This window comes from Rattus norvegicus, chromosome 12, assembly GCF_021556685.1.
Source record: "Rattus norvegicus strain SHRSP/BbbUtx chromosome 12, alternate assembly SHRSP_T2T, whole genome shotgun sequence".
Taxonomy (NCBI): domain Eukaryota; kingdom Metazoa; phylum Chordata; class Mammalia; order Rodentia; family Muridae; genus Rattus; species Rattus norvegicus.
In genome coordinates this window covers 17,663,320-17,785,215 of record NC_141545.1, presented here as the reverse complement: position 1 = coordinate 17,785,215, position 121,896 = coordinate 17,663,320, and the positions used below count along the sequence as shown (strand labels likewise).

At 48.0% G+C, this 121,896-nt stretch overlaps 4 protein-coding genes across 7 annotated transcripts; 3 read left to right on the top strand and 1 right to left on the bottom strand.

Moving 5' to 3' along the window:
- The first annotated feature begins 675 nt into the window (after nt 1-675).
- Daglb (diacylglycerol lipase, beta) lies at nt 676-42,742 on the top strand. Of its 2 annotated transcripts, NM_001107120.1 has the most exon segments (15): nt 676-852; nt 3,243-3,394; nt 9,294-9,465; nt 11,551-11,809; nt 15,754-15,876; nt 18,852-18,979; nt 22,730-22,856; nt 25,234-25,317; nt 28,357-28,434; nt 32,686-32,766; nt 33,056-33,183; nt 39,287-39,355; nt 39,438-39,510; nt 41,280-41,524; nt 41,620-42,742. In NM_001107120.1, coding segments are annotated over 15 exon segments (2,007 nt in total). In that variant the 5' UTR covers nt 676-757; the 3' UTR covers nt 41,813-42,742.
- Nucleotides 42,743-43,972: 1,230 nt separating this feature from the next.
- Nucleotides 43,973-65,833, bottom strand: Rac1 (Rac family small GTPase 1). Of its 3 annotated transcripts, XM_087579022.1 has the most exons (7): nt 65,598-65,833; nt 55,726-55,797; nt 53,809-53,926; nt 48,174-48,230; nt 46,679-46,741; nt 45,813-45,972; nt 43,973-45,565 (listed from the first exon to the last, which is right to left on the bottom strand). In XM_087579022.1, the coding sequence occupies exons 1-7, from the start codon at nt 65,630-65,632 to the stop codon at nt 45,435-45,437; spliced, it is 636 nt and encodes a 211-aa protein (XP_087435148.1). In that variant the 5' UTR covers nt 65,633-65,833; the 3' UTR covers nt 43,973-45,434. The 3 variants fall into 3 exon arrangements, with proteins under 3 accessions (XP_087435148.1, NP_599193.1, XP_087435149.1); NM_134366.1 differs by lacking the exon at nt 48,174-48,230 and having other exon boundaries at nt 45,222-45,565; nt 65,598-65,632; XM_087579023.1 differs by lacking the exon at nt 48,174-48,230 and having other exon boundaries at nt 45,413-45,568; nt 45,812-45,972.
- Nucleotides 65,834-88,174: 22,341 nt separating this feature from the next.
- Fam220a (family with sequence similarity 220, member A) lies at nt 88,175-104,625 on the top strand. Its single transcript, NM_001017485.2, is given in 2 exon segments — nt 88,175-88,593; nt 102,864-104,625. A coding segment is annotated over 1 exon segment (780 nt). The 5' UTR covers nt 88,175-88,593; nt 102,864-102,942; the 3' UTR covers nt 103,723-104,625.
- On the top strand, nt 88,175-104,625 carry Smim10l3 (small integral membrane protein 10 like 3). The gene is given in 2 exon segments (NM_001431959.1): nt 88,175-88,593; nt 102,864-104,625. Coding segments are annotated over 2 exon segments (207 nt in total). The 5' UTR covers nt 88,175-88,407; the 3' UTR covers nt 102,885-104,625.
- Nucleotides 104,626-121,896: the final 17,271 nt, after the last annotated feature.

Here is a 121,896-nt window from a genome sequence, read left to right as displayed (position 1 = left end):
AGCTAAAATATTGGGGTGGAGGACAGAAGATAGAAGATGTGGGTACAGACACGAATTAGAGGCTTTGATGTAAGACTCTGCAAGAAAAGTATTTGGGAAGGGTTAATATTCGCTCTATGCCCAAGGGCACACTTGTAAGTCTTAAACATAATTTGGACCGGGTCTGAAGGTTCCCCTCGGTCACTCGGGGGACTGTGAGGAAGAATGGGAACTAGCAGCAGTGAGACCAGAATGAAGATGGCTAAAGCACAGTGTGTGGGAGAGAAATGAGAGGAATGGAGGTGCTAAAAGGAGTCGAAATCTTATCTCACCAACCGTTGGGTGGCTTAGACTTGAACTCAGTTAGGTCCTAAGGGACCATAAATGACAGTAAAGCCACCCCAAAGCTTGGAAGATCCAGAGACCAAAGCCTACGTCCTAGCTTCTCCATTCGTAGGCGCGGCTCTCTGGGGAGAGCATTCTCTCTAGATCTTTTAAATCCTCAGTCTATAAAACAGAAATGACCACACCGGAATGGATTTCACACATCACTGACCGGCACTCAACAGCCGGCAGCTGACTTCCGGGTCAGGGGATCTGGGAAGGAGGCAAAGAAGGCAGAGTCCGAGCCTGTTGTGGGCGCTAGGGACTCAAGCCTGAGGGCGCATGCGCGGGTCTTGACGTAGGCGTGCGCCTAGGCGCCGCTAGGGACCCCCTCCGGACAAGCGCGGAGTCAGAAGGGCGCGCGCGGCTGAGGCGGCGCGGTGGGAGGTGCACCATGCCGGGGATGGTGCTGTTCGGCCGGCGCTGGTCCCTAGCTAGCGACGACCTGGTGTTCCCCGGGTCTTTTGAGCTGTTCCTGCGTGTGCTGTGGTAAGTGAGGCCGCCGGGCGGGCGGGGGACGCGCTGGTTAAAGCGACAAAAGTCGCGCCTCCTCGGTGCTTAACGGGCAGCCGCGCCCCCGAGCACAATCGTTCTGCACCTAGGATATAGGTGGAGTCTCTGTGTGCCTTTGACAAGGGTCCCGGACTTCAGCGCTGCAGCCCTAGGGTGCGGCGCTGAGCTCTGGCCCGGGGAGCGTGAGGGAAATGTGAGCATCCAAAAGCCATAGCCCCCAGGTCCTCTTTCCTGGAGCCCGGCTCCGGAAGTTTGGATCACTCCTGTCTTTTCTTGCTAGGAGGATAGCAAATTTGTCTCTGCAAAACAAAAATTTGGGAAATAGCAATTTCGGAGCAATTCGTAGAAACCGGTATAGCAGGCGGGTTTTGCAAAAATGCAGCTATGCTCAGTGGGAAACGGCACTGGTGGGTGAAGTCAGCTCCTGGCATGCCTGGCAACGAGGAATAACGTTCTTAGGAAAAAGCATTCTCAAGAGGCAAGGGAATGGGAGCAGTAAAGCCCTTTCCAGTCAGGCAGGGTTTTTTTCTCAGATCGTTTTTGCCTTTATCTCCTGACGCTGAGCCCTGGTGTTTGGCGGGCTGGCAGAAAAAGTTATCTCGGGGCTGAGGGTGTAACAATTCCTTTTGGTAGAGTGCTCACCTTGCGTGCAGGAGGCCCTTGTTGTGGGCCGGATCCCCAGCACCACACAGAAGTGCTAGTGGCGGTGCTTACTTGTAATCCCAGCACTAGGGGGTGGCACCAAAGGAGCCGCGGTTCCTTGAGCTGTAGGGTCGCAGAGCCGCACAAGACCCTACCTCAAAAAAAGGGGGGGGAGGGGCACGGGAGGTGGGGCACAGAAAAGTTATCTGGACCAATCTTGCTTGATTTTTCCCCCCTCTAATGCTTGAGCCCAGGGCTTCATGCTTGCTAGGCTTTTCAACCGAGCTAAATCCTCATCACCTTAGATGACACCTCTTGGGGCTTTGGAATTTTAATCTTTAATAGGACAGTCTTCCGGCAGCGGCAGCGGGGTAGCTCAGTTGGGTAAAGGTGCTTGCCGGCACGGGTGATGACCTAAATTGTTATCTTCAGGACCCACAATGGTAGAAGGAGAACCGGTTCCCTTAAGTTGCTCTCCGACCTCCCTCTACAGGCATGGTATGGCACACTCTCCCCTAAATACATAATACATACATACATACATACATACATACAACATACATGCAGTTTTTAAGAAGGTGGACATTCTTGCTGAGGTGGGGTGCTTTTGCTGCTGAAGTACCTCTAGGTTGAAAGAGAGGTTTCTTCACCTTCTAGAGACCCATGCTGTCTGTCATTGTTCACCGCCGAATTACAAAATACAGTCAAGAGTCCATAGGATATCTCCTTTTGCGTTTTTCTGTATCTACCCTGATACGTTATTTTCATAATTTGCTTCCTGCTTGCCTGGTTTTGAATTACAGTTGGCAACAATGTGTTTATTGAATGTTGTGTGTACAGGGACACACACACACAAATCCTGTTACCAATACTGCAAACAGAAGTTTGTTTACCAATCACATGATTCTAAGTCATGGTGGATGTTTTCCCGAAGAACCCTAGCCTGCCTGGGTTTTGATTTTTTTTAAACATTTATTTATTATATATATAATATATATTATATATAATATACACTGTGGCTGTCTTCAGACACACCAGAAGAGGGCATCTGATCTCATTACAGATGGTTGTAATGTGTGTCAGCATGAGAGGTAAAGAGCTGCACTGGCTGTTACTGGGATTTGAACTCAGGACCTCTGGAAGAGCAGTCGGGGCTCTTAACCACTGAGCCATCTCTCCAGCCCCTGGGTTTTGATTTTTGACAGGGTCTCCTACATCTCTTGCTTGCCTCAAGGCCACTCTGAGGTGTGGGACGATCTTGAAGTTCTCATCCCCCTGCCTCCACTTCCCCAGTGCTAACAAGTGTGCACACTTGGTTTATGTAGCTCCTAAGGGCTCCTGCATACCACGGAAACACTATTCACTGTGCACTACCTCCAGCCCATTTGCTTTTGAAGTGAGGGCTCCTTGTACAGCTTAGGGTAGCCTGGAACTCATATATAGCCCAGGCCCAGGCTGGCCTCTAATTTGCGATCCTCCTGTCTCTGCCTCTGCCTCTCTGGTGCCAGATTATAGGCAAGGCCTGCCATGCCCAGTACATGGCTCACAGCAGATATAGACTGAGAACAGAAAGCCACATGGGTGTCAGCCGTCTGCCTCTGGGTAGACTTTTTATTGATGCAAATTACATCCCGTGTTGAACCTTCACCTTGATTTGGAGAATATTAACTTCCTTTATTTCTTCGTACCATGTTTTACGAAGCCACGTTCTTCTCTGTGCACAGGTGGATCGCCAGTCTGACGTTATACCTCATGCACAGAAGGAAGCTGGACTGTCCTGGTGGGGTCTTGCTCAGCACGTACCTGATCGTCCTCCTTGTTCTCCTGGCTGTTATTATAGGCATCGTGCTGGCCATCGTGTGTGTCAGCATGAGAGGTAAAGAGCTGCACTGGCTGTGTGAAGCCTGCTTTGCACCTTAACAACCATACTTCGATACCCTTTGCATATGGTACAGTTCACCCATTTGGACTGTGTCCGGTGTTCTTTCTCCTTCTAAAGTGTGCGTGTGCACACACGGACACATGCATGTGAGAGCACTGGCTTGGGCTCGCCTGGACCTGGAGTTAACGGGTGGCAGTGAACCAGGCCGCACAGGTGCTAGGAGCCAAACTTGAGTTCCCCACAAGAGCAGCAGGTGCTCTCCACCACTGGGGCCGCCTCCCCAGCCACACACAGACAGCTTCTTACCATTTCCATGGTTGAAAGCCTATCACTACAGCTGACATCGGAACATTTCTTATCTCTCTGTGTGTGTATGTGTGGTGTAAGTCCACGTTCGTGTGGGTGTCTACACAACTATGTGTGGAAGAAAGCCAGAGGGTGATGTCAGTGGCTACCTTCCAAGATCACTTTCCTTATTTTTTGAGGTAGGGTGTTGTCAAAATTCCTTTCCCAGGGCAATGTTTACCCAGCCTCCTGAGGTTCCCAACAACAAACCAAGGTGTGATTTTTGTTTTCTTCTGGATGGGGCTGTCTCCGATCGTGGCCAGGATGAGCAGACACACAGGCACTCCTGGAGAAACTCTGATGTCTTCCTGCCCTTGCTCGTCCAGTGTTAGGCGGTGTACAGGTCCTTCCAGTTCATCCAGCTCGAATTGGGTTTTCTGTTACCTAGGACTTGAGCTGTTCTCATTGGAACCCCAAACAGTATTTTATGAAGCCGTATTAAATGGATTGTGACAGCGCAGGCCTGTTATCAAAGCTTCCCAGGGGACTGAGGTGGAAGGACCTCAAGTTCAAAGTTTATCTGAGTCTTTAGACCGCTGATCCTGTCTGAAAAAACAGCATTGTGGGCAGTCAGAAGGCTCCGCAGATGGTGGCTTGCTACCAAGCATGGTAACCTGAGTTCCACATCATAGGAGAAAAGAACTGACTCCCAAAGGTTGTTTTCTGACCTCCATGCCTGTGTTATGACGCGTGCACATAGACTGACTCCCCCAGCCCCTCTGTGTGTGTGTGTGTGTGTGTGTGTGTGTGTGTGTGTGTGTGTGTGTCTGTCTGTCTGTCTGCCTGCCTGTCTATGTTTGAGGGGTGGTGGTGGTGGCTGGCTGGATGGCTCAATGCCTTCTGCTCTTACAGAAGAGTTTCTAGCACCCACATACAGGCTGATAACTCCCTCGCTGGCCACAATGCACCCAGAGAGGAGGCACAAACACAAGAATAAAAATGAAATTTAAAACAATGCTAGCCGGCCATGGCGACACAGGCCTTTGATCCCAGCTTTAGGGAAGAAGAGGCAGGCGGATCTCTGAGTTCAAGGCCTATTTGGTCTACAGAGCAGGTTCCAGGGATAAACAGAGAAACCCGTTCAGCTGAGTGGTAGTGGCACACACATTTAGTCCCAGCACTTGGGAGACCCTGACACCCACATAGTAGGAGAGAATATATTCCCAGAAGTTGTCCTTTGACCTCTACAGATATGGCCACCACACACAAATAAATGGTTAAAGAAAAAACTTCTTAGAGAGGTATTATGTGTTGGGGATAGTGGCTTACAACTTTAAACCTAGTGCTCAGGGAGGTAGAAGCAGGTGAATCCCTTTGAGTTTGAGGGTCTAAATAGCAAATTCCAGACCATCCAGGGCTACACAGTAAGATCCTGTCTCAAAGTGTGTGTGTGTGTGTGTGTGTGTGTGTGTGTGTGTGTACAAATTTTAATGAAGAAGAAGAATTTAAAGACAAGTGTGTGGGTTGGGGTTGTAGGACCTGAGAAAAAGAATCAATTTCCTACATTCATAGCCCTTTAAAAACCTTATTATCTGTTTTGGCACCAGTAGGGATTGAACCCATGACCTCATGCTTGTCAGGCAAACCCCCTTCCAACAGAGCCAGAGCCCCATGTCTCTCCTTTTGGAGGTGAAGTCTGTGTTATAGCCCTGGCTGGCTTGGAACTACTGTGAACCGTTCTCTTGTCTTTGCCTACCAGGTACGGGGATTACAGTCTCGAACCACCAGACCGAGCATGGGGCTTCAGTAAGGAATAAGGGGAGAGTGCAGATCAACAGAGAAGATAGGCAGAAAGCCTGAACAGTAACGGAATGGGTTTTTTATTTGTAGAATTTTTAGCCTGAATATATACATACCCAGGGTGAATGAGCAACTTGGTCTTTTCATGGGGATGTAATCAGCCACACCTTTGGGGAGGCTAGTGTGATAACACACCCGTATCCATCAGGTTTTGCCTGTAGTTTGCACGTACACTCAGAAGTGCTTGTGATCCTCCTCGTAGCGTGGCCTGTGGACAGCAGGTTTGTTTTCACAGTCATAGATATATGTAGCGTAGTTGAGAACAGTGTTGCTTTTGTTGTGGTCTTTGCTTTGCTTTTTCAGGGTATTACTGTGTAGCCCAGGCTGGCCCACACTTGGTGATTTTCCTGTTTCAGCCTCCCAGTCTAGGGCTAGGATCACAGGCACTCATCTCCATATCTGATTTAAGAAGTCTCCATGAAGCCCACTGTTGCTACCATGTGGGGGTAACTGGGGATGGTCTGCATTCCAGGCAGTTCAAGGTGCTTTGATAGAACCCTTTCCAAACGAGGCCTGCCATCTCCCATGTCTGGGGAGGGTCCTTTGTCTCTCTGTTTGTGTCTTAAGAACTCGTAGCTCAACTTTTATGTCAGAGAAGTGCCTAAGATGTCTGTCATTCATTCTAAGAGTCTGTCATTCAGAAGGCACAGACCTTCTCTTTGTTGTCCTTCTGTGTGTCCCACTTGCTGAGGGACCTGAGGAGGTCACTTTAGGAAGTGTTTTTTTTTTTTTTTTAAGATTTATTTATTTTATATATACAAGTACACTGTAGCTGTCTTCAGATCAGAAGAGGGCATCAGATCCCTTTACAGTTGTTTGTGAGCCACCATGTAGTTGCTGGGAATCGAACTCAGGACCTCTGGAAGAGCAGTCAGTGCTCTTAACCGCTGAGCCATCTCTCCAGCCCAGGAAGTCTTTCTTGAGGACAGCCCAGTGCAGCAGTTGTCTCTGAAGGTCGGAGGCATCAAATTAGGCTTGGAGAAAAAAAGAAAAAAAAAAAGGAAATATGGAAATAAAAGTGTTTTTCTAGCCAGGCATGGTGGCACTTACCTTTAGTCCCAGCACACTGGAGGCAGAGGCAGGCAGATCTCTGTGAGTTCAAGGCCAGCCTGGTCTACAAAGCAAAACCTTGTCTTTTTTTAAAAAAAAAAAAAGTGTTTTTCTAACACCTGAACCAGATGAGGCCATCAGCATTCTCTTGTGGGTTGGGGAGGGACTCACTAGGCCCTCAGCTCTAGGGGCTACTGCAGGTCATGCTTGCCGAGGGAGGGGAAGTCATTTTTCTTTAGTGATGTAGCCACTGGTAAGTTGCCTGTGTTCCGGGGAAGAACTCCCCGCCTGTGCTCAGGCAGTCACCCTAATCAAACTCAGTGAGTCACAAAAACAAAAAAAAAACAAAGCCAAAGACTTGAGAGTAGGAGGGACTTCTCAGGAAGAAGGGGCCCCAGAGGGAGGGAGGAACGGAGAGGAGCAGGGAGGGGTGATGACCAAAAGGTACCACATATGTATATAAAATTCTCAAGGAATTTAGAAGTGTCTTTCCAGGCGGATGCAGCTTCTCTCGGTACCTCATTCAATTTCTGGGAACTTAAGCAGACATGCTCCATCTCTTTGCATCTTGTCTGTATTTAGGAAACGTGTGTCAGAGCCCCGGTCTCAGAGGCTGCTGGGCGTGCTGACTCTGTCCATATTTGGCATCTTTCCAGTGCAGCGGAGGGCCGGTTCCTGTTTTCTAGTGTCTGCTGCAGTTACCTCGTAGCAGGCTTCTTTCAGGTCTCAGAGACGTGAGAGGTCTGCGCCCGCCCGCCCGCCAGCCGAATGGCTCAGCAGGGAGAGGTGCTGCTTGCTCAGGCCAGGTGACCTGAGTTTGATCCCACACAGTGGAAGGAAAAACTGACTCCTGCGGGTGTCCCCTGACTTCTTCTTCTGTGTCATGGCACACACGTGCTCACACACAATAAATAAGTGTAAATAAATATGTAAAAATCAAGCAGGAGGCTTGATAGTGCCACACACACAGACTCACCACGCACACATACAGACTCACCACACACACCACACACAGACACACACACAGACACAGACTTACTACACACACCACACACAGATAGATACACACACAGAGACTCACCACAAACACCACATATACACACAGACACAGACTCACTACACACCACATATACACACAGACACAGACTCACTACACATACCACACACACACACAGACTCACCACACATACCACACACACCACATACACAGAGACGCACCACACACACACAGAGACGTACCACACACACCACACACACAGAGACCACATACACAAACACACACTATACACGCCACACACTCCACATGCACCACACTCCACATACTCACATAGCACACACAACGTATACACTACATACACACCACACATGCCACACATACACTCCACACACACATTCCACACACCCCGACACACACACCCCCAACACAGGTACCCCCATACACACAAGTATCAAGCCGTCTGCTTGTAGAATGAGGCCATCTCCTGCCCACAGTTTGCAAGGATTAAGGAGCGGTGGGTAGTAAAGTAGTTAGGAGTACCGTTTAGTGAGGCATGCAGTTATGGGGCGCTTATCTTCCTGGCTGGGAGAACCTGGGTGACTGCTTTCTGCTGGGACAGTCCTTGCACTGTACTGTGTCCAGTATAATTATACCCAGAGTGCCACTCTCGCTTCTTAGAAGTATCCAGTTTGGGCAGTGATTACGTAGTTCTCCCTAGTCAGAGCCCGAGCCTAAGCAATGATTGGGAAGCTTCTGCCCTGCTTCCCACCCTTTAGTTTGTCTATCTGTCTGCCTGCCTGCCCGCCCTCCCCTTCTCTCTCACTCTCCCTTCTCTCCACCCACCTCTGGTTTTTCCAAGACAGAGTTTCCTCTGTGTAGCCCTGGCTGTCCTGGAAGTCTTTCTGTAGAGCAGGCTGGCCTCACACTCAGAGTTCCGCCTGCCTCTGCCTCCCACGCTGACTTTGTCACTTGCTTCCTATTTCAGGCATGGGGTATAAGGAGTAGGAGTTGGGTGGTGCGTGTTCAGCAAGACACAGAGGTGTTCAGTAGCTGTGTCTCTTAGGATCTCATTTAGAATCCTGGATACGTGTTTATGCGGCTGACTGTGGTATACGGTGTGTGTGACTGCGGGTGCCCATGGAGGCCAGAGGGCAGATCCCCCTGTAGCTGGAGTTATTCGTGTGTTTTGCGAGCTGCCCAGGGTAGATACTGTGAGCCAATTTCAGGTCCTTCGCAACAGCAGTACCATGCACTTAACTGCTGAGTGGACTTTCCAGCCTCTGTGGCTGGTTGTGTGTGTGTGTGTGTGTGTGTGTGTGTGTGTGTGTGTGTGTATGCACATGTGCAGGTGCACATGTGTATAAGTGGTGTGTGGAGGACAGAGGTCAATGTCGAGTGCCTTCTTCAATCACTCTCGGCCTTATTTTTCGAGGGTAGGTCTCAATGGACCTACAGCTCAGTAATTCAGCCATGCTGGTGGCCAGTCAGCTCCAGGGATCTGCCTGTCTCCGCTCCCACCAGCCCTCTTGTTAGACAAACACCGCCTTTCTGTCAGCTTTCATGTGGATGCTAGGGACTTTTATGACAGGCCCTTTAATCAGCTGGCCATTTCTCCAGCAGCCCCCCCCCCCCCAGTACCTGGACAGACAGCTCTGCGTCTTAGGACGCTGGTGAGCAGCTGGTTTTTCCTCTGTGTTTCAGGAACCATTTGTAACCCTGGACCTCGGAAGTCTATGTCTAAGCTGCTCTATATCCGACTGGCCCTCTTCCTGCCAGAGATGGTCTGGGCTTCTCTGGGGGCTGCCTGGGTGGCAAAAGGTATCCAATGTGACAGGACAGTTGTGATTGGCATCATCGCCACCGTCATTGTCAGGTGAGGTCTTCCTCCTCCTCCTCCCAGTTTCTCCTCAGGTGTGTTCCCGGGTGGTATAGCACCCTGGTGTCCTGTGAACTTTGTCACATAGAGTGTGGCCTCTCCGAATGATGGTTTTTTGGTCCATGAGAAACAGCTCATTTTCCGGTTTACACCTGCAAGTGACCACTTTCTTCCTCAGCCCCACTTTTCTACAAGTTCCCTCTCTCATAAGGGGGGGGGGCAGGAGAGACGGCTCAGCAGTCAAAAGCACTTGTCAAACTACGTGAGGACCATAGTTCAGTTCCTAGCAACCATGTAAAGAAGCTGGGCCTCCAGCCTTTAACTCCAGCTCCAAGAACAGTGGAGACAGGAGGATCACTGGGACTTACTGCCTCCCAGCCTATCCCAGAAAACATGAGCCCCAGATTCAGAGAGAGAGAGAGAGAGGAAGACAGAGAGACAGACAGGGAGCCACCCTGCCTTAGAGGAAAAAGTGGAATTGATCAAGGAGAACACCTGTCATGTATTCATATATCCAACAGCACCTCAAATGCACATACTAGATAGACAGACAGACAGACCATAGACAGACAGACAGATTTCAACTCTGGAGGATCTGATGTCCTCCTCTGGCTTGCAAGGACCCTGCACTCATATACCTATACACACAGACACAGACATACACAAAATATAAAAATAAAATAAATCTTACAGAGAGAGAGAGAGAGAGAGAGAGAGAGAGAGAGAACACAAACCAACAGCTAAAGGAAGGGTGGAGGTTAAAGGTGAGATGAGAAATGGTATCCAGAATTGAGACCGTGTATAATAGTCTAATAAGATTTATAATGGTGTGTAATAGTCTAATTAGGTTCACAATGCAGTTTTTGCATCTTCTGTACTAACAATTTTTTAACTTTTTTTTTTCGTTCATTTACTTATTTGTGTGGGGAGATGTGCTTATATGCTTTGACCCATGTGGAGGTCAGAGGACAAATTGTGGGAGTCAGTTCTCTCCTTCAACCATGTGGTCCCAGGGATGGCACTTGGGTCACCAGGCTTCAAGCAGCAGATGCCCTCTCACCACCAAGCTCGAGAGCTTAACAATAGTCTAGTTTTCTCCCTTTGTGTCATGGGTACAAAAACGGAAGTTGGCGCTGGAGCTGCCGTCCCTGAGGCACACAGGCAGACAGCAGAGTCAGCATCTTACCGGCAGGATTGTAGTGGAGAACACGTAGGGCCTTGTGCACCATGGGTGGCGTAGAAATAGTCAAGTCTGAGAATGCGGAACCCTTGTTAAAGCCTGCCACAAGAGCTTTAGGCTCAGATCCTCACACTCTGGGTGCTGGACATAGACTGCAGCCAAATCACTGGGTTCTGTGTTCAGTAAGAGTCCTGTCTTCGTAAGGTAGAGAGCGATTGAGGTACTCTCCCTGGTTTTGAACTCTGGTCTCTCTATACACATGCACGTGCCCTCATGAACACATACATACACTACACACAGTTAGAAGTGGCAGGGGCATCTGTCAGGGTGTCCCATAGTGTAGAGAGTCTCTGTTTTACTCTGAAGAACCCCAGAGCACTGAGTAGTAACTTGGTCATAGTCGGAGTCCTGGAGAACTAGTTCCGGTGACTTCTATGTCTAGGCTACAACACTGCTCACCACGCGACTCCTGTTCTCGTTGTGGGCCTCACGCTCAGAATTCGGTAGTCTTCCCTCGTCCTGGGTTAGCTGTGGGATCCCAAGAAACCTTTTTCCTTTCTTTTCTTTTTCATATTCATTTATGTAGTTAGCCGTGTGTGTGTATGCACTTGTTGGAAGTCAGAGCATAATTCACAGAGTTGATTTTCTCCTTCCGTCATGAAGGCCCTAGAGATCAAGCCCAGGTCCTCAGACTTGGCCGAGAGCACCTTTTCCTCCTGAGCCATCTCACTGACCCTCCTAGGGAACGTTCTAGAAGGAAATCGCTCGCCTCAGTTGGGTTTTCGGAGTTCTGCCTCTCCTTCGGCAGTACAGAAACGGAAGTGTAGTCGGTGTGCGCGGAGTGGGCCCCAGCCACTGCCCTTCACAGCCACTAAGCCTGTCCCATGCTTTACTCCTTACAGTTGGATTGTCATCGCTGCCACTATGGTCACCATCGTCTTTGTCTTTGACCCGCTGGGTGGGAAAATGGCTCCGTATCCCCCATGCATCCCTGAACACCTGGACAGTAACAGTTCAAACCATTTATTGACCGGCCTGAGGACGGCTGCAAAGAGCGTGTGGGAGACCCGGGTGCAATGCTGCTGCTGCTGCATTGGGCAGGACGACAACACCAGAGTCGCCTTTTCCAGCACGGCCGACCTGTTCTCCACCTACTTCTCTGTAAGCGGAAGGGATCCGCTGTGGTCTCTTTCTCCTGTTTCTGTAAATGCTTCCGTGGGCCGATGAGCGTCCTGCAAAGCCGTGCGAGCCACCGTACGGTGGCCGTTGAGGACCTGTACCCCTTAGGCATGGGAGCGCACTGCCTGGGTGGGCAGGCAGCAGTTAACTACAAGGATGGCCAAGCCTTTCCTGCTCCTTGTTTGTTTTGCTTTGTCGAGGCTCTGTCTCCCGTGACCCAGGTTGGCCTGAAACTTGACAGTGAAGCAGAGAATCTCCTGGAACTTCTGATCCCCCTCATCTCCCTCCTCAGGGCCGGGTTTACGGGCATGCGCCACCATGCCCGGTCTGTTTGTTGCTGAGGATGGAACCCAAGGCTTCATGCATCTAGGCATGTGTCATATGTACCAGCCTCAGCCCCCTTTCCTGACGGTTAGGTGTGTCTTCATTGACACTGCTCTGTTACGGCCCAGCCTGCCTACTGTTTTTTTTTGGTACTTTTTTTTTTTTTTTTTTTGGTACTTTTTTTTCCGGAGCTGGGGACCGAACCCAGGGCCTTGCGCTTCCTAGGTAAGCGCTCTACCACTGAGCTAAATCCCCAGCCCCCTGTTTTTTTAAGGAACAAAATAACGTTACGAAAGAATCTGCCAATTCTCTTTCCACATTTCCTCTGTCCACCTCAGTGAGCAGAGGGACATGTGTAAACAATGCCCTGCCAGGAGGTGTCAGAAAAGAATTTCTCAGGCAAGCAGGATGGCTCAGCAGGTGAGGGTGCTCCAGTTCAAACCTGAGTTCAAACCCCAGGACCTACATTAACTAGAAGGAGAGATCTGACTCCTGCAAGTTGTCTTCTGATCTCTATAGACATGAACACACACACAAAACACACACACACACACACACATACACACTCATACACACACATATACACACATATACACATACACACCACACACACATACACACACACACATACACACTCATACACACACATATACACACATATACACATATACACCACACACACATACACACACACACACACACACACACACACACACACACACACCCTCCACAAGCACAATGTCAAAAATAAATATTTTCCATACTTATCATGACTCAGTAGTCAGGAAGTGCAGGGGGGTGACTGCTCTCAGATGAGCTGTCCTAAGATTTGGACGAGCTCATTCTCTTCCTCCTCTATGTGTGTGTGTGTGTGTGTGTGTGTGTGTGTGTGTGTGGATGTGTGGTAACTACTGTTATTTTTGGTTCTGAAACCAAGTAAGAGAGAAGATTCCTTTCGACACCCTATGCACCTTCTGTCTCTCTCTTGCTTCTCTGTCGTGTCTGACTTTGGAATGTGGAGAGCTAGCATTGTGGTGTGAGAGCAGGCTGTGCCTTCCTGTGGGAACCCAAGGTTTGCGCCCACAATCCTTTTCTCGTTGTTCTTGTTTTTACTTGTTTTTATTTTTATTATCTGTCTGTCTGTTTATGGGTTTTTAAAGACAAGATCTCTCTGTGTAGCCTTGGCTCTCCTGGAACTCACTCCGTAGACCAGGCTGGCCTTGAACTCAGAGACCCAGTTACCTCTGCGTCCTGAGTACTGGGACTAAAGGTGTGCGCCACTACCACCAGCCTTAAACGGTTTTTACCTTTATTACTTGCATCTGTGCGAGTGTATGCCTCATGTGTGCAGGTTCCCAAGCAGGCGGGAGGAAGGTATCCACCCCTCTGGAGCTGGAGTTAAAGGGAGTTGTGAGACCACCTGATAAGGCTGCTGGGAACTGAACTCCAGTCCTCTGCAAGGGCAGCAAGCACCCATAACCACCGAGCCATCCCTCCAGCCATTGTCAGATCTTAGGGGAGTGCTTCAACCCCATTTCAAGATAAGCTAGAGGAGGCGGTACCTAGTCACTATCTTTTTTACTTTGGGAGGACAGGATCTCATTTAACTGAGAATGACCCGAACTCCTTATATAGCCAAAGATGGCCTTGAGCTTCTGGGCTTCCAGCCTCTGTCTCCTGAACGTAGAGATTACAGGTGTGCTCCACCAAGACAGGTTTATGCAGTGCTTGAGATGGAGCACTGTAGATCCTCTCTGTCCATCACTGGACTGTCTGTGGGCCCTCCTGTGCTTCTGCGGAGGAATTTTGTGTAGTTTTTTTTTTTAAAGTACATTTATTCTGCGTATCTGGATGTGTGCACGGCGTATATGGAGGTCAAAGGACAGCTCGAGGGAAGAAGTGGTTCTCTCCTTCTATCAAATGTGTTCCAGAGATCAAACTCAGGCTGTCAGGCTTGACAGAAAGCACTTCTGCCTGAGACATTCATCCTGTGGCCTGCTGACTTGACCTTCCTTCCCCGCTTCCTTCTCTTTTTTGACACAAGGACTTCTTGTACAGCTCAGGCTGGCACTGAACTTGCCACCCACATGTCCCTGGGTCCTGCAATTCTGGGTAGTTTCCACCAGGCCCAGCTGGTAGAGGATTTCTGACTTCCGTGTCTATCCACATGAGAGTTTTCACTAGTGTTTACTGATCGCTGGTTTCTTCCGTGGCAGAGCGTACCCAGTAATTGTATGTTCAGCCTCACGAATCTGCCACAGAGTACGCATCCACACAGCCTTCACGCCAGCTTAAGAAATAATGGCAGGCATGGTGGTGAACACCTTTCACCCCAGAACGCCTCTGGGTAGATGGAAGCTCACAGGCTAGCCTGGAGAACACAGTTCAGCAGGTATAAAGAGAGACCCCACCTCAAAACAAGCAGAGAGGAGAGAACTAATCCACAAAAGTTGGCCCGTGACTTTGACATGTATACTCCAGCATCTGTACACAGCACACGTGTGTACTCCAGCACGTGTGCACTTGCACACAGATACACAGTTTCTTCTTCTTCTTCTTTTTTTTTTAAATAGGAGGGCATTGGATCCCATTACAGATGGTTGTGAGCCACCATGTGGCTGCTGGGACTTGAACTCAGGACCTCTGGAAGAGCAGTCAGTGCTCTAACCACTGAGCCATCTCTCCAGCCCCCACAGTTTCTTTAAACCGAGATAGTTAAGTCACTTAAAATGAAATTTTGATAAAATGATGAATCTAGTAAATAGATATGAAAAATTACTAAGCTAACATGTATGAGGAGTCCTGCAAAGAAAACGCAGGGGCTGGAGAGATGGCCCATGGGTTTAAAAGTACCTCCTGGGCTGGAGAGATGGCTCAGTGGTTAAGAGTACCAACTGCTCTTCCGGAGGTCATGAGTCAAATCCCTGCAACCACATGGTGGCTTACAACCATCTGTAACAAGATCCGATGCCCTCTTCTGGTGTGTCTGAAGACAGCAACAGTGTACTCGTCATATATAAAATGAATAAATACAATCTTAAAAAAAAAAAAAGTACCTCTTGCTCTTGCAGAGGACCTGCATTCTGTCCCCAGGACCCTCATTAGTTAGCTTACCTGTGACACCAGCTCTAAAGGCCCTAACACCTTCTTCTAGCCTCTGAGGGCTCCCACACTCATGTGGCATGTGTTTACATGCTAGTGCACACACATACACACACACACACACACACACACACACACACACACACACACCCTATTCCTTTTTTTCTTTTTTTCGGAGCTGGGGACCGAACCCAGGGCCTTGTGCTTGCTAGGCAAGTGCTCTACCACTGAGCTAAATCCCTAACCCCCACACACTATATTCTTATATTTGGGAGGTGGAGGCAGGAAGATCTGGAATTTCAGGTCATGTTTAACTACGTCGTGACTGAGGGCCAACTTAAGCTGCACAAGACTGTCTCAGACAAAAGTAATAGCTTCCTCTTCCTGAGTAGTGTACCTGGGCACTTGCATGTCTGCCTACGCGCTGTATTCAGCTGGATGCTAGGCTTCCCGGGCAGTCCGATGGCTCTCACAGCGGTCTGTTGTGCTTTCCCACTCAGGACACAGACCTGGTGCCCAGCGATATTGCAGCCGGCTTCACCCTTCTCCACCAGCAACAGGACAAGATCAGCCACAGCCGGGAGCCTTCGGAGGTCGTGACCCACACACCAGGGCAACCTCAGGTAATGACAAACCCACCTCTGACATCCATGCTTCTGTGTAGATCTTCACAGGCATACAGCTGATGTTGGGCAGGGGACACTCTGGAGGAGGAAGTAGGAAGATTGTGAGTAGACGGCTAGCCTGGGCTATATAGAGAGTCCCAGGCTAGAAATAGACCCTGTATAAGAATAGAGAAGGAGAGGACAAGTGGGGAAATGAGAGGGAAGCAGAGACAGGCAGGGAAGGAGAAGAGAAGCAGCCAAGAACGATTTCAGTAGCCTTGGACTGAGACCCAGCCCTCTCGCCTGGACTCCTGGCTCAGGAAGCCCCGCCGTGTCTCATTGTCTGGGTTACACTGGAGGAAATTCAATGTTTGGTTCTCTGTTCCAGAAGAATTCCTTCTAGTACAGGCCTGAGTCACCCCAGAGTGTATTTTCTTTTTTTTTTTTTTTTTTTTTTTTTTGGAGCTGGGGATCGAACCCAGGGCCTTGCGCTCGCTAGGCAAGCGCTCTACCACTGAGCTAAATACCCAACCCCAGAGTGTATTTTCATTGTGAATCTAGGAAGCAGAGCCAGTTCAAGCTTTGTCTGAGGAACAAGTCCCTGCTATAGGTCGTTTTCCAGAGAGAAACTCAGGTCAGGCTTGGCAGTGCTTACCTGCTGTTCCAGCAATCTGGGTAGAGGCAGGAGGATTGTGACTTCCAGGGCACCCCGGGCTATACAATAGAAGGGACAAAACTCACTATTTCCTTTCCTTTTTCTCTTCCCTCCCTCCTTCCCCTCCTCCTTCCCTCCCTTCCTCCCTCTCTCCCTCCCTCCTTCCCTCCTTCCCTCCCTCCCTTCCTTTCTACCTTCCTCTCTTCCTTTATCCCTTCTTGAATCACTGGGCATGGAACCCAGAGTCTTGTATATGCTAGGCAAATGTACTACCACTGAGCCATGTCCCCAGACCCTCAAAAAGAAAGAAGAAAGTAACAGAAAAGTAACATACAGAGAAGCCATAGACTATATGCACCCCTCTGTCTTCTGCCATGGTAGCCAGACATCAACTGCACCCATGTCCCTGGTGCATCTTACTCACTCTTCTGTGGCTGTGATAACATACAAGGACTAAGGCAACTTATGAAAGAAAGAACTTGGGGCTTACAGTTCTAGAGGGCTAGACCCATGACTGTCAGCAGCAGGCAGACAGGCATGGCACTGGAGTAAGCCACACAGTAGAAGGGACAAAAGTAAGACATCTTAAGACACACACATCTTAATACAGCCATGAGGCTAAGAGGAATTACAGGGACCGGTGTGAGTCTTTTGAAACCTCAGTGCTCTCCCCGCTGTGACAGATCTCCTCTAGGTGTGAACAGCACCCATGTTGCTGGGTGGAAAGCCATGAAGGTCTCTAGACAGAGGAAGCTCCTGCAAGAGTCTAAAAGCTCACCAAGGAGCCCTGCCTTCCTCCCTCCCATCTCAGGTGGAATCCATTGTTGGCTGTTTAAAAGCCAGCTTTTTAGAAGCTGGTGCACCCGAGAGTTCAAGGCTAGCCAGAGATACACACTGAGATCTTGTCTCAATAAAGAACATTTGCTAGGTGTGGCAGCACATGCCTTTAGTCCCAGCACTCAGAGGTAGGGGTGGGTAGATCTCTTAGAGTAAGAGGCCAGCCTGGTCTACGGAACAAGTTGTAGGACAGGATAGCCAGGGGCACACAGAGAGGTCCTGTCTTTCAAATACAAATAAAAACAAACGAAACAGTTTTTCCCTACAAGAGGCTGGACAGATGGCTCGGCTATTCAGCCCTTACCACAAAAGTGTGAGGGCTGGAGTTCGGATCCCCAGAACTCATGCACACATGCCCAAGTCAGTGAGCCTAGGTTTGAGTCAGAGACCCTGCCTCAGCGAGTAAGATGGAAAAGTGATTGAAGAATATTCTCACCGTGAGCCTTGGCCTGCCTCCGCGCACACACAGATGCACACACCAATGGCCACACCTTTGCAAACACACATACACACAGGCGTACTGTAAACACATGGGGAGAAAAGGGGACTTAACAGGAACCACAGTGGAGAGAAGCTCACCAAGGTGTTAAACCTTCATTTTCTGAAGGAGCAGAGGGGTTCAGCCTTCTTGGAAAAGACTAACTCCAGTTATTTTATTCCGTCATCACACGAAATTAATTGGGACTGGAAAGGCTCCAACTACCAAAGTCATCTGGTCCTTATTGCCTAGAGAGAAGATACCCATAGAAATCTCAGTACCTTTGGACCATGCCAAACCATGATCAAATGTAAGAACTCCAGGGTGGCCAGGGGTGTCTTAGGATCAGCGTTTGTACAGCTCCAAGCTGTCATGTAGCACCAAGTGCAGACAGTCCAAGAACACATTTCTTTGAGGTGCAAACCGCCTCAAAACCATTTCACAGCCTCTACTGATTCACCCAAACATAGCAAAGGCTTTGCTGAAACATTTCACTCAGAGTGAGACACAAAGGCATCGAGTCAGGCAGAGTCTTTTGAGAGTCCGAGGAGAGATGGAATGTTGGAGTGCGGGTTTAAGATCTCAGTGTGTGGGGTTGGGGATTTAGCTCAGTGGTAGAGCGCTTGCCTAGGAAGCGCAAGGCCCTGGGTTCGGTCCCCAGCTCCGAAAAAAAGAAAAGAAAAAAAAAATAGATCTCAGTGTGCTAGTGGGTAAAGTGCTTGATTCGTTAGTGTGGGGACCCGAGTTCAGATTCCCAGAATTCACGTAAAGCAGGACGTGAGTATTGAGTGCTTCTGTAATCCCAGGGTTCCTACAGCAAGATGGGAGAGAGACCCTGAGGCTGGAGGACCAGCTAGCTGGGGTATCCAGCAAACATTGTTTTTCCTACAAGGTGGACGTGGAGGACAGACACCTGAGGCTCCCGCTGTGGAACGTTGGCCCACCGCTGAGTGCGCACACAGCTTTGTGTTTGTCTTTTCCACTGCTGTCACACACAAAGGCTTCTTTCCTTCTCTCTCCCAGGAAACAGAGCTGGACGCGGAAGTGGAAAACTGCCATCACTACATGCCGTTCGCAGCAGCTGCCTACGGATGGCCCCTCTACATCTACAGGAACCCGTTCACGGGGCTGTGCAGGATCGGTGGTGACTGGTAGGTCAGCACAGCCTGATCCTTTTTTTTTTTTTTTTGGTTCTTTTTTTCGGAGCTGGGGACCGAACCCAGCACAGCCTGATCCTTTCATCGGATTTTTTTTCCTCTTTAAAAGAAAAAAACACGGGGTTGGGAATTTAGCTCAGTGGTACAGCGCTTGCCTAGGAAGCGCAAGGCCCTGGGTTCGGTCCCCAGCTCCGAAAAAAAGAACCAAAAAGAACCAAAAAAAACCACTACATTTTGAAATCATACAAGCATAGAACAAAAAAGTCCTAAGTTCTTTATCTAGAACCGTCTAGACCTGTAACTCACTGCATCCTGAGTCCTCTAGACCTCACTCACTCTTTATCTCCTTAAATTTTTTTTTTTTTTTTTTTTTTTTTTACTATACCCCTGGCTGGCCTGAGAAAAACTTAATATAGATCAGGCTGGCCTCGATGACTTCCTCTGCCTTGCAAGTGTTGGGATTTTAAGCAGACACAGCCACGCCTGTCTCTTGGAACTTTTTAAAAATTTACTTGTAATTAAATACATTTGTTTGTTTAATGTGCGTGTGTGGATGTGGCAGATAGAGGACAGCTTCTCTCCTGGTATGGTTGATGTCACATTGAAGAGTGAAAGGGCTTCCCTTTGGGATAGTGAGCCAAGAGCTAGCCCGGATGTGATTGTTCGCTTCCCTCCGTGTGTCTGCAGTGTGTAGTCCGTGGCCTGTCTGTGTGTGTCTGGTCTTGTCTGTTGTCTGCCTGTGTTGCCTAGCTGTCCCTAACAAAGAGCTTTGCTTCAGTTACTGATGAGTGGGGAGGGAATGAGAGGTGTTCTTCTACAGAAATCTCTAGCTGAGTGCGACAAGGGAAAGCGTTACCTTGCTGACCCACAACAACGCTCAAAACCGCACACAGATGTTATCAACCTGTGTCTCTACGCTGCTCCCAACATTCATGTCATAACCATAAGATCGCTCTCAGCCTGGTGGCTGCTCCAGCAAATAATTATTACCACAGCACGCACACATATAACGTTATTCTAGATAGGGCCATAGAAGAGTAAATAGTTCAAGAGTGGAACTGTGCAGGACAGGCAGTGTTGGCGCACACCTTTAATCCCAGCACTTGGGAGGCAGAGGCAGGACGATCTCTCTCTGAGTTTGAGGCCAGCCTGGTCTACAGAGTGAGTTCTAACTTTGTCTCAAAAAAACAAAACCAAAAAGTGGAGCCGTGCGTTTAACTTAGGTTAGAAGGTGACCGCATGGGAAGCACACAGCATATTAAGATCAGTTATGTTGTTCTCTTAAGGTCAGGGTAAACTTAACCAGGCTGGGTACACAGTAGGGCAGCAGGTGGAAAATATGTTTTAAATGATCTCAGGACATATTATCAACTTGACTACAAGGTCTGGAAAATGTTCAATCTCTGAAAGGTAAGAGGGATTTTTTAGATTATCGCACACTGTATGGGTCCTGGGAATCGAACTCAGATCGTGAGGCTTGGTGGCAAGTGCCTTTTCTGCTGAGTCATCTTGCCAGCTCGTGCTTGTTCATCTGTTAACTGCAGCTTGCCTGAGTGTCCTCCCAGGAGTCACTGCAGTAAAGTTATAAAGGTCAGGAACTTTGATTGTTAACTGGTAACTTGTATTTGAATTCTTTCTGTTGTCCCACTAATGTGTGTAATAAATGAGACTGGTGTATTATGAATGTGTGTTTATGTGTGTGTGTGTGTGTGTGTGTGTGTGTGTGTGTGTGTGTGTGTATGCACATGTGTGTGTGCGGGGAAGGATGTCCCTGTCCTCCTGTTCTTCTCTCCACCTTATTCTCTTTCTCATTCTCCCTGGAGCTAAGCTTTTGACCCGCAGCCCCAGCTTCCTCCTGTCTCCACCGCATCACCTCACAGTACTGGGTTACATGTGTACTCATGGCTACACCTAACAAGCTTCATAGTTTCTGTGGATTTGAACTCTGATCCTCCTGCTTGCATAGAAAGAGTTCTTTATCCACTAAAGCATCTACCCGCAACCCCCACTCCCCAACCCCTTTTTTTCTGATAGAACCTAGGGCTTTACACATGCTAGATGGAGTTCTCAGCCACCAAGTCCAGGTTTGGCCTCCCTTGTTCTTGCGTAAGTCAACCATGACTAGACTAGAGTGGGTGGAAACTTGCTATTTTTCTCAAATCATCATTTCCTCTGCTGTACAGGAAGTTTGATTGTCCGCTCCTTGGTATCGGTTCCAGCACATGCTTCTTACTTCGTTTACAGCCGTGGTTCACTGCTGTTGTTTCTATAATTAGTATTTGGTACTCACGTGTCCCCATCTGACTGTGCAGGGTGGTCCCTGTCACTCTCTGAGCACTTCCCTAGTCGCTTGATTTTTAGTAGTTTTGAGACGGGGCCTCATGTAGCCAAGGATGACCTCAAACTCCGGATCTTCCTGCCTCCACCTCGTAAGGGCTAGGATTACGGGCATGTGCCACCACATGGGGCCTCTTCCCACATTTATATTTTTTTCTTTATTATTAACATGTACATATGACCTGTGTGGGTAAACATGCCACAGCACATGTGTGAATGTCAAAAGAATGTTCAGGAATTGGTTCTCTCCCTCACTGCGGGTTCTAGGGATTGAACATATGCCGTCACTCAGCCTTACCCACTGAACCTTCTTGTCTTTGATGGAAGACATTGCAGCTGCATCCTGTGTTTGCCCTGGAGAGGTTTCCGCCCCTCACATTGCAAGGTGGAGATGTTAATCAGAGACCAAGATCTAGGTGCCTGAAATGTCCATCCCTTCTGGGGGGCTGCAGCCTGCAGAACTTCCTGATGGACAGAGTTTGACAGCTGAAGAAAAAAGTGAAATTACATTTTATTCATCTCTCTCTCTCTCTCTCTCTCTCTCTCTCTCTCTCTCTCTCTCTCTGTGTGTGTGTGTGTGTGTACATCGACGTCAGAGCAGAAGACAACTTGTAGGAGTTTGTTCTCTCCTACCATGTAGATCCTATCCCAGGGACTGAACTCAGGTCCTTAGGGTTGGCTGTGGGTGCCTTCACTTGCTGAGCCCCCAGCCACAGAAATTGTTCATGACCTTTCCCATACGATATTTCTGTCAGTTTTCACCCTTTACGTGCTCTCCCGCAGCCGAGGGCCCTTTGTCCTCACTTGATCCGCAGTGTTTCTGAGGTCCCTTTGGCATCCTTGGGCCTCACACTGGTAATGGGCCAGAGAGACGGCTCCATCAGTACAGCACTCGCTGCTGTTCGAGCCTGAACACTTGAGTCCGAAGCTTCAGCATCCACATAAGAAGCCTTGTCCAGACTCTGCCTGTAGCCCAGAGAGACAGGAGGTCTGGGCTTGCCGGCTGCCAGCCTAGCTCGAGTTCAGCCAGACACCCGTCTCAAAGGAGTTAATGCAGAAAGAATGCCAGAGTAGGAAATTCCATGTCCATGCATGTGTGAGCGTGCATGCAAATACATGTTCACAGACACACAGACAAATGATGGATGGATGGATGGATGGATAGATGGATGGACGGACGGACGGACAGATGAATATCTAGAATGTACTAGGTCAGTGAAGAAGCATTTGTTCTGTGTGCAAGACCCATGGATTCCATCCCCTGTTGCTCAAGACAAATGGTTTTGTTAGAATGTTTTAGAAGTGGCCAGCCCTCCCCTCCTGAGTTTTCTAGATAAATCCTACAGTGGGGTCGCTGCATATGGCGGAGGCACGGGCACCACAGTCCCCTCCTTCCTTTCCCTGCAGCTGCAGAGGCAGAGACATAGAGTATGATGCCGTGGAAGGTGACGAGCACCACTGCCACTTCGCCTCCATCCTGAAGACGACGGGGCTGCAGTACAGAGACTTCATCCACGTTAGCTTTCACGACAAGGTACTGTCTGTCCCAGACAGGGCGCTCTGGGTGTGGGTCCTGAAGTCCTGTGGGGTCCAGGGGTGGGAGTCAGAGTGCGTGTGTGTGCATGTGCATGTGTCTGTGTCTGTGCATGTGTGTGCGTGTGTGTGTGTCTGTGCCTGTGCGTGTCTGTGCATGTGTGTGTGTGTGTCTGTGCGTGTCTGTGCATGTGTGTGCATGTGTGTGTCTGTGCATGTGTGTGTGTCTATGTCTGTGTGTGTGTGCGTGTGAATCTGAGTGCACTCATGCACATGTGCGTACAAGTCCTATGGATTGAACTCAGATTATCGGCTTAGCAGTGAGTGCTGTAACTTACTGAACCATCTTGCTAGTTCCCAGCCGCCTTCTTCCTTTTTACCGTCCATATGGTCTCATTAAGTGCCAGCTACCTCAGCCTCAACTTCTTAAATAGCTGGGATTACACCACAAGGCCCGGAGTGGTGGATTGTTCTTCATAGAAGACTCGTGTGCACACACACACACACACACACACACACACACACACACACTTGTTCTCTCTCTCTCTCTCTCTCTCTCTCTCTCTCTCAAAGACACACGGGCTTTCCTACCAGCTTCAAAGTCTGTGGTGAGCATTGCCTGGTTGCTTTCTAACCTCTTTTGTGTGGTTAACCTCTGTAACCTCAGTTGGTTGTATGCCACTGTTTTCAGACTTTGTGGTCCACAGAGTCTTTTTTGCTTTTGGGACGAGCTCTGTAACTGGGCTGGTGAGATGGCTGCGTGGATAAAGGTGTCTGTCTCCAAGCCTGAAGACCCGTGTTCAATTCCTAGGATCTACACAACAGGAGAAGGAGCTCCTTCAAGTTGTCTTCTAATTTCTGTACACATGCCTTGATACACACACACACACACACACACACACACACACACACACACACACACACGGCCTCCGCACATAACTCCTGAAGTTGCCAAGATGGTGGTGTGTGCCCATAATCCCAGCATGTAAGAGGCTGAGGCAGGAGGATAGAGAGAGAGAGCAGGTCAGAATGCCAAGGGCTATGCAGGAGGAGCGACAGATGGCTTTAGAACTCATGGAATTTGGCCCACAGATTACCACAGCCACGTGGGTGGGCCTCGGTGTGGCACAGCCTGGAGGACCGAATGTCCTGAGGACTTCATGCTGTTACAGAGTTCTGTTCTGCTCGCCGCCCACACATCCCTCCTAATCCAAGAATCCTGTGAAAACTCTGAGGGGCTTCCAGACCCTCACGGGGCACTATCCCTGGCGCTCAGAATAATAATGCTGGATCTCTTTCAGGCATTGCTGCTGGAGCACAGTAACGATTCTATCACCACCTTGGGAGATGTAGATTGTCAGCAATGACCACCACCCTTAGAGAACATCTGGAAAAATTAAATTGATAGTAAAGATATATTGAGATGTTTTTGCTACTGACTCTGCTGTAGAAAGTCTTAGGGCACAATCTGAAGTTCAGAAAGGCACAGTCTTCTTAGTTAGCTAGGGACCCTTTATGGTCAGGGAGCAGTGGCTGACGGGACTCTCACTGAGGCTGGACTGCTGATGACTGATTTCTTATGCCCATTCTTGCCCTCAGCCTCCTGATAGGATTTATTAAGATTTGCTGATGAGTAGATACATACGCATTCTGATTTAAAGTTTGTGAATGGAGGATCGGAACATCATTCCTTCCATTCATCAACTGCGTGTGTGTGTGTGTGTGTGTGTGTGTGTGTGTGTGTGTGTGTGTGTGTATTTAAAGCTTGTCTGGGTATGTATTGGAGCTTGCTCCATCTACTAGTTGTGTGTGTGTGTGTGTGTGTGCATGTGTGTGTGTGTGTGTGTGTGTGTGTGTGTGTGTGTGTAAAATGCTTGGAGCCTGCCTGCTGGAGCTCTGCTCTACCATTTTATGTGTGAATGTCTATATGTTTGCCTATAGGTCTATATACATGTATGTATTCATACATGTGTGTATAAATGTATTCATGTGCATGTATATCTGTATGTATGAAGTTATTGGACTTTGCCTTTTGTTTGTGTGATTTTTCTCTCATTCCTTCTTTCTTGCTAACCCCAAAGAGTTAAAGAGTTCATAGTTTTCCTGCGGACCACAGGGAGTGCCAGCCCCAGTAAATTAAGGCTTTGTTCCCTCAGAGAAAAGTCTGCTGAGTAACTTCTCTAGTCTCTGGCTTCCTTTGGCAGCAGCCCCGTAGGTATCTGGATCCACCCACTGACCCCCAGTGGTTGCCTGCCTCAGTTTACCCACCACACGGTTGCCAAAGCCGGTCAGTGGCATCAGAGAAAAGCAGGTTTCTCTGTAGTTGGTTGCCCTATGCCCCTGTGAGTCCAGCCTCGTGCTGGTTTCCTGTCTTCCAGGTGTACGAGCTGCCCTTCATAGTGGTTCTGGATCACAGGAAGGAGTCTGTTGTGGTTGCCGTGAGAGGGACCATGTCTCTCCAGGTAATGCTGGTGTGCTCGACAGATTCAGACCTGGGCGCCGGGTGGGAGCAGGGAGTGAGGCACAAGTGGGGTGCCCAGAGCTAAGGAAAGCTTCCGTTAGGAACAGAGAAAACCACTGCCTGTGAGGTAACCAAGGGAAGCATGAAACCCGGAAGCAAGCGGAAGTGTGGGTTGTGAAACACTGACTTGAAACATGGGGAGATGGTTCCCACTCAACCATCAGTCGTTGGCAGCAAAGTTGCCAGCACGTTCGAAGACAGGCTCAAGGGAGACCTACTTGGTTTGCCTCCTGCTGATCCTTAGATATGCCTAGATGAGGCCCAAGCCTAGACAGCCCACCCTCCAATTTCTGCGCCCAAAGCCAGGTGGGAGAACAAGACCGGTCTTGTATCAGAAGACACAGAGCCATGTATGGTGGTACACTCCTATAATCCCACCACTCTGGAAACTGGGGCAGGAGGATTGCAAGTTTGAGTCCTGCTTGGGCTACATAGACTGAATTTTAAAAGAGAGGCAGGGCCATCTGGGGAGATGACTCAGTGGTAAAGTATGTTGAGGGGAAGGTCGAGGACCTGTAAACAATCCCCAGAACCCACATACAATCCAGAGGCCATAGCATGTCTGTGATCTCAGCTGTCTACAGCAAAATGGGAGGTGAAACAGCAGTCTGTCGGGAATCCCCAGGGCCAGGTCACTGGTGTGTTCATGGCCAGCCAGAGACTCTGGGAGACAAAGGCTGACATCTGCATGGTTCTCTGACCCGACCGCCATTACCCTTTCCACAGCACATGCGCACCTGCTCTGTGCACACGAGTGTGCACGTGCACAACACACACACAGATTTAAAAGTCACATGCTGGGGTTGGAGATTTAGGTCAGTGGTAGAGCGCTTGCCTAGCAAGCACAAGACCCTGGGTTCGGTCCCCAGCTCCGAAAAAAAGAAAAAAAAAGTCACATGCTATCAAGTTTGTTTGGGGGTTCTCTGTGGGCCCTCCTTTCCTCCGGTCTCCATATGCTGGCTCTTCTTGGGGTGCATTGAGGCCCCTTGTCCACCCAGTGCTCCCCATCTCCTCTTTGCTCCGCTCCTCCCCTCTTTCAGCATCTGTCTGCTTCCTGTTTCTTCTCTGCAACCCCTTCCTCCCACTTCCTGGTTCTTTGCTCACCCAGGAAGGACCAGTGTTACTCCTGGGCAGGCAGGATGGGCTGTAACCACAGACACTTTGAGAGCTTAAGTCCAGGGCTAGCCTAAGCAACCTAGACTCAGCATCAAAATAAAACGGGGCTGGAGAGATGGCTCAGCCTTAGGTGAGCACTGCCGTTGTTTTACATCTGAGTTCGATTCCCAGCACCTAATGAAGCCCTAACCATCTGTAACTGTTTCCAGCAGATCCAGCTTCCTTTTCTGGCCTCTGTGGGTGTCAGGCACGCGTGTGTTACACAGGCATACATCTTCTATGCCACAACTTTAATTCCAGCCCTTGGGAGGCAGAGGCAGGCAGGTCTACCACAGTTAGAGGGCAGCCTGGCCTACACAGGGAGTTCCAGGCCAGCCAAGGCTACCTTCATGAGACCTGGTCTAAGGAAAGTGGCGTGGGCGTATAACGCAGCAGTGGGGCACCTGCCTAGCATCTCCCTGTCAGAGGCGGTGACTCGAGACAGAGCACTTACCCTGCCGCGTGGAAGGCCCCCACTCAGCCCTCAGTACTTTCCATCCCTCCTGGCTCAGTCCACTGTCTTAGACCTTACAGCCCCAGACTCCCTGGCTGTAGAATTCTTTCCCAGCCCTTGTCCTGACCAGTTGGTCCCCTGTAGTGAGAGAAAGGTTTCTGGCCTCTCAGTCCCCACCTGTGTTCTTCATCCTAATCAGACAGACCCTTCCTGTGTAGCTCCCAAGTGTCCCCAAATGCAGGATCACAAGCAGGTTCCCACCCAAACTTTTCCAGTCTGCCCCTCATGCTGGGCACAGACTTGGCTCTTCAAGTCCTCTTGGCTTTCTAGAGGGAGGGAATCTGTATCTCCCTGGTGATGCTCTGTGACCCGCCGGGCCACTTCTTCCTGGTGCCACTCTGTGCACAGCCCTAAGTGGTGTGCCTGGTGTCCTCAGTGCATGGTCGAAGGGGCTTCTTATCACGTAGGGGTGAGCAGGACATGGTGACACGTGCCTGTCATCCCAGGATGGGAAGCAGAAGCAGGAGGGATTCAAAGCTAGCCTGGGCTAAGTGGTGAGACCCCGTCACAAACAAAAACTAAAGCAACGAGGACCCTAGGAGGTGCTTGCCCCCAGGCGCTTACTCCACACTCCCTCAGGCCCGGGCGCCCACTCATCCCATCTCTCCTGTGAGCACCTTGTTGTTTAGTGAGTGTTGAGTGTGGGCTTCTGAGGACAGGAGGAGGGTTTGCTCTGGGGTGGGAAGCTCCTTAGATAGCAGTGCTACAAGTCAAAGGTGCTTCAGGATTACCACCACACCCTTCCCTTCCCCCATCACCCCACCACACCCTTCCCTTCCTCACCACCATCCTTTCCTGCCTGGTGCCCAGCCAGCTTCCTGCACTGCCTGTGTTCTCAGTAGAGACTAGGTGACAGTTCTCCCAGCAGTCTGACTGCATTGTCTGCCATTCTTTAGAGCAGTCTTCCTAATGCTGCGACCCTTTGATACAGTTCTTTATGTTGTGACCCCCCCCCCCCAACCGTAGTTCTACTCTTGTTGTTACTGTAATTTTGCTGCTGTTATGAATGGTAATTTAAACATCCGATGGTCTTAGGTGACCCCTGTGGAAGGGTCATTTGACCCATCCACTGAGGGGTATTGAACCATGGGTTAAGAACAACTTCTTTAGGGTTGGGGATTTAGCTCAGCGGTAGAGCGCTTGCCTAGCGAGGGCAAGGCCCTGGGTTCGGTCCCCAGCTCTGAAAAAAAGAAAAAAAAAAAAAGAACAACTTCTTTGGAGTGTCCTGGGAGCCATAAGCCTGGGCACATGCAGCCTTCACCACCTGCTCTGTAGCTCCACAGGCTGACCTTGCTGTCTCCACATTCACAGGACGTCCTGACCGATCTGTCTGCCGAGAGCGAGAACCTAGAGCTGGATATCGATCTACAGGACTGTGTGGCCCACAAGGTATGTTTGTTTTGAGAAGGGCCATTTCAGAGAGGCGCGGTAACGTGGCAGGAGCCAGGGAGGACGGACTGACAGTCAAACATGCTCAGTCCGGCATGCAGCAGCAGAATGAGGGCTCCAGCCTCGTGGGTGGGTGGCACAGGCTGGACAGCTCACTTCCCACAAGTTCTCTGTGCATGTGGCCAGGGCCTAGTTCTCTGTTTCTCTCTTCCTGTTCTGTGGGGGTGGTTGGGGAAAACCCACCTCAAGTGGTGTGGTGTGTGTGTGTGTGTGTGTGTGTGTGTGTGTGTGTGTGTGTGTGTGTGTGTGAGAGAGAGAGAGAGAGAGAGAGAAAGAGAGAGAGAGAAAGAGAGAGAGAGAGAGAGAAATGGTTTTAAATGTTGGTAAAATGGATACAGTAACCTGGAGAGTCTTAGGTAGGAGGATTATGAATTTCTGGCTGTTTTTTTGCTACACGGCAAGGTCCAGGCCATAGTGAGCTATGTAGTGAGACTTTTCTCTCAATAAGCCAAAAATCACAGGATGGATGGGAAGGTGTTTGCATGGATGATGAATGAATGGATGGGTGAACAGTTGGACCAATGGATGGGTAGATGGGTTGATGGATGGGTAGATGGACGGTTGATGGATGATGGATGGGTAGATGGATGGGTAGATGGATGGTGGATGGATGGCTAGATGGATGGCTAGATGGATGATGGGTAGATGGGTGATGGATGGCTAGATGGATGGATGCATGGATGGGTAGATGGATGGATGGATGGATGGATGGGTGATGGATGGGTAGATGGATGGATGGATGGATGGATGGATGGCTAGATGGGTAGTAGATAACATTTATCATTTTAACCATTTGGTGGTTCAGTTCAGCACCATCATGTGTTTGTACAATGTCGTGCGCCCATCTCTTCTATCTGTACCCTGAGTTTTGATGAACTCTGATGTTGGCTTATTAAACACTAATGGCCCCACCCCCAGATCTGATAGCTTCTCTATTACTTCCTTTCCTTTTGAGGTTGCTCCTTCTAGTATTTGTCTTTGTGTGCACGTGTGTGCTCCTTGGTATGTGCAGGGTCAAATGTGAAGGTCAGAAGTTGATGCTGGACATGTTTTTCAATTGCTTCCCACCTTATTTTTTGAGATAGGGTCTCTCACTAAACTTAGATTGGGGATTTCCATCAGTTTATTGGATGGGACCAGGGAAATGGCACCGCAGGTGAAGTGCAGGCCAGGGAAGCGTGAGGATCTGAATTTGGATCTCTCTAGCACTCACTTTCAACAGCTGGGCGTGGCAGTGTGGATCTGCGATGTCTGCACTGTGTGGGTGAAGGCAGGCTGGTTCTGGGGCGTGCTGACTGGTCAGCCTAGCTTAGACCAGTGGGCCCCTGTAGCCCCAGCTCCGGGAAGATGGAGGCAGGAGAATGCCCAGGAGCTCTAGGGACAGCTAACCCAGCATAAAGAGGGGTAAACAGGAAAGTAAGAGGCAAGAACCAAACACCCTAGGCTCCAGGTGTCCTTGGCCTGCACATGCATGCTGAGGGGAGAGACACCGGGATAGACGGAGCAGCCTTCTTCAGAGCTGTGCCCATTAGTGTACGTTGAGCAACTGTGTTAGCAACCGTTCCTGATCACCTAAACTTACTGAAGCGGAGCTAAGGGTGTGACTTAGTCAGCAGAGCGTTTGCTTAGTGTGCATGAAGCCCTAGAGTCACTGCCCAGCATTGAATAAACTGGGAGTGGGGCTGCACACCTGTCACCCCAGCACTAAACAGGCAGTGAGTGTGAGGCTAGGCTAGCTTGAACTACAAAAGCAGGTCTCCCATAGATGGATGGATGGATGGATGGATGGATGGATGGATGGATGGATAGATAGATAGATTCATTCTCTTCTTTTCACTCTGCCTTTTATAACCCAATCTTGCTGCAGTTCTCAGAAATAGTGTCTTTAAAAACCTTTTTACTGGGGTTGGGGATTTAGCTCAGTGATAGAGCGCTTGCCTAGCAAGCACAAGGCCCTGGGTTCGGTCCTCAGCTCCGAAGAAGAAAAAAAAACCTTTTTACTTCTCTGTGTGCACTTGTGCCTGCTTGTCTGTATATGTGCCATGCGTTTGCAGTAACTCCAGAAGAGGGCGCTATAGCCCCAGGAATTGGAGTTACAGGCAGTTTGACCACAGGTTACAGGAGTTGGGAATGGACCTGGTTCTTAACCTCTGAGCCACCTCTCATTTCCCCTACCTATAAAGTTTAGTTTGCTGCTGAACGGGCAACCAGGTTTCACATGGTGATTATCAACCTTCCTAATGCTGTGTCGTCCTCCCCCACCCCCACTACAGTCCCTCACACTGTGGTGGGCTCTTGCTACCTCCTGACTGTAGCTTTGCCACTGCTGTGAATGGTAACGTAAATGTCTGGTAAGCAGACGGAGAGTGGTGTACACACCTCTGATCCCAGCACTCGGGAGGGAGGCAGAGGCAGGCAGAGCTCTTGAGGTCCAGGACAGCTAGGGCTGCACAGAGAAACCCTGCCTCAAAACAGCATTCGCCTCAAAAAGAATATGTCCATATAGCTATCTGATATTGCAGGATAGTTGATATGTGTTCTCCCAAAGAGGTCATAACCCACGGCATGAGAAGTGCTGCAAACTGTAACAGAACCCTCTGGAAACAGTTCTCTTTGGTTACCTCGTGTGGTGAAGGATACACTGTAGCGTCTGCCTTTCCAACACAAGAACTAGCCACAAAACCAGAGCCCCAGACCACTGTTTGGAGGGTCTTTCATTACCACATGACCTGTAAGTGTGCCCCACTCTAAAAATAGTCTCTTTGTCTCTCGGCTGTGGTTTGAAAGTTCAGAACACCAATAAACAGCCTTCTCAACTCCCTCTGCTTGCTCTGGTTTGTGATCTCTCCCCATTTGAGAGTGGACTTAACCTCTCACAACTCAAAACTGTGTCCTTTAAGCCTGTGCATGTTGCACCGAGGGTGCATGTGTGCCACAACATGCATGCCAGGGAGTAACTTAAGGAGTCAGTTCTCAGCATCATGTGGGTCCCAGGAATAGAATTCATGTTGTCAGCTCAGCAGCAGCAGGAGCCTTTTGCCACTGTCCTGAGCAGTGTGCTTAATATCTTTTTACAGAGATCATCTACCATGGTGGTACCGCACTTGGGAGACTGAGGCAGGAGGATCCAAAGACTTGGGGCTGGGAGGATGGCTCAGTGGGAAGAGCTTGCCACCCAAGCAGAAGGACCTGAGTTTGGCTTCCCAGTTCCCGTCTGAGAAGCTATAACCCCAGGTCGGGTGGGGAGGGAGAATGGAGATAGGCAGGTCCCAGGACTCACTGGCCAGCCAGTGAAGCAGGTTCCAGGGACCGTGGAAAACCCTGTCTCAAGAGGACAAGGTGGCGTTCAAGAGAGGAAGCTACCCAGAGTTGATCTCTGCCTCACATGCACAGACAGACAACCGAACCCACACGTCTACACACACAAGAAGTATAAGGCCTGGCTGGGTTACATGTCAAATTTTAAGAGCCAGACTAGGCAATTTAGAGACCATCTCAAAAAATAATGTTTTGGGGTTGGGGATTTAGCTCAGTGGTTAGAGCGCTTGCCTAGAAAGTGCAAGGCCCTGGGTTCGGTCCCCAGCTCCGAAAAAAAGACCAAAAAAAAAAAAAAATAATAATGTTTTAGAAGACATATATGTGTGTGTGTATGTTTGTGTATGTGTACACATGCCCATGAAGACATATGCGCGTGCGTGTGTGCGTGCATGTGTGTGTGTGTGTGTGTGTGTGTGTGTGTGTGTGTGTGTGTGTGTGTACACATGCCCATGGAGTCCAGAAGTATAGCAACAGACCCCTTGAAGCTGGACTTACGCGTGACTGTACGTTGCCTAATGTGGGTGCTAGGAACTGAACCCTGGTCCTCTGATAGGAACACTTTTAATCATCGAGCCTTTTCTCCAGCCCATAAAAATAATTTCTAAAAGGTCTGGCAGGTTGCTTGCCCAGATACACAAGGGCCCCAGGTTTAGTCCTCCGTCCTTAGACAGTTTTGGTGCAGCTGTGGCTGCTACACAGAGCTACAAGGACATGGCTGCTGCAGAGACGGGTGTCCTGGTACCATTACCCACTCAGATATACCACAGCACACCCTTCATGGCAGCCAGCCTCTGGGCCACAGGCCAGGATGAACAGCAAGGCCAGAGACCCATCTTCTGAACCATGCTGACCCCACCCTATCTGTATCTCCAGGGAATTGCTCAAGCGGCCAGATACATTTATCGAAGACTGGTCAACGATGGGATTCTTAGCCAAGCCTTCAGTGTTGCTCCGGTGAGATTGTTTATTTTCTTTTTTTTAAAGATTTATTTATTTATTATATATGAGTACACTGTCACTGTCTTCAGACACACCAGAAGAGGGCATCGGATCTTGTTACAGATAGTTGCGAGCCACCATGTGGTTGCTGGGATTTGAACTCAGGACCTCTGGGAGAGCAGTCAGTGCTCCTAACCACTGAGCCATCCCTCCAGCCCCGATTGTTCATTTTCTATTTTCTGTTCCTGTCACGTTCTATTACCCATATTCCGGGCCTCAACTCCCTCTGCCCTCTGTCCCCTAGGAGTACCGGCTCGTTGTGGTGGGGCACAGCCTGGGAGCTGGAGCTGCGGCCCTGTTAGCCATCATGCTCCGCGGGGCCTACCCACAAGTCCGTGCTTATGCCTTCTCCCCGCCCAGGGGGCTGCTGAGGTAAGTCTCCTGCAGGCCCAGCCAACAGCGGCTTGTCTCTCATTTACATACCGTAATTATATCTCCTTCTCAGGAGATATATTTTTTCGTTTTTTCAAATAATATATCAGGAGATATATTATTCGTTTTTTTTTTTTTTGTTTTTTTGTTTTCTTTTTTTTTTCCAGAGCTGGGGACAGAACCCAGGGCCTTGCGCTTGCTAGGCAAGCGCTCTACCACTGAGCTAAATCCCCAACCCCTCAGACATCGTTTTAAAGCACTGTGTAGTGAGTGCTGAGTTGTGACCCAGTCGGTCGAGTGCTCACCTAGCGTGCATGAAGTCTGGCTAGCACACGCCTGTCATCCTAGCACTAGAGAAGCTGAGGCAGGAGGATTATAGGGTTAAGGTGGGGTAGATATCAAAAAGGAAAAGAAAGACTAAATTGCACACAACGGGGCGTGCCTGTGGTGCGAGTACTCAGGAGGTCGGAGGATCGTAGTCCTCAGCCGTGTGGACCCAATGCATTTCATTTCCTAAATAGCCAGGCTGGCCTGCAGCCTGGTGAGGAGCTGAGGGAGACACTGAACCATCCTCGTGCCTCAGCCTTCAAGAGAGCTGGGTTTATCATCCTGGATAAATGGTAGGATTCCAAGCTTGGGGTTTTTAAGAGATCGGGGTGTGTGTGTGTGTGTGTGTGTGTGTGTGTGTGTGTGTGTGTCTGTGTGTGTGTGTCTGTGTGTGTGTGTCTGTGTCTGTGTCTGTGTCTGTGTCTGTCAGCCTGTCTCTGTCTCTGTGTGTGCATGCTGGAGCAGGTCCCTGTAAAGGACAGAGGCACTGGGACCGCCTGGAGCTTGAGTTGCAGGCAGTTGTGAGCTACCCCACCTGGGTGCTGGGACCCAAGCTCAGGTCCTCTGACAGAGCAGCGTGTTCTCTTAGCTGTCAAGGCATCTCTTCAGCCCCTAAGGTTGCTTTTTGGCTTTTTTTTTTGTGTTTGTTTTTTTTTTTAAGATTTATTCATTTATTATATATAAGTACACTGTAGCTGTCTTCAGACACACCAGAAGAGAGCATCGGATCTCTTTACAGATGGTTGTGAGCTACCATGTGGTTGCTGGGAATTGAACTCAGGACCTCTGGAAGAGTAGTCGGGTGCTCTTAACCACTGAGCCATCTCTCCAGCCCTGGCTTTTTTTTTTTAAAAGACATTTTATTTTAAGACGGGGGATATAGCTTAATGGTTAAAGCACCTGTCTATCATGAGTGAGGCCCTGGGTTCAATTCTCAATATCACTTAAAGAAAATAAACTAAAAAAAAAAAAAAAAAGAAAAGAAAAGGTTATACTCTGAACGTCTCCTTCGTACAGACGAGGGTCCCTGGAAGCCAGAAGAGGGCACGCGGTCCTCCCAACTGGCGCTCTGCAGGTGGTTATGAATCACCCAAAGTGATCGATGCTTCTCTGGAAGAGCAATCAGCACGCTTAACCACAGAGCGTCTCTCTAGCCTCAGCCTTTCCTACTTTTTAGTTTAAGTGGCATTCCTTTGTGAGCAAGGATGAGTGTGTGTGTGTGTGTGTGTGTGTGTGTGTGTGTGTGTGTGTGTGTGTGTGCCCTCCTGCGTCATGTGCTGGAGATGACTGGAGGAGTCGGCTGTCCTCTCATGCTCTCTGGGTCCCAGGGATTGAACTCAGATCATCAGGCTTAGCCGCCAGCGCTTCCAGCTGCTGAGCTCTTTCGTGAGCCTCCCCTGCTCCTGGCCTCCTCCCCCAACCACAGCTCTGACCTTGTCATCCTTGATGGACCGCCAAGGACACATTGCAGTCACCCAGTCCATCACATACATAGGCTGCGCCAAGGCGGTTCACAGTTACGGGCCTGAACAAAGACATTTACTTCTCTTTATGAGTTCAAAACTCTCTTTTTCTAGCTGATTGGTCATGTTGACTGGGCTATGCTGTGTAAACCTTAGCATTGATGATAAAAGAATTTGTGCCACAACGACAAAAAAGACTAAAAATAAGTAAATCTAAAAATAATTAAAATGTGGTGAAACGGGCTGGAGAGATGGCTCATGGATTAAGAGCACTGGCTGTTCCTTTAGAGGTCCGGAGTTCAGTCCCCAGCAACCACATGGTGGCTCACAACCATCTGTAATGGGGTCCGATGCCCTCTTCTGGCCTGCAGATACATGTACAGACAGAGCACTCATACATAAAATAAATAATCCTAAAAATAACCAAAAAAGACTCAAATTAAAGATTACAAAATAAAAGGTCAAAACAAAACACTACATATCCACCAGAACGTTTGAAAAACACAGAAAACAAATCAAAGATCTATAAAAGTATCTTTTATTCTCCTGTAGTAATTGTCGTCTGGGAGGTGCACAGCCTCTGTGTGCTAACCTGGGCCTGAAATGTTTTCATCCTCTGAGACTTGCTGCTGAGTAAGCTCACCATTTCTCGTTCTTTCTGAGCTCTGGCTGGCTGGTTCTGGCTCAAACTCCTCTCCCAGCTGACTGATTCAATCTGGCGTCTCTCTGAGCCTCTTGCTGAATTGCTCTGCTTGACCTCAGACTAACTCTGGCAGTCTGTTCTAATCTTCTAGCTCCTTCTCATTCACCTGTGTCCAGCTTGTTCTCTGTGAAACTCTCCAGGTAAAACTGCCTCCTCGTTTTCTTTGTCTGCACAGCTCTCTTAAGTAACTTCCCTTTCCTCTCTCTTCTCTTGAGTGTCAGGCCTATCCTATACTGTCAGATCTTTCTCTGATTTGTCACTTTGTGTGCTAAGGGCTGAGGCACAGCACAACTAGAAATAAGGTTTTTCAGTAAATAACACAGTCTCCGGGTTCGCAGTGTGATCAACTATGCTGCAACAAAGAGCCCTTGTTTTGGTTTGATTTTTCTTCCTCTTCCTTTTCACCCTCCCTCTGCATCCTGAGTGCTGGGATTAAGGATGTGCACCATCATACCTGGCAAAAGACCTTTCCTTTTGCTCAAGTCTGGGCATTATAGGGAGTACCACACCCAAAAGGTATCGCATGGTTTGTAAATACACACACACACACACACACACACACACACACACATACACACAGACACACACAAAGACACACACACACACACACACACACACACACAGCTGTTTACATGCCTCCCTTGTCTCCATCACACTGTCTGCACACACATAAGAATGCATGCTCAAGAGCTAGCTTTGGGAGTTCGGGATTTAGCTCAGTGGTAGAGCGCTTGCCTAGCAAGTGCAAGGCCCTGGGTTCGGTCCCCAGCTCCAAAAAAAAAAGAAAAAGAAAAGAAAAAAAAAAAAGAGCTAGCTTTGAAGCGAGTCACCATTACATCTGTAAATAATATAGCTAAGGATAGAGAGCTTTTAAATATAGCTTATTTTGTTTTATGACCATTGGTGTTTTGTCTGTATTCTGTGTGCGGGTGTTGGATCCCCTAGAACTGGAGATATAGAAGGTTAGGAGCTGTCATGTGGGTGCTGGGAATCGAACCCAGGTTCTCTGGAAGAGCAGTCAGTGCTCTTGATGCCGAGTCATCTCCAGCCCCAAGACAGAGATTTGTAGTTGTTTTGTTTTGTTTCAAAACAAGAGTTTCACTGTTTCAGAGATCCACCTGCCTCTGCCTCCCTGGTGCTGGGATTAAAGGTGTACACCACCATACCTGGCTCCAAGACAGATTTTTAATTCTTAGATTTCTGGATATCTAATAACTGATGACATTTTCTCAGTTGACTCCTGTCATTCCCCGGTTTGTCTGCATGAGGGTCCAAGAGCCGTTCTTACCTTGGGTATGGCACATTTGCCCTCAAACTGTGGACCTGGCCTTTTCCTCACAAGTCCACTACTGAACGCGTACAGGTGTGACATGGGCCTGCATTAGAAATCAGAAGATGGCCCTCAGGAGTCAGTTCTCTCCTTCCAGCTCCTTTTGAGGCAAGGGCTCCTGTTTCTGCTGCTGGCTAGTCCAGGCTAGTCAGCCACCAAGCTTCCTCCTGTTTGTCCTGTTTGTCAGGTCTCTGCCTCCCATCTCACAGTAGGAGCACTGGGACTGCAGGTGCACCTCTCACAGTAGGAGCACTGGGACTGCAGGTGCACCTCTCACAGTAGGAGCACTGGGACTGCAGGTGCACCTCTCACAGTAGGAGCACTGGGACTGCAGGTGCACCTCTCACAGTAGGAGCACTGGGACTGCAGGTGCACCTCTCACAGTAGGAGCACTGGGATTGCAGGTGGCCATCTCACAGTAGGAGCACTGGGATTGAAGGTGCACCTCTCACAGTAGGAGCACTGGGATTGCAGGTGGCCATCTCACAGTAGGAGCACTGGATTGCAGGTGACCTCTCACAGTAGGAGCACTGGACTGCAGGTGCATTCCATTCCATCCAGCTTTTCCCTTATTTCTACAAGAAACCAGGTAATTTGTTGAGAAGAGCTCGTCACATCCTAGATCTGGCTATTTTTCCTTTGTGTTGGGGAATGTGTTTCTTGCCATGACAGCAGAACTTTCACCTGGCAGGGGCAATGGGGAATAAGGAACAATGGATGGGTGTCCAGCAAAGCTGGGATCGAGTGGCCGGGTGCCCTGATTGGGATGCCCCAGCAGCCCTGAAACTCAGCACTTTTATCATCTAAGCCAAGTGAGAAGGCAGGTTTATTACAGGCTGCTCAGAGTGGGAGGGTAACTTGTCTCAAAGAGGGTCTTGGGGGGAGGGGCGGCCAGTCATCCAGGAAGAGGAAGCTGTGGCTGATGCTTTTCTGCACACTGGCAACACTCCCATCCCTTTGGGTCTGAGTGTTAGGACCCTTAATGTGGCTGTGCTCCTGGCCACAATACGCATTCACCCCAGACAGCATCTGCTCCCCACGCTGAGTCCACCTACATGGTTTGTCTTATATGGGAAGCAGGAGAGGAGGAGAGATGGCTCAGGGTCGGGAGCTCCTGCTGCTCTGTGAGCACCCGAGTTCAGATGCTCTCAACCACCTAACGCCAGCTCTCGGGGGTCTCGGGGGTCTGACACCCTCCTCTAGCCTCTGGCCAACCACAAGCATGTTCACACCACACACGTTCCCACATATACACACACGTAAAGCCTTAAAAAGAGAAAGAAAATGGTAGTGATCACTGAGGATCAGGCCTGATTCAGAGTGGATGGTTTTAGGCCTGTATGCTTCCTGCCGGCCGCACTCAGAGCCAGACTTTACCGTCTCTCCCCATAGTGTTAGCGGTAAGAGTCACGTGCCGGATAGATTGCGTCAGGGACTGAGAAATAGGAAGTGGGTTCTGTTCCTTCTGCACTGCTTAGCTGAGTGACCTACAAAGGTCAGAAACTGAGAAACACAAGTTTCTGCCTGTGTTAAGATACAATTCACGCAAGAAAATTAGAGATGCAGAAATAGTGTGGGGATTGTTTGGTTTTGGTTTGAGACCAGGTCTTAAACAGTGTAGCCCAACCTGGCCTGGATCTCATTATGTAGCTCAGGCTAGGCCACCTCAGCTTCCTGAGTGCTGGTCCTACAGCTGTGCCCAGAAAAGGAGCCTGTTCAATTTGGAGCCTGCATTACAAGCTTGACCCTTAGGGCTAGCTTTTGGTGTCACTTAACTTTGTTTTCTAATTCAGTATCGACACAGTTTCCAAGTTCTTGTCCTTTACACCAGAAGTATGCGTTTCTTAGGTGATAGTCACCTTTATGTTTTATTTACATATTTATGTTTTAGTGATTTCTGAATAATTTCTTAACTATGTAGCCCAGGCTGGTCCCAATTCTCAGTCCTCCCTCTACTGCTTAAGTATGAGCGGGAACACAGGCTGGCCTTGAATTCAGTCTAGTCCTGGTGGGCCGGTCTTCTTGCCTCCCGCTCCTGAGTGGCTCCTGGACTAGCGTGGCCTCGCAGGTGCCCACCATACTGGCTAGCCTCTTGCCTCTGCCAGGGCACCGTGGTCGATGGTGCCCTGAGGGCCTGCTGGGTCACAGGGGTCATCTGAGGGTTTAGCTGTCCGGTCTCTTTGCGGAGGTCTCCTGTGGCTTTGCCTGGCCCTGGCAGCTGTTTTACTGTCCCTCTGAAGCAGCAGAACTACACTAACTTGTCTCCTGTTCGGATTCCAGCAAATCCCTCTTTGAGTACTCCAAGGACTTCGTGGTGTCGCTGATCCTAGGGATGGATGTGATCCCCAGGTTGGTGCTTCGAGGTTGGCCTGTGGGCTTGGGGCTCTCGAAAACACCGAGGGCTGAGCTCAGTCTGTTCTCCACCAAACAGGTTAAGCGTGGCCAACATGGAGGATCTCAAGAGGAGGATCCTGCGAGTGATCGCCAACTGCAATAAGCCAAAGGTAACTGGCCGCTCGGCCAGGGCAAGACGTGCGGGAGGGGCCCCACGGCCGCACAGCCCCTCGGCCTAGCACATTTCCTGCTGTGTCTTCTCCTGCCCGGTGAACAGACCTTTGTCTGGGACTCCGTCTAACATGCAGTGACAGTTAGGAAATGCTGCTGCCCAAGCTGCCGCTGCCGACCACCTTTCCAGGGCTGTTATGGTGCCCCCGAGCTCAGACAAAGGCTGACACATACAGACTGAGTGGTTCTAGGGGGCCAGCTTGCCTGCCAAGCTGCCTGACCAGCAGCATTCAGTCCTCACGGTGGGGGAGGACCTCCCTCCAGTCTTCATCTCCACACACATACAATCAACCAAAAAAAAAAAAAAAAGTAATGACATTTTTAATGGCAGAGGCTTGGGAGTGTACTCAGTGGTAGAGCACTTCCTGGGCATTCAAGAGGCTCTAGGTTCAAACCCACGCCCACAGGAAAAGAGGGAAAGTACCTTAACCAATAGAGGCTGAGAGCCATGAGGCAGGGCAGTGGTTAGTGCTGGCCTGCAATCCCGGTACCTGGGAGACTGAGGTGGGACTGCCAAAAATGCGAGGCTGGGTGGAGGAAAAGGAAGCTGGGGCTGGGAGTGGGGCTAAGGCTCAGTGGTAGACCAGTTGCCTAGCATGCATGACTCCCTAGTTTTGTTGCCCTTGGGGTAGTTTCAAAAAGGGAGGGAGGGCTGGCGAGACAGCCTAGTCAGTAAGCCATGTAGTACCAAACCCAGTCTGAGGACAGTCCTTGGAACCCAGAGGATGGAGGAGACAGCCAGGTCCTCTAACCCTCCACTCCCACCACATAAACATGCCAACCACAGAAACACACAACGTACATGTGACTAAAGACTAAGTTGGTACCAATGGGAATCTCGACAATATTCAGAACACTGCCAAAGGATTTCCCTGTATCACAAGCTGGGGGTGCTTTTATTTTCTTACCCTTTTAAAAATGCTGTTGCTAATCAAAGCATTTAATATGCGCTTCTTACCGGACACCTAAGGGTTTGGGTTGTTTTGTTTTGTTTTCTGTTTCTGAGACGGGGTTTCTCTGTGTAGCCCTGGCTGTCCTTGACCTCACTCTGTAGAGGCTGCCTGGAACCCAGAGGTCAGCCTGCCCCTGCCTCCTGAGAGCTGGGATTAAAGGCCACCACTGGCTTTTTGTGTTTGAGATAGGGTGTCAGGTATCCTGGGCTGGCCTTGAACTGTGTAGCTACTTCCCAAGTGCTGAATTAGAGATGTGCACCAGCATACTGCCGAGGATGGACCAAGGCTTTCTTGCTAATTTTTTTTTTTTTTTTTAAAGAAAGTAGGACTTGTCTCCTGGGGTTGAGCTGGCTCAGTGATAAAAGTATATATAGTTAACCCTAACCCCAACCCTAACCCTTAACCTTACCCTAACCCTAATAATAATAATAATAATAATAATAATAATAATAATAATAATAAAGAGTATATATAGTCTTAGTATGTATACATCTTAGCTCTGGGGTCAATCTCAAGCATGCATGCATATATATATGTATATATATACAAATGTATATGTATGCATATATGTATATGTATACACATACATACATACATACATACATACATACATACATACATACATATGTATATTTTAAAATACACGTATGATTTGGGTTTTGGCTATTGCTGCAAGTACAGTGGCTCTGTGACTGTGGTGGAACAGGCTGCCACCTAGCGCAGGACCAACCTAGTCCTTGGGTCTCACCTTTCAGTACAAGATCTTGCTGCACGGCTGTTGGTACAGCGTGTTTGGAGGAAGCCCTGATAACTTTCCAACCGAACTGGATGAGGGCAACCAGGGGGCCCTGACTCAGCCTCTTCTAGGGGAGCAGACTCTGCTAACACGGTGCTCCCCAGGCTACTGCTCCGGCGACTCCCCACTGGATTCTCCCAAGTACCCCACTCTGTATCCACCCGGCAGGATCATCCACCTGGAAGAGGAGGGTGGTTCAGGGAGGTGAGTACGGAGACACGGGAGTCTGCCATGCCACGCCATCAGTGACGCAAGTATCTCCCGAGTGCAGCCTCACTGACGATGTTCTTTTGTTCAAGGTTTGGCTGCTGCTCTGCTGCCCAGTACAGAGCGAGGTGGGCACATGAAACAGAATTCAGCAAGATCCTGATAGGCCCAAAGATGCTGATTGACCATATGCCCGACGTCATGATTCGGGCCCTGGACAGAGTGGTCGCCGACAGAACAGCCTGTGTCTCGTGCCCTGGCCAAGGCGGCTCTAACGTCCCTTAGTCAGCCCTACAGGACACTGACGAGCACAATGGACTTGCATTTTTTGGAGGTTCTTTTGTTGTGCTTTTGTTTTTTGTTTTTCTTAAGACTGATTGACTGTGAGTGGCTTCTGTGAGGCTGGTATGGTGGGGTCTGTCCATCAGTAGTAACCTGAGGGGTCTCAGCAGAGCGATCAATATGACCATACAATTTACACAACCTTTTTGTTTTGGTTTGTTTTTTTCAAGACGGGGTTTCTCTGTGTAGCCCTGGCTGTCCTGGAACTCACCCTGTAGGCCAGGCTGGCCTTGAATTTAGATCGGCCTGCCTCTGCACCTGAGTGCTGGGATTAACAACGTGTGTCACCGCTGACTGGCCTATGGAACTATTTTTAACCACAGTATTAACAGGATCCAGAGTTGGGGACATGCATAGGTGTTGGTACTTCTAGGCCAGCTCGTGGAGCAAGCCTCCCGTGGCCACCTAAGAAGTCTACACCTGAAGACTTCTCAGTGGATCTGCAGCGCCCCCACTCCTGCTAGGATCCCCTTCTGTTTACAGCGTCTGAACTTAAGACAACGGACATGCACTTTATGCTTACCCGCATTCTTCCGGGGGCACTAGGACAGCCGAGCTTCCTCCGAGGCCGGCACTGCAGCTCCTGCCTCATGAATACACGAGCTGATCACTAACTCTTAGGTATGCTTAATTCTCACACTATTCTACCCGAGCCGGGTGGGAGGCTCGGGGGATTAAACAATAAATAAAGAAGTTGGTAAACTATCAAGTGCCTCAAGGAAGGTGTGTATTCCTGGGAGCCAGGAGCTGGCCGAGTTCCAGTGTGCCATTTCCATGCTGGGATTACAAGCGTGTACTACTGTACCCAGCTGGTGCTGAACTTCTGCCTTTCTACCCTAAACCAAGTTGTCTGGTAACACTCTGGTTACTAAGGACCCTCCACCAAGCACGGGACACAGTTTCCAAAAAAAAACCCAAAATACAGAAAACAAAAAAGCCAAGTGTGGTGGGACGTTATCCCCACCACTCAGATGGGGGCAGGAGGACCAGGTACTGGAGGTCATATTCAACTACTTTAAAGGATCCAAGCCATCCTTTGCGACTCGAGAGGTCTCCAAACAAAACTCGGAAGAGGGGGGAAGTCAGACTAAAGGGAAACCTTCTAGGATATAGTTAGTAAAACTGCTAGGTATGGTGATAGACTCTAATCCCAGCATTCAGAGCAGGGGCAGACCATTCTGTGGGCTCACGGCCAGCCTGCTAAACACATAATGAGTTCTAGGCCAGCCAGAATAACCTCAAAAATAACTGCCTCAGAGATCTGAAGGGAGCTCCCAGGATCCTGGATTTAAGGTGAAAGCCCTCAGAGGCACAATTCGTCAGGTTATGTACACCATGGAGTCATGTAGGGTATAAAGGCTTGATGGTCAGAGGGTCCTGAGACCTAGCAAAATGAAAACTGATGAAATCTCAAAACACGCTATTAATTTTTTTTCTTTTTCGGAGCAAGCGCTCTACCACTGAGCTAAATCCCCAACCCCATGCTATTAATTTTTTAACAAGGAGGCTAGACATGGCTTGGCTAGACAGTGTCATACAAGTGTAAGGACCTGGGTTCAAATTGTGCTGGAGAGGGGTTAAGAGGCTCCCTCGGAGTCCTCAGTGGACCGAGCGCCGTGGCTCAACACTGTGCTGAAGTTGCATGTCAGGAAGTCATAGCACTTGGGAGTTTGTGGCCTGGTCGTGTATCCTATAAGAAATGTGTGTGCGTGCACAAACACACACAGACACTTTTTTTTTTTATTTAAAGATCCAAAGTACAAGGATCGCCAATGAAAGCTAACCATACCTGGCGTGGCCCGGTAACAACGGATTGAGATGTGGTCCGTCCTGCCAAGCCTTGCAGCCCAGCTTCCCAATCCTCAGCACTCTTCTCAGGCACACGCTCAGGGTCATACCCTCACACAAGCACCTCCAACAGCTCAACAAGAGTGATCAAACATCAGCCCCGCTGAAGTATGGGTGTCGGCTCACCTACCCTAGTCCCTGAAGGTGGCACTCTGTCCTTCCAGTGTGAATAGCACATCCCCGATGAGCCAGGGTTTTAAAGTGAGGCAAACACACCAAGAACTTGTCAAGTTCCAAAGACACAAGCATGACCAGTTTTATGATTCAAGGATTTATTAAGTCATACATGCAAAACATACTGCTAACTGCATTAGCAAAAGATCAATGTAAAAACACTCCACAATTCTGCAACTGTCAATTGAAAAAAGTTTGTTCTAGTGGTCGAAAGGCCCAACACTGTGTTCTTGCCAGTGAGTTAGGTTGTACAGAACGGCGTTAGCACTAGCGCTTGACAGAACCTCACAGACCCAAAGGTACGGGAAGCATGTGTCCGCGTGGGTGAGGTCTAGAGGGGGCGGCATCAATCACATGACAGTGTTGGTACTCTGGCAAGACAGTGATGTTTCAGAATATCTAAAATAGTTTAAAAACTGTAAAGCCGCAGCACGTGATTTCTACACCCAGTTACTAGAAAACGAAGGGAAGCACTAGTCAGCTGAGTAAAGGAAGGTGAAAACAGGAACGCACTTCTACTATCTACCAAAAAAATCTCCGAATGCATTATCAGAAAGATCTTATAGTACAGGTCAGACATATTGCTCGTTAAGAAGGGGGTCCTAAAGAAAAGCACTTGCTAAGTTAGCAACTGTGAGGATGGCCAGTTTAAATATGGACTCAACGCCCCATCTGGGGAGGGACAGCAGGGGGAAGGGGGGCTCAAGAGAGACACTGATAAGATCGGCCATTTGTCATCTACTGTTTGACAGAAATTAACCGTTAAAAAGCTTTACCCGTGACACTTTTATTCAGTTGAATTACTCCATGTACAATGTAGTGTAAATTAATCTCTACTTCATATTAGTCAAAATACTGTCTGTCTCCTTTGATGACGTCGTGTTTCACACACTCCACCCAGCACACCCACGACTAGGAACAGAATACTTCGTTAGAGGCAACACAGGAGCCAGAGTTCTGTTCAAAGCCTGCAGAAGCCGGTCAGCTGGTATTTTAGAGAACTCACTATGAAATCAAAGAGCAGAGCTGTTACACCCATCGTGACGTACAGTACAAAGTTACGTAATGAGCATGGGCTGATAAGTTACAGGTGCGTTACATGGCAGCGTGTCATTAAGGAGGCTGTGCTGTGTCACACGGTCTGGGAGCTACGGGAGGGTCTGCACCCCTGAGCCCAGAAGCTGCAGTCTTCTTAAGGACAAAGTCTCTCAACAGCTTAGTGCTTACGTGTTCTCAGCACAACGCAACTTAGTTCACAAGGTATTTTGGCAATTCTTAATCTGAGCAAGAATAGGGGATTTTGAAAAATAAGGCTTTAAGAAGGCTTTGTCATTTTAGGGCTGAATTTTAATAGACTGTAAGTTGGAATTCTTACATTTAAAACAGAACCTTAAAATTACTGACTGGTTCATTGGTTCAAAATGGTTTTATGGAAAAATTAATCTGTAACAAAAACTTGGCATCAGACGCGAAGACTCCGCCATTTTCTGAGCAAAGCGTACAAAGGCTCCAGGGACCAAGACCGAGGGAGGGGCTCAGACATTTACAACAGCAGGCATTTTCTCTTCCTCTTCTTAACAGGAGGGGGACAGAGAACGGCTCGGATAGCTTCATCAAACACTGTCTTGAGTCCTCGCTGTGTGAGTGCTGAGCACTCCAGGTATTTGACAGCACCTAGAAAAGACAGCCACAGGCATGACAGACGCTGCACACAGCAATGGAGGCCCCACCGGACACCCCGCAGAGGCAGCATGGCGCGGCTCAGCAGCCAACTCCTACGCCAACACCAAGGCTGGCAAAGGCCTGGCTTAACTGGCTGCCCAAAGCAGAGAACCCAAGAAGGAGAGACTCCCTCTCTCAGGCAAACTGCAGCTGCCTGGCATCAGGACTGCAAGGCAGACACAAGAAATGAGTTTCATACCGATCTCTTTCGCCATGGCTAGCCCCTGCGGGTAGGTAATGGGAGTCAGCTTCTTCTCCTTCAGCTTCTCAATCGTGTCCTTATCATCCCTAAGATCAAGCTTCGTCCCCACTAGGATGATGGGAGTATTGGGACAGTGGTGTCGTACTTCAGGATACCACTACATGTGAAGAAAGAAACAAGGTCATGACACTCTTCTGTTCTGACTCCCTTCACAAAGCTTACATGCAGAGAATGACAGTGGCCCCACAGAGCTTCCTTGCCCTCTACTCAAGCCTTAACCACATGTACCCTGGCTGGCCAGGCCCCAAGGCAGAGGACAACACTACAGACTCCACCTGTCAAGGACCAAGGAAGGAGACAAGAAAGGACTAGGGGGTTGGGGATTTAGCTCAGTGGTGGAGCGCTTGCCTAGCAAGCACAGGGCCCTAGGTTCAGTCCCCAGCTCCGGAAAAAAAAAAGAAAAAGAAAAAGAAAAAAAGAAAGAAAGGACTGGGAAGTGTCCCCATGTTTGCCTTTAGGAAAACATCTAATTTATAGGATCACCCTAGAAAACTCACCATCAACTCAGGGACCACTATCCCCACCACACACCAGCAGGGTCCTTCACCCTCCTCACTAAAGTTGGCTCGAGATGCTGGAGCAGAAAGAAATGGTCGCAGGACCATTGAAGTACTTGCTCCTGCGGTGAGGAGCGCCCCAAAGAAATGAAGCTCTAGAAACCCACACCCTAAAGCCATAGATCTACAAATGGCCCATTCCTCCATAGAGGAAGCCAAGCTAAACAACCAAAAGTTCCCGGCATCAGGTGACATTCTTTTCTGGCACTGACATTATGCACCAATCTTCCCCTAAGTCCCACTTACCTTTGCACGGACATTTTCAAATGATGCAGGACTCACAAGGGAAAAGCAAATTAAGAACACGTCCTACAGAAAGGAAACACAGATAGCATGTAGAAGGCAACCTTCAGCTGTCGGATGCCCTGCCTCAGCTGCTAGCAGTGAGCTGTCAGAGCCACCGCGAGCCTACTGCCACCTGCAACTAGGTCCCCACTGCTCCCCACTCACCCCTCTAGCAGGCCAGACGACTCACAAACCATTACCAGACCTGCCTTCAGAGAAAGGGAATGTGGAACAAACTGCTGGAAGCAGTGTGATGCTAGGGAGGGATCAAATCACATTCCCAGGAGGCCACTCTCTGATCGTGCTCAACTGGAAACCTAATTATCTGTTATCAACACAAATTCTTCTGAAAACCACGGCCTCTCTCAGGCTCATGAATGCAGTCGATTTAAACACATCATCTAACAAGACACTTTTCATTAAGCCCTCTCCACACGCACATTGAGTGCAAGCCTTCCTTACATCTCTAGCGTCAATCAGCCAGACTGTCACTGTCCCTGGCACAAAATGGAGTTCGAGAATTTGCTCCCAAGTCTTCCAGTCAGGGAGGGAACACAGTGCGCCATCCCCCAACAGACAAGCACCAAGCACTGCAGCCAGCACTGTCCCGGCTTCCCTGGCACAGCCAAGGACCCCTGGGAAAGCTGTCCCCAGGGGGTCTGTGCCCAAAGAACGCAAGGACAAGCAGTGCAAGAGCTCGACATCAGGAGAAGCCGCTGGCTGAACATAAAATATCTGACCTGTTATCACACAAAGTAAAAATCAGATATTTACCTGTACAAAATTATGCCCAAGATTTCTAAAATGGTAGGCTTATCAAGGCACAGCCCTAGAGAAGGCAACTATGCTATCTTATGAAATGTATGCAGTTCCCAAGCTAGCTAGCACCTTAGACCATCCCGCTGGTGTCTCGGACCTGAAAAGGAAAGAAACATCCCACACAACAGCTTTTTATAAACAATTGTTTACTTCAACGCTGGCGCATGCACAAGCCTGTCAGAGAATCACCAGGGCCTCCCAAGCATCCAAGTCGATTCCAAACCCTCTAAAGCAGTTGGGTTAGCTCACCAGCGCCGCACAGCCGCCCCGCAGCCCACCACACAGAACACCAGAGTCAGAGAAGAGGCCCTGGGAGGGGTTAGTCAGTCTGGCTCAGCGAGGAAGCACCCACATGAGTAGACCCTCCACACCTGCACCTCCAACCACCCCAGAGGGGCTTCCGGACACCCTCCTTTCACATGGGAGGAGGGGCAAGCAGCTCGACCACTTTACAACCCACTGGCAGTGAACAGTCACAGCCCAGTGAAGGCTCATTTCATCAAGAGCAGCCTCTCGTGAGTGAATCAGAGAGGAAACAAACGCTCAGGGAACGCGAGGCTCAGCCATGTTCCTGGAGACTCAGTGAGATGAGAGAGGAGACAAAGCTTGAGGCTGAGGTGACCAAAGTCTTACATACGGCAATCGGCTTGTCTTTGCCCCTGGAGGTCCTATCTTTACCACATGTGTCTCCAACCTAGTAATGCAGGAGAACTTGGCTTGAGTTTAGGACAAACTAAGAAACACAAAGTCAATATAACCTGTTAGTTTTCATCAGAGTCTGTCTTGGCCTCCAGAGGAATCCAAAGCTGCAGTCGCATAATTCACAGAAACCAAGAGGCAGGCACGTAATTGCCGTGGAACTGGAGCTACGGGGCTGTCCCCTGCAGTTCAGTAAGGAAGTCAAGGCAGTGCTGGGCCTGCCACCTCGGGCACTCCCACCCGTGCCAGAATTTAACAGAGCTCGAAGTGTTCAGAAAGTGACACCCTGCTGGCGGCACCCGTTACTGACGAGGTCTCCGAGGTAAGCCAAAGGAAGCCTCAGACGGGAGAGGTGCCTGCCTATAGGCACAGTGGAGCTTTCCAGAACAGGGGCCAAGGGTCCAAGCTGGCAGCCTCCTGCCCCAGCTCTGGGAGCAGGGAGTGGAGTCAAACTATAGTGAGTTACTGAGTCCCTTTGTGAGTTGACAAGGGTACCGCTTGGTCCTAACTTTTAAGTGACAACCTTTTCCATTTTCATCAAAATACTTTCCATTTGTTCCTAAGCTTAGTAAAAACTGACAGGCTTGTTCTCCCACTATGAGCCCCCAGAAATTCTAAAAACAAGCACGGGGATTATTTAATTTCACCTCACTTAAGCTTGATTAACAATTCAAAGAGTAACAGTTTCCAGACTCCAGGTTTCATCTGTGGGTTATTTCTGTATCCTAAGGACTTGACACAATATATCCCACCAGCAAGACAAAACAAAACAAAACAGTGTCAGTTTGGCTCAGAAACTGCTGGAACAGCCTCTAGCGTCCTTCACTCTACTCCTCTTAGTCCTCCTCCAGCATCTTCCAATGGAGCACAGGCCGCAGCACAGCTCAGGTGCACACTATGCCATAGGCCTTCTGCTTTCTTCTTCCCTTTTCGTCCCTCCCCTTGGCCTAAATACAGATTTTATTAAATTAATTGGCTTCTGATGCTTTTTTCCTACCATCAATCAATCCCTTCTTTGTTGATCCAGGACAAAAAGGGTTGTGTTGTTGGTGTCTCTGCTCCTCCCTGTGCTTGTGACAGTGCCTGTCTCTTTCTCACGGGTGGCTGATCATCTTTTCTGGGGACTTGACTACTACTTTCCCAGTGACCAGGACACTTGCGATAGTGCCCCAGGATGCCTTTAATGAGTAAGTCTCCAATAACTTCATCACCCTCGTGTCACCAGCGCCACCTCTCCCTCCCTCAGCAGTCAAAAGTGCAGCAGGGCTGAGGAGAGTACATTTAGGGACAAGCTTGCCAGGCTGGCAAGAGGAGCCCTAGGGTAAACTTTGAGTTCCAGTGACAGACCTGGTCTTCAAAAACAAGGTGGCTCTTGAGGGACAACACCTGAAGCTGACCTCTGTCACACCCAGACACAGACACACAGAAGCACACACCAATCACAGCTCGAGAGATATCACTTGTCACAGGTCTCCTGTCAGCGGCCGTGCCCAGTGTGAGGTGGCTTTCAGAACGTGACAGGGTAGAGCGAGAGGTGCTGCAGCTCTCACCACCACGGGAACATGGAGCCTTTCATTCTGCTCTTGCCCAGACTCTGCGTCTGACTTCAGGTTCACATTTGGATTTTTCTTTTTAATATACAGATGCCACACAACAGGGGAAAAGCCCAGGGTGTGCACTCACACCAGAGAAAAGGCTGTCCAAGTGTTCCCAAGAAAAGAAACTGGAAAAAGGCGGGCAGCTGGCCTGATGCTGACGGCTCTACTGGAGTAGAGGAGGCCTTGTAAGTCTCACGAGCTCCGGGCCTCCATGTGCCGATGCTGATGAAAGGGAACAACTTGGAAATAAAGACTCGAAGGTCATTTCCTAACCCAAGGTCACTTCCTGAGGGAAAGAATGCAAGGAAGAGGGTTTCCATCTGTAGCAGCTTCAGCCCTACTACATCCCACCGACTTCTAGGTAGGACTTCCTAAATGCAAGGCTGACAGCACTCGGGCAGAGCAAACTCCTTTTCTGGGCCCTACACGCCCCCATCACATCGTAAAAGCCCAGTGGGTTTCCCTCATGGCAAAAGCAATCCACCATATTCTAAGTAGTTTTCTAGTGACCTCTAGCTGGAGGACCAGACATCTAACAGTCATCTTAACAGAGGAAACCCTCTGAAAACCAAAAAACTACAGCAGGCTGTGGTGACTCAGGCCTTTAACCCAAGCACTCGGGAGGTAGAGGGAGGTAGATCTGGGTTCAAGACCACACTAGTCTACAGAGCCAGTTTTAGGATAGTCATGACTCCACTGAGAGTAACTCAACACACCACACCCACACCCACACCCACACCACACCCACACAACTGCAGCCAGCCATGGGCTCTCACAACTGTAACACCAGGAGCAAGACAGACAAGGGCTGCTCTTCCACAGATGGGACCAGAGCTGTTTCCCAGCACCCCGTGGCAATCCACAGTTTCTAGGGCTCTGATCCGGCTACATACATACATACATACATACATACATACATACATACATGCAAATAATCTACACACAGAACAAGGATTTAAAAAGAAACAACAGCCATAACCTAAGCATTCAGAAGGATGAGGCCAAAAGAGGACAACACAGACCTTAACCACAGACTGAAGGAGACCCTGTCGGGCCACCCGAGGCTACAGACTGAAGGAGACCCTGTCGGGCCACCCGAGGCTACAGACTGAAGGAGACCCTGTTTGAAAATAACAGCAGTGGCCAGAAGCAGTGTGGCCAGCTTCGTTCAGTGTCTCTCAAACAAGAAACCTTCCATCCAGCCCTTCAGAACAATATCTGACCACAACCTTTTGTTTGCTCACTTGCTTTTCTGAGTCAGGGTTTGTGTCTAGTGCTAGCTAACATGTAGACCAGGCTAGTCTTGAACTCCAAGTGCTAGGGCTAAAGGCATGTGCCACCGCTGCTCAGCTCTAACCGTAGGTTTTTAAAGAGTTACATAAACAGGCTTATAGCTCAGAGCCAAAGTCAGGACCATGTGCCAGCCAGCAGAGACAGCAGAACATGGTGATCCTAGGCTGTATGACAGTGTGGCCCAAGCAAGGCAGCCTTCTGGGCACTAGCATTTGAGCTTAACTTCCACATCTAGGAAAGTCTTAGCAGGCAAGTCTTTAGCTATTAGCTGTGTATTCTCCCCTCTGCTCCTAAAGACCTCCACCTGACCATCCATCTGTCCGTCCACACTGCACCATGGTTATTAGCAGGAATCTCGTCTCCCTCCTTTCTCACTCAGTCCTTATATAAGGAAACCAAGCGTCTGCCTGCTCTATAAAGATGACCTCACTCTCCACACCAGCCTGGCTCCACTCAGTTACAGCTTACTCAACCTGGGAAGAGTCCCTTATCCGCTATCACATCCAGAGCCCCATTTCCGTCATCACCTTTGACTGCCTAAGAATGACTCCCTTAGAACGGCCTCACCCTACTCTGTACTCACTGTGTCACAGTAGGCTGTCTCTCATTTCTCAGAAATGATGCCACACCCTTCCAGACATATCCAATGAGCTGGATAGATACCAATTGCTATGTTTTAAAAATCCACCTAAAATCCTGAACTATTCAGCACTCACTAGATGTGGAGTGTTTCTGAAGACACTGAAGACTGCAATCATCTTGTGACTGTGGGCTGATTTTAAATACTCAATCACACTTAGTTTTTAGCACTAGATTAACTGGAAGAAAAAAAACACCTAATTCAAATCTTTCTGCTTACATTTTTGATCTTTATTTAGTACTATTAACTAAAATTTGAAATTTGGCTATAACTCAATTAACAAAAATCTGCAGTTCAAAGAGCCACTGTCTGGTAACATTTCCAGTGAGCAACAAAAGGTGTTCTCTAACTGCAGAGAAAAGGCATCTTCTAACACGTAAAGCAGTCATGAACAGAGGGTTCACCTAAAATACAAACTCTGAAGACTGGAACTGGTTCCTGACACTCCAAGGCAAGCTTACAGCCCCCAGCCAGTCAGGGTTCAAAGCCTGCCTTTCTCTAAGTTCTTTCCCTATTCCAAGACCAACGCTCCCCACTCCCAAGCAAGAGAGCACAAGTAATGTTCATCCAAACAAAACCTGAACAGAGGAGCCTCCGCCCATCAAACAGGTGAGGTGAAGGGGAGCAACTGGGCACTGAGGGCATGGGCTACGCCAGAGCTGCTGTGTGCATCACAGGGAGTAGGTTGTTTTTGAAATATGGTCTCACTACACAGCCAAGCTGGCCTTGAGCTCACAGATATCCAACTGCCTTTGTTTCCAAAGTCCTGAGATCATAGGCTTGAACGCCTGGTCTGAGATGTGCGAACTCACCTTATGCTAGTGGCAAGGATGCAGCGTGCAGAGGACAGGCCTGAACAAACCGTCTGGGACTGCACAGCAAGGCAGGAAGTGCAGGGCCTGAGTCCAGCCGTGTGCTCTGCTGACTGCCATAAACATTTAAGGTCGTCGCTGCACTGAGACACTCTTGCTTCTTGTGTCCCTGTGCTGCCATGGAGAAAGGCAGATGCTCTTCCCTGAGCCACAGCCCTGGCCTAACATGCAGCTAAGATCAAGAACACGAGCTGAGCTGAGCTGAGCTGAGCTGAGCACGTGACACACACGGTAACTGCCCTGCGGCAGACCCGGCGCCCAGTCTCTTGCCAACCACTGTTCTCATCAGCTTTGAGAAATGATCAATCACTGCTTGTCTCACACAGAAGCCAGAGTAATCTAAAACAGTGTTTTTTCCTGGCTGGACACAAAGGCTCACTTTATAAAACTGAACCCTCAGTCTACACTGAAGACTTTGTACCAACGCCAAAACCAGACGCTTTACGGGAAAAGGAAGTGTGAAGCCCTAAGGTGAGTTACTATTCGGTTTAAAGAAAATTAACTTCTGGGGTTTTTTTTTTTTGAAACAGGGTGTCATGTAGTCCAGGCTGGAACTTACTATAGAATCAAGGATGACCCTGACCATCTGGCCTTCAACTTCTGATTATAGGCCAAAGCCACTGTGTCCAGTTTATGTCGTACCAGGGATGTCACTCAAGATTGGGGTGCAAGGCAGTCTCTCTAACAGCTCAGCAACTCTCAGCTCCAGAACCTGAAGAGTAACTGAACAGTAACCGCTGATCTGGATTCTTTGAGCCAAGGTTTGAGGAAACTATAGACCACGCTGGCCCCAAACTTGGAGCCTCTGCTTCCCGTGTGCTGGATGACAAGTATGAGCCACCATGCCCGACCTGACTGCTTAATTTGATTTTATACTGCAAAGCATCCCAGAACAAGCACCTTTCAAAGGAATTGCTGCTAAGAACAGCTTTGCAAAGCCGAAAATAAGACAGTACCTGTTCCGTGTGGTTGTCTTGAAAGTAAATAAAAGAATGTAAAATAAAGAGGGTTGATAAAGAGCTAATATTCAAAATTCCAAGTTCGGGTTGGCATGGAAGGAGGTATTCACCTTTACTGACTGTTATCACAGCCCCCAGTCCCAGAAGCACAGGCTCTTTGAGCACTGAACAATTATACTCGGTAAAAATAAAAATAAAGTGTGAGTCTTACTGTTTGCGGGTAGGAGAGGGGACGCAGTCTGTCATAATCTTCCTGTCCAGCTGTGTCCCAGAGGCCCAGATTCACTGGTTTTCCATCTACCATAACATTGGCAGAATAGTTGTCAAAGCTGTGGAAGGGCCAAGAAAACGTTAGTCACAGACACGGGGATGACGTCATAGTCCCCAGCCTCCCAAAGGAGGTCTGCTGTAAGCGAGGCAGATGGACCTAGAGGCTGCTGTTGGTCCAGAAAACCCCTTGGAGGTATGAGAAGCACCTGGAGAGAGGAAGAAACAGGGCATCAACTTTACATACACCAGACAGGGGAGAAACGAAGGTCAAGCTACGAACTTACAAGGAAACAAACAGAAAACCAAAACAACCTCCACCTTTAATAAACAGGGTTTTCTCTGCATGAAGACAGGAACTTGGAGCAAGGTCCTCTTCCCACCCCACCTGTCAGTGCCTCAAGTCCACATTCTGCTCACTTAGGGCACACAGCAAGTCACCCACGTCTGAGGCCAAGGGCAGCAGTACAACAGGCACACTTGGACTTGAGAAGCCACACTGGTTTTCAGAGTAAGTACACCTGACCGCAGAAGTGTTAGTTACTAGTAGGAGGCAACCCAGAAAAGCCTATCAACTAATCAAGAGAGGAAAAGTCACTGACGTGTCATAATCCCAGCATTAAAGTACCGAGGCAGGAGGATCATAAGAATTCAAGGCCAGCTTAGGTTACAGATCAAGACTTTGCTCTTAGACAACAAAAAAGACCTCAGAACAACATAAAATGCTACTGGTATTACTGTCTACCCCCTCCCCCAAAAAACCCCAAAACCAAAACCAAGGAGCAGGATCGGGTCAGAAATTGAAGGCTAGTCTGAGCTACACAACACCATCTCCAAAAAGAAAAAGAAAGAAAAAAGCCACCGCAATTTAAAACAAGACAGTATCTTCATCTGTTTTGCTGATGTGTATGCATGAACAGCACATGTATGTCTGGTACACATGGAATTCAGAAAAGGGCAACATATCCCCTGAAACTGGAGCTGCCATGTGGGTGCTGGGAACCAAACACAGGTCCTCTGAAAGGACACCCAGTGCTCTCAGCCACTGAGTCAACTCTCCAGCCCCAAGACTAACATCTTAACACATGGATTTTAAGGCAAGGAGGGCTTGTGTTTGTTTTTATTATTTGCAGTACTTAAAAACAGGGGCTCTAAATATAAAAACAAAACTTAAGCTAGTGTCATTTACAGACTACTGACCAAAGCAACCTTTATAAAATGGTGTGGTGGTGTGTGTTGGGAGGCAAGATGAGAGTTCAAGATCATCCTAGGCTTTATGGTAAAAGCCCAGAGGTCTCCCCAAGGGAGAGTCTTCAAGGGTGTACTGGTTACAGACCTAGGATAGAACTGTGCACACAATTTCTCCAGTGAAACATCAGTGAGAAAAGCACTTTTCCCCACTCAACTGGGCTGCCCGTACAAAATCAGCAGCCCAGAATCCACCCGTGCCCCGCCCCACACCCTAGTTCAACTCCACAGTCCTGTAAGTATGACACAGAACCTCCCGATGACCCTAATGCAAACTCTGTGTGCCAGCTCCCACCGCCAAGTGAGCAGACTGTGTGCTCAAGCTCTGGTCTACAGCTCCCAGCCTATAGACTTCTTAGTGTAACTTTCTTGTTTCCTAAATATCTAAGAGTCAATCAGAAATCTGTATATTCCCTCGTATGAGGAAATCATACATTAAATTGGGTCATTTTTTCAAAGTTCTAAACGTCTAACAATTTTATTAGACATTCCAGTCTATGATTCAGAGGAAAACAAACAGTAATGGTTCATAGATGTATTGACAAGGACTTTTCAACAGAACAGAGAAAACACATCGCAGGCAAGCCGGTCCCAGCCTGCAGAGGATACTCACACGGTGGGGATGTACTCTCCAGGGAACGCATTGGTCGTGTAACTGATGAGCAGGCAGGTTTTACCAACGGCTCTGAAAGAAGAGAGAAGGCTGCTTAGTCAGCACAGCCCTGGCCCACTACCCACTGCAGCACTCTAGAAACGACCAGGGAACAGCAACACCACACCCACAGGTACAGACAAATACGTTTCTCTACCAGTTAACTCTGCACATGTTTTCATCTTAAAAACCAAACCAAACCTTTGTATTTCTCAGCAAGGCAGATGCCACAACTTCCCTTTCTGCTGCTAAGGTGTTCAGCACCTGACAGAGCAGAGGTCAGCTCTCATACTTACAAGCTGTGAAGGGAGCTAATGTCATAGGTCATGTTAACAAAGAGCACAGAGCAGGGATAAACTTCCTAAACAGTGGTCAAGACAGAAAATGAGAAATGTGCCAATTAAGTACATTAAAGGGACAGACTATTACTAATGTTCCCCAAGGCAGAAGTTAGGGTACTGTCTGAAAAGCTCTCAACCACCTGAAATAGTTTTCAGAATATTACTAAAAACAGACTGTTGTATTACTAAAAATAGACTGTCGTACCATTCGCAAATAAATATATAAATAAAATCTCTTACGTTCCCCCCCCACAGACCGTAACTTGAGGGACATCCTGAAGGTTCAGTTCAAACCGTTTTCTGTACTGAGCCCGGCTCCCTGCTGTCTTCTGCTGGTTTACTAAGGTCAGGATGGTACTGACCTGTAAGACTGTACTGCTCAGCACACACAGTAGGCTGGGGCTCACCATCCAAAGGCAAACTTTACACTTTCCTTCCACTCTTTGGGACTGAGGGCTTCACAAGGGCGGGAGCTCAACCACGCATTCTTGCCAATACTTGTCTTAATGAAGCTGGAACTCCCCACCCTAAAGATCTCAGTGTCAAACATTACATCACTGGCAGGTAACTCCAATCCCTTAACGGCTTTCTAAACAGAAATGACTCACTAGACATTTATCTTGTGAGAAAGGCTTAGAATGTCAAAACAAACCTGTATGAGCAAGAGCCTAAGAGCTGGAGAGGCCTAGCTCTAAGACTCAGACCAGCTCACTTGTGGCCATTTCTGACACACCTGAACTTCCTTTTCTGCCTTTGTTTTCTTGCCGGCAAGCAGATGCTCTCAGCTACAATGAATTCATAGCAAGGGAGACAGGCACCAGGTCCTGAGCTACTCTGCAGCAAATGCTGGCTCAAGTCCATAGCCTTGGCACTTCTGGGCTTAGACAAGATGGTCTCAGGTCAGCCTGGGCTACACAGTGAGTCTACTCTAGCTAGAGCTGCGTACCACTCGAACCAACAAAAACATAGGGTGACAGAACGGGACGGAGGCTAAAGAGAAAATAACAGGGGTGAAGATATCAAAGTGCACCCCATACATTTATCAATGTGTCAGTGAAACTCTTGGCACAATTAATATATGTAGTAATTAAAAGAATAAAATCGTGCTGGGGCTGTAGCTCAGCGGTAGACTACTTGCTAGTGCACACAAACCCTGTATTCAAGCCCCAACACTTTACCTTCCTCACACCACCACCATGTTCCCTGCATGCTAGGCAGGCCCCCTGACAGCTAGAGGGAGCTCTGACAGGCCAAACTGAAAGGTGCTGGCAAAATCTGGCTTTGAGAATTTTGTTGCTGTTCTTTGTAAGAATGCATGTGTGCACACCACACAGGTCATAGTGTGTGTGCATGAGATGAAGAAAAACTAAAGGCAGCAATTCTCAACCTGCGGGTCATGACCCCCTATCGGGGGCATACTGTATGACCCTTTCACAGGGGTCACCTGAGACCACTGAAAAGCACAGATATTACAATTTGTAGCAGTAGCAAAATTAGTTATGAAGCAATGAAAATAACTTTATGGTCGGGGCCACTGCAACGTGAGGAAGTGTATCAAAGGGCCACAGCATTAGGAAGAGTGAGGACCACTGCTTTAAGGGAACAGGTTGTAAATAAGTAGATAAAATCTCTGAATCTCCCCACGGACCCTGACTGACTTGAGGGACATCCTAAAGGCCCAGTTCAAGCAGTTCTCACTAATGAGCCCGGCTCCCTGCTGACTTGCTAAGGTCAGGATGATCCCACCATGTGTACCCCAAGTTGTCAGGCTTGACAGCAAGGACTTTCACCTACTGAACTGATCTCACTCCACAGTCCCAATGGCCTTGAACTCACTATGTACAACAGGCCGACTCTGAATTTGTGTCCATCATGATCCTGTGACCTATTCACTTCTGCCTCCTGAGTGCTGTGCTGGGTTACAGCTGTGAGCCACCCCACACGGCTGGGAAATATACTAATCATTACTGACTACAATTTACATTCTATAAAAACATGACTACAGGGTCGGTGATGCAGCTCAGCTGGCCCAGCATGCACCAAGTTCTGGGTTTGCTCCCCAACACCAAATAAAGGGGAAGGGAGGATCAGAAGTCAAGGCTGTAGGCCGTGTGAGCCCAGCCTGAGCTGTGTGAGAGCCTGTCTGAGAGCCTGTCTCTGTACTTTCACTCGAGTCTTCAGTTAAAAATGGATCAGCATAAATAGAAAGGTTATTACCCTTCTTTTAGTGTACTTACGTATTCCTTGTAAACACATGGCATAAACCAATTCCAGAGTCCAAAGTCAACATCTGAACTACAGGAAGTAGTGTCAAGAATATGTCCACATGGAGAATAGAAGACAAATTTAGTCACAGCCATGACTGACACACTACAGAATTTCTGGAAGAATATCTGCTTTGGAATTTTCTAAATTTGTATATTCAAGTGTTCAGTTCAACCTCCTTTTAATCTTTAAACTCTAGATAAGAAGCCTCAGTCTACTGGAAGACAGTCCTGTCCATTCTATATTGGCTCTTCCTCTAGTGAATGACATTACTTTTTTTTTGTCTATCTGCATTTCCTGCCCTGTCCTGCAGTAAGGTCCAAGAATGAATCCCACTAGTTATTTCTGGTCCTACTGCAGTCTTTACTTTCCCGTTGAGAGAACTTTGTACTTAATGTCCCTTCTGCTTTGACCAACTTTATTCTTACTTTCTGAAACCTTCAAACCAAACCTTAAAACACAAAAGTCAGTAACCTAAAAGCGCTGGCAATTTCTTCACATTAAAAAACATAGAGCAGGGGCTGGGGATTTAGCTCAGTGGTAGAGCGCTTACCTAGGAAGCTCAAGGCCCTGGGTTCGGTCCCCAGCTCCGAAAAAAAGAACCAAAAAAAAAAAAAAAAAAAAAAAAAACATAGAGCAGAGCAATCATGGCCTTTAATCCCAGCACTCAGGAGGCAGAGGCAGGTCTGCTCTATAGAGTGAACTCCAAAATAGCCAGGGCTACACAGAGAAACTCTGTCTCAAAAACAAAACGGAACAGAAAACCCGAATCCTATACATAGGGAAGCTGGTGAGAGGGCTCGGTGTTGAAGAGCAGAGTCTGGTCCACGGCATCCACATCAGAGGCTCACAATGCCTGCAACTCTCTTCTGTAGGTATCTGTGTGCACGCACACACACACACATACACACACACTCTTTTTTATAGACACATAAATAATTTTAAAGCATGTAAGAAAACTGAGTGTTTGGGGTTGGGGATTTAGCTCAGTGGTAGAGCGCTTGCCTAGGAAGCACAAGGCTCTGGGTTCGGTCCCCAGCTCCGAAAAAAAGAACCAAAAAAAAGAAAAGAAAAGAAAACTGAGTGTTTAATCACAACTTGGAAGTCTTGGGAAAAGAAGGTCTTCTTCGAGTTCCAGCAACTGCATAGCAAAACCCTGTCCAGGAAAAAGGTCTCCCTCCATCGGCTAGAGTGGAGAGGTTGAGAGAGCACACCTAGCATACACAGTCCCTTGAATTCCATCCCCAGCATCAAATGATGGGGTATGTATCTAAAAAAGAATAAAAAAAAAAAAAAAAAAAAACTTTGTACATGGCCTTATAAGAAAAAGATGTTCCTACACAGAAGACCTGGACTCATCCATTAGCAGCTGCAAATCAAATGAAGATCGGGAAATCGTTATCTAAAACCCCACAGATCTGACCAAGTTGACACAGGGTAAGGTGAGGCATGTGTGTCTATCTCTTATAAGCCAGAGTTCAGGTCTAGCCTTGGGTACATAGAGAGCTACATGAGACCTTGTTTCAAAAAAATAAAGTGGGGGCTGAAGAGATGGCTCAGAGGTTAAGAAAGCTGGCTGCTCTTCCAGAAGACTCAAGTTTAGTTCCCAGTTCCCAACCTCCTGTGACTCTGGCTTAAGAATACTCAATGCCGGGGTTGAGGATTTAGCTCAGTGGTAGAGCGCTTGCCTAGCAAGCACAAGACCCTGGGTTCGGTCCCCAGCTCCGAAAAAAAAGAAAAAAAAAGAATACTCAATGCCCCCTCCTGACCTCTGTGGGCATCCATACCCATGGCATCCACTCATTAAAAACACACACAAAACATGTAAAATAATTAAAAGATGAAGCGGAGAATGGCTGAAGACACCTCTCCCTCCATGTAGACATGTGATATGCACACCCAGAACCACCACACACATGCCCTCCTCATGCTTCCTGAGTAACTGAAATGCCTTAAACTAAGGTCCTCGAGCCCTGAGACAGAGGTATATGAAGAAAAAGAGTAAGCCCAGAAGAACAGATACGTTAGTCAGAGTAGTTCAGGGCCAGGAAAAGACAAACCAAAAGTCTCACGTTTACAAACAGGCACATCATAGCCATGTGTGTAGAGATAGTCCTTACCACCATTAAAGACTTCAAAATGCTAAGACCATACAGTTTCTCAGACATGAAGATACTACACATAACAAAGCTTCAAAGGGAGTTTTGTTCTAGACCACTCTCTTGCTTCTAGAATCTTCAAATCACTATGGACTGTCAAGTGACAATCCAGCAAAGATACAAAGGTTATTTTACACACACACACACACACACACACACACACACACACACACACACACACACACACACACACACGGGGTTGGGGGAAGATGCTGTGTGTGTATGTGTGTAGAGAGATTTATCTCACATATAAGTGATGCTCTATCTAGAACCACAGACAGACAGACAGACAGACAGACAGGTAAGATGTAAGATATATAAAAGAGAAGGTCTGGAGAGATGCGTTGTCTCTTAAGAGTCCTGACTGGATCACTTGTTTTAGAGGGCTCAGGTTCAATCCCCAACACCCACGTGGTGGCTCACAATAGTCTGTAACTCCAATTCCAGGGGATCCAAAACTCTTCTGGCTTCCAAGGGCACCAGGAGCTTGGTGCACAGACATACAAACAGGCGAAACACCCATGCGTATAAAATAATAATAATGAAATCTAAATTTGGAAGGCAGAGCGGAAATTCATGAAGAGCTTGAGCAAAATGTATGGGCCATGCCACCATGATCCAATGGAAGCAGAGTAAAATGTGCTCATCCCTGTAAAAACAACGTCATCACAGGGGCTGACCTAACAGAATTCCTGGACAGCAGTGTCTAAGTTAGACACTGCACTGCACAGACTACCAGTCCAAGTCTATATGCAGAAGTAAACTTCAAGACATTCGCTTGTTAAGTCAATCAAAACTAAACCAATACTATTAAAAACCACTGAGTTAGTAGTGATGGACATCTGTGCAATGCCAGCGCTCAGAGGCAAAGGCAGGAGAACAGAGCTAGAGGCCAGGGTTGGATGGGGATGAACTAGTACAACCCTTACCTACCAAATGTGAGGCCCTAAGTTCAGTCCATGGTACCAGAACAAAGAAAAAAGGTGTGTGTGTGTGTGTGTGTGTGTGTGTGTGTGTGTGTGTGTGTGTGTGTGTTTGAGAGAGAGAGAGAGAGAGAGCGCTAGCTCAGTGTGGCTCAGCACATGCTATACCATTGCCAAGAAAAATATACGGGCTCTGTTTTCAGAAGGTATGCCTTATATCTCTTCATATTTTATATCTACTGTCAATTAACTACTGAACAGAGACTCACCCACCGGAAGAATACAGGCCAACTAATCTAACATGGTCTTAACAGAGTTTTTAACGTAATTCCTCAGGAGAACTTTAAATAGTAAAGTTTGCAATTTGTATGACCTCAATCATCACTCGGCTTTTAGCCCTGTAAAACTTTGTAACATGTGACATTAAGCTTACCAGCTTTAAATTTTTCAGAATAAAAGGCATTCCAACTATACATCAAACATATAGTTGACTTGACGAAAAGCAGAAAAATGGTATTGGCATGGAAAGCTATGTATCTACACTTCTAAACAGATGCTTCTCAACCTTCCTTATGCTGTGACCCTTTAATCCAGTTCTTTTATGTTGTGGTGACTCCCAACTCTAAAATTATTTCCGTTGCTATTTCATAACTGTGATTTTGATACTGTTATGAATCAATATGCAAAATATCTGATATTTGATCCCAAGGAGGTTATGACCCACAGGTTGGAAACCACTGTTCTTAACCAGTGTACACTACCCTTCAGAGTGTAAATATCAAATCTTTTGGTATGTGTACACTTCTCTTGACACTTAGCCCCAACAATATCAATGTCAAGCACAGTACGGAAAAAGTGCAGAGTGGGGTCTGGAGAGGTACTCAATGGTTAAGAGCAGAGGACCCAGGTTTAATTCCCAGCACGCACATGGTGACTCATAACCATATCTAACTCTAGTTCCAGGAGATCCAATGCGCTCATAACCATATCTAACTCTAGTTCCAGGAGATCCAATGCCCTCCCTTCTGATCTCTTTGGACACCAAACACAAATGTACAGACATTTGTGCAGGCAAAACAATCAGTATTTTTTTTCTTAAGTACAATCCGCGGGTGATGCACACTTTTGATCCCAGCATTCCAGAGGCAGAAACAAGCCAGCTGGAGATACACAGGTGAGACTCTGTTAAAGCCAAGAGCACACTGGGGCACAAAGACGGCTCTGCCGGTAAAGGACCTGAAGGAAGACGAGAGCCTACTCCTTCAGGTTGTCCTCTGACCTTCACAAGTTTGCCATGGTGATGTGTACCCCCCACCACACACACACGATAAACTTTTTAAACAAGACTGAAAAAATTCAAGGCCAGGAATTGCATTTTTATGCAAACCAACAAGGATAGTAAGATTGGAAGCTAGTGGGAACAGCTCAGAAAAACAGGCACTGGACTACGAAAATAAAAGCAAGAAAAGAGAAAGACTTCTCTTTTCTCACTGCAGCAACAGTGGTAACCAGCACTTATTCGGCTCTCCCAAGAACCAGGCACTTAAGAGCGTCTTAACCTCAGCATCTTGTTTGGTGCTGTTTAACTCTCCCTGGAGGCATCTCGAGGGAGAAGGCCATGCTGAGGATCACTCTGTGAGTTAAAAGGAGCAGGACTGGAGCTGGCTCCCAGTAAAGAGCACTGGCTGCTCCTCCAAGGACCTGGAACCTAATGGTTCACCACGATCGGTGACTCCAGTTTCAGGGAGCCCTTTGCTGGCACGGACATACATGGGAAACATCCATACGTGTTAAAGATGTAGGAAGAAAGGAAAGCGGGGCAATCCAAAGGCGCCCACAGCGACGTCCTACACGTCTTTACCCCATTTGCTTTCAGCCAGCAGCAGGCTGAGACGCATCTCAGCTGTTCAGCACTTGCCAGGAGCATAAGGCCGAGTCCCCGCTGGGGCCTGGGGGACTACAGAGCTGGGATGATGTTAGTACCACATCAGGATTAGCATACCTGTTGAATGCTGAACATTTCAGTCTTAGGAATTCTCAAGCACTATGGTTTGGCTCTGTATTAGCAGCAATTTACCTCTTTTTTAAAAAATAATTTCCTTGGGGTTGGGGATTTAGCTCAGTGGTAGAGCGCTTGCCTAGCAAGCGCAAGGCCCTGGGTTCGGTCCCCAGCTCCGAAAAAAAGAAAAAAGAAAAAAAAAAAGTAATAATTTCCTTGAGATGTCTTTCAATGTGTTTTGTTCATATTCATCCCAATTTCCTCCCAACTTCACCCCACCCCGTAAGAATTCACCTAGTCCAATCTGTGCTGCCTGTATACTCAGGAGTTGAGGCCATCCACTGGGGCTAGTTTCCCTCAAGGACCACACCCATAAAGAAAATGGGCTCGCTCACCCCAGAAGCCATCAAGGGCCCATCTCTACTCAGCCTAGGCCCTCTCTGCCCTGGGCTAGGATCTTGTACAGCTGCTGTTGAGTTCACAAGTGGAATCCAGAAAATACTGTTTCCACCCAGTGTCCCTAACCTCTAGATCTTGCAATCTCCCTTCCTCCTCATGGTCCCTAAGCTCTGGGAGGAAAAGAGGATGGTGACAGAGCAATTTAACATTTAAAAACTAAGAATGTTGGTAGTATTCTCCGGCCCACAAGGGCTGACGAAAGTTTTAACTTTTAAAGGAAGTTCTGCTAACTTTCAAACGTTCCCCAGCAAGGAACGTTTATAGCGCATTCACAATAGAGAGAGAGGAGAGCAGAGCGACAGAGATGGACAGACCGCCCAGTCAGCCTGCCTTCACTTAAAGCAGGCCTGCCAGCTTGCACCTGTAAGCCTAACACTTACTTCCTAAGGCTGACAGGAGACTGATGGTTGGGACCAAGACGGTCAGAAGCCAGGATTTACACAAAAAGATGCCGGCTCCCCACATACATCTTCACTCAAACTGCTTTCATTATCAAACCAACTGCCCTCAAGTGACAAAGCTTTCTTTTCGGAGGTGAAAGGAAAGCACCACACTCAATGAAATTCCAGTGTGTGGTTATATACATTGAGCCGTGTCCATGAGACTTCCTGTTTCCGAGACAAATCCCACAGACTGGCATGTTAGCAGAAAAATAAAGTTCTCCGACCGTTTGGCTGAATTAGTTACAGGGACGACCCCAAACGTCTAATGAAGAGTTAAAAAAAAAAAAAGCCGCTGAATAATCGATCATAAATCCACGGGCTAGGAGTGCAAGCGTGGAGGACATTAACAAGTTTGCAACCCATTCTACTGAACTCGAAAATGTACCAGTTGCATTCTGCGTTTGAGGAAGCGGGGAGTAGTAAATCTCCAACACAAGCAACGCTGAGACGCGAGATTTTGCTCCGATTACACTGAGATTCTTGTTTCTACCGAAGGGGGGGGAAACTGCATAAGACCAGTCTTGTCTCCCTCAAGGGCCTAAAACCATCACGGCCAATCATGAAAAGAATTGCCTCGAGTCACAGGGAGCTGGATCTGCTGCATCCATATCTATTGCTTTCAGAGGAGGTTGTTTTTTTTTTAAATAACCACACTACGTTCAATGGACAGTGTTCATCACACTCCTTCAGCTAGCATCCCGGTAACTTTCTCGGCGTAAAGTGTGAAAATGATTATTTTTATAAACACCCTGCAAAGTCGAAGCAACCGAGCCCTTTCCCAAGTTCCAGGTCACCCAAGTGATTGGTGCAAACACGCATCGAACCGGACAGACTTGGAGGCCGTTACCTATCCCAGTTCTCGGGGGGGTGAGGGAGATACGCTGAGTTAATGAAGAAACTAGACTGCCCTTTCTCAAAAAAATAAAATGTTTAAAGAAAAAATTCTTCAAACCAGCCTCGTCTACGTGCCAACCAGAGCAGGGCGACGGGCGGTGTCCGGCCCGGGAAGAAGGCAGGAGGGTGGAGTTCACTTTTCCCTCCGGCCGGCTCGCCCAGGCCCTCCCCCAACCAGAAGCCGGAACCAGGCCTGGGAGGGTGGGAGGCCCGCGCCCCCCAGAAAGCCGGGCGCGCGTTCTACGCCAGCTCCAGGCTTTTCGGGCCTGCGGGGACCCGAGTGCCGCCCGCCCCCGATGGCGCCGCGCGAGACACCCCCTCCGTAGCGCCCAGCACGGTCGTGCACTCACCCGTCTCCCACCACCACACACTTGATGGCCTGCATTTGGGCCGCTCCGTGGGCCGCGGTGGCGGCGGCCGGTCACTAAGGCGGGAAGCGGCGGGCTCGGGAAGCGCGGGGCGGGCGGGTGCGAGGCTGCGGGCGGCGGGGCGCCGAGTGCCGGGACCGCTGTCCACGCCGCCTGGCCCTCAGCGGACTGGAAGGCGAGCACAGGAGCAGCCACCACCCAAAGCTGAGGAAAACTGCAGAGAAACAGGAAATGGCCGCTCCACTCACATCCGGCCTCCCCTCCCCCTCGGTGCCGTCGACGCAGCTCCCAGGCTCCGGGCGGGGCCGCTCCCGGCCGCGCCGTTCCTGGGTTCCACCGGCTTTCGGGAAAGCTCGGAAACAGTCGGCAGGGCCTCAAAGGGCCGCGGGGCGGGGCGTCCGCCATTTTGGCACGCTAACACGTCCCAGTTGGGACCAAGTGTAGGATGATCCTTGGATCCTGGGGTTACCGGTTCGGGTCTCTGGTAGGGTCCCATTCGCTTGCACCCACTTCTGCTAACTTCATGGGGAGATTCCTGAGCTAAGCTCCCTTATTATGTGATAACTACAATATGCTGTGGCATAAGGTCCTGGCTAGAAAATTCCATATAGCTTGTGCTACAGTGAGATCCTGTCTCAAAAAGAAACTGCTAGGGAAGTAGCCAAGTTAGAATGCTTGCCAGCATTTACAACCTGGGGTTCCATCCCTAGCATGTCACAGCCTGCCCTGGTGGCTCACCTGTAATCCCAACAGGTAGGCGGAAGCAGTAGAATCCTCAGGTACATGTGGAATTCAAGACCCAGCCTGGGCTACATGTCTCAAAGAGGACCTGAATATTCAGCTCTCAATTGATTGAGTGCTTCCCTAGCAGGCATGAATCCCTAGGTTTGAGCCCCACTACGGTATGAAACAGATGCGGTAGTACATATATATCTTGAATCCCAGTGCTGGACTGGTGGGAGCAGAAGGATCCCAAGTTTGTCCTCAGGCTATGTAGAGTCCATAGTTAACCTGAGCTACCATGAGATTTTCTCAAGGGGGAGGGGTGTAGTAAATAAAATTATAAGGAAGAATAAAAACCACACATACCATTAGAATAATGAAATAAGGATAAAGGACAAGAAGAATTTTTTAAAGGTTTCTGATACGATAAGGTAAAAATGTAATTCACAAATAAGGTAGCCTATTAGAAGACAGGAACCTTAAAGATATTTTTGGTTCTGTATGTGGTGTGCTTGTGCCTGTGCATGTTTTCATGGGTGGGCACATGTGTGTAGAACACCAAGGTTGACATTGGGTGTACTCTTCAATTGCTCTCCACCTTGAATACATTGAAGCAAGATCTCTCTCACTGAACACAAAACTGGCCGATTCCAACTAGTCTAGCCAGCCAGCTTGCCCTTCATCTCCTGGGATTACAGGTGAGTCAGCATACTCTCCTGGTATACACATAGGTTCTGGAATGGAGCTCTGGCCCTCCCTCACACACTCTGTTCCTCACGCTTGCCTGGCAAGTTCCCTACTCCTGGGGCTTAAGAGCCCAAACTGCTCTTACAGTTGACTGGAGTTTGGTTCCCAGCACCCAGATCACATGACTTCCAGCCACCAGTAATTCCAGCTCCAGAGTGATCCAATACCTTTGGCCTCCTTAGACACCTGCATTCATTCAGGTGTGTGCACGTGAGCATGCGCACAAAATTTAAAATATTCTTTTAAAGAAAAGAAACCAGACCACCAGTTACCACCATTTTAATAGCCTAACAGTAAAAAGCACAAAACAGAAACAAAACGAAACAAGGTAGCGTCTGTGGAACTGTTTCAAGAGTATTTGCCAGACCTGGAGGGTAAACCATTTATAGATAGTGCCCACAGGGAAGGAAACCTGCCCCACTGCGCTGTACAAACTTGTAAAACTTCAGAACCCTGGGGTTGGGGATTTAGCTCAGTGGTAGAGCGCTTGCCTAGCAAGCACAAGGCCCTGGGTTCGGTCCTCAGCTCCGGAAAAAAAAAAAAAAAAAAACTTCAGAACCCTGTGAACAGATAAGACCCTTCTGGCTTCCAAAGAGAAAACAAAGTCTTAAAGAAACGGCAGATTAGAATGGCTTTGGGTTTCTCAGCAGTTCATTTAAGGGACAACGCCTTCAGGAAAGTAGCAGCAAGATGGCTCACTAAGGAAAGGCACTTGCTGTCCAGCGACTCAGGTTGGTGGCCTGAGTGCCATCCTTGCAACCCAGGTAAAGGTGGTCAGAGAAAACTGACTCCACAATGCTATCTCTGACCTTTGTACAGAGACAAATTGGCCCCGTGAGATAGCTCAGTAGACAAAAGCATTTGCTGCCAAACCTGAGGTAATGAGTTCAATCCCTAGCACCCAGAGACTAGAAAAACAGAATTGACACTCTCCAGTAGTCCTTTGGTTTACACACACACACTGTGGTACATGCCCGCACCAAACGTCCACATGAAATAAGATGTAAAATAAAATTGTTTTAATGAAAACCTTTTAAAAAGAATTCTTAGGGTGGACATGGTGATTTACACTTTAACTTTAGTCCCAGCACTTAGAAGGTAGAGGGATATGCAAATCTCTGTGAGTTTAAGGCCAGCCTGGTCTACATGGTGAGACCTTGTCTCAAAAAAAAAAAAAAACCAAACAAATAAAAATAAACTAATAAATGAAAACTCTTTAAGAAAATTATGCTTACACTAACTAGAATTCCTCACATGGCCAAATTATTGATCAAGTAATTGGATAAAGTAAAAAAAAAAAAATCAATAAGTAAGTTCTCAAAAAAGATTTACCTCCCACACAGCAGTTTAAGGAAACTTCTGGATGATATGCAAGTGAAGGAAATAAAGCAAAAAAAAAAAGGTTATGAAAGACAGAAAGAAAGAAACTTGAGCTCCCACAGAGCAGAAGGGAGCCCACAAGATGACAGGAAAACTCCCACAGTCCACGTACGGTCTGCGCCGGTGGCCACTTCCTTCAAATGAACAAACCAGCACTTTTGTTGGCCACTGGGTTCTGTCAACAGGCCGGGGAGGTGACATTAAGAGTGGGACGGGAGAGGATGGTCTTTTCTGTACTGTTCCCTCCAGCCCAATGTTATAGGATACAAATCTGGGGAGGCTGGTGAGATGGCTTATCACAGGAAGAAGTCAGCTTGCGTTTGATCCCCAGGAACCCTGTAGTGAAAGGAGAGAGAGAGAACACATCCCTTTCCTCCTTTCCGTTGTCTCCTGACTTCTGACTGCTCGCTGCAAGTGCTCAAATGCACACACACACACACACACACACACACACAGATCTCTTAAAAATTAGGGGTTGGGGATTTGGCTCAGTGGTAGAGCGCTTGCCTAGCAAGCGCAAGGCCCTGGGTTCTGTCCCCAGCTCCGAAAAAAAGAAAAAAAAAAAAAAAAAAAGAAAAAAAGAAACCAGCCTGCACATGTAAGTTCTAAGCCAGCCAGGGTAAGAAAATGAGACTGGTAGACTGGTGTTTGGGGATTTAGCTCAGTGGTAGAGCGCTTGCCTAGGAAGCGCAAGGCCCTGGGTTCGGTCCCCAGCTCCGAAAAAAGGAACCAAAAAAAAAAAAAAAAAAGAAAGAAAATGAGACTGTAGCTGAAAAAAGAAAAAAAATGAGTTTATTTGTTGTTATTGAGACGGGGTTTCCACTGGCTGTTCTGGAGCTCAGACACATATACTTTCTTGTTTCTTGGTTTGGTTTGGTTTGAGGCTCTCACGATACAGCCTTGGGTAGTCTGGAACTTGCCAGATAGATCAGGCCTGGCATTGAACTCAGAGATCCCCCAGCTCTGTCCCCTGAGTGCTCGGATCATAGGCGAGCCCCAACACGCCTAGCAGGTCACATATAAAAATTTTTTTTAAAGAATCATTAAAGATTTATAAGACTGGAAAGACGGCTTGGAGGTTAAGAACAGGTACTCCTCTTACAGGGAATAGGAGTAAGACTCCCCACACTCACTTCTGGTGGCTCAAAACCAGCTTCAGGAGATCTGATGTCCTCTTCTGCACTCCCTGGGTACCGGCAAACACACGGGCACATATGTAAAGAAAAAAATTTTTAAAATGTATGTTTTTAAAGTGAGAATTGGTAATAATTAATGGAGTGTGTCATTGATGTTAATACTGATTTAACAGTGTTCTCACAGAACTCCATTTTTACTCAGGTCCCTTTGGGAGAGGTGGGTCTCTCTGGTCTGTTTCACTATGAACATTTTTCCCCCAAATTAATTAATTAATTTATGTATTTTGTGCAAAGTGCACGTATATGTTCTCTGGTGTGTCCATGGAGGTTAAAGAACAACTTCCGGGAGTTTTGGAGGTTTTTAAATTTTGGTTTGTTTTTGTCTTTTTTTTTTTTTTTTTTGAGACAGTGTCTGTATAGTCCTGGCTGTTCTGGAACTTACTCTGTAGACCGGACTGGCCTCAAACTCAGCTTTCCTCTTTCTGTTTCCCGAGTGCTGGGATCAAAGGTATGCGCCATGCTGCCTGGCTTCTGCAGTTAGCTCTCACCTTCCTTCCACCTTGTTAAGGCACAGCTTTGTGCAGCACTGAGCGGATTCCCCATCATTCGCCCATTCACCCATGTCCACCTCCAATTTTGCTGTAGGAGTGGTGAGATCATAGATCTTTGCTACAGCGTCTGGCTTTGGATACGGGCTATGGGAATCAGTCTCTGGTTGCCAGGCCTGGGATACAAGCACTTGCTACTGAGTGATCTCTCAAGTCCACAACTTTAATTTTAAAAATATGTATTTATTATATATGTATGTGCCTGTGCGAATGTATGTATATACACAACAATGCATGCAGAAGACCACAGAGGTCAGAAGAGAACAGAGCTGGAGAGATGGCTCAGCAGTTAAGAGCATTTGTTTCTCTTGCAGAGAAACTGGATTTGATTCTCAGCTCCCACACGGTGGCTCACAACCATTCATAATTTCAGTTCCAAGGGATCTGATGCCTTCTTCTGACCCCCACGTTACCAGGCCCCCATGCAGTGCAGTTACATAGCATATAGGAAAAACATGCACATAAAATAAAGCCTCTGTTTTTAACAACTGCTGTAGAAGAAGAGGGAGATTTGTAATTGTAGCAGCAGCGGCAGTAGTAGATGGCGATGAAGAGGAGGAGGAGAGGAAAAAGAAGAAGAGGAGGAGGAAGGAGAGGAGGAGGAAGGAGAGGAGGAGGGGAAGAAGAGGAAGAGGAGGAGGAGGAGGAGGAAGAAGCAGCAGCAGCAGAAGAGGATGGAGAGGAGGAGGAAGAGGGGGAGGAGGAAGAAGAGGAGGAAGAGGAGGGGGAAAAGGAGGGGGAAGGAGAGGAAGATGAGGAAGCAGCAGCAGAAGAGGACGAAGATGAGGAGGAGGAAGAGGGGGAAGGAGGAAGAGGAGAAAGAGGAAGAAGAAGCAACAGAAGAAGAGGAGAAAGAGGAAGAAGAGGAAGAGGAAGAAGAAATAATAATTATCAGAATACCTGGGAACTGGAGTTCTGAGTGGGTGGGTGGATGGTTGTGAGCCAACTCCAGTCCTCTGCAAGAGCAGTAAGCACTCTCAACCTCTGTTTCTGCTGCTATAACAAAATGCTACGCTCTGGATAGTTTATAAATACTCACAGTGGAGGCTAGTAACTCCAAGATCAACGTCTCAGCAGAATGTTCACTTTTTGGTTTCTTGCTTCTCCCCAGCACTCAGAAACACACAAATGCTAACACATACAAAAATGTATCATACGTACAGTACAGCTAGCATGGTGAGTACTATTACCAAATGTTAGGAACGAGAGAGATGGCTCAGGAAGAAAAGGGCTTAGCTGGGCCGAGGTGATGCGCTCCTCTAATCCCAGCACTCCGGAGGCAGGGGCAGACGGATCTCTGAGTTCAAGGCCAGCCTGGTCTACAGCGTGAGTTCCAGGACAGCCAGGGCTGCACAGAGAAACCCTGTCTTGAAAAACCAACACCCTCCTTCCCCCTGTAAAAAAAAGGAAGACAGAAAGTAAAGGGCTTACCCTGCGAGGGTGAGGATCAGGGTTTGGATCCCAAGAATGCAAGTAAATGCCACGTATGCCTAGCAGCTTATGTGTGGCCCCCGTGCACATGAGGGATTTCTAGCTCCAGCCGACTAGCTAGGTTAAATAAGAGACTTCTGGGTTTAAGTGAGATTTCCTAACTTGATATATAAGGTTGTGAGTAACTGAGGAAGACACCCAATGTCAACTCTGACCTTTGTATACATACACACATGTGCGCGCACACACACACACACACACACACACACACACATCAAACCCTTGGAACTGGCTTGCTCTTCCTATTTTTTTTCTTTCTTTTTTTTTTTTTTTCGGAGCTGGGGACCGAACCCAGGGCCTTGCGCTTGCTAGGCAAGCGCCCTACCACTGAGCTAAATCCCCAACCCCTCTTCCTATTTTTTTTAAAGGCTTATTTTTATTTTATACATATGAGTACACTGTTGCTGTCTTCAGACACACCAGAAGAGGGCACCAGATCCCATTACAGATGGTTCTGAGCCACCATGTGGTTGCTGGGATTTGAACTCAGGATCTCAAGAAGAGCAGTCAGTGCTCTTAAGTGCTGAGCCATTTCTCCAGCCCCATCCTCCTATTTTTTTTTTTTTTTTTTTTTACAGATTGATTTTAAACCTTATGTATGTGTGTACAGCGAGTAAGGTGGCCTCAGAGAACCAAAAGGGCATTGGATCGCTGGATTACCTGATGTCACCGCCTCTCCCCACCCCATCCATATACGTTCTGGAAACCCAACCTGGATTCTATGCAAGAGCAGTGGCCTTAATCACCTAGACCTCTCTCCAACTGCCCCCGTATTTGTGGGAGTGGGGAGAGTTTCTCTATGTGGGCTAGGCTGGCCTGGAACTCTCAGTGATCCTCCTGCCTCTGCCTCTCTAGTCGGGGGTTAGAGGTGAGTACTACCTTGCCCTGTTCATTCCTCTCCCATCTTTATGGCCCCTACTGAACCTGTAGCTGGATTGAGAGTACAAGGGTCATGCTCGTTTCGCATAGATCAAAAAGGCTCCGTGACTCAGGAATGTTCCAGAGATCACTGACGGCAATCAGGAGCCAGGCTGGTGACAGCTGGGGATCCTCCTTCAGGGTTCTACCCGACTGTGCCATGGCTCCTGTTACTATGACAAGGCCCAAGTAACTTTACTATGTTTTATTTAAAAGATTTATTTGCATTGTATGTATATGTGTTTTACCTGCGTGTATGTATGTGGGCAGTGTGTGTACCTGGGGTAGGCTTGATGCCTACAGAGCCAGAAGGCTTTGGAGTCCCTGGGGGCGGAGTTATGGACTGTCATTAGCCACTACGGAGGTGCTGGGAACCAAACCTGATCTCTGCAAGGGAAAGAAGTGCTACTAACCACTGAGCCATCTCTACCCCTAGTCTAAATCACTTTCAAAAGGGCGAGATGGTGGGATTTTTTCCCCCACTTTACTGTGTATTCAAAACTAATTTTTTTTTCTTTTCTTTTTTTCAGAGCTGGGGACCGAACCCAGGGCCTTGCGCTTGCTAGGCAAGCACTCTACCACTGAGCTAAATCCCCAACCCTCAAAACTAATTTTTAAGCTGGATGTACTGCTTCACGTCTTTAATTCCAGCATTTAGGAGGGAGAGGCCGGTAGATCTCTGTGAGTTCAAGGCCAGCCTGGTCTACTTATCAAGTTCCAGATCACCAAGGCTACATAGTGAGACTATGTCTCAATAAACCTAAAATTGTATATGTGTGTTCACAGACATACAGGTGCCATGGTGCGTGTGTGTGTCTCTATCACTGGATTATTCCCTAGTTCTCTCTAGGGAATAGTGAGCCCCTCTCACAGGGGCTCTACCACTGAGCCAACCCCAGCCCCTCACTGGGGGATTCTAGGCAGGCCACTGAGCCACGCCCCCAGCCCCTCACTGGGGGATTCTAGGCAGGGGCTCCACCATTGAGCCACGCCCCAGCCCCTCACTGGGGGATTCTAGGCAGGTAGTCTATTATAGAGCCATCTCTTCAGCCTCTAAAATTCAGTTCTTCAAATTTAGTTACCACATTGCAAAGTTCAGTCCTGATTGGTATAGTGGCAGATACCTTTTATCCCAAAACTTTGGAGACAGAAACATGTGGATATTTGTGAATTCAAGGCCAGCTTGGTCTACATAATGAGTTCCGGGACAGTCAAGGGTACACTGAAAGACTGTGTCAAGAAAAAAAATGGGAAAAGGTGTTTTTTCTCCTCTCTCTTTCTCTCTCTGAGACAGGGTTTTTCTGTGCAGCCCTGGCCATCCTGGAACTCGATTTGTCGACCAGGCTGGCCTCAAACTCAGAGATCCATCTGCCTCTGCCTCCCAAGTGCTGAGATAAAGGTATGTGCCATTACCACCAACCAAGAAAGGTTTTTCGGAGCTGGGGATCGAACCCAGGGCCTTGTGCTTGCTAGGCAAGCGCTCTACCACTGAGCTAAATCCCCAACCCCCCCCCCTTTTTTTTTAAAGATTTATTCATTTATTATATATAAGTACACTGTAGCTGTCTTCACACACACCAGAAGAGGGCATCGGATCTCTTTACAGATGGTTGTGAGCCACCATGTGGTTGCTGGGAATTGAACTCATGACCTCTGGAAGAGCAGTCGGGTGCTCTTAACCACTGAGCCATCTCTCCAGCCCCAAGAAAGCTTTTCTTAAACAAAAATGTTAATTATATTTTGTGCGTGTGTGCATGTGTATGTGTGTGTGGGTGTACCTGTGTATGCACACATACACAAATAAATAATTGCAAAAGGAACTGGAGAGACGGCTCGGTGGTTAAGAGCACTGGCTGCTCTTCCAGAGGTCCTGAGTTCAATTCCCAACAACCACATGGTGGCTCACAACCATCTGTAATGGGATCCGATGCCCTCTTCTGGTGTGACTGAAGACAGCGACAGTGTACTCATATACATAAAAATTAATAAAATTTTAAATGTTTACAGAGGTTAAAAAATAATGAAGACTCAAAGGCTTGACCTGGGACCTGAAGGATTTTTTCTGGTAAAGTTGACATCACAAATCTAGCCCTCTGCCAGAGGTTCTTGTGCGACTCCAGAGAACATGTTGAATCTTGATGAGGGGAAAGAGAATCTTGGTTGTCTGGTCTCTTGCTCACGCACAAGGGAAGAGAGGGACCAGGTGACTTGCAGGACCACACACATGGGGTGGAGGAAGTCCTGTGGAAGAGTGAGAAGTTGTGGCTGGGCAGAAAAAAAAGAACAAAAGGTATCGGGCTGGGAGATAGTTCAGCTGGTAAGGTGCTTACGTACCCACACCTGAGTTCAAGCCCCAGAACCTGTAATCCCTGTGGTGGCGATTCAGAGACAGGAGGATCCCTGGGGTGTGTTGGTCAGCCAGTCTAGTCAAATCACCCATGTAGAGTGGGAGATTTTGTCTTCAAATATAAAGCGGGGACTGGGTGATGGTTGGCGCATGCCTTTAATCCCAGCAGAGATTGAGCAGGCAGATCTCTGTGAGTTTGAGGCCAGCCTGGTCCTTGGAGTGAGTTCCAGGACAGCCAGGGCTGCACAGAGCTGCACAGGGAAACCCTGTCTTGAAAAAAAGAGAAGAAAAGAAAAGAAGAAGAGGAGGAGGAAGAAGAGAAAGAAACCAAACATCAACCATCACTCTTGGCCTCCAAGTACACTGCACAAACACACACACGCAGTCACATTTCATGTGTAAACCTATATACATGCATAAATACATACACATAGGCACATTACACACACACACACACAAACACATACACACACAAATGAAAAACATTATATAAATTCTAATCAAATAATTGACAACAATGCAAATCGTAACTTTTTAAATGAAATCGTGTAGTTCTGTATAGTCTTATTTCAAATTTTTATTTACGTATCTTTTTCTTTTGGTCTTGAAGACAGGACCTAGGCCATGCAGGCTGCCCTTAGACTCATTCTGTAGCTGAACTTGACTTAAATTTTTTGATATCCCTTCCTTCACCTCTCAAGCGTAAGGATTGCAGGTATGTCCAGATTTGTCTTTATTTCCTTTTAATACTTATTGTTATTTTTATCTTGCTCTGGTTTTGAGATAGTGACATATACCCAAGATAGGCTTCCGAGTTACAGAGAGCCAAGAACGACCTCTTGCCTCTACCTGCCAGGTGCTGGTGTCACATGGTGCCTCTGACCTCCACATATCCACAGCTAACAAAGACACTAAAACGTAACGATCTCCACGGCAACAGGCAGTTGTGATAAGTGTGTGTTTGTGCCCTGACCCCTCGCATAGCTCCACAATGACAGAGACCTACGGTGAGCCACCCACTGGATGGACAGGGTGACTTGAAAGGAAAGCTGACAGTAGATGGTCAGGGAAGTAGTTAGTCCCACAGTTGCAGTGCTGACACCAGCGGGTCTACCCAGGAATACAAGAAGGGGTGGGACCAGGCTGGAGAGATGGCTCAGTGGTTAAGAGCACTGACTGCTCTTCCAGAAGTCCTGAGTTCAAATCCCAGCAACCACATGGTGGCTCACAACCATCTATAATGAGATCTGGAGTCATCTGGCCTGCAGGCACACATGCAGACAGAAAGCTGTATGATGTATACATAATAAATAAATAAATAAATACTTTTTTTAAAAAAAAAGAAGGGATGGGACCGGAACCACATGCTAGCCATGTGGTGCTGCTATCTACTCTGTTCTTCACTGGGTACCACCCCTAACCTTGGGGAAAGGAACACCAAGGCACAAGTCGCTGACCACCCATTGGGCAGGCAGTGGTAAGCTTGAGTACCACAGAGGATCGTAGGGGCTGAGTGGTAGTGCTATTCAGTAGCTGATATGCGGAGTTAAAGTTTGAAACAAAAGATGGAGGGCCCATGAGGGCAGAAAGATGGGATTGGTGTCATTCAAAAGGGGACATTAAGGAGCTGAGGGCCTTCAGTGAATGCTGGCTTGCTTCATTTGTTCACACCCAGATGTTGGGAGAGCGGCGTGCCCACTTTTTATTTCGATTGTACACAGAGTGACAGTGATAAATACTGAAGTGAAGCTCACCAGTGGCTCTCATCTCCCATCTGAGGTACCACAGGTCCTTTAATTCAGAGATAAAAAAAAATCCCCCATCCCATATAAAAGTTAGAGACCCCTCCAGAATATGCCTCATGTGTCCTACAAGACCAATAGGAGCAGCCTCCATAAGCCCCTGGCCAATGTTGACCACAATCTCTAGTTCTAGAGAGAGCAGGCAAAGGTTGGGTGTGATAGACACTGGTGTTGGTGTTGTGGGGATCCTATCTCCTGCTGACGGTCTGCTATCGAGCAGTCTCCAGACCCCACCATGAGTGGGGTGAAGTGTCAAGTGTAAGTTTCTTTAATCTCAAATTTCTGGAGATATGTGGAGTCTGCTACAAACAGGAGCAGGCAGGAGGAGAAAAGCAAGGCAAGGAATAACCCAGCGGGGTTAGACTTGAGTCTTAGCAGATGTAAGAGACCTTGGCCAGAGGAAAGTTCATTGACCCTTATGCCTTCTGGAGTCTACAGGGGCAAGGTCCTGTTAGGTTTGGAATGGGAAAAGAAGGGTTATTTGGAGGTAATGGTGTAGGCTTAGATTTTCAAAACCTACTTTAAGAAGGGTTCTTAAATGCTTCAACCTCCTTTCTAGCCCACCACTCACCAGAGGTAGTGATAAAGAAAGGTTAATAAGGGGCTGGAGAGATGGCTCAGAGGTTAAGAGCACTTGCTGCTCTTCCAGAGGTCCTGAGTTCAATTCCCAGCAACCACATGGTGGCTCACAACCATCTGTAATGGGATCTGATGCCCTCTTCTGGTGTGTCTGTGGATGGCTATAGTGTACTCATATAAAAATAAATAAATAAATTTAAAAAAAAGAAAGGTTAATAGGAAACAGGGATTGTGGACCTGTTTAGAAATTGTTCTTTGAAATATTTTCGTTATGATTTTAATTGAAGTTTTCATTTTGTTGTTTCAGAGTTGTATGTTCTTATTACTATTTTCATTTTTTAAAATACTTTTAAATATTTATAATAATTCATTTTAAGCCCTTTTTTTGGTAATTGTTTTCTTAGTGAATAAAAATTGTTTTGCATTTCTTGAAAAAAAAAAGAAAAAAAGAAATCGTTCTTTGTGGCGATGCCAACCTTAGTTGTCAGCAGTCCCTGTCCTCTAGCAAAACACTACTCATGAATCAGCCAAGGCAGTGCTATCCGGAAGAAACCGAGAGGTTCCACCCAAAGGCCGCGTCTGCACAAACACAGGAAGCCGCTGGATCACTGGATCTGAGGCAAATTACCCTCTGTGAAGTCATGAGAAGCAAAGTTCAGCTATGCAAGGGAAACCATTGCGGGACTCTCATCAGGAAAGATTAGCGAGAGGCGGAGCGAGATAAACCGATGCCAGAGCCTCCTCCCACTGTCTGTGAGGTCAGATTCACGTTCTTCCTAAACATCGCCCATCTTCTCAGGTGTCCACCTTAGCAAATCATCCTTTCATCCGTGTGCCCCAGCAAAACGTCGTATGACATAACCGAGTTTCCCAAAGAAACCAGAAATTTCCACTTCATCTTGTCGTAAAGGGCGTAGGATGGGAAAGGTGAATCTGTTGAGGAAAACAACAGGTTTTTTTTTGTTTTTGTTTTTGTTTTTTTTTTTTTTCGGAGCTGGGGACTGAACCCAGGGCCTTGCACTTGCTAGGCAAGCGCTCTACCACTGAGCTAAATCCCCAACCCCAGAAAACAACAATTTTGATAGCAGTTGTGATAGTCAAGATGACCCGGAAGGGGTCGTCATATAGGAGAAAGAGGAGGGGGGTTGTGAGCAGGAGAAAAAAGGATCAAATCCTTGACCTTAATTGAGGAAGGAAGGCGGTTGAGGCAAGTAGTGACTGGTGAGATTCCCAAGGAGGGATGAAGATGGTGTTTTAAGAGGGTGAGAAGGTGGCTGAGGAGAGGTAACAGTCTAGATATAAGGCCAGGAAGTAGAATCTATACGTCTATAGGTGAGCTGTAAAAGGCAGATAGAAAGAGGCTTCTTTGTAGGGAAGAGGGGAGGCTAGATGCAGGAAGAGCCTACAGCAGGAGTTTTGTCTAATCCACATGGGGTTTTTGAGAGTGCTTGATGGAAATGTTTTTGAGGGAATGGTTGGCTCCTTTGACCTTTTCTGACGACCAGGAATGTCAGGCAATAAGAAAATGCCGCAGGATGGTGAGCACTTTGGTTAATTTTTTGAGAGATTTGAGGCTTAAACTCAGCACCGTTATCTGCTGGAAGGGAGGTTAGAACTCTGAAACCGGATGATCTCCGGAATAGCTATCTGTGACCTCTTGTAGCGGGTAAAGTCTCTACCCATCCTGAGGATCTGTCTACGGGGACCAAAAGGTATTTAAAACGTCTAACGCTGAACCTGTGGGTGAAGCAGAGCCACCAGTCCGTCCCACGACTCGATGAGCGAGGAAAGGAAGATTCCTAACCCCTGCGGTGGGATGAGGAGTTTGACAAATTTTATAAGAGGCAGTGACCGCCTTTAGAAACGATAGTGAGATCCTCAGGGGTGGCACGAAATTAGGTGTTAATGACATGAGACAAAGCCTGGTTGTTAGGTTGAAAGAGCTGGTGCAGATGGGACGGAAGTCGTCCAGTGTCTGGAGATGACAGTACAGACATGGCGGGTAACGTGGGGATGCTCGTTGTGAGTAGTCCACACTCCCTCCAGATGGCTGCCTGTGACAGGAGAATATGGAAGGTATATTTGGAATCTGGATTTGTTAGTTGAAAGGCACAGTAAGAGACATGAGTTCAGGGGCTTGAAGACCATGGTCTATGGAGACAGGGTCCTTTCTTTAGATGTTTAAGCTTGGCCCTGATGTCAGGGGAACTCTGGGAGAAGAAGATTATGAGGAGTTGTTGACAAGTCCCGGGCTATTATACCTTCTATATTGTATACTGGTATATTGCAGGAGAGCATTGGTAAGGCAGTCCAGGAATTGACCTCTTGGGTCTTTTTTTCATAATGTTCTGCTTTAAGGGCAGCTTTATGGAGATTGGCCAGAAGGCAGGTGCAGCGAGAATTTTGGTTTCTTTTAAAACCCAGCTATGTTGTGTGAATATGTTTTTGTTTTAATCCTGGGTGTAGGTTATGGGGCTGCTTCAGGTTGTCCCCACCCCTAATTACGATTGTCTCATGCTCCAGGAGGGACGTGATTTTTGCCAGCTGAAAATGGTTTATGTTTGGAATTCTGAGGACTCTAAGGGGTTTAAATTTGAGAGCCCCGAGAATGCCCGGGGTTATGGCTGCTGCTATTGCTGGATTCCGGTTAGAGGTACCCTGATGACAAAGATCTGGCTTGTTTCAAGTAACCTGATGCCCCAATCAGCAAAAAGTAGTCTTTCTTTCCTGCCTACCTAGTGTTGGACAGTTTGAAGGGATTGGAATGGAATAACTGTTGGAAGGGTGATAGATAATAGAACCCAATAAATGTAGCCCCCAAAATAATGCAAACAGGAAAGTTATAAATTGACTTTATCTAAAATGAATCCCCTGGTGTAATATAGGTCCATCCAAGGTCCCAGTCAGGGACTGCCTCAGCCCCAACTGGGTTTGGTGGATTTCTGCATGGACCCTAGCCTGTTCCCAGACTTGCCTCTGCTCCTCAGGGAGAAGGTTGCTGGTGAGGATCAAATAGACATTATGAAAGGCAAAGTTGTAAGATTGGGTCATATATTGGAATTCTTTAGGAATAAAGAATTATTCTTAGGAATAAAGAATTATTCTTTAGGAATAAAGGTAGAGGAGTCGGTACTATAGGACCCTAGTCTTTTTTTTTTTTTTTCTGAGAGTTCACTTAGCGAGGAAGGCAGGGTCAGTCAGGCCTAAGGAAGCTGAGGATTGCAGCCCCAAGGATAAGGGTTAAGGAAAAGGGCCAGCCATAGCTGTAAATACCACAGCTGCTTTTGCTATTCCTGGTTTGCCGATTGGAGATATTCTGATGACTGCCCCAGGGAACCCAATGCCAAGAGTACCACAGTGGTGCCGGCGGCTTAGTGGTCATTTCCTCAGACTTAAGAAAGTGTTTATAGCGACTAAAGGGGACATTTACGGAATTCCTGCTGGGGAACAGGATGCTGGGCAGTTATTGAGCTGGAAGCTGAGTGTTGTGGGTGGGGTGGAGATGAGGGATAGGGTCCTGGTGTGGCTCAGACCCAAATGGGGGAGCATAGGCACCACAGGGCCTATTCAAATCAGGGCCCCAGTTGAAGGGTGTTTCCAGAGCAAGGGTATCTTGAGAATCGGGAGCCAAGGTGTAACATAAAAGTCACATCACATAATGAATCTCTCACAAGGTATTCATTGGAGGAAGAGACTGAATGGTGGCTGCCTCTGAGCAGGACTAGAGACAGCAGAGGGTTGAGAGGAAGGGGAGGGCTTTTTGGCTACTCTATTGGGTTCTTATACCTACCACCCTTCCAACCTCCAACGATAGGCAGGAGAGAAGATTAGAGGGGAAAGGGGGTGGGCCTTTTTAGACGACTTCCTGCTAATGAGTAGTCTTGACAGTATCTTCAACCAGCAATAGCAAAACAGCAAACATAACAGCAGGAACCAGCAGTAGGGAGAGCGGTCGGCATTTATAAATCCTCTCAGGAGTTCCCCCAAATGCGGAACATAAACTGTCTGCTGCTGGCAAAAATCACACCCGTCCTAGAGCATGAGGCAAATCATAGTTAGCGGCTGTGGGCAACCTGCCCCACCTGGGAATAAAACATAATCACGGGGTTGGGGATTTAGCTCAGTGGTAGAGCGCTTGCCTAGCAAGCACAAGGCCCTGGGTTCGGTCCCCAGCTCTGGAAAAAAAAAAAAGAAAAAAAAAACATAATCACATAACAGGCTTGTTTGTTTGTTTGGTTGGTTGGTTTTTTTTTTTTTTTTTTTTTTTTTTTTTTAAGAAACCAAAATCCTCACTACACAGAAGAACTGTTTGGCCATTAACGCTGAGTCACAGGAACGGGGATTTTCAAGTTTCAGGAGCTCCAGGTCAAGCTAGGGGCAGGGTGTTCTAACCTTGGCCCTGGTCTCCTGCTTGGGGTCAAGTCAGGGACAGGATACTCTTTTTCTTTGCTTTTTCCCCCTACACATGAGCATGAGTACTCAGTGTCGGAAGAGGGCATCTGATTACATCAAGCTGGAGTTACCTGGTCCTGAGTCACCTGATATGGGTGATGAGAACCAAATCCTGGTCTCTTCGAGCACTCAACGAGTACTGAGTCATCTCTCTAACCTCACTGGGTTTTGTTGGTGTTGAGACGGGGTCTACGTAGTATGCAATGCAGACAAGACTTAGACTCCCCGACCCAAGTCATCTTGCCACCTAAGCCTCCCAAGGAACTTGTTCTACAACTTGTCCACACCCAGAGTCTTTCCCTTTCTTAAGTATCATTAAATAAAATACCATACTCTCAATTTTGCAGTTGTAAGAATTTTATTGGTTTAGCTCAGTGTTGTGTGACACCCCCATCCCCCCACACACACCCTGAACCGGGGAAGATGTGAACAGATATCCCTTCATCTCAGATGCTCACAGACAACAGACCAAAGGAATGACCTTCCCTGTTCGCTCTAGCTTAGTCAATCAGTGGGTTTATTGACTTACTTACAGGAATGTAGGTGACTTACAATAGTGTGGGTGACTCAAAGGCTGCCATGTCATCTGAAAGTTCACCCCAACGTGAGTAATGACTCAGGAGAGCTGCAGCCCTGAAGCTCAGCGAAAGACTTATTAGGGAGCCTAGCCAACTGGGGAGTCTTCTCCACCCAGCAATTATTGGACGCTTAGATAACCTTGGAGAGAATCCTATAAACTTTCTACCTTCCTGAGCCTTGTAAGTTGTGTAAGTTCCCCAAGCCTCGCATGTTATGTGAGATTCTCTCCCTCTTCCGGTAAGGGACGCTTCAATTCAGAGGAAGTAACAACACTAAAGCTAGCCTGGAACTCCGGGCAATTCTCCTGCCTCAGCCCTCCCAAATTCTGCGATTGACAGGTGTGAACCACTATATCTGGCTTTAGAAAAAAGGTGTCGACCCACTTCTTGGATCACAGGTGCCCATTCTCTCCTCCTGCGTCTGTTCCCTTCAGTTTAACTAAATGTGCACGCAAGAGATACTTTCCCAGGACGGGAGAGATGGCTCAGCAGTTTAGAATGCTTGCTGCTGTTACAGAGACCTCGGTTCAGGTCCCAGCACCCACATGGTGACTTACAGCTGTTTGTAACTACAGTTCCGGGGGGCGGGGTCAATGTGAAGGCTAAGGAAACCCCATTTTATGCCAGGTGTCCATCTTGGTACACGCTAGCTGTTTGTCTCTGACTCCAGTCCCTGGAAGGTAAGTTCCCAGTAACCCTAACTCGGCGACACCCCCCCCCCCCCAAAATGTACAGCTATGACTATATACTTGTTACGATCTGACTGTTTTTTGTTTTTGTTTTTGTTTTTTGTTTTTTTTTTTGGCTTTGCTTATACAGATAACTAAGGTTTTTTTGAGGGGGGTCACTTGGCAGAGCAGACCAGTTTTTGCTTGATATTGCAAATATTTAAGGTCTTCTAGTGGTTTTCCCCTTTATTTTTTATTTATTTATTTATTTATTTTTGGTTCTTTTTTTCGGAGCTGGGGACCGAACCCAGGGCCTTGCGCTTCCTAGGTAAGCGCTCTACCACTGAGCTAAATCCCCAGCCCCTGGTTTTCCCCTTTAAAGATCTTTCACCCGCTTCTCAAGGAAGTCTCGAATTTGGCTCAGATGGTTCATCCTGCTAACAGCTAATCAAAAAAAAAATCTTTAATTATAATTGGATTGAGTCTACAGTATTTTGCCAGGGGTCACACACTCTATAACATCTGACACAAGCACTAGGCATGAGTATCATGTATCTGTACACATATGGAGAGACAACTCAGACACATAATACATTTTTAAATTAAAATTAAAAATCTTGGGCTGGAGAGATGGCTCAGTGGTTAAGAGTACTGGCTGCTCTTCCAGAGGTCCTGAGTTCAAATCCCAGCAACCACATGGTGGCTCACAACCATCTGTAATGAGATCTGATGCCCTCTTCTGGTGTGTCTGAAGACAGCGACCGTATACTCACATATAAATAAATCTTAAAAGAAAAAAGAAAGGAACTTTCAAAAAAAATTAAAAATCTTTCCACACATGGGACTAAGGATTTGGCTCAGTGGGTAAAACTGCTTCTCATGCTAGTACAAGGATGTGAGGCTAGACCCAAGCACCCAAGTAAAAGCTGGCCAAGACCTTAATTTAAGGCAAGGGCTAGAGAGACTGAGGCAGGCAGTGTATTTGAGGCCAGCATGGTTACACAGTGAGTTCCAGACCAGCCAGGACTACAGAGTGAGACCCCGTTTTAAAAAAAAGAGGGGGGGTTGGGGATTTAGCTCGGTGGTAGAGTGCTTGCCTAGCAAGCGCAAGACCCTGGGTTCAGTCCCCAGCTTCAGAAAAAAAAAATCCAGGTATGGACATTTGTAATGCCAGTGTGACAGAATGTGGAAGATTTCCTGAAGTCCATTGGTCAGACAGCCCAGCCAATTGGTGAGCTCCAGGCTCAGTGAGAGACTCTGTCTCAAAACTAAGGGGGCAAGCCACTGAGGAAGATATCAGACACGACTCTGGCCTTCATGCACAGACACACATGCCCCCTCCCCAGCATACACATGTAACACCCACACCGAAAGGTAATAAAAGATAGTTTCGGGGCTGGGGATTTAGCTCAGTGGTAGAGTGCTTACCTAGGAAGCGCAAGGCCCTGGGTTCGGTCCCCAGCTCCGAAAAAAAAGAACCAAAAAAAAAAAAAAAAAAAAAAAAGATAGTTTCATATGGGTATGAAACATGAGGAAAATAAGCAAGTAGGCTTTTGTTTGGTTTTCTGCAGTATTTGAGATTGAATCCACTGCCTCACAGGCTGTCAAGGAAAATCACTTTAGTTTTAATTCATTGTGTGTGTGTGTGTGTGTGTAGCAAATGCTCACACCTGGTGGGCATGTGGAGGCCAGAGGACAAGTTATAGGACTCAGTTTCTTCTTCTACCATGTGGATCCTGGGCAATGAACTCAGGTCGCTGGGCTTGTCTGCAAGTACTGTGCCAGGGAGAGTAATTTCATAAACAACTAATCATTAACCATTATTATTCATACACTGAGTTCCTGAACTCTCGAAGGACTCAAGGGCTCCAGGTATAAAAACAGTTAGTTTTCTGAGTGCCTTTTGTGTGCTTGGGACTCTGCTCAGGGCAAACCTGAGCTCATTCCTTTCTCACAAATCCGTGGAGGAGGGAGGGACAAGGCCAAGTGGGAGCATCCACACCCTCTCTTTCTGGAAACAGGTCAATGTTGCATGAAGAAGGTGCTGAGAACAGGACCTGGATTCTCTGCGCCTGCTCTTTTCCAAGGCTTAGCTCCTAGAGCTTCAAGGAATGTGTGTTGTCAGGGTGGGGGGTGGGGGGAAGGATTCTTGTTGTTTAGTTATTAATGAAGCTTCCCTCCTAACCCCTTCTTGTAACACTTTGTCTCTGTAAAAAAAGCACTTTTCACACTGACGTTTATAACTCTCTCTTCTTCTCTCTTCTCTTCTCTCCTCTCCCCTGCCCCCCCACCCAACAAGGTCTCACTCCCCAGAGCAAGCTAGCTAGACTAGCAGTGAGCCCTGGTCTCACTGAGGAAGCTGCTTCCAAGAATTAACTGGAAGATTCATTGAGGAAGACTCTCGGTATCAACCTTGGGCTGCCAACAAGGGCCCTAAAACCTGAGAACTGCCCACCCACGCACTCACCCACACATACACACAAAAAAGAAAACAATATAAAAAAAGATCGCCTCTTAAACTAATTGGGAACAAAAATTTCCTCCTCCACTCCAGAATACTAGAACTATTAAATGTCCGTATATTTTACCTCAGGGGCTTTAATTTTTTTTTCTTTTCTTTTTTTTCAGAGCTGGGGACTGAACCCAGGGACTTGTGCTTGCTAGGCAAGTGCTCTACCACTGAGCTAAATCTCCAACCCCGGCTTCAATTTTTAAATGTTTATTTATTCATTTCTATGCATATAAGAACACAGCAGCTGTCTTCAGATACACCAGAAGAGGGCACTGGATCCCATTACAGATGTTGTGAGCCACCATGTGGTTGCTGGGACTTGAACTCAGGACCTCTGGGAGAACAGTCAGTGCCCTTAACCGCTGAGCCATCTCCCCAGCCCCCCTCAGGGACTTTAATTAGCACCATCATTACTTTGATTTGTTTGTCTTTTGGGCAGGGCCTCACTGAGTAGCTATGGGTATTCTGCAACCCGCTACGTGAACCTGGCTGCTCTCAAATTCACAGAGATCTGCCAGCCTCTGCTTCCTGAGTGCTGGGATTGAGGGCATGGAAACATTACAAACATTATATATGATTGAGGGCAGGAGAGATGGCCCAGTGCGAAGAGCACTGGTTACTCTTCCAAGTTGGAAATCTGGGTTGAAGTCCTAGCACCCACTTGGAAGCTCAGAGTCTGTAAGTCCAGTTCCAGGGGATCTGATGCCCTCTTCTGGCCTCTACAGGTACCTGCCACACATGGGGTACACAGACATACATACAAGCAAAATGGAACATGAAGGCAAAACATTCATATGCATAAACAATTAATAAAAATTTATATGTATAACTGAACGTTAGACAAGAATAGCAGGCAGCGAAGGCAATTCACGTAAGAACACTGGGCATTTCTTTGAAAAATTGTGGTAAATACATATAATAAAAAATTTACCACTGTAACCATTTAAACATATTTTGTTGTATTTTATTTCTCTCATGCACGCATGTGCATGTGGGTGCCCACAGAGGCCAGAAGTAGGCGTCAGATTCCATGGAGCTGGAGTTTTAGGTGTTGGTGAGCTGCTATCTGGTCCTCTGATGGAGCAGTAAGCACTCTACCACGGAGCCATCCCTCTAGACCCCACTATAGCTGTTGAAAAAATTTAAAGTCACATTTTATTTAGTGCGTGTGGTTTTTTTTTTTTTCTTTTTTCTTTTTTTCGGAGCTGGGGACCGAACCCAGGGCCTTGCGCTTGCTAGGCAAGCGCTCTACCACTGAGCTAAATCCCCAACCCCTAGTGCGTGTGTTTTTGCATGTGTGCTATGTATATATGTGTGTAATACCAGGCTGGAGGAGGCGGGGAAATATATTAGTTTGATTTCTACTACTGTGATACACACTATTACCAAAAGCAACGTGGGGAGGAAAGGATTTACTTGCCTTGTACAGCCAGAAGCAGTCTGTCACTGAGGGAAACCGAGGCAGGCACACAGGCAGAACAGAAACTCGAGGGAGGAACTGAATTTGAAATTACAGATGAAACATACTATGGCTGGCTTCTCACCTTTTTCTTTTTTCTTTTAGAGACAGGGTTTCTCTGTGTAGCTTTGGCTGTCCTGGAACTTGTTATGTAGACTGGGCTGACCTCGAACTCACAGACATCCACCTGCCTCTGAAGCATGCACCACCGCGCTACTGGCTTTACCTTGTTTTCTTACTCCTGTGTGTAGGAGAGTGGGGTTGCTACGCTGCATCCTGGCGCCCTCTAATGGTGAATATGAGAATAACAACAGGGAAAGAGGCGTGCCTGTTGCTTGCTATTCCAGCACTCAGGAGGCTGCTGCCGAGTTGATAACACCCTTAACGGCCTGGACCTTCTCACAGCCATCACAAAACAAGAAAATGCCGTACAAAATTGCCTACAGGTCAACCTAATGGAGGCATTTTTTCAACTGAGGTTTACTCTTCCCTGGTAACTTGGAGTTAGATAATTCTAGCCGCCGTTCTCAACCTCCCTAATGCTGCGACCCCCTTAATACATTTCTTCATGTGGTGACCACGAACTATAAAATGATTTCATCACTACTTTATAACTGTAATTTTGCTACTTTTATGAATCATAATGTAAATATCTGATATACAGTGGGTCGCGACCCACCGGTTGAGAATCGCAAGTCTAGCTGGTGTCACGTTAACAAAAATAAGCAAGCAGCACGGACAACACATTGGAGTCAGTTGTGTTCTTCCACCCTGAGAGTTCTAGGAATTAAACTCAGATCCTCAGGAGCAATGGGAAGTGCTCTTTATCTGCTTCACCATTTTGCTGGTTTCAGAGCCACCTGGTGTGGGTACGGGAAACTGAAATCAGGGTTCTCTGGAGAAGCAGCCAGTCTTGAATTCCTGTTTTCCCTGCCTCCGCCTCTTGAAGTGCTGGAATATTAATAACAGGCTAGCGCCACCCCGCCGCTCTCCCACTGTTATTCTCAATTTCACCATTAGAGGGCGCCAGATGCAACCCAGCCAACCCTAGTCTCCCACGCACGCGCACTTTACTTGCCAGGAAAGCCGCCCGAGGGGTGGGGCGGGGTGGGAGGCGGAGTTTGCTGCCTGCGCAGGCGCGGACCGGCTTTGTGACGTCAGGCCGCACGGCCGGGCCGGGAATCCAGGTGGTAGCTCGCGGAGGCGCCTCGGGAGAGTGACGCGCAGACTCAGCTCCCCCGCGGCCCGCCCTCCTGCCGGCCTCGCCGCGGTCTCCTTCGCTCCCTGAGATCGCTGAGCGCTGAGCAGCGGCCCGGGGGAGGAGGCCCTGGGCGACAGGGCGCGGAGAGGGAGGGCGGGCGGGCGGGCAGTGGGAGCGCCGCGGATCTCTATATGGCGACGGCTCTGTCGGGTCTGGCTGTCCGGCTGTCGCGCTCGGCCGCCGCCCGCTCCTATGGGGTCTTCTGCAAGGGGCTGACCCGTACGCTGCTCATCTTCTTTGACTTGGCTTGGCGGCTGCGCATCAACTTTCCCTACCTCTACATCGTAGCTTCCATGATGCTCAACGTGCGCCTGCAGGTAGGTGAGCCGCGCCCTCGGCATCCCTGCCCACCTGGCTCGGCGGGGTGCAGGTGCTTGGGGCTTATGTTGTCAGCCCGAGGCTGAGTGTGTACCAAACATCGCGTATTCTCCCCCTGTATCCGCACTCTGCAAAGAGGATGCTTCAGAGGGTAGGTCCCACATCTGGGGGTGTGATCCAAGGAAAGATGACAGGAAGGTCCCTTAGGACGCTTTGTCCTTAAAAATGACAAATTGTTGGCGATCCTGTAGCTGTGAGTTCCTTTGTGAATTCTGGTTCCCCAAACTTTGTGACGGTTTATTATTTTATCCTTGTACCTTAGGTTGAAAGTTAACGGTGTCTTGACCAATGTTGCCGATTTATTCTGGCCAGGGGTTAGAAATGGCGATGGGGATGAAGATGAAAGAAAGAGGGAAAACAGATTCAGAGGCCTGAAACAATTTAGACATGAACTAACAGCATGCTCGCATCAGCATTCTGGAGGCTGCATTTGCTGGAAATGACTGACATTTCTCCATCTCTTGAATTACAAAATGCTTTTTTTCTGGCAGAGAGGTCTTAGCGATTTGAGTGTTCGGTCTCAAAACATAAGAAAGGCTGGATAGTGAACTTCCTTGGATTCTGTTTACACACCTTGGAGCGGCACAGGCTGTGTTGGAAGGACTGACTCAGCTCCACCCCTGGGAAGCATATAATCTGACAGTATTGGTTTGTTTTCTCCCTGTGGTTCTGGAAATGAACCTGGTGGGTTTGCATTTGCTATAAACAAGGAATTGCCCCAGCCCCGGACTTACTGTGCATATATCATTCCCTGGCGTGCAGAGGATCCATTTCTGTGTAGTGTACCTAGTTTTTCTGCAGTTGGGTTAAGTTGGACTTGGTGTGTGTAAATAGTCCCTGACACAGGTGGTTAACAGACCACGTGAAATCTGAAGCCAAGCATGTTGATCAAAATTGGTTAAAATGAGTTAAGAAAACCAATTTTAAGGTCCAAATCAGAATGTCTTTACTTGGGGGGGGGGCACCCTAGTGCACACCTAGTGCTGCTGGCATCAACCCAGGACTTCCTACATGCTAGGCAAGCACCATAACAAAAGAGCTCTACCTCCAAATCAAGGTATCTGGCGTGAACAGGACTGGTGGCATCTTAAGTGATACCAGGCCATCGGGGCAGAAACGGCAAACCTTTACAGCAGCAGCAGGTGCCACAAATGAGTAAAGACTGCCAGGTGTGGGAACTGAGATAAACCAGAAAGCTTGTGTTCTTGCCAATTTCCAACCTGTAGAAACATCGCTCTGGTGTTTCTGCCAGATCTGGTAACCTCCCCTGAGAGAAATCAGACATCCTGATTTTTTTTTTTTTTTTTTTTTTTTTTTTTGGTTCTTTTTTTCAGAGCTGGGGACCGAACCCAGGGCCTTGCGCTTCCTAGGCAAGCGCTCTACCACTGAGCTAAATCCCCAACCCCTAGACATCCTGATTTTTAAACGTCGAGTTAGCCCAGAGTTTTCAAAAAGAAAAAAAAAATCTTTGGGGATAAAATGAGAATGTCTGCAGTCTATGTTTGACCCATTAGATCCCACTCTGGAATCTGGTGTCTAGAGTTACATATGATTTGTACTTGGTTAGAAAATGACACGAAAGACTACAGGAGCTTACAAATGTTATGTTTCGGATTGCTGGGTTTTGTAACACTATGAACAAGCAAACAAAAAGCAGGCCAGGGATGGAACTCAGGTGTGGAATGTTTGCCTAGTTAGTCTTGGGTTTAGTCTCCAGTATTGCAAAACTAGGTGTGGTGATCCATGTCTCTAATCCTAGCAGCATTTGGAGGGTGGAGGGAGAGAGTCGGGCTCAGGGTCACCTTTGGGTGTCTCGAGATCAAAACCTCCAAAATGTCCTTAAATATTCATTTCTCTCAGTATCCTTCTTGAGTCCAAGCTGCTCCAGTTGCTTGCCTGGATGGAGTTTTGTGTATTCTCTGTATCTGTTTTTCACTGGTCAATTAGAGGGGTGTGTGTGTGTGTGTGTGTGTGTGTGTGTGTAATGTGTATATATATTAGGTGTATGCATGTATCTGCATATAATTATCTGCAGGAGGAGGAGGAGGCCAAAAGGGTTCACTGAATCATCTGGAACTGGAGTTGCAGACAGATGTGAACTGCTTGAGTCCAGATCTCTGCGAGAGCAGCAAGAACCTTAGCAGTTCAGCCGTCTCTCTGGGTCCCTAGAGAAGTCTTCTGAACATATATGTCCTGTCCTGGCATCCTTAAACATGACCACAGCAAGTCCACGCCTGCCCTCATGTGTGGATATGACTTCCACCCACCCCTCACCCAGTTTGCACCAAGATGGCTGAGTAGGCTTTGGCAGGGACCCTTCCTACTTACTTGGTTTGCAGCCATTCCCGTCCTGCTTCTGGGGTATGGTGGCTGTCCTCCTTGGCAGGGACAGTCTCACAGTCGAGGTCTTGCGCTGGCTTTCTTCCCTGCAGGAGTGCTGGAGACTCATTGTTCTATTCCCGGTGTTTTCCTAGCTGCTCATCTGTTTGTAGGACGGTGAGATCAGCTCTGGAAAGGTGATTCAAGTCCATATTTCATAACGGGGGTGTGCACTGTGCTGAAGGAAGGCAGATACATTCGGGAGGAGGGAAACGGATCTATAATAAAAGTGGTGTGAGCAGTGAGTTAGTGCAGGCCCATCAGTAGCAAGGACAGCTAGGTGGGCTCCAGATCAAATTATGATTTCGGGTGTAGCCAGTCTTAGAGAATTTGGGGAACCAGACATGGACTCTCTTTTTTTTTTTTTTTTTTTTGGTTCTTTTTTTCGGAGCTGGGGACCGAACCCAGGGCCTTGCGCTTCCTAGGTAAGCGCTCTACCACTGAGCTAAATCCCCAGCCCCGACATGGACTCTCTTAATTCAGGGTCAAGTGGGCCCAGGTAGAGGGTAAGGTCATCTCACCAAGTGCTTTGGGAATGTTTTTTTTTCTTACGAGACAAGGTCTCACTGTACGACCCTGGCTAGCTTGGAACTCCGTAAAATTCCTTCTGTGGACTAGGCTAGCCTGAACTTCAAAGAGACCTGCGTGCCTTTTCCCCATGGTCCATGGTGGATTTCCACATGTGCCACTGTACCACTGCCTAGCCAGACAAGGGTTTTCTAAGATCCCTGTTAGGTTTTAGGCTTGATCTTGGACCTGGTCACATGCAGCCTGGTCAATCTCGGGGAGGGAGAGAGGGGCTGTGGGTTACAGTGCTGTACTTGAAATCTTAATATCTGATGCTTTAAGTTCCCCTGAAGGATTTAGGACTTTTGTTCATTTGTGAAAAATCTCTAACTGAACTTGAGGGTCTAATTATTGTGATTTCGGGTAAAGGGAAGTGTACTAAGAAAATAGTCTGACTAGAGGGACACTCTGGTAGCGCGTGCGTGCACACACCCAGCATATATATTGTTCCCTTCCTGTATTACAGGGGAACCGGAATGAATTTAAAGGATTGGGCCCTACAGGACTTTATTACCCATGTGTTTAAATCTCTCGTTCATAGGGCACTGCTTACCCTCTGGCAGTGCTAGGCGTGGAATCTAAGGCACTTTTTGTTCTTGCAGAGGACCTGTGTTCCTTTCCCAACACCCACAAGATGGCTCACGACCATCTGTAACTTCCGTCCCAGTGCGCTAGGCACCAGGCACGCTGTGGTACACGGGCTGGCAATATACTCGTGCTAATACACCAAACCAAGTCTTTAACATTTTATTTTTAATTTTTTGTGTATGAATGTATTGTCTGCGTATATGTGCACCACACTTGTCCCTGGTGCCTGCAGAAGCCAGAAGAGGGTGTCAGATCCCTTGGAGCTAGAGTTACAGTTGTGAAGGGTGCTGGGAATCGAACCTTGGTCCTCTAGAAGAGCAACCAGTGTTCCTATCTGCCGAGTCAGCTCTCCAACCACCAATAATCTTTAAAAATAGACAAAACTGTTGGTGGCCAGCAAGACGGTTAAAGGTGCTTGCCACTAACCTTGGCAACCTGAGTGGGAGCCCCGAGACCCACAGGATCAAAAGAAAAGAGCCTCTCTTTGAGGATTGTCCTGTGACTGCTGGAGTGACCACACACACATATACTCCATAAACAGATAAACACATGTAGCAAGAGTGTTTCTAAAAATATTCTTTGCAGATGAATCATGGCGCGCGTGTCTGTGTGTGTGTGTGTGTGTGTGTGTGTGTGTGTGTCCGTCCGTCCATCTGTCCAGCTACTTAAGAACTGAGTCAGGATGATGATCACTTTTTGGGGCATGTGTGTGTGAGGGGGAGAGGGAGGGGAACGGGGGAAGGGGGGGATGTATATGTTGGCCAGACATAAGTCAACCTTGGGTGTCTGTCCTCAGGTGCAAGCCTCTTGACTTTTATTTTATTTTATTTATTTATTTTGAGACAGGGAGTCTCTTATCAGTAATTCTCCTGTGTCCAACTCCTCAGTGCTGGGATTATAAGTACATGACACTGTGCGCATGTGCGCGCACGCACGCACAGCTTTTTTCCTGTGTATTCTGGAGGATGGAACTTAGGTTCTTGTGCTTACAACTGAGCTGCCTCCCCCTCGCAAGTCTGTGGTCAGTGTGGACAACATAGTGACAAGACCCCTGTCCCAAGATAGAAAAGGGTTTGGAGAGGGGGGCTGGCTGCTGTGGAGAGGGCCGGAGCTTAGGTAATCTACCAAGCTCTTCTGGCCCCCGAGAGCACTCTACTGAACACACCCTCCCCCGACACCCAATTAAAAATAACATAAAATTAAAAAAAAAATAAAGCCAAGCAATCTTTAATGCCAACACTCACGAGGCAAAAGCCGGTGATCTCTGTGAGTTCTAGACCAGGCAAGGTTACACAGTTTCTCCGTCTCAAGAAAAGGAAGAAAATGCTGCTTTTTTTTTTCTTTAATCACTTTACATCCTAAGTACAGCCCTTCTCTCCTCTCCTCCCAGTCCCACTCATATAAATTCCTCACCCATTGCCCTCTCCTCTCCTCCTAGAGAAGGGGAGCCCCCTGGGGTACCACCCTACCCTGAGGCATCTAGTTCCAGCAGATCTAGGCACAGCCTCTCCCGCTGAGGCCTGCTTTTAAGCAAGCCTCCGTCTTCTGAGTTTATTCACACTCCATTTTTTCATACAGCACGGGGATTTCATACCGATATAGAAATCAATCGAGCATCTGTATCAATCATTGCAGACGGGAAAAGTTACCTAGGAGGGCTATAGTAGAGTACACCCATAATCCCAGCACATGGAAGGTAGAAGCTGGAGGATCTGGAGTTCAAAGCCAGCCTGGACTATATGAATGAGTCCTTGCCCCTCCCCAACCAACAAAAAAGAAAAGCCAAGTGTTGGTGGCACGCACCTTTGGCTGGTGGATCTCTGAGTTTGAGGCCAGCTTGGTCTACAGAGTGAGTTTCAGGATAGCCAGGGCTACACAGAGAAACCACGTCTTGAAAACAAACCAAACCAACAAACATAACCAATATCATGGATACCTCTGGACGAGTTGCACCTACAACCCTTTACTTACATGGCCCGAGAGAAGCGTGGTCAACCGTCTTAGTCCAAGGTCACCCAAAGAGAAGGTCTGTAAAGAACAGAGAAAAGGTGCGGCAAAGACCAAGAGACCTTGTTTCACCTGCAGCTGCTTTCTCCCTTTTGCCCTGGGCTCAACAAGGTGTTAAACCTGCCTTTGCCTTCTATGCTCTTAACTGTTCTGTCTCTGTCTGTCTGTCTCTGTCTCTCTCTGCCTGTCTCTCTTGTCTCTCTGTGTGTGTGTCTCTCTCTGTCTCTCTGTCTTTCTCTATCTCTCTGTGTGTGTGTCTCTTTCTCTGTCTCTCTCTCATGTTTTGAGACAAGATTTCTCCCCTAACTGTCCAGGAACTGGCTCTGTAGACCAGGCAGATCGAGGAGATCTGCCTCCCTCTTCCCCGGAGTAAAAGCATGGGCTTCCACCCACTTAGCTCCATTCCTCTACTTTAGGGCTGGGGACTGAACTGATAGCCTCTCGCCCACTGAGCTATATCTCTGGCTTCTCGTGCCAATCTCCAATTTCTATTATATCTTTCTGTGTGTGAGCCCATGTGAGCCCATGCGCACATGGGATGTCATAATGCGGGTGCGGTGGTCAGAGCACTACCTGCAGGTGTTTCTTGTCTCCAGCTGTGTGGGTCCTGGGACTAAAACTCTAGTGACCCGGCATGGTAGCAAGGACATCTCCCCACTGAGCTGTCCACAGGCCTAGCTGCTCTTTCTCTTCCCTGAGCCTGTTTAACTCTGTAGCTCCATGGGTTTGTGCCTCCTCACCACTTGCACATCTTTTTTCCCCTCGTACTTAATACGTTTTTGTTTACCAGGCATTGCTATAGGCCTGGAATCCCAGCATGTGGAGACGCTAAGGGAGGACAGATTATAAGGAAGCTTGTCTTACTCAGGGTTTCTATCCCCGCCCAAACATCATGATCAAGAAGCAAGATGGGGAGGAAAGGGTTTATTCAGCTCAATTCCACACTGCTGTTCATCACCCAAGGAAGTCAGGACTGGAACTCAAGCAGGTCAGGAAGCAAGAGCAGGAGACCATGGAGGGATGCTACTTACTGGCTTGCTTTTGTTTGCCCTGCCTTGCTCAGCTTGCTTTCTTATAGAACCCAAGACTACCAGCCTAGGGCTGGCACCATCCACAATGGGCCCTCCCACCCTTGATCACTAATTGAGAAAATGCCTTACAGCTAGATCTCATGAAGGCATTTCCTCAAGGGAGGCTCCTTTTGAAAGAACCCCAAATTGGGGAGACTCTCGCTCCAGTCTCAGGATGGCGCGCCCTAGGAAACACGAGTAGCCGATCTCGATGTAACAACAAGAGGCAGCTTTATTAACGAGATCTTGGGCCGACATGTATTTCACGCAGGAGATAGAGGAGCCGACCTCGAGCCTCTATAGGCAGGGGTTTATATAGGGAAAGTCAGGGGACTTCGCGCAGTTACACATAATTGGCTGATTCAAATGGTGCACAGTTACTTTTGGCGCAGAATTACACTTTCTCTGTGATAACTCCAGCTTGTGTCAAGTTGACACACAAAACCAGCCAGTATAATTGACCTCTTGTCAACTTGATACACAAACATATCACTATGAAGCCTCAACCTTTACTTTCTTATTCATCCCCAAGATCTAAATAACTTTAAAGAGTCCCACCGTCTTTTCATATTAAAAGTTCAATCCATTAAAATACCAATATCTTTTAAAATTCAAAGTCTTTTTACAATTCAAAGTCTCTTAACTGTGGGTTCCACTAAAATACTTTCTTCCTAGCTAAATCAAACTCTAACCATCCAATGTCTGGGATCCACTCACAATCTTCTGGGCTCCTCCAAGGGCTTGGTTCACTTCTCCAGCCCTGCCCTTTATAGCGCACACCTTGTCTTCTGGGCTCCAGATGCCTGTTCTCCACTGCTGCTGCTGTTCTTGGTGGTCATCTCATGGTACTGGCATCTCCAAAACCCTGCTGTCTTCCTCTGCAGCTAGGCTTCACCAATAGCCTCTCACAGGCTCTCTTCATGGTGCCGGGCCTCAACTCCTTTGCATGACCCCTTCAGTCCTGGGCCATCAATTGCAACTGAGGCTGCACCTTCACCAATGGCCTTCCATAGCGTCTCACAGTGCCCAGCCTCAGCTGCTCTCCATGACCCCTTCATGCCTTCAAAACCAGTACCACCTGGGTGACTCTTACACATTACCAAGTCCAGCTGCAGCATGAGGTACAACCTTGACTATCTCTGGAACACAGCCTCTTTGTACTCTCAGAAAACACTTCCCAGAAGATTTCACCTCAATGATGCTGGTCTCTTCTTTATCACCACTAATTTCTAGCTCCAGCTGACCAGCATCAATAGTTCCAGTAATGCAAAGGTTCCGTTTTAGTAGCTCTGGTATCTTGTTCATCACAGCTGATTCTTCAGCCCCAGCTAACCAAAACCACAGAATCTTCACAATCAAAACAGCAACAGTCTAATCTTCCCTCTGAAATTTCACAAGCCAGGCCTCCATCGTCTGCACTGTTCTCAACATTATCTTCCAAGCTCCTACAGAACATCCCATAGAGCTCTTAATACCAAATGGCTCTTCTAGCTCAAAGTTCCACAGTCCACAGTCCTCCCCAAAACATGGTCAGGTTGTCACAGGAATACCCCACTAGGCTGGTACCAATTTGTCCAAGTCAGGGTTTCTATTCCTGCACAAATATCATGACCAAGAAGCAAGTTGGGGGGGTTGGGGATTTAGCTCAGTGGTAGAGCGCTTGCCTAGGAAGCGCAAGGCCCTGGGTTCGGTCCCCAGCTCCAAAAAAAGAACCAAAAAAAAAAAAAAAAGCAAGTTGGGGAGGAAAGGGTTTATTCAGCTCACACTTCCACATTGCTGTTCATCACCACAGGAAGTGAGGACTGCAATGGCCATGGAAGGTGTTACTGGCTTGCTTTTGCCTACGTTGGCTTGCTCAGTTTGCTCTCTTATAGAACCCAAGACTACCAGCCTAGGGATGGCACCACCCACAAGGTGCCCTCCCACCCTTGATCACTAATTGAGAAAATACCTTACAGCTGAATCTCATGGAGGCATTTCCTCAAGGGAGGCTCCTTTCTCTGTGAGAACTCCAGTGTATGTCAGGCTGACACACAGAACCAGCCGGTACAAAGCTTATTCTGTACGCTAGTTGCAATGGTATAACCTTATGACTCTGGCACTGAGCTGGAGGCAGGAGGATGGGGAGCTTAGAGTCATCTTCAGCTAGAGTGAGTTTGAAGCCAGTCTGGGTCATATAAAACCATATCTCAAAAGATAAATGTAGTATCCTGGTTAAGCATAGAATTCAGGGACATTAGTACCTTTCCATATTGGGCAGCATTCATTCTCAAGCTTTTCCATCACATGGAGATCTTTCTTGTCTTCTGGGGGAGGGGGAGTTGGCTGGCGTTGTGAATAAGACAGAGAGCACCTCGTTGGTAAGGGGAGGCGTGAGCAAAACCTTGGCAGAGGGAGGTCTGTCTGTTACCACATTGATGTCTGTGCTGGAGGAGTGCAGAATGTGGACAGGGCGAGCTGTCACCAGGACCCACGCCTGGGCAAACCTGGGACAGCTGGAGGCTGGGGACGTGAGCCAGGAAGAAAGTGTAGGTCTGTGCAGAGCGCATTGGAACAGCCCCTTTTGTTGTTCTTGGCATTTCAGTTATGTGTGTAAATTAGAGGATAGTTTGTCTGAATCAGTTCTCTCTACAACGTTGGTCTTGGGGATCAAATTTGGGTTATCAGGCTTGGCAGAAAGTGCCTTGCCTCACTTGCCCAGCCACCCTGCTTGACCCAGCACCAGCATCCTTTACCTTCCGGTGTGTGTGTGTGTGTGCGAGCGCAAGTGCATCTGGAGGCCAGAAGAGGTGTCGCCTCCTCTGGAACTGCAGTTCCAGGTGTTAGTGACCTACCCAGTGTGGGTGATGGGAATGGAACTTGGGTCCTTTCCAGGAGCAGCAAACGCTCTTAGCCTCCGAGCCACCTCCCTAGCTTCTTTCCTGCATTCTGGACTTGCTCAGTGCTTTGCGACAGTCTCACCAGGGTGGCCTAGAACCCATGTAGCTAAGGCTACTGGAACTCAGTCCTTCCACCTTGTCTTTGTGAATGCGGGAATTACAGGCGTGTACACCGTGGCAGGCTCCCTCGACTCGTTTCTGAAAGAGGTCTAGAAATGACTGTGTGTGGTTCAGGCAGATGTCACACTTTATGACTCTGGGGCCGTGGAATAGGTGAGAACCAACGCATGCTTACTTTTCTTCTGGGGCTGCCCTGTGTGTACTGGAGAGAGAAGAGCCAGTTTCTTCACCTGATAGTTTTGTAAGATGCAAGAAATTCGAGTAAACACGAACTCATTCTACCTGCCAAAGGATGAAGTAGGAGAAGCCAAAGATGTAGGTCAGTGGTCAAATGTTAGCTTAGCATGGATGAGGTCCTAGGTCCATCTCTAACATGTTGAGGGGGAGGGAGACCATCCACAGAGAGGAGGAAAGCATTCATTGGTAAATTAATTTGGTAAAGGATTAGTACCCTGAATAGAGAAAGATTTCTTACAACTAAAAATAAATAAAATGAAAAACCAAGCAGCCTAGCCCAGTCGCTGGCAAAGCACTGGGGTAGAGATGTTATCTGAGAAGGTGAGCAGATGGCCGTGTGTCCATGAGAAGACCCTGGGCTGTAAGAGAAAGCGTATGATCACTCAGGAGCAGGGGGGGGCCACGTCACACCTGTTGGAATGGCTCTTTAGGGGCGTGGGGGTGGGAGGAGAGGTTGCAGAAGCAGATGTTGCTGTGGGTGTCCTCAGTCCTTTTGTGCTGCTGGGTGGGAGTCAAGTAAGTCTACCCGAGAGGTTTGGAAACGGTTTAAAGTCCGGTACTCCAGTTTTAATAACCGGTGACCCAAAGACGGCAGCATCAAGTGGACAGGCAAGTGGATGAATATGGGCACCGGGAATGTGACCCAGCTGGAAGAGACCTTGTCTAGCATGCCCTGAGCCCTAGGTCTTATCCCTAGGACATCTTACAACCAAGGCAAGGTGTCCTAGGCTGTAGTCCTACTGTGGGTGGAAGCAGGAGGATTAGGAGTTCAAAGTCATCTTCAGCTCTATAGCCACCTGAGGTCAGCCTGACTATTTGAGACCCTGTCTCTAAGATGGATGGGTGGGTGGGTAGATGGGTGAATGGACGGACGGACGGACGGACGGACAGGCAGACAGATGATAAATGGGAAAGGAAGGCAGGTAAGCAGGAAGGAAGAAAGGTAGGAAAGATAAGTAGGTTAAAAAGACAGTTCTAGGAAGCCCTGTAGACCTTTCCCCGCCTCTATAGTGTGAGCATGCTACTAGGACAGCTTCTCCACTGCTGAATCCCACTTTGAATCTATTAATAGCTGCTATTTCTCCAGATAATCTCCAGTTGGCTGCTGGGCCTTTGGGTTGTCACTGTCTCACTGAGTAATATTGCTATGGGCATTCGTGTGTGTGTGCACGTGCGTGTGTGTGTGCGTGTGTGTGCATGCGTGTGCGTGCGTGCGTGTGTGTGTGTGCGTGCGTGTATGTGTGTGTGTGTGTGTGTGTGTGTGTGTGTGTGTGTGGTGCAGCGCGTGCACACAAGTGCACAGTGCGATGTCATCTCACTGAACTGGAAGCTGCAGCCTTGGCTAGGCCATCTGGCCAGCAGCTGCCAGGGTCTCCATCCTGGAGAAGCTGGGGTTGCAGGTGCTGGCGTGGTCACACCTATTTTTTTTTTTTCTTTTTCTTTTTTTCCGGAGCTGGGGACCGAACCCAGGGCCTTGCCTTTGCTAGGCAAGCGCTCTACCACTGAGCTAAATCCCCAACCCTCACACCTATTTTCTTTTGGAGTGTGTTTAAGTGTGGGGGATTTGAACTCAGGTTCCCGTGCTAGCACAGGAAGTGCTGTTACCCGCCCAGCCATCTTCCCAGCCTGACGTTGTCTATTGAGACCGAGTTTCCCATCTCCCACCCCGACTATATCCAGGCTATCCTAGGACATCAAGTATCTCCACAGAACTTGAACCCAAAATGGTCTGAGACACCAGCCACTCATACCTAGTGACCTTCGGGGTACATAAGACGACCCTCTCAAAATAAATATGGAGGCGTACATGCACAGGGCTTTGAAAAACTGTGAGAGTAAACAGCTTTGAGTGTCTCGTATTTTGGCTTTGCTGTTGGTCATGCTTATGTTTGTTTCCTTCTGAGGAAGGGTGTTTGAGACCATTCATTGTGTAGTCCAGGCTGGCCTGTTTGAGACCATTCATTGTATAGTCTAGGCTGGCCTGTTTGAGACAGGAGCTCATTGTGTAGTCCAGGCAGGACTTGAGCTAGAATTTTTTTCCCCCTCATCCTCCCAAGTGTTTGTTTTTAAAGATTTATCTCTATTCTTTGTGTAGGTGTGAGTGCCCACACATATGTCTATGCCCCACATTGCATGTTTGGTGCCCTCAAAGGCCATAAGAGAGTGTAAGGGTCCCTAGAACTGGAGTGGCAGGTGCGTGTAATCAGCCGTGTAGTGCTGGGTTCCAACACTCGTGCTCTTAACTGGCAAGTCCTCTTTCCACACCTCTGACTTTCTTTTGAGTCAAAGTTTAATAATCTTTTTTTTTAATGTTTGGTGTTTGCTATCACTAGAAAGTCCTTCCCAACCCCAAGGGCATGAGGGATTCGCATATATTCTGGTTCCTACTTCGTATACTTTTGAGATAGTCTTACCGTGTAGTCCGAGCTGGTCTCCAACTGGAGAGCCTTGCCTTAGCCTCCTGATACTGGGGTCAGAGCCATGAAGCCCCTCACTTGCCTCCTTTCAACTTGAGGTGTGGTGTATGTGTGTTGGTGCTGTTGTTGAAATCCATCAAAGGCTTAACCAGGTGTGGTGTTCTCTTCCTGAGTCCTGAGAGTACTCACGCATGCCCACACCAGGTTCACTCTGATTTTTAGAGGCAGTGCACGTGGAGGCCAAGGACAGCCTCCAGGCTCTCTCCTTAGGTGCTGCCCTCTTGGTTCTTAAGACAGTCTCTCTCACTAGGCTGTCCTGCATAGTAGGCTAGGCTGGCTGGCCAGCAAGACTCATAGATTTGCCTGTCTCCACCTTCCTGGCACCGGGAATAAAAGCCACCACCTCCCGTGGATTATGGAACTGGAATTGAGGTCTTTCTAGCCCTTGTTTCATTTTAATTTGAAATTTTTATTTGTGGGGGTGTGTGCCCACACAGGCCAGAAGAAGGTATTGGATCCCTCCCTCAGTGCTGGGAATTGAACTTGCTGCCCACTGAGATGCACTTGTCTGTTGAGGCTCCTTTTCTGCCCTTCCCTTTACCAAACATGCCAGCAGCCTTTTGTTTATCCCCAAGACACTCGCCAACACTGATCTAAAAGCTGCCGCCGCTGCTGGAGAGCAGGCTCAGTGCTCTCCCTCACAGAACCCACAGCACGACACAAGGCAATGTGAACCTTCTTGAGGATACCAGGTTGCCCAGCTCCCCCAGGATGGGTGGGGCTTCTCTCTATGAAATGTGCTTCTGGGCAGATATGTAGCCAGGAGACAAGGTGTGGCTGTGGGGCATGGCTGGCTTTGCGAGGTCAGGTGTGATGCAGAGACACCTGCCTGGTCAGAAGAGACCCGGTGACGTGTCCTCTGCGGTCATGAGTCCGCTTCATTCAGAAGGGTGGCCTTGGCACCTTTCCTCGTCCTCCCTAGTAATTTACCTCCAGCCTGAACCCTAGTCAGAGCCCACTTAGCCGAGCTGCACTCCTTCGGGCAGGTTGTATAGAATGTGCTCAAGCCCTCATCATCATCGTCACCGTCACCATCGTCACCGAGGCACACTGCCCTACTCACTGTGACTCCTCCCTGTCCCCTTAGGAGCAGCCTCGCTAATTTGCTCTGGAAAGTATTGGGAGCAGGCTATTTTTAGGTTACAAAGCAGTGGTAGTCTGGACTGTCAGGTGCCCGAGGCCATTAATAGCCTGGGTTAGGGAAGGTGAGGAGACAGGCGTCCAGCAGGGCAGCGGCTGCCTAACTGGGTCAGGCCTATTGTCAGCTAGCAGGTCGGCGCCTCCCTCCCATGGGAAAGAGGGAAAAGGTTGGTGTAGAAGATGCCTTGGACATAGCAGGGAGCCCTTTTCCCACTCCTCTGTTACATTTCGAGCTCTTAGCATCTTCAGCAGGGGTGAAGGCGTTGAGGCACTGACTCCCCTACTGCACTTTACTTCCCTTACCTTGGAAATCAACTCCTCTCTTACTCAGCATTCTGCTGGACAGGGTGGTGTTGCCATAGTTAACAGCGTTGATTGTTTTGTAGACTTGACGTGGGGTTGGGGGCTTTATAAGACCTGGGTCCAAGGGGACTGATATTTGTATCTTTATATATACTTTATTCATATCTGATTGAGTCAGGGTCTCATGTAGCCAAGGCTGGCTCTGACTCACTATGTAGCTAAGGCTGGCCTTGAACCTATGATCCCCCTTTCTCCATCTCTGCTGTAAGCCCATGCTTTCTGGAACTCAGGCGACCTATGGCAGTGGTCAGTGCTTCTGGCTGTGGCTCCTGTACAGCTCCATGGCCCCACCCCACAAGAACCTAGTACTGTTGATACTTGGTGTGTGTGAATGTTTTAGTAACCCTCTGTCACAGCATTTTCATTTGATTATCTTTTCCAGGTTCATATTGAGATCCACTGAAGGCCATCCTTGACCGATAGGCATCACCCCGGACTCGCTGCACCAGAGGGCGCAAAGCATGAGGGCTGGGAGAGGGACCCTGGGTGTTTGCCTGGCCAGTGTGAAGCAGTCACAAGGAGGTGACCTGGACAAACTAGCATGTGGCCTTAAGAGAAGAAGTGAGAAGAGGAACCCTAGCCCCTCAGATGTGCCTTCTTGGACAGACCAGCCTGTAGCAGACACCCATGGAAAGTCACGGGCCATGGCGGCAGCGTCCTCGGAAATGAAGCGTGATCAGAGCAAGGCCAGCCTCATACTTCACAGCGGCTTCAAAGCGCTTCAGTATCTGAAGGAGTCAATGGGGAGAAATTCAACTCCAGCAGCCTCCCTAAGCATGGCTGTGGTTCTGTCCTCTGCTCCTTCAGAAGAACATGGAGCTGGGGTGTCCGGTGGCATCGGGGATACACTAGGAAGTGACTGGCCAGCAAGAGAGCCCAGAACCACCGATAGCTGTGGACAGTACCTCAAAGGAGAGGCCTGGGTGTCAGGATGGCAAGGCCATCCAAAACTGAGGGAAGTGGGATTCCTAAGAGGTGAACCCCTAAGTGCTGTCCCCAAGGGGCTAGGCACCAGATCAGAACTGTCTTACTGCTCTGAGCTGTGCCAGCTGCCATACACTTACCCCTATTATGAAGCTCTCCCAGAGGACAAGACGAGATGTGTGTCCCTTGACCACTTAAGTCCCGTGTTTTCAGAGGAAACAGTAGAAGATGAGAAAACTCTCTCAAGTACGTCAGATGGTCTGCAGATAGTCATGGGGTTACTGGCTCTGCAATCTTCCAGATTAACAAGTCTCTGATGCCATAGTTCAGGTACAAGCAGAACAATAAAAATAGCAAATTAATTTTAAAGGGTGTCTTACAGTTTCTTTTGCATTAAGTCCGGCGTTCGCTGCAGCTGTTCAGTTCCTGCTCTGATTGCTGAGACCGACCAGACACACCTCGATGGTTGATGCAGAGGGACATTTTCGAGCATGGTTTCAGTCTTTCTGGAAAGACGCCCAAACTGGGAAACCCTCTCCCCTGGGGAAATGATTGATCTACCCCCGTATAAGATCAGACAGGAACGAACCATTTAGCACCGAGTTCGATATTATGGAGACCCATTCTCAAGGGCTAGCATCCTCAGCCTCCTGCCTCAGCTCACCTTGACCGTCTGACGGAAGTGCCGGTCTGTAGGCTGTGCCGTCCACTTCTTGTAAGCTGTACTTGGGTCATGAAGAGTCTTGTCACTTCGGCATTGCACAGACTCTGACCTGCAGCCAGATGTCCCTTCTCACATGCTCCTCAGCTCCTGCCTGAGTTGGAGTTTGTAATGGAGGCACCTCGGAGAAGTTGCAATATTAAATTTAGGATAATTTTAAATTACAGAAGAGTTTGAGATTTTTCTGCGGACAGAACATAGATCGCAAATGAAGTATTTTCCTTTACCCAGACCCAGGACTTGTGATTTCTTTTACATTAAGGACCCCCCCCCCCCTCCGCCCAAGTAACTCTCCCTTTGTGGTTTGTTGATAACTTTAATAAAGGTCACTGAATGAGTGGACATTTTAAAGCCTCCTCCCCAAGACAGTTAAAAATAGCCATGGGGGGGGGTGGGAACCTGACTGTATATGTCATTTATATTGTGTCCTAAATTACTATGCCATGGGCTATTTTAGTGTTTTGGGAAAACAATAAAATCTGTTCTTTAGCATAATAAATGCTTTATTTTGTGTGTGTTCTTCTGTTCTTGTCTCTTTGTCAATGTCGTCGTCTTCCTAAGGTTTAAGCATCTTTAGCACTGAGTGAAAGGTCGCTAATGACCTAAGAATCAGCTTGAAGAAAAAAGCTTGGGCTGGAGAGATGGCTCAGCCGTTAAAGGCTAGGCTCACAACCAAATATATAAGAAAAAAGCTTAACACAAAGATGAATTTGAATTCCTCCTCCTCTTCCTCCTTTTCTCCACCTCCTCTTCTTTCTCTCTCCCTCCCTCCCTCCCTCCCTCCTTCCTCCCTTTGTGAGCTCTGTCACCTTTTCTGTTTCCAGGTTCTGAAACAGTGCACTCTGACCAGTCATTGTAGCACCCACCCCACACTCGGGAGACTGAGGCACGAGTTCCAGGCTTGCCGGGGCTGCTGACTCACGAGTTCAAACACAGCCTGGCTTATGAATTGAGTGCTAGGCCAACTTGGATTACAGAGCAAGTCTGTCCCAGGAAATAAAATAAGGGGCTAGAGATATGGGAACCTGTTTTCTGTGCACGCTTGACCTGAGTTTGATTACCAGAACCTATTTAGGACAGCCCAGTGGAGCTGTGATTGTTTATAACCCCAGCACTAGGGGAGTGGGATGTGTGTGTCTGTGTGTCTGTGTCTGTGTCTGTCTGTCTCTATGGTCTGTGTGTGTCTGTGTCTGTCTCTGTGTATGTATATGTGTGTGTGTGTGTGTGTGTCTGTCTGTCTCTCTGTCTGTGTGTCCCTGGAGCCAGCCGATCTAGCCTAATTGGTAAACTCTAGGCAATGAGAAACGAGAGAGCCTGTCAGAAAAGAGGTGGGTGGCTGTGGGAGGGAGTGACGTCTAAGGCTGATGTGGCCCCCACACATCTGTGCATGAGCGTCCCCAGGTGAGCCTTTGGCTGTACAGAGTCCCTGTCAAGCAATCATCTCTAGTTACATACGGCGCCACACTCTTGTGATCCCAGCACTTGGAAGGCAGAGAAGCAGAAGCGGTTAAGACATTAGGGCTAGCCTAGGTTATAGAATGAGACTACTTCAAAACAGCAAGAAAGCTGGGCGTGGCGGTTCACACCTGTAATCCCAGCATTCAGAAGCAGAACAAAACAAAAAACAGGCATATGACAGGTTAACAAACACTCGAGACAAACACTGTAGAAATGCGGTGTTTCAGAACTGACCGGTGCACACCAGTAATTCTAGCACTTCGGAAGCAAAAGGGTTTTTGTTTATGAGTTTGAGGCCAGCCTGAGCTATGTGTTGACACTCTTGCCTGCTGGGCAGGAACTCAGTTTGTAGGATTCCATGCGACTCTCCTCCCCTCCAGTCGCTGCTCTGGAAGACTGAACAATTATTTTAAATTCAGCAACTATGCCAAGCAGAAAACATTAGGCTTGTTATTCACATCTGGAAATCATGGTTTCTTTTTTTTTTTTTTTTAAAAAAAAAAGCAATTGAAGTGAATGATGAGGCCTTGAAGTCATTAGGTGGTGGCACGGTGACAAGTAAATTAAATGTTCATGTGTGAATTGGACTGGGTAGAGTGCTCCGTGGGGAGAGGCGCTCGCCCACAAGCCTGACAACCTGAATTCACATGGTGGAAGGTCAGAACCAGCTCCTGCAAGCTGTCCTCTGACCTCCATGCATAAATAGTACGTGAATAAAGAAATACAGTGAATGTAGGGAGAATCCCTCTGTGTAATTCTGTTATGCCCAGTCGGAGCAATCAGCCTATAACTGTGAGTAGCCAAGGATTTACACTTAAGTTGTGTAATACCTGGTTTGTGCCTATATATAAAATCAAGTCACCTAAGGACAGTGTTTATAACAAGTATTTTTAAAGATTTGTTTGTTATATATGTCATTTTATAGTGTGTATAATATTACATATATGCATAATGTATATGTATGAGTACACTTCGCTGTCTTCAGACACACCAGAAGAGGGCATCAGATCCCATTACAGATGGTTGTGAGCCACCATGTGGTTGCTGGGAATTGAACTCAGGACCTCTGGAAGAGCAGTCAGTGCTCTTAACTTCTCAGCCATATCTTAGCTGCACAAGTATTTAACAATTTTTTTGGTTAACCAGTTATTTTGTGGGTGAGTGGTGTGTGTGTGTGTGTGTTACAGTGCGAGTGTGGAGGTCACTATGTGTGTGTATACGTTATCAAAACTTAAGAGGCCTTTAGATTGTGCTTCAAGCTCTACGATTCATTAAAGAGCTGTGTATTTGTACAGTAAAAATTAAGGAAGTCAGGCACATGAGAGACAGAGGCAGGTGGGTCTCTGGGTTTGAGGCCAGTCTGGTCTATATAGTTTAAAGCCAGCCAAGACCGTATAGTAACCCTGTCTCCAAATAAATAAATTTTCTTAAAAGTTTTTCATTACACTCTGTGTGTGTGTGTGTGCGTGCTCGCGTGCAAGCACTGTTACTTGCTGAGTCATATGACTAGCACAAGTTGTTTCACAGTTGTTTGGGAAAGATAAAAGTTGCTAGGACTGTGAACTTTACATTCTTGCTTTATGAAGCCCATTAAGACACCGTTCTTGGGGCTGGGGATTTAGCTCAGTGGTAGAGCGCTTACCTAGGAAGCGCAAGGCCCTGGGTTCGGTCCCCAGCTCCAATAAAAAGAACCAAAAAAAAAAAAAAAAAAAAAAAAAAAAGACACCGTTCTTTTGAGCCAGGGCTCATCCCATCCAGTCTGGACTCCAATTCCCTATGTCTGCAATAATGGTGCCTCCAAGGGCCAGGCAGGGGCATGAGACTCCATGGCTCTTGAGTTAAGAGAGTTGTAAGCCTCTAGGTAGATGCTGGGAATGAACTCGGGTCCTCCGGAAGAGCAGCCAGTGCCCCTAACCACTGAGCCAGCTTCCCAAGACCTTAAAACAAACGCGAACCAAAAACCCTCTGCTGGCTGGGAACTCACTATGTAGATGAGGCGGGCACATACGTCTCTCTCCCGAGTCCTGGGGTTGAGGGTGTGTGCCAGCACATCCAGCTAGGCATAGTTTTAAAAAACTGTTTTGAGGATCCATGGTGTAGCAAGCAGGAGCTATGGGGTTTAATCCACAGCGACTCACAAGTTGTTTTAGAGGATGGGTGTTTGTCTTAGTGGTTTTGTTCCCCAGTGTCACCCACACAAAGATGTCGATAGAAAAGTCTAACCTGAAGGGAAACTGCCGGAAGCCACAGTGGTTGAGACGCTCCTGAAAGGCAGTGTGGATCAAGGAAGGTCCGTCATTTGGAGTTAAGAAACAAACTTCCCATGTCTGCGCATGCAAGGACCAGACCTGCCAGAAGAGGGCGCCACATGTCCACCTAGGCAAATGAGCTGTCTTCCAAAAGCCTTCCATTTTTTCAGTGGTTAGCTTATGGGGGGCTCTGTCTTCATTTCTTCTTCCCTTCCTCCCTCTCGTCTCCCTGCCTCTTCTAAATGTATATCTATATCTATATATAATAGAAATATATGTAATAGAAATATATAATATATACATATATTATATATATATATGGGTTGGGGATTTAGCTCAGTGGTAGAGCGCTTGCCTAGCAAGCGCAAGGCCCTGGGTTCAGTCCCCAGCTCCGAAAAAAAAAAAAGAAAAGAAAAAAATATATATATAGAAATTGTACCTGTGTGCACGCGCGCGTGCACGCATGCACACACACACACACACACACGCATTCTTTTTTCATACAAACTCGATATGTAGCTCCGACTGACCCATATACTGAACCTACTCTATAGCCCAGGCTGACCTAGACTCACTCTTGGCTACCCTGCTTCACCCACCTTGGTGCTGGAATTACATCCTCATGTCTGGCTTTTAAAAAAATGTCTAAAGGGTATTTTGAAGCTGGGTGGTGGTGGTCCATGTCTTTAATCCCAGCACTTGAAATGTGGAGGCAGGTGGATCTCTGTGTGTTCAAGGCCAGCCTGGTCTACAGAGTTCTAGGGATCAGATGTAGGTCTTTTTTTTTTTTTTTTTTAAGATTTATTTATTATATATAAGTACACGGTAGCTGTCTTCAGACACACCAGAAGAGGGCGTCAGACCCCATTACAGATGGTTGTGAGCCACCATGTGGTTGCTGGGATTTGAACTCAGGACCTCTCGGAAGAGCAGTCAGTGCTCTTAACCGCTGAGCCATCTCTCCAGCTCCCAGATGCAGGTCTTTAGGCTTTCGAGGCAGTGTTTTTATCTGCTGAACCACTTTCACCAGCCCCATGTCCAGGTTTTAATTCCCATTTGATCAGTTTCTCCTTTTTATGTTTTTTTTTTTTATGCTTCAGGTTACAATCCATAAGACTACGTGACCCATGACGTGCATTGAATTGGCTGTGCATGCGTCCATTGCGGGAGGTTGAACCCAGGGCCCCGTGGATGTCTGGCAGTCAACCTTCTGGGACACATCCGCAGACCCAGTGGACAGACATACTTGAGAAGGAGATCATTTAGTACTGGGTTTTATATAGTTTTGCTTACTTGTGTAAACATAAGGAAGTGGATTACAGCTTGCCAAAAGTTAAAAATGCATTTTGTATAACAAATGAAACAATGAAATAGATTCTTGGTTCTGTAGATTATTCTGAGCTCAGTACCTCAGACCACCGAGTCGACTCTGCCGTCTTGACTTTCTCACCTGGATGTTTTCTGTTGTCTTGAGAAACAGTTTTATTATTTTTATCTCTGTGTGTGTGTATGTGTGTGTGTCTGTGTGTGTGAGTGTGTGTGTGTATGTGTGTGTGTCTGTGTGTGTGAGTGTGTGTGTGCATGTGTGTGTGTCTGTGTGTATGTCTCTGTGTGTGAGTGTGTGTGTCTCTGTGTGTGTGAGTGTGTGTGTGCGCGTGCCTGTGTGTGTCTCTGTATGTGTGTCTGTGGGTGTGTATCTGTGTGTTCATGCCTCTGTGTGTCTGTGTGTGTATGTGTGCATGTCTGTGTGTGTCTGTGTGTGCATGCCTACGTGTCTGTGGTATGTGCATGCTTGTGTGTGTCTCTGTGTGCACGCATGTGTACATACAAGCAGTGCAGATGCCACTGAGGCCAGAGGTGTCCCATCTCCTGCAGCTGGAGTTGGGGTCGTTGTGAGTCACTTGAGGAAAGTGTTGGGAAGCACACTACAGTTGGTCCTCTGGAAGCCACCATCACTCTTGACCACTGAGCCATTGCTGTGGCCCTTAATGAAATATTCCTAAGCCCAGAGTGTAAACTGGTCTGCCACCGAGTCTGACAAACTGGGTTTGATCCTCAGAACCCCCCCGGTGGAGGGAGAGCACTGTCTCCCCAAAGTAGTTCCCTGACTTCCATGTCCACGTGAATGCTGTGGCACAGGTGCATGTGCACCCCAAAATGACAAGCAGTTAAGTAAGTGTAAAGGGTTGTGGCCTGATGCTCTCTTTTAATGCCAGTGGCTTACCGTGATTCCTTGTGCATTTTCGTAGATGTGTCAAGAAGACATGTTTAGTGATGAACTGGGGTAAACGCGCATGTATAAATAGCTTGCAAGCTATTTAGTATCTTAGAGATGTTTCGAGCACCACTTAGGATTTGTTCAGATAAAGCAGTTTTCTGGGATAAACTCCAGGCTTTCTCTCTGTTAAATATTTTTGTTTTAGCCTGTTACAGAACAATTCCCAGAGTAGCTACTTCCTGTCTTCTGCTGGGTCTTACATGCGCTATTCAAAACTCTTCTGATATGTTCTGCAGGATCACAGAACTTGGCGGGAATTTATTCTAGAAATTGGTGTCTTTGCATTACATGGCTCTACAAAGAAGTTTATATTTTAATCCCATTTATTTAATGTGTGTGTGTGCACATGCGCATATGTATGAGCTTTCGTGCACACACATGCATGCTGGCAAGAGAACCACAGGGATAATATAGAGGTTAGAAAGCAAATTTCCGGGCTGTAGGTTGTGGTACAAACACCCGCACTCTGGAGGCAGAGGCAGGTGGATTTTTTTTTTTTTGGTTCTTTTTTTCGGAGCTGGGGACCGAACCCAGGACCTTGCGCTTCCTAGGCAAGCGCTCTACCACTGAGCTAAATCCCCAACCCCCAGGTGGATCTTTATGAGTTCGAAGCCAGCCTGGTCTACCAGACAGCCAGGGTTACACAGTGAGACCATGTATCAAGACAAAATAAAACAACAACAAAAAAGCCAGACACACTTCTTGAACTCCAGCACTTGAAAGGCAGAGATAGACAGATCTCTGTGTGTTCTAGGCTAGCGTGATCTACAGAGTAAATTTCAGGACAGCCAGAGGGCTATACAGAGAAACACTGTCTCAAAAAATAAACAAACAAAACCCAAACAACGACAAACCAGGTTTGAAGTAGCTTCTCTTCCCCCATCCGGGTCCTGGGATTTGAACTTAGATGATAAGGCTTGGCTAAAATTACCTTAACCCTCTGAGCCATCCAGCTGGCCCCCACAGTTTTTCAGATAGGCTCTTATGTAGCCCAAGCTGTCCCGGAACTGGTGAGCCTCCTGCCTCAGCCTCCTGAGTACGGATTACAGGTGTACGCCTCCACATTCTTCACTGAGGTAGTTAACAACTATTTTCTCAGGGTCTTGAATGGACACAGGCTGACCTCAAATTCACTGTGTGGCTGAGAATGACCTTACACTTCTGTTTATACTGCGAGTAACATCTCTCTGCCTTGGTTTTATATTAGTTCGTGTATTTTGAAATATAGTCTTGAATCCTTTCTTTTTTTTTTTTTTCCCTCGGAGCTGGGGACCAAACCCAGGGCTTTGCGCTTGCTAGGCAAGCGCTCTACCACAGAGCTAAATGCCCAACCCTTTCTTGTGTAGTATCAAACGTTTTCAAAACCTCTTTTTATCATATACCTTTTGAAACATTTTCCCCTTTTTTCTTTCACATTTTATTATCTTAAAATGTGTGTGTGTGTGTGTGTGTGTGTGTGTGTGTGTGTGTGTGTGTGTGTGTATGCGCACGCATGCACGTGTTGGCTCTGTACGTGAGAGTGTAGGTGCTTGTGAAGGCCAGAAGAGGGCACTGTATTTGGATCCCTGGAGCAGGAGTCACAGGTGGTTGTGAGCTACCCATCATGAATGCTGAGAATCGAACTCATGTTCTCTGTGAGAGCACTAAGTCCCTTAACTACTGAGCCATCTCTCCAGCCCCATCTTCTCCTTTAGCACCTACACTCCACCCTGTTGATGCTAGGCTAGGGCTCTACAGCTGAGTCATGCCCACAGTGCCTCACTGGGATATTCTGCGATATTCCAGGCCTGTGCTCCCAGCATCTGAAACAGTTTTTCATTCTCCTGCAGCCCAAACGCGCAACTTCCAGCAGTCGAGCCAGCTGCCCTCAACGCACTCCAGATGAAATCCACATTCAGGTTTAAAACTTGACCTTGGCACTGGTGCTGGGACCGTTCATCAAATTTGGGATGATTCATGAGAACATCCTGTACCGTCCCCCCACAAGAGCCACTGGAGACTCGAAATATGAGAGCCGATGCCCAAGACGGGGAGGCAGGACTTGAAAGTATCTGTCCCCCTGGAACCACGAGGACCGTGAGGCTTCTTAAGGTGCCCTTGGGCATCTTCCAGCTCCAGGCAGGGCTTGGCCACCCTCGTTGCCCCCAATATTACCTCTTTTCCCATAAATAGGATTTGGAGCATTCCTCATGTGACATAATGCATTTTAGAGTCAGAGACAGGAAGTGAGTGTTTTCCGACCCGCCTGTGAGATTCCCTGGAGATGGAGCTGGGCAGGGAAGGGCGTTCCTTTTCTGTCCCACTCTTCTGAAGACTATTAGGGCCGGGTTAGAAGGTGGCTATCTTTTCTCTTTTTTCCCTTCTCTACCATTTTTATTTTACTGTGTGTGAAGTGTGAGTGTGTATTTCTTTGTGTATGTTTGTGTATGTATGTGTTTGTGTGTGGGTATGTTTATGTGCATATGTGCGTGTGTCTGTATATGTGTGTACGTGTGTTTATGTGTGTGTATATTTGTGTGTGTATGTTTGCATGTGGTATGTATGATATACATGTGTATATGTGTGTGTGAGAGAGATATAAGCATGTTTATGTATGTTTGTGTGTATGTGTGTCTGTGTATATGTGTGTGCGTATATTTATGTGTGTATGTTTATGTGTGTGTATGTTTGGGTATGGTGTGTATGATGTATCTATATATGTGTATGTGTTGTGTATATGTATATGTATGTTTGTGTGTATGTTTGATGTTTGTGTGTGTGTGATGTACATGTATGTGTGTGATGTATATGTGTGCATGTATGTTTATGTATATGTATGTTTATGTGTATGTGTGTTTGTGTGTATATGGTGTGTATGTACATGTGTGTGTCCCATGCATGTGTGTCTGGAAGACAGAGCACATTATCTTCCTTAATCACTCTCCATTTCTTTCTCTCTGTTTTGTTTCTGAGACAGGGTTCTTTGTGTGGTCCTGGCTGTCCTGGAACTTGCTCTGTAGGTCAGGCTGGCCTCAAACTCAGAGATCCATCTACTTCTCCCTCCCAAGGGTGACCACCTCTGCCCAGCCACTCTCTCCTTATTTGAGGCAAGGTTTGTCACTGAGCCTGGAGCTTCCTGATTTTGACAGGCTGGCTGGCCAGTGAGTCCCAGGAATCCTCATGTCTCTGCCTCTCCAGAGCCAGGGTCACAGGTGTGCAAAGTCATGCCCAGCTTTTGTGTGAGTGCTCGGGTTAAGTCTTCATGCTTGCATAGCAAGGATTTTATGGACTCATCTTCCCAGCTCCTAGAAGAGCTTTTTAAAACACCAGTCTAAAAGCATAGTAAATTCTTTTCTTTTTTAAGATTTACTTTCAAGTGTGTGTGTATACATGTGTAATTATTCAGAGTTCTCTAAAGGAGCAGAACTCACGGAATGGTCGTATATGTGGATGTGTGTCTACTTTTTGTAACGAGGATTTTTTTTAGAGTGGCTTACAGGCTGAGATCTGAGTGCTCCCACAATGGCTGTCTCCCAGGCTGAGATCTGAGTGCTCCCACAATGGCTGTCTCCCGATGGACAGGCCAAGAATCCAACAGATGCTCAGTCCACAGGGCTGGATGTCTCAGCAGTCCTCATCTGTTGTTGGAGTCCCAGCGGATTCCTAGATCTAGAGATGCTGGGTTTTTTTTGTCTATGCCAGAATCCCAAAGAAGTCCCTTCTAACACCAGTGAAGGAGTGCCTCAGCAGCGGATTAGATGAACTTGCCAACAAGAGTGAGGGCAAGCAGGCAAAATGCAAAAGCTTCTTTCTTTCATGTCCTATTATGTGGGGATGCCACCAGAAGGTAAAGCCCAGGTATAGGATGAGTCTTCCTGTCTCAAAGGATGCAATCAATAAAAGCCCTCATAGACACGTCCAGGTGCTTGGGTTTTAGTCGCTCACAGACATAGTTGACTGAGACTTATTCACAGCATGTGTCTGTGCATGGGCAGCAATTGCAGGTGCCAGGAGAAGCGAGGGGCTTTGGATCCTCTGGAACTGGAGTTTCCCAGTGTGGGCGCAGGGAGCTGAACTTGGGTCCTCTGCAAGAGTGGTGTTCTCTAACTACTGAGCCATCTCTCCAGCCCCAGTCCGATCTCCTTGTTCCGAGAGCTTGTGTAGCTCAGACAGGCCTCAAACTCTACACAGCCAAGACTGGCATTGATCCTACTGCCTACAGCTCCCAAGTCCTGGAATCACAGGATTGTGCCTCCATACTGTCCCTGGCACCAAATCTCTCTCTTAAAGCATGTCAGGTTGGGTTGGGTTAAGATCTGTCCATGTCCAGCAGGAAGATACACACTGGTCATCACAGTACTAGAGGGGATTTATGAAGCGGGAGATGTGAGTTCAAGGTCAGCTTGGGACACATAGCAAGACCCTACCCCCATCCCCACGAAAAGGAAGAAGATGTTAACATTACTAGATTTGGATGCCTTGGGGTGTGTCTACTTTATAAACAAAGTCAGAACAAATATTAGTAATGGCGCTTCCCATCTGCTTGGACCCTGTCCTGGGTTCTGCAAGGCTCCCATAAACAATGAGGTCACCCGTCATTAGGGACACATTAGTTTCCCTGTGATCAGAGCCGAAGTGGGACGTGGTTGGCTCACTCCTGTAATCCCCAAAATTTGGGAGGCTCAAGGATTAAAAGCCGTCTTTGACTACGTGATGAGTTATGAGTCAGTCTAGGTTATGGAGTGAGACCATGTCTCAATAAAAAAAAAAAAAATCCGGGGTTGGGGATTTAGCTCAGTGGTAGAGCGCTTGCCTAGCAAGCGCAAGGCCCTGGGTTCAGTCCCCAGCTCCGAAAAAAAGAACCAAAAAAAAAAAAAAATCCAAACGAGGTTAGAGCCAGCAACAGCCTCTGTCTGGCTCGCCTCGTGCGTGAATGGGAATTGTACAGCCAAAGCGGAACAGACAGGTCAGGTCTTGGAATATCCCACGGTAGTCGTTTTGGTCTTCTAGGGAATGTTTTGTTTTTGTGCCAGGCTCTGAAGATAAACAGATGAAGGGGGCTGGAGGCCGTCTCCTGTGTCTGCTCACTTGGAAGGACGTCGGTTGCTAACGTCCAGCTGTGGGGAAGGCCTGAGACTGTTCTCGAGGCTGGGAGGCGTCCTGACAGATGTTGGAAGAGGCTCTCACACACAGTTGCTAGCTATGTGTCCAGCTTCTTGGGTGGAGGCTTCTATCACGCCAGCCCCAACTGCTTCACAAGGGTTTTATTTGGTTTTGGCGCCAGGAAATTGGACTTCTTTTTCGAAAGGTCTGTCTGTAACGTGTATGACTGTTTGCCTGGATGTATGGATGTGCGTCATGCCTGTGCCCGGACCCCATGGAGGACAGGAAGGGCATTAGATCTGGTAGCACTGGTGATATGGGCAGTTGTGCCTGCCTTATAGACGCTGGGAAGCCAACCTGAGTCCTCCGAAAGAGCAGCCCCTGCTCTCCCTGCCGCTCCCCTATAAGCCCACATCTTCTCTTTAGTTTATTTTATATGTATGGATGTTTTGTGTTCATATATGTGTGTGTACCCCATGCATGCATAGCGCCCTAGGAGACTAGAAAGGGGCACTGGATCCCTGGTATAACTGGATTATCAGGTAGTTTTGAGACACTATGTAGGAGCTGGGAAATAAACAAGGACCTCTGGAAGAGCAGGCGGTGCTCTTAACCTCTGAGCCATCTCTCCAGCCCTAGCTTCTTTTCTTTCCTTTTTTTTTTTTAAAAAGATTTACTTATTATATGTAAGTGAATATACTGTCTCTTTCTTCAGACACACCAGAAAAGGGCATTGAATCCCATTACAGATGGTTGTGAGCCACCATGTGGTTGCTGGGATTTGAACTCAGGACCTGTGGAAGAGCAGTCAGTGCTCTTAACCTCTGAGCCATCTCTCCAGCCCTAGCTTCTTTTCTTGATGCTGTAATATAATACTCTGACAGAGGAAAGTTAGGAAAAGGGCTTCCTTTTAGGTCATGACTCGAGGTACAGTCTGTTATGGTGGGAAAGCAATGTTTCAGGGCTTGAAGCAGCTGGCCACTTTAACATTTGAAGAAGACTCAGTACATGTGCAGTAGACTCGGCCTGCTTTCTCCAACGTTTGCAGGATCCCCTGCCTAGGAAATGGTCTGGCTCACAATTGAGATGGTTCTTTCCACACCTACCATCATCATCATCATTGTCGTCACCATTGTCATAGCCACCATCATCACTACCATCATCATCACTATCATATCATCACTATCATTGCTATATCATCACCACCACCATCATCACTATCATCATTGTCATCATCATCCTCATCATCACTATCATCATTGTCATAGCCATCATCATCACTATCATTATCGTAGTCGTCATCATCATCATCATCATCACTATCATTATCATCGTCGTCGTCGTCGTCGTCGTCATTTTCAAGACAGGGTTTCCCTTTGTAGCCCTGGTGTCCTGGACTGACTCTGTAGACCAGGTTGGCCCTGAACTCAGTGACCTACCTCCCTCTTCCTCCATCGTGCTGGGACGAAAGGCACACTCCACCACTGCCTGATGTTAATTGACATTATTAAGCCAGTCTCCTACTGGCATCCCCAGAGGTCTGTCATGTGATTCAGGTGATGCTGGATTCTGTCAAGTTGATGTCATTCACAGTCACACTCGGTGTTCTCCTACTGAGTTACATCTTCACCCATCATTGCAGGATTCGCTGAGCTATGACGCAAGCTCTTTCTAAAACTTATGAGTGTACAGTCTACATGTGGTGGCTCACTCCACTGATTCTAGGACTCCAGAGGCAGAAGCAGGCAGATCTCTGTGAGTTCAAGGCTAGCATGGTCTACAATACGAGTCTGGGACAGCCAGGGCTACACAGAGAAACCCCATCTCAAAAACAAACAAAAAAAATTTCTAAGCATGTATGTGTGTGTAAGTGTGTGTGTGTGTGCACGCACACGCGCGTGTGTGCATGCTTGTGCACGTGTGCGCACAGATGCTCTTATGCCTTAGTTCATGTCTGAAGATCAAAGGACACCCTTGGGTATCAATCTTCATGACCCACCTTGCACATGGGGTCTCTTTTGTTCACTGCCTGTGGTCCCAGCACTCAGAAGCTGAGGCAGGGAGACTGCTGTGAATTCAAGGTCAGTCTGGGCAATAGTGCTTGGGAACTCTGCTTCAACACACAAACATGGGCAACTGGAGGGATGGCTCACCAGCTAAGAGTGTCAGGCTCTATCATGAGACCTGGAATTATGATTCCAGGACCTACATCAGGTGCCCCACACCGCCTATAAATTCCAATCTCCCTTTGTCCTCCAAAGCACCTATACATACACATACACATATAATCACACACACACACACACACACACACACACACACACACACACACACACACGGTCTGGGATGTGGCTTGGTTGCAGAATAAATACCTAGCATGAATAAGACATTGGATTCCCAATGTATGGAAACACACACACACACATATACACCTCACACACATACCTCACACACACACCCATACCTCACACTTTACACATAACACACATCATACATACACACATACACACCTCACACACACACACCTCACACACATATCACACCTCACACACCTCACACACACACCTCATGCAATGTGGAAAAACATTGAGACTAATGAAAGTCTAGTTTTGTTTTATTAACACTCTCTCTCTCTCTCTCTCTCTCTCTCTCTCTCTCTCTTTCTCTTCCTTTCTTTTTTTTTCCCCTGAGACAGTCTCACTATGGAGTCATGGCTGTCCTGGAACTCTCTGTATAGATCAGGCTGGCCAGAAATGCAGAGATCTGCCTGTCCCTGCTTCTTGAGTGCTGGGATTAAAAATGTACGAGACCACCAGCATTTTGGCAAGGCCCCAGGAACCCCACACAGCCACACTAAACCCTATGTCCATTCCAAGGGCCAGAAGTTTGAGCGTACCAGAGGCCGAAGGGCCAGCAAAGCTACAAAAACTAACTCTGGACCTTACTGTTAATAAAAAAAAAAGTTGGATGTTGAAAAAAAAAGTAGCTCTCTTATCTCCCCTACCACCCCCACAGGCTCTACTGTATCCCAGGTTTGCCTAAGACTTACTATGTAGATGAGGATGTACCTTGGTCCTCCTGCTTCCACTGCCGAGTGGTGGGATGCTAGACACACACCAGCAAGCCCATTTATGTAGGACTAGGATTTGAACCTAGGACTTCCTGCACACTTGGCAAGCATTCTGGGACCTGAGCCACACACTTTCATGCACAGGTAGCATTTTATTTGGGTCACATTTCCTGCCACCTCCTATTATGGTCACCCTTCCTGAGCCCTCCTCCCCTGTTCAGCTGGTCCCCCTTCTTTTCTCTCATCCCCTTAGAAACCATTTTCGCTTTGATGCTTCGAGTGATGCATTATAAATTCTGTCTTCCTTCGTCTTTTTTATTTATATGGGTGTGGGAGGCACATGTGGACATCACATGAAGTCAGTTCCCTTCTACCATGTGGGGCTGGGGAATCCGACTCAGGTCATCGGGCTTGGCGGAAAGTACTTGTACCGGTTGAGCCTTCTTACTGACCCTCATTATGAGTTCTAATGTAAGCAATGCTTCGCTTACCCTTATGTTGACAAGTGGGGGTTTTCTACCAAATCAAATCAGCAAATTATCGGGAAGACTGAGGACGAAAAATAAGAGAGCTTGTTGCTTCCTGTGCTCACCTTGATTCCTGCGCTCATAGAACGGCTCAGGGCCCTGGCTAGGGAATGGTGCCGCCTACACTGGGCTGGGTCTTCCCATATCAATTAACCTGAGACAGCCCTTCACCAACATGCTCGCAGGTCAACCCAAGGCAGACAATCCCTCATTAAGACTCTTGTCCCAGCTGGGTGGAGACACTCAGAAGGCAGAGGCAGGTGGGTCTCTGTGAGTTCCAGGGTAGCCAGGGCTACATAGTGAAACCTTGTCTCAAACAAAAACAAAACAAAACAAAGACTCATTCCAGGTGATTCTAGGTTGTGTTAAGTTGACAAAGCTGACTGTGGTAATACCCCATAGATCTGTAGGATCTATGTGTCTACAGGCTGGGGCCTCCCACCTATCAATGCTCAGTTCCTCACAGGAAACGACCTGAAGCTACTTCAATGGTCTGACCATTGTTTCCTTATTTGCAAAGTCCGGCTACACCTGGTGGCACGTGTCTGTAATGAGAGTATTTCCCTAGACAGGAGGATCACACATTCAAAGCCGCTCTGGGCTACGTAAGGAGGCTTGTCTTACTTAACGTTTCTGCTGTGGGGATAAAACACAGTGACCAAAAGCACCTTGGGGAGGGAATGGTTTACTTCAGCCAATAGTCGCGTGCCATAGTCCACTACGAAAGGAAGTCAGGGCAGGAACTCAAACAGGGCAGTAACCAGGAGGCAGGAGCTGGTGCACAGGCTGTGAAGGGGTGCTACTTGCTGGCTTTCTCAGCCGGTTTTCTTTTTTATTTTCTTATTTATTTATTTATTTATTTATTTATTTATTTATTTCGGAGCTGGGGACCGAACCCAGGGTCTTGCACTTGCTAGGCAAGCGCTCTACCACTGAGCTAAATCCCCAACCCCACTCAGCCTGTTTTCTTATAGAACCCAGGACCACCAGCCCAGGAATAGTGCCACCACAGTGAATGGGATCTTCCCATGATAGTCACCAATCGAGAAAATGTACCACAGGTTTGTCCACAGCCCAGTCTAGTGTGGACGTTTTCTCAATTGAGGTTCCTTCTTCTAAAATGACTCTAGCTTGTGACAAGCTGACAAAAAACTGGCCAGCACAGAGACCCTTCTTTATATTAAGAGTATGGCTCAGTGGTAGAGCCCCTGCCTAGAATCCCCAGTGAGGGGCTGGCATGTGGCTCAGTGGTAGAGCCCCTGCCTTGAATTACCCAGTGAGGGGCTGGGGGTGTGGCTCAGTGGTAGAGCCCCTGCCTAGAATCCCCCAGTGAGGGGCTGGGGGCGTGGCTCAGTGGTAGAGCCCCTGCCTAGAATCCCCCAGTGAGGGCTGGGGGCATGGCTTAGTGGTAGAGCCCCTGCCTTGAATCACCCAGTGAGGGGCTAGGGTGTGACTCAGTGGTAGAGCCCTTGCCTAGAATCCCCCAGTGAGGGCTGGGATGTGGCTCAGTAGTAGAGCCCCTGCCTAGAATCCCCCAGTGAGGGCTGCGGGCATGGCTCAGTGGTAGAGCCCCTGCCTAGAATTCCCCAGTGAGGGGCTGGCATGTGGCTCAGTGGTAGAGCCCCTGCCTTGAATCCCCAGTGAGGGGCTGGCATGTGGCTCAGTGGTAGAGCCCCTGCCTTGAATTACCCAGTGAGGGGCTGGGGTGTGGCTCAGTGGGAGAGCCCCTGCCTAGAATCCCCCAGTGAGGGCTGGGGGCATGGCTTAGTGGTAGAGCCCCTGCCTTGAATCACCCAGTGAGGGGCTAGGGTGTGACTCAGTGGTAGAGCCCCTGCCTAGAATCCCCCAGTGAGGGCTGGGATGTGGCTCAGTAGTAGAGCCCCTGCCTAGAATCCCCCAGTGAGGGCTGGGGGCATGGCTCAGTGGTAGAGCCCCTGCCTAGAATCCCCCAGTGAGGGGCTGGGGTGTGGCTCAGTGGTAGAGCCCCTGCCTAGAATCCCCCAGTGAGGGGCTGGGGGTGTGGCTCAGTGGTAGAGCCCCTGCCTAGAATCCCCCAGTGAGGGGCTGGGGGTGTGGCTCAGTGGTAGAGCCCCTGCCTAGAATCCCCCAGTGAGGGCTGGGGTGTGGCTCAGTAGTAGAGCCCCTGCCTAGAATCCCCCAGTGAGGGGCTGGGGTGTGGCTCAGTGGTAGAGCCCCTGCCTAGAATCCCCCAGTGAGGGGCTGGGGGTGTGGCTCAGTGGTAGAGCCCCTGCCTAGAATCCCCCAGTGAGGGATGGGGCGTGGCTCAGTGGTAGAGCCCCTGCCTAGAATCCCCCAGTGAGGGGCTGGGGTGTGGCTTAAGCTCAGAGAGGCTACCTAGCATATGCAAAGACCTGTGTTCCATTCACTGTAACACATACACACACACACACACACACACACATACACACCACATGCATGTGCCTGTGTGCACGCACACATACACAGATGTGTATGTGTATGTGTATGTGAGATTGTGTGAGAAGATTCTCACTCAATTCAAAGATTGAGTGAGAAGACCAAGTCCCACCTACATAACAGACACCGGCTGATTTGCTAATTTGGTTTCTTCCCCCTCTCTAATCTTGAGGGCCCAGACGACACCCTCAAACTTGTAAGGATGTGGAGCCATCCAGGGAGGGGAGATCTGAACTGCCGAACTCACCCTTGGCCTTTCAGATGGGGAACAAGAAATGAGTCATATCTGCGACCAACTCAAGCGAAACGGTGGCTTTCGGATCTGGCCACAAGGGAAGTACAGATTGCATGTACTAGGCTGGCTATCACCGGGGAGTCATGGGAAGTTTGGGGGAGGATGTAGAGAAATTGGAGCCCTGGGACGCTGTTGGTGGGAATGGGGGGGGGGTGCTGTTGCTGCGTCGGGAAACAGTTTGTGACAATTCCTCAGAGAGTTACCCACAAGACTCCGTGATCTGGAGTTACAGGACACTGTGAGCTGCCCCGAGTGGGTGCTGAGAACCTAACTTGACTCCTTTGGCAACAAGCGCTCTCAACTGCAGAGCCGTCTCACCAGCTCCTTGGTCTTGCAGCTTCTGCCTCCGGGAGTGTCAAGAAACAAACGGGTCTG

Bases quoted from the DNA above. Each gene is read 5' to 3' on its own strand.
- Rac1 (XM_087579022.1), bottom strand. From the start codon at position 65,632: ATGCAGGCCATCAAGTGTGTGGTGGTGGGAGACGG. The intron at 53,927-55,725 runs GTGAGTATCCTC...GCCCTTCCACAG, and splicing joins GGAGAGTACATCCCCACCGT to CTTTGACAACTATTCTGCCA. The intron at 46,742-48,173 runs GTATGTAAGACT...TCCTTTCTGTAG, and splicing joins GCAAAGACAAGCCGATTGCC to GACGTGTTCTTAATTTGCTT.
- Daglb (XM_087578236.1), top strand. From the start codon at position 11,573: ATGGTCACCATCGTCTTTGTCTTTGACCCGCTGGGTGGGAAAATGGCT. The intron at 28,435-32,685 runs GTATGTTTGTTT...CTGTATCTCCAG, and splicing joins AGGACTGTGTGGCCCACAAG to GGAATTGCTCAAGCGGCCAG. The intron at 33,184-39,286 runs GTAAGTCTCCTG...TTCGGATTCCAG, and splicing joins CCGCCCAGGGGGCTGCTGAG to CAAATCCCTCTTTGAGTACT.